This window comes from Fomitopsis serialis (genome assembly GCF_022376445.1).
Source record: "Fomitopsis serialis strain Sig1Antser10 chromosome Unknown B0H18scaffold_146, whole genome shotgun sequence".
NCBI classification, from domain to species: domain Eukaryota; kingdom Fungi; phylum Basidiomycota; class Agaricomycetes; order Polyporales; family Fomitopsidaceae; genus Fomitopsis; species Fomitopsis serialis.
Genome location: NW_025955106.1, coordinates 1 through 106,431, shown reverse-complemented (window position 1 = coordinate 106,431; position 106,431 = coordinate 1). Strand labels below are relative to the sequence as shown.

At 54.4% G+C, this 106,431-nt stretch overlaps 42 protein-coding genes and 1 non-coding gene across 43 annotated transcripts; 21 read left to right on the top strand and 22 right to left on the bottom strand.

Annotated features, from left to right (window-relative positions):
• Nucleotides 1–1,144: 1,144 nt before the first annotated feature.
• Nucleotides 1,145–3,178, bottom strand: B0H18DRAFT_959566 (uncharacterized protein; the record flags this gene model as incomplete). The annotated part of the gene is made up of 8 exons (XM_048042822.1): nt 1,145–1,491; nt 1,530–1,590; nt 1,863–1,934; nt 1,976–2,124; nt 2,188–2,325; nt 2,383–2,474; nt 2,636–2,759; nt 2,998–3,178. The coding sequence occupies 8 exons, from the start codon at nt 3,176–3,178 to the stop codon at nt 1,145–1,147; spliced, it is 1,164 nt and encodes a 387-aa protein (XP_047886908.1).
• Nucleotides 3,179–6,588: 3,410 nt separating this feature from the next.
• B0H18DRAFT_1043606 (CHAT domain-containing protein) lies at nt 6,589–8,025 on the bottom strand (the record flags this gene model as incomplete). Its single annotated transcript, XM_048030677.1, has 3 exons — nt 7,669–8,025; nt 7,377–7,633; nt 6,589–7,322 (listed from the first exon to the last, which is right to left on the bottom strand). Coding segments are annotated over exons 1-3 (1,274 nt in total), but the record flags the coding sequence as incomplete, so codon positions are not given.
• Nucleotides 8,026–11,270: 3,245 nt separating this feature from the next.
• Nucleotides 11,271–14,034, top strand: B0H18DRAFT_1043597 (uncharacterized protein). The gene is made up of 12 exons (XM_048030676.1): nt 11,271–11,363; nt 11,420–11,557; nt 11,580–11,606; nt 11,668–11,691; nt 11,746–11,770; nt 11,791–12,032; nt 12,088–12,148; nt 12,216–12,280; nt 12,307–12,561; nt 12,622–12,738; nt 12,791–13,482; nt 13,533–14,034. Exons 2-12 carry the CDS (start codon nt 11,520–11,522, stop codon nt 13,901–13,903), a joined length of 1,917 nt encoding a protein of 638 aa, XP_047886906.1. The 5' UTR covers nt 11,271–11,363; nt 11,420–11,519; the 3' UTR covers nt 13,904–14,034.
• Nucleotides 14,035–15,066: 1,032 nt separating this feature from the next.
• On the top strand, nt 15,067–16,439 carry B0H18DRAFT_113558 (uncharacterized protein). The gene is made up of 2 exons (XM_048035591.1): nt 15,067–15,470; nt 15,522–16,439. The coding sequence occupies exons 1-2, from the start codon at nt 15,323–15,325 to the stop codon at nt 16,379–16,381; spliced, it is 1,008 nt and encodes a 335-aa protein (XP_047886905.1). The 5' UTR covers nt 15,067–15,322; the 3' UTR covers nt 16,382–16,439.
• Nucleotides 16,440–17,122: 683 nt separating this feature from the next.
• Nucleotides 17,123–18,483, top strand: B0H18DRAFT_1043577 (uncharacterized protein; the record flags this gene model as incomplete). Its single annotated transcript, XM_048030675.1, has 4 exons — nt 17,123–17,201; nt 17,264–17,343; nt 17,393–17,805; nt 17,864–18,483. Exons 3-4 carry the CDS (start codon nt 17,553–17,555, stop codon nt 18,481–18,483), a joined length of 873 nt encoding a protein of 290 aa, XP_047886904.1. The 5' UTR covers nt 17,123–17,201; nt 17,264–17,343; nt 17,393–17,552.
• Nucleotides 18,484–22,230: 3,747 nt separating this feature from the next.
• Nucleotides 22,231–23,709, top strand: B0H18DRAFT_1043565 (uncharacterized protein). The gene is made up of 2 exons (XM_048030674.1): nt 22,231–22,851; nt 22,909–23,709. The coding sequence occupies exons 1-2, from the start codon at nt 22,584–22,586 to the stop codon at nt 23,526–23,528; spliced, it is 888 nt and encodes a 295-aa protein (XP_047886903.1). The 5' UTR covers nt 22,231–22,583; the 3' UTR covers nt 23,529–23,709.
• A 652-nt stretch (nt 23,710–24,361) lies between these two features.
• On the top strand, nt 24,362–25,549 carry B0H18DRAFT_1043563 (uncharacterized protein). The gene is made up of 2 exons (XM_048030673.1): nt 24,362–24,697; nt 24,752–25,549. The coding sequence occupies exons 1-2, from the start codon at nt 24,421–24,423 to the stop codon at nt 25,381–25,383; spliced, it is 909 nt and encodes a 302-aa protein (XP_047886902.1). The 5' UTR covers nt 24,362–24,420; the 3' UTR covers nt 25,384–25,549.
• Nucleotides 25,492–26,180, bottom strand: B0H18DRAFT_113487 (uncharacterized protein). The gene is made up of 2 exons (XM_048035583.1): nt 25,659–26,180; nt 25,492–25,596 (listed from the first exon to the last, which is right to left on the bottom strand). The coding sequence occupies exon 1, from the start codon at nt 26,055–26,057 to the stop codon at nt 25,728–25,730; it is 330 nt and encodes a 109-aa protein (XP_047886901.1). The 5' UTR covers nt 26,058–26,180; the 3' UTR covers nt 25,492–25,596; nt 25,659–25,727.
• A 23-nt stretch (nt 26,181–26,203) lies between these two features.
• B0H18DRAFT_113475 (uncharacterized protein) lies at nt 26,204–27,149 on the top strand. The gene has a single exon (XM_048035580.1). It carries the CDS (start codon nt 26,249–26,251, stop codon nt 27,062–27,064), a length of 816 nt encoding a protein of 271 aa, XP_047886900.1. The 5' UTR covers nt 26,204–26,248; the 3' UTR covers nt 27,065–27,149.
• A 1,341-nt stretch (nt 27,150–28,490) lies between these two features.
• Nucleotides 28,491–32,573, top strand: B0H18DRAFT_1043557 (phospholipase D/nuclease). Its single transcript, XM_048030672.1, is given in 26 exon segments — nt 28,491–28,695; nt 28,758–28,772; nt 28,823–28,934; nt 28,984–29,059; nt 29,113–29,280; nt 29,332–29,398; nt 29,448–29,479; nt 29,530–29,760; nt 29,819–29,902; nt 29,957–29,970; nt 30,031–30,092; nt 30,151–30,359; nt 30,370–30,372; nt 30,415–30,454; nt 30,510–30,522; nt 30,578–30,680; nt 30,744–30,786; nt 30,840–30,945; nt 30,996–31,054; nt 31,105–31,541; nt 31,593–31,628; nt 31,678–31,801; nt 31,855–32,099; nt 32,154–32,261; nt 32,322–32,451; nt 32,502–32,573. 25 exon segments carry the CDS (start codon nt 28,605–28,607, stop codon nt 32,400–32,402), a joined length of 2,559 nt encoding a protein of 852 aa, XP_047886899.1. The 5' UTR covers nt 28,491–28,604; the 3' UTR covers nt 32,403–32,451; nt 32,502–32,573.
• A 343-nt stretch (nt 32,574–32,916) lies between these two features.
• B0H18DRAFT_1108170 (uncharacterized protein) lies at nt 32,917–33,821 on the top strand (the record flags this gene model as incomplete). The annotated part of the gene is made up of 3 exons (XM_048032736.1): nt 32,917–33,422; nt 33,478–33,514; nt 33,551–33,821. The coding sequence occupies exons 1-3, from the start codon at nt 33,206–33,208 to the stop codon at nt 33,819–33,821; spliced, it is 525 nt and encodes a 174-aa protein (XP_047886898.1). The 5' UTR covers nt 32,917–33,205.
• Nucleotides 33,822–34,570: 749 nt separating this feature from the next.
• On the bottom strand, nt 34,571–35,658 carry B0H18DRAFT_1043551 (uncharacterized protein). Its single transcript, XM_048030671.1, has 2 exons — nt 35,256–35,658; nt 34,571–35,202 (listed from the first exon to the last, which is right to left on the bottom strand). Exons 1-2 carry the CDS (start codon nt 35,623–35,625, stop codon nt 34,583–34,585), a joined length of 990 nt encoding a protein of 329 aa, XP_047886897.1. The 5' UTR covers nt 35,626–35,658; the 3' UTR covers nt 34,571–34,582.
• Nucleotides 35,659–41,243: 5,585 nt separating this feature from the next.
• On the bottom strand, nt 41,244–42,074 carry B0H18DRAFT_1043542 (uncharacterized protein). Its single transcript, XM_048030670.1, is given in 2 exon segments — nt 41,244–42,033; nt 42,044–42,074. 1 exon segment carries the CDS (start codon nt 41,935–41,937, stop codon nt 41,263–41,265), a length of 675 nt encoding a protein of 224 aa, XP_047886896.1. The 5' UTR covers nt 41,938–42,033; nt 42,044–42,074; the 3' UTR covers nt 41,244–41,262.
• A 2,181-nt stretch (nt 42,075–44,255) lies between these two features.
• Nucleotides 44,256–46,227, bottom strand: B0H18DRAFT_1043537 (galactose mutarotase-like protein). The gene is made up of 7 exons (XM_048030669.1): nt 46,061–46,227; nt 45,958–46,011; nt 45,413–45,904; nt 45,142–45,346; nt 44,896–45,063; nt 44,731–44,838; nt 44,256–44,585 (listed from the first exon to the last, which is right to left on the bottom strand). Exons 1-7 carry the CDS (start codon nt 46,145–46,147, stop codon nt 44,431–44,433), a joined length of 1,269 nt encoding a protein of 422 aa, XP_047886895.1. The 5' UTR covers nt 46,148–46,227; the 3' UTR covers nt 44,256–44,430.
• Nucleotides 46,228–46,492: 265 nt separating this feature from the next.
• B0H18DRAFT_t146 lies at nt 46,493–46,602 on the bottom strand. The gene has a single exon. It is a non-coding gene; the product is annotated as a tRNA-Leu (tRNA).
• Nucleotides 46,603–47,469: 867 nt separating this feature from the next.
• On the bottom strand, nt 47,470–48,601 carry B0H18DRAFT_1043536 (uncharacterized protein). The gene has a single exon (XM_048030668.1). It carries the CDS (start codon nt 48,448–48,450, stop codon nt 47,695–47,697), a length of 756 nt encoding a protein of 251 aa, XP_047886894.1. The 5' UTR covers nt 48,451–48,601; the 3' UTR covers nt 47,470–47,694.
• A 2,594-nt stretch (nt 48,602–51,195) lies between these two features.
• On the bottom strand, nt 51,196–52,251 carry B0H18DRAFT_1125192 (uncharacterized protein; the record flags this gene model as incomplete). Its single annotated transcript, XM_048034967.1, has 1 exon — nt 51,196–52,251. One exon carries the CDS (start codon nt 52,249–52,251, stop codon nt 51,196–51,198), a length of 1,056 nt encoding a protein of 351 aa, XP_047886893.1.
• A 3,827-nt stretch (nt 52,252–56,078) lies between these two features.
• On the bottom strand, nt 56,079–56,342 carry B0H18DRAFT_1043521 (uncharacterized protein). Its single transcript, XM_048030667.1, has one exon. It carries the CDS (start codon nt 56,334–56,336, stop codon nt 56,154–56,156), a length of 183 nt encoding a protein of 60 aa, XP_047886892.1. The 5' UTR covers nt 56,337–56,342; the 3' UTR covers nt 56,079–56,153.
• B0H18DRAFT_1043519 (uncharacterized protein) lies at nt 56,205–56,938 on the top strand. The gene is made up of 2 exons (XM_048030666.1): nt 56,205–56,819; nt 56,880–56,938. The coding sequence occupies exon 1, from the start codon at nt 56,351–56,353 to the stop codon at nt 56,618–56,620; it is 270 nt and encodes an 89-aa protein (XP_047886891.1). The 5' UTR covers nt 56,205–56,350; the 3' UTR covers nt 56,621–56,819; nt 56,880–56,938.
• B0H18DRAFT_1043517 (uncharacterized protein) lies at nt 56,920–57,878 on the top strand. The gene is made up of 2 exons (XM_048030665.1): nt 56,920–57,398; nt 57,477–57,878. The coding sequence occupies exons 1-2, from the start codon at nt 57,038–57,040 to the stop codon at nt 57,620–57,622; spliced, it is 507 nt and encodes a 168-aa protein (XP_047886890.1). The 5' UTR covers nt 56,920–57,037; the 3' UTR covers nt 57,623–57,878.
• A 151-nt stretch (nt 57,879–58,029) lies between these two features.
• Nucleotides 58,030–59,710, bottom strand: B0H18DRAFT_1043515 (uncharacterized protein; the record flags this gene model as incomplete). Its single annotated transcript, XM_048030664.1, has 1 exon — nt 58,030–59,710. A coding segment is annotated over exon 1 (1,464 nt), but the record flags the coding sequence as incomplete, so codon positions are not given.
• A 21-nt stretch (nt 59,711–59,731) lies between these two features.
• B0H18DRAFT_1043513 (uncharacterized protein) lies at nt 59,732–61,672 on the bottom strand (the record flags this gene model as incomplete). Its single annotated transcript, XM_048030663.1, has 5 exons — nt 59,732–60,415; nt 60,478–60,764; nt 60,830–61,099; nt 61,150–61,170; nt 61,246–61,672. 5 exons carry the CDS (start codon nt 61,667–61,669, stop codon nt 59,837–59,839), a joined length of 1,581 nt encoding a protein of 526 aa, XP_047886888.1. The 3' UTR covers nt 59,732–59,836.
• A 1,666-nt stretch (nt 61,673–63,338) lies between these two features.
• On the top strand, nt 63,339–64,318 carry B0H18DRAFT_113244 (uncharacterized protein). The gene is made up of 2 exons (XM_048035563.1): nt 63,339–63,582; nt 63,633–64,318. Exons 1-2 carry the CDS (start codon nt 63,481–63,483, stop codon nt 63,954–63,956), a joined length of 426 nt encoding a protein of 141 aa, XP_047886887.1. The 5' UTR covers nt 63,339–63,480; the 3' UTR covers nt 63,957–64,318.
• A 990-nt stretch (nt 64,319–65,308) lies between these two features.
• Nucleotides 65,309–66,562, top strand: B0H18DRAFT_886455 (oxidoreductase domain-containing protein; the record flags this gene model as incomplete). Its single annotated transcript, XM_048041122.1, has 2 exons — nt 65,309–65,698; nt 65,753–66,562. The coding sequence occupies 2 exons, from the start codon at nt 65,309–65,311 to the stop codon at nt 66,560–66,562; spliced, it is 1,200 nt and encodes a 399-aa protein (XP_047886886.1).
• Nucleotides 66,563–67,118: 556 nt separating this feature from the next.
• Nucleotides 67,119–68,776, bottom strand: B0H18DRAFT_113237 (NAD-P-binding protein). The gene is made up of 5 exons (XM_048035561.1): nt 68,716–68,776; nt 68,224–68,663; nt 67,981–68,165; nt 67,768–67,920; nt 67,119–67,714 (listed from the first exon to the last, which is right to left on the bottom strand). Exons 2-5 carry the CDS (start codon nt 68,417–68,419, stop codon nt 67,163–67,165), a joined length of 1,086 nt encoding a protein of 361 aa, XP_047886885.1. The 5' UTR covers nt 68,420–68,663; nt 68,716–68,776; the 3' UTR covers nt 67,119–67,162.
• Nucleotides 68,777–69,558: 782 nt separating this feature from the next.
• On the bottom strand, nt 69,559–70,835 carry B0H18DRAFT_1043496 (uncharacterized protein; the record flags this gene model as incomplete). The annotated part of the gene is made up of 8 exons (XM_048030662.1): nt 70,764–70,835; nt 70,654–70,700; nt 70,475–70,622; nt 70,276–70,337; nt 70,114–70,211; nt 69,961–70,055; nt 69,681–69,823; nt 69,559–69,622 (listed from the first exon to the last, which is right to left on the bottom strand). Coding segments are annotated over exons 1-8 (701 nt in total), but the record flags the coding sequence as incomplete, so codon positions are not given.
• A 1,563-nt stretch (nt 70,836–72,398) lies between these two features.
• Nucleotides 72,399–73,408, bottom strand: B0H18DRAFT_1043489 (uncharacterized protein; the record flags this gene model as incomplete). The annotated part of the gene is made up of 3 exons (XM_048030661.1): nt 72,399–72,443; nt 72,522–73,228; nt 73,270–73,408. 2 exons carry the CDS (start codon nt 73,406–73,408, stop codon nt 72,522–72,524), a joined length of 846 nt encoding a protein of 281 aa, XP_047886883.1. The 3' UTR covers nt 72,399–72,443.
• Nucleotides 73,409–74,336: 928 nt separating this feature from the next.
• B0H18DRAFT_1043475 (uncharacterized protein) lies at nt 74,337–76,477 on the bottom strand. Its single transcript, XM_048030660.1, has 12 exons — nt 76,016–76,477; nt 75,923–75,957; nt 75,684–75,858; nt 75,523–75,584; nt 75,368–75,465; nt 75,235–75,317; nt 75,211–75,212; nt 74,977–75,120; nt 74,904–74,919; nt 74,805–74,853; nt 74,714–74,748; nt 74,337–74,658 (listed from the first exon to the last, which is right to left on the bottom strand). Exons 1-12 carry the CDS (start codon nt 76,051–76,053, stop codon nt 74,436–74,438), a joined length of 960 nt encoding a protein of 319 aa, XP_047886882.1. The 5' UTR covers nt 76,054–76,477; the 3' UTR covers nt 74,337–74,435.
• Nucleotides 76,478–78,110: 1,633 nt separating this feature from the next.
• B0H18DRAFT_1043468 (uncharacterized protein) lies at nt 78,111–79,675 on the top strand. Its single transcript, XM_048030659.1, has 8 exons — nt 78,111–78,233; nt 78,285–78,382; nt 78,439–78,533; nt 78,647–78,792; nt 78,848–78,863; nt 78,917–78,965; nt 79,021–79,052; nt 79,111–79,675. The coding sequence occupies exons 1-8, from the start codon at nt 78,143–78,145 to the stop codon at nt 79,403–79,405; spliced, it is 822 nt and encodes a 273-aa protein (XP_047886881.1). The 5' UTR covers nt 78,111–78,142; the 3' UTR covers nt 79,406–79,675.
• Nucleotides 79,676–79,762: 87 nt separating this feature from the next.
• B0H18DRAFT_1043466 (uncharacterized protein) lies at nt 79,763–82,321 on the bottom strand. The gene is made up of 8 exons (XM_048030658.1): nt 82,236–82,321; nt 82,157–82,180; nt 81,645–82,099; nt 80,895–81,592; nt 80,765–80,844; nt 80,539–80,716; nt 80,390–80,477; nt 79,763–80,338 (listed from the first exon to the last, which is right to left on the bottom strand). The coding sequence occupies exons 1-8, from the start codon at nt 82,239–82,241 to the stop codon at nt 79,876–79,878; spliced, it is 1,992 nt and encodes a 663-aa protein (XP_047886880.1). The 5' UTR covers nt 82,242–82,321; the 3' UTR covers nt 79,763–79,875.
• A 2,333-nt stretch (nt 82,322–84,654) lies between these two features.
• B0H18DRAFT_113011 (uncharacterized protein) lies at nt 84,655–85,554 on the bottom strand. The gene is made up of 3 exons (XM_048035455.1): nt 85,438–85,554; nt 85,119–85,371; nt 84,655–84,938 (listed from the first exon to the last, which is right to left on the bottom strand). Exons 2-3 carry the CDS (start codon nt 85,293–85,295, stop codon nt 84,783–84,785), a joined length of 333 nt encoding a protein of 110 aa, XP_047886879.1. The 5' UTR covers nt 85,296–85,371; nt 85,438–85,554; the 3' UTR covers nt 84,655–84,782.
• Nucleotides 85,555–87,314: 1,760 nt separating this feature from the next.
• On the top strand, nt 87,315–87,659 carry B0H18DRAFT_886452 (uncharacterized protein; the record flags this gene model as incomplete). The annotated part of the gene is made up of 2 exons (XM_048041121.1): nt 87,315–87,456; nt 87,511–87,659. 2 exons carry the CDS (start codon nt 87,315–87,317, stop codon nt 87,657–87,659), a joined length of 291 nt encoding a protein of 96 aa, XP_047886878.1.
• Nucleotides 87,660–87,950: 291 nt separating this feature from the next.
• On the top strand, nt 87,951–89,089 carry B0H18DRAFT_940343 (uncharacterized protein; the record flags this gene model as incomplete). The annotated part of the gene is made up of 4 exons (XM_048041872.1): nt 87,951–88,423; nt 88,479–88,683; nt 88,738–88,837; nt 88,896–89,089. 4 exons carry the CDS (start codon nt 87,951–87,953, stop codon nt 89,087–89,089), a joined length of 972 nt encoding a protein of 323 aa, XP_047886877.1.
• Nucleotides 89,090–89,538: 449 nt separating this feature from the next.
• Nucleotides 89,539–90,319, top strand: B0H18DRAFT_1087693 (N-acetyltransferase; the record flags this gene model as incomplete). Its single annotated transcript, XM_048032195.1, has 6 exons — nt 89,539–89,591; nt 89,668–89,672; nt 89,714–89,818; nt 89,884–90,051; nt 90,075–90,176; nt 90,228–90,319. 6 exons carry the CDS (start codon nt 89,539–89,541, stop codon nt 90,317–90,319), a joined length of 525 nt encoding a protein of 174 aa, XP_047886876.1.
• A 2,225-nt stretch (nt 90,320–92,544) lies between these two features.
• On the top strand, nt 92,545–93,130 carry B0H18DRAFT_112976 (uncharacterized protein). Its single transcript, XM_048035424.1, has 3 exons — nt 92,545–92,573; nt 92,642–92,673; nt 92,732–93,130. Exons 2-3 carry the CDS (start codon nt 92,645–92,647, stop codon nt 92,994–92,996), a joined length of 294 nt encoding a protein of 97 aa, XP_047886875.1. The 5' UTR covers nt 92,545–92,573; nt 92,642–92,644; the 3' UTR covers nt 92,997–93,130.
• A 2,171-nt stretch (nt 93,131–95,301) lies between these two features.
• B0H18DRAFT_1043445 (uncharacterized protein) lies at nt 95,302–95,522 on the top strand (the record flags this gene model as incomplete). Its single annotated transcript, XM_048030657.1, has 2 exons — nt 95,302–95,381; nt 95,420–95,522. Coding segments are annotated over 2 exons (183 nt in total), but the record flags the coding sequence as incomplete, so codon positions are not given.
• A 1,647-nt stretch (nt 95,523–97,169) lies between these two features.
• B0H18DRAFT_1043442 (uncharacterized protein) lies at nt 97,170–98,048 on the top strand (the record flags this gene model as incomplete). Its single annotated transcript, XM_048030656.1, has 6 exons — nt 97,170–97,279; nt 97,327–97,367; nt 97,429–97,633; nt 97,713–97,777; nt 97,833–97,935; nt 97,988–98,048. Exons 1-6 carry the CDS (start codon nt 97,227–97,229, stop codon nt 98,046–98,048), a joined length of 528 nt encoding a protein of 175 aa, XP_047886873.1. The 5' UTR covers nt 97,170–97,226.
• A 110-nt stretch (nt 98,049–98,158) lies between these two features.
• B0H18DRAFT_1215747 (uncharacterized protein) lies at nt 98,159–98,782 on the top strand (the record flags this gene model as incomplete). Its single annotated transcript, XM_048036650.1, has 5 exons — nt 98,159–98,201; nt 98,253–98,268; nt 98,318–98,366; nt 98,423–98,457; nt 98,518–98,782. 5 exons carry the CDS (start codon nt 98,159–98,161, stop codon nt 98,780–98,782), a joined length of 408 nt encoding a protein of 135 aa, XP_047886872.1.
• Nucleotides 98,783–98,945: 163 nt separating this feature from the next.
• On the top strand, nt 98,946–99,361 carry B0H18DRAFT_1043439 (uncharacterized protein). The gene is made up of 2 exons (XM_048030655.1): nt 98,946–99,067; nt 99,126–99,361. Exons 1-2 carry the CDS (start codon nt 98,971–98,973, stop codon nt 99,293–99,295), a joined length of 267 nt encoding a protein of 88 aa, XP_047886871.1. The 5' UTR covers nt 98,946–98,970; the 3' UTR covers nt 99,296–99,361.
• Nucleotides 99,362–99,926: 565 nt separating this feature from the next.
• Nucleotides 99,927–101,246, bottom strand: B0H18DRAFT_1043435 (uncharacterized protein). Its single transcript, XM_048030654.1, has 9 exons — nt 101,160–101,246; nt 101,063–101,097; nt 100,865–101,012; nt 100,666–100,727; nt 100,504–100,601; nt 100,351–100,445; nt 100,300–100,301; nt 100,085–100,240; nt 99,927–100,020 (listed from the first exon to the last, which is right to left on the bottom strand). The coding sequence occupies exons 1-9, from the start codon at nt 101,201–101,203 to the stop codon at nt 99,950–99,952; spliced, it is 711 nt and encodes a 236-aa protein (XP_047886870.1). The 5' UTR covers nt 101,204–101,246; the 3' UTR covers nt 99,927–99,949.
• Nucleotides 101,247–101,729: 483 nt separating this feature from the next.
• B0H18DRAFT_1043429 (uncharacterized protein) lies at nt 101,730–102,512 on the bottom strand (the record flags this gene model as incomplete). The annotated part of the gene is made up of 4 exons (XM_048030653.1): nt 101,730–101,843; nt 101,898–102,053; nt 102,120–102,367; nt 102,438–102,512. Coding segments are annotated over 3 exons (437 nt in total), but the record flags the coding sequence as incomplete, so codon positions are not given.
• Nucleotides 102,513–103,576: 1,064 nt separating this feature from the next.
• On the bottom strand, nt 103,577–104,857 carry B0H18DRAFT_1043420 (DHHC palmitoyltransferase-domain-containing protein; the record flags this gene model as incomplete). The annotated part of the gene is made up of 7 exons (XM_048030652.1): nt 104,825–104,857; nt 104,491–104,768; nt 104,382–104,442; nt 104,224–104,275; nt 103,881–104,171; nt 103,773–103,820; nt 103,577–103,717 (listed from the first exon to the last, which is right to left on the bottom strand). Exons 2-7 carry the CDS (start codon nt 104,689–104,691, stop codon nt 103,579–103,581), a joined length of 792 nt encoding a protein of 263 aa, XP_047886868.1. The 5' UTR covers nt 104,692–104,768; nt 104,825–104,857.
• Nucleotides 104,858–105,412: 555 nt separating this feature from the next.
• Nucleotides 105,413–106,431, bottom strand: B0H18DRAFT_112881 (uncharacterized protein). The gene is made up of 3 exons (XM_048035363.1): nt 106,330–106,431; nt 106,003–106,273; nt 105,413–105,952 (listed from the first exon to the last, which is right to left on the bottom strand). Exons 2-3 carry the CDS (start codon nt 106,270–106,272, stop codon nt 105,533–105,535), a joined length of 690 nt encoding a protein of 229 aa, XP_047886867.1. The 5' UTR covers nt 106,273; nt 106,330–106,431; the 3' UTR covers nt 105,413–105,532.

Here is a 106,431-nt window from a genome sequence, read left to right as displayed (position 1 = left end):
TGCATTTCCATGAACCGAGGCGAATGGATCGTCCCATGCTCTCCGAGCTCGCGCTCTGAACCGCGGCCTTTCTTGGCACTGAGGATCTCGAACCAGGAGATCTTGGACGAAGAGAGTCTGCGTCTACTGCGACTAGATCGTCTTGCCGAGATCGTCGCGCAGCATCGTTTGAACCCCAGGGAACTCGTCTTCTGTCACAAGCGGTCCATATTTGGCGTAGACGAGTATCATGCAGAAGTGCGACGGTGCTTACCAGACGCGGCAGCCCGTGGACTTCTGCGCATCGAACCGAGTGAGTTTGTCTGCATTGTACGACCTCATGTACGTGAGTCGACTCACTCCCGCGATAGGTGATGCTCCTTGGTGGGAGACCTGGGCTTTCCTTGACCACGTACTGTCGAGCACTGAGGTGTAACAAGGTCGGGCAGACTCGCCAGCAAGTAGGCCGTACAGTGTTGGCACAGGCGAGTAAGCGCGTGGATGGTTTGTAAAATACAATGATGAAGCGTCGACATCAGTCGACCAATTCTTCGACACATCCCCTGGCGACCTCCACATACAGGCACAATCACACGACCGCTACGCGTTGCACGAGAGAACTCTCCCGTCGACGACGCACCAGTCGAATGGATGTCCTAACCCTCGCTAGGTGGTGCGAGAAGCCAACGGGCTCGCGACCCGCCCATGAGCTGCTACCGCGCGTGTGAGCACCTCACGACCATTACACGTTGAGGGGTTCGTCGAAAGGATCCTGGATGTCTTCGGTGCCAGTCCATCCTTGATGGATACCGGTGATTGAAGCATCCGCAGGGATCCTCTACATCATCCCTAAGTTAGCATGGCCACGGCGAGCTCCAACGGAGCTCAGCGTGTTCTGAAACAGCCCGCGTCGAGTCGCGTCCGCTAGACACCACTGTCGGCTCGCGTACAACTGGTGCAGTGAAACCATGCGACCATGCCCGCGTCTACAGCAACTGCACGTCAGTCTCGCGATAGCCAGACGGCGACGGGGGACTTACGACCAGGCGAGTGCTGCAGTACCTGTGCCCTCTCGCGCAGTGATACGAGGCCATCGGCCTACCTGAGATCGAAATCAGGCTGGACCGACGCTCATCGAAGCGCAGGTGCGGGCGTGAGTCCCGGGCTACCACTTGCGCTCCGATGCACCGTATGCGTTAGTCCTCGTCTTGCGCCATGGCGAGTTTTGGTGTGCAGAAGCAGGGATTGCAGTCCGCATTATCGCAAGAAGACTTTGCGATGTCCTAGATCTGCCGCTCAGGGCTGTATCCTGTCGGCGGACATCAGCAGACCGAGCAATGCGAATGCGAATGCAGTAACTACCTGGTCTCCGCCGACTCGGGGGCATAGCTCCGGGAAAGGCATTCTGCTGGCCGACATCCAATCGCCGGTATGTTCGGCCTTGGCGCAGTGCGTAAACGTGGCCTAGAGCCGGTAGCCGAAGTGGGGAGCGGAATCCAACCCGCTGCAAATCTGAAGCAACGTCCAGTTGAGGTCCGCGGTTAGCTCACTGATGATCTCCGCGATCGTGCGCGAGTGCTCCCACCTTACTGCGCCGGCATGGAAGAGTGGCTACACCCGTGTCTTCGATGTTCGAGGTCTTCTGTATCCTCGTCTGAGTCGAGATGTGGCTTCGAAATGACTCGGACCCCCCAGGGTATCTCGCGCGGATGGCAGGTTCGTCGTTACAGTGTACGAGTGCACGCGACATGGATGTGCCGACGGCCAGGGTATGCGTTCGAAGGGCACACCTGTACTGCGGTCCGCAGAAGAGTTGTCGGTCCATGACGAGCACTCTCCGCTGCGATAAGTGGCGATGGGGTATAAGGTCAGCCACAGCCCACAGCTGTCTTTGGGCGAAGAAGGACGGCGTCTGCCGACTTCATCGCAAGCTCTACAGCGGCCTGCTGCGAGACCTGTCAGAGACAAGCGAGGGAGTGATGTTCGTATGACCCACCTGTCCGGAACGTGTACCGGAGCCCTGGTTTTGGCCATTCGCCGATCCACCACCAGGGGGACGACGAGCATTGGTCGGGAGACTTCGCCACTGACTCTTTTGTTTTCTTAGGCACCCCTTTTCGTCAAGGGAGTAAGGGTGCGCATCGACTATATCGTATTCAGTCGGTTGTTAGTGACGAGGTTACGACCACGACCGACAAAAACAGACACTTTGTTCTGCGAGCGTGTTGATTATCTCTTTGACCGTCGTCATGCCGATCGCTCTCGAATCCATGCTGTAGTCGGCAAGTTGAGGGGTCTGGATGCGACGGGATGACTGGGGGCGGCAGAGAGGGTACACAGGAGCATCTGGATAATCGAGCATTCAATAATGAGACGCAAAGCACCCGATTTCCGAACACTCACCATGACTGATAGACGATGCAAATGAGCCATAGAGGTAGGCCTCGGGCGACGATCGGGCCAGGTAAGAAATCCCGCGTGTCAGTGAACGCGGACTGCCGGTGCTTGTACCATAGGTCATTCAAGGTAAAAGAGCCGTCCTACGGGTTGCCGCGTCCACCTTTGGGCCGCCCGAGTCCTTGAGGCCCTCACTACCAGCTTGCAGTGAGTGCAAGTTAGCATGTGAGTAACGGATGTCTAGTCAGTCAGTACTCACTGAAGACGTCCCTGAATATCCCGCCCACGCCCCGCTGAGATATAATGGTCCCATGCATGTTGTTCCTCAAGATTGAACGAGACCCCGCGAAGCATCAGCGCCGCTCCAGGGTTGGCCCGAGTCCCTAATGCGATCACCAGTGCGTCAGTACATGGTCAAACGGGGATGTAGGGTACTCACGGGTGTACGAAACGTGGCTCCGCGCAAGTCTCAGACAGTCTTTCAGGTCTCCTCAGGCTCCCCGTCGCTCGCCGGTGTCATCAACGCCTCCTAGACGGGATGATTGCGCAAAAAATTGCAGCCTCTTGGGAGATACGGTGCCGGGCTCAGTTTGCTCCGCGAGCGGGCCTTTCTTTCAAGACAGGTTGCCTGAGGAGCTTCCATCACCGCCTCCTTGTGTCGACGGCCGGTGAGCCCGTCGAGGGATTGAGCGTTGGCGTATGTGGCGGTTAGGAGGAATGGTATCGCGCGCAGACAGCGCCACGACGCAGAAGCAAGAGGAGGAGGCTCCGTCAATAGACGACAGAGCAAGTGAGGCGACATGTTGGGTGGCTCAAGAGTGGGGAGGCGGCTTTGATGAGAGGAAATGGAGAGCGGTGGAGGGGGTATTTATACCTGAAGTAGGAACACGCAAGTTAACTAGAGACAAAGGTCTCTAATGGAGGAAGTGGACATCGTCAAAACAATGCATGGCACGTACAAGTCATTGTCTGGCGAGGTCGCATGTCGCGATCGACTTCATGCATTATTGCTGTGAGACTGGATGTCTTTCAGTAGCCATTGGTCGACGAGAATGCTCACCATTGGCCACGTAGCCGCGGCATTACTCGCGTACTTATTGAAGCGCATTGTCTGCCGTGGTCCGGGTGAGCGATAGGGTCAGTCAGGATGTCGTCGCAACAGTGTCCGTGCCAACTTGAATGAGCGGCGCGTCGTTGGTGACTTTTCATCCTGTCAGGAAACGCATACAGAGGTGACATAACGGCGATGAAAAGTTTATAAGAGGTCTCAGCGAAATATGCACCAGTACTTGCACAAGTTGAGTGACTTGGAAGAGAAGGTCGACCTTGCGGGCGTCAGCCAGATTGCTGCCCGATCTTCCCGCCACAGACGCGTCGTCCTCCATCGCCGCTCACAAGTGCTTACGCGTCGACGAGCACGAGCAGCCAGCTCATCACTACCATTCATGGGTCCTCAACCATTCAACACAGCTGGAGCGCACCTCGCGGTTCACATGCCTATCGCGGGAGGACTCTCTTGGAGGGACCATACAAGTCGGAAGACCTCTCGGGCCGTTTGCAAGACCGAACGCCCTAATGAGTCAACGAGGGAAGCCTGGTTGACTTTATAATCTGCCATAGTCCCGCTCAGTGCCATTCTGAAGACTGGAGCTGCAACTCATGCCCCACCAGTGCATACCCAATGATTTCTCCATGCCGGGTGGGCCTTTCAGGTCGTGTGAGTACGTCTAGCCTTTTCGTGATGAGACTGCAGAAGAGACTCACCTGTCTTGATCGCGTCTTGGCTTCCGGATGTTCCTTGTCAATCTTTTGCGAATGTTCATATTTGAGACGAAAGCGGTGAGGAAAGGGCCACTCACTCAGGGTTTGCTGATGCTGACAATGCCCCCTCGCAGTCTGACAACCAAGCCCAATCACCAGCCTCGCCGCGCATGGTTGGCTTTCTCCGCGCTGCATATGAAGATCCGGTGGTGGATGCTGGTAGTGGACTCCATGCAGCTTCGACGGGCCAACACATCGCGTGAGTATGGTGTTGAAAGAAGACGGACGAGACTGTCTACTCATATACACATCGTGCCAGTAACGCCTCCGCTGTCCTTTGGCATCAGAAACCCCTGTGACCAGATCAGATCGTCGTCGGTGCGGTGGCCGCGGATATTGCTCCGCGGAGTGGTCAATAAGAATGGTACCGTGCGTAACAAAAGCCGATGGGCATTCGGGAAGTCGGCAAAGGACGCGCTACCGCATGACTTGGATCGCAATGGGGGTACGATTGACCCGCAACATCGAGCTATCGCATGTAGCGTGTCCGTGTTTGTGCGCGGGAGGTGTTCAGGGTCAAGGCTACATAGCAACGGAGGCCACAGGTGGTCGTATGCAGGTACGTCATATGTCAAAGCGTTCGCCATTCTTGTCTCATGTTTCCTGGGAAGCGCATGACATGGATACTCTGTCAGCTTTCTTTCGAGTTGTAATACAGTATCGTGAATTGCGAAAAGCTTCCACACTGTCGGCGGTCCGTTTTGGGGCGGTTATGGGTGGCTCTTCACTCTTCAATCAGAGCGAGGACGACCGATCAAAGCCCCAGCGCGGGTGCCTTGCCTCCTCTTTGTGCGGACTCATGATGCTTAGGAACGTGTTAGAAGCCCGTCTAGATTGCCGTACCACAAAGCCACATACATATCCGTCGCCCACGCGACGCCGCCTCAGGAACAATAGCCTAAGCGATCAGCACCAGGTATAAATACCCTGCGCGGCCTCGGTTGATTTGTTAAATTCAGCGAGACCCTCCGATGCATCCCTTCAGACTAGGACTACCGCCCCGCTCCATCGCGCCGTTACCATTCCTCCTAAACCAGCCATCTATCGCCCTCTGACAGGAAAATGACTGGTCAGCGGTGCTAGCTGACAGGTGCTCAGGTCGCCAACGCCGCCCCGCACTTGTGAGTCTATCTTGAATCCTGACTTGGCGGCCCCGGGCCTAACGTCTCCTCCCACCTGTAGCTTGGCATACTGACTTGATCGACTGCCCGTAGTCGACGCAGCTGCGATGCAACCGCCCTGCGCCGCGTTGCAGAGTCCGCCATGTCTCTGGCCGCGGAAGATCGGCGAGCTGGAACGAACCCCACCCGGCCACCTTCCGCGCGGCGACGCCTCCTACGCCTCATGAGACCCAGGTCGTCCGGGTCAACGAATACAGGGGAAGGTGCATTGATACAAACCAGGCTACACACGCCAACGAGGACGTCTTCGATGGATGTGGCCGTCGCGCCTTAGTCCGGGGACAGACCCCCGGCTCTCCCTCACCGACGCGACGCCATGCTCTCGCCAACAACCGGCGGCGCGACAGGCCGTTGGACCGACTATATACGAAGATGCAGGCCCGGTGCCCGTCTCTCCGCCTCCTGTGTATAATCCTGAGTGGAACCGCAGCTCTGCGAGGGACTTGTGAATAACGCGCCAGCATGGCGACCAGACGTATGCCTGAGAGCCACTAACACACGCTGCAAGACTACATCCATCGGTGAGTTCCGTTACTCCCATTGAACCGAAGGCTCGCTGACGGAGCAACGTCCGGAAAGGTCTCGAACGAGTCGCCAAACCGGCTCCACAGTCGCGGTGGTACGAGATGCCGTAGTGCGAAATGCGCGATCTCTGCGACGACAACGAGGGTCATCCTTCGCTGGAACACTGCTGAAGCAAGACAGTCGTCTTGCTCACGGGTGCGCTGCCAGCCGAGAGTGGTCCACGCGTGGAAACCGTGACCATGAGGAAAGTTACGCAACTATGGCACAGCCAGTACGTTGCACACTGGAGTACTGTCTCGCACAAAACGCACCAGTTGATTCACCGCCCAATTCCGCACTACGTCGCACGTCGCATCGTAGGTAAGTAGCCTGGGACTCGAGAACTCTCCAGTGCTCGTCCGGTGCGTCTCGGGCGTCTGCGGGATCGAGCACAGATCTGACAGCCACAGACGCGTCACGAACTTGAACTGTCCTTCCTCTAGCAATCGCAACTCTGACTGGTTCTGGTCGCTGATCAACATCGCTGTCTTCACGCGGCTTCTCCTCCGTAGGGCGAGACGAGTGCGATGCTTTGAAATTCTGGCTAAATCCTAATGTGGCATAAACACAACTCGGACAGAACAGGCCCGTCGATTTTGGCAAATCATACTCCAACATGTATGAACGCCGCCATTGTAGAGGAGACATCCTCGACTGTTGGCACACCTTGACTGCTGCGTGAAGTGCGCGAGCTGCACCGCCGAAATTGATGCTACCGTCTTGTAGCAAGTGCCGGTAGAACAACTCGGCAATGCGGGGTGCGTCACGATCACTGATAGACCACATAGTCGCGACTGCAGTTTGGAACCCGGCAGATAGCATAGCTGACGCGATGTTGATAGACTCGTCCGGCTCAGACGCACTCAGTCGTGCTGTCTGACACGCACTCAGAAACACAAGCTTGGCGTCGGGCAACGGAGTGCGCATGAGCCTAAGGACTGGGAGAATTCCATCGTGGAGCACTATCGCGCTATCCAGAGGAGTCGGGGATGCGATTCCGTGGCAAGCGAGGTGAGTGATGTGAGATTTTGCCATCTCGGCGAGTACTGTGAGGCTTGTCGCGTCTGAGCTTTGAACACAGTGCATCTTGGCGACTGAGCGAATAACTGCATCGACACTCTTGAGTTCAACATCGACATTAGGGATAGAAGGGTGGCCAGGTGAGTCGGCTTGACCAACCAAGAGGATTTTGATCGGTGATCCAATGGCAGATGATGTCGACGTCGTTAGGAGGTCGGACAGTGTCGGTGTGTAGGACGAAACAGCGTAATCAGCTGCACACGGTCCGAGCTTCCCGTCATATATTCCCGCTGCGTGAATGGGTAACAGCGCGAGAGCACCCGTAGGACACCATGTAATGCGCGGAGGATCCTCACGGACCTGATAGAAAGGTGAGTCGCGAGTGTCTGACGATTCCGCATCTCACTGACGTACTTCTGTGAATTTGAGGTAGTCCAGGACCGGTTGGACAACATCGCGCCAGATCGCACCCAGTAAACGTATGAGAGTCGCCTCTTCGCCTTGTGCTTTCCGCTGGCGAGCAGGGCCACTGTATCGGTCCTGAGTGTCAAATGCCTGGCGGGCCCCTCTGTTGGCTTGTTTCAAAGTGACGCGAAGTCGATCGACCCAGCCCGAGACTCGACTGTATGGGATGGCCGAAAGAGGCAGATACCTCGGTGATGCATCTCGCCCTCGATGATGATCGCGTAGCCTGACTGTTCAGTACTGGCGAGCAAGACGATTGTGGAAGACAATGCAGCCTGTGCGAGTCGATGGTAAGAGGGCTGCAGCAGCAAGTCCTCGCACCCCTCGACATGCCGCGCGTCTGTGAGCAACCGCTCCCATTCTTCAGCGAGTGCACGACGCTTGGCCCCTTCGCGGATAATGAAAGCGTCTCGCGCACTCACATCCCCGTCCATCCTGGTGCGGAATGCGCTAATATTGAGGTCCCGGGCCAGCTCCGCCAGCCTACGGGCGAGCTCGGGCTCACTCTCTTCGAGCCGGGTCATAGGTGTTTTGAGCTGCAAAGCTTGGCGCCAGAATACGGACCGCCCGCGTTCAAGGAACTCGACGGCCTTGCGGATGTCATTGTAGCGGATTGCGCACGCGGCAGCATCTGAGGCCACCCCGGACGCGCTGCGGACAAGTGATCGATGGCGGTCGCGGATGTCAAGTCCCAGCGAAGCAAACTGGGGGAGAATCTCCATAACGGTGTCATAGGCCAGTAGTGCGTCCGCTTCATGGTGCGTATCGGCCATACGAGCCCAGGAGAGCGCACCGTTGTATCGAACGCGAAGGACGCCGCCGGCGCCTGTGCAGCATCGCGGAAAGCTGTCATCGCCTGCGTAGCAAGTGAGGCATCTGGTTTTGCTTTTGAGAGTATCTCGAATGAACTCCCGAGCGCGACGCGGTAGTTAGCCCAATACGGATTGGTGAAGGAGATGCCAGCAAGGCAGGTCTGAAGCGTTTCTATGCTGGATTCGATGTCTTCCGCCTCTCCGGTGAGTCCGTAGTGGCTGCGATACGCCTCACCAAGTATCGCGTTCAGTCCCGGTCTTCTGACATCGGTTGCGGGTATGGATTGTAGGGCAGATACCGCTGCGGTGATAGCTTCATCCAATGCGGCATACTCGGCGACGCGGGGGCCATGACTAGACTTGCTTGCAATGGAGAGGCTTGCCCGTAAAGAATATGGACAACGGTGTTCCACGCTGACGAGCGTTTTCCGTGCAGACTGCACTACGTCGGCAGACCCGTTCAGCGCGTACAGCGCAAGCAATGCATGGCAATGAACAACTGCTCGCCGGACAAAAGCAAACAGGACATCGCCGGAGGCGTTATGCAAGACCTCCTTGTCTGGATCTTCATTATCATGTTTGACACTAAGCGCGTCGATGCGGGAGGCAATATTGAGATCTTCTATACGGCCGTAACGTTCGTAGCGAAGCAGGTACGCTTCGACCACTTCAGTAGAGGGAGCGTCAGGCAAAGCGATGACTTCGTCTATATCGCTGGGATCGCCTCCATGACCGTATCGTGTATTCAGGCATAGTGTGAGTGGCATCTGATAGAAACTCCATTGGTCGCTGCCCGTAGGGAACCTGCTACGAGCCAGCCGTCCAATCGCAATGCCTTGTCCAGATCGGCCAGGGAGCCGTTCCGTGTGTAGCGCTCCCAGAGCACTTGCATCCGATCCGCGATTGTTCCTGTGGACAGATGTCTCACTGCAGCAGCCAGATACTGCTCATCGCCTGTTCTCCTGTACCAGGCTGAGTAGATCATGGCTCGCGTGGGGATAACCATATGCCCAGCGAACGATGAGGATCGTCAGCTGCATCAATCTTGTCGAGAAGATCGAGAACCTCCGTAAGAACTGCAAAATCGTAGGAAATTTGCAGTAAACTCTCAAAGAGGTGGGATGCCAGGTCCTTGTACATGCCCGCGCTAGGTACGTGTGCTTTGGAAATTGTGTCGCGGTGATACTGTATCATGAACTCCCGATGCTCGGCTCGCGATTCTAGCTGGCGAGGGGGGGAGGAGGAAGATTCCCCATGGGTGCCGGTAGTAATTGAGGACCCATGGTAACCAGGCTATCCTCCATAGGCCATATTCCCAGCTTAAGCGAACGCTTGAAATCCTCATGTCGTGACTCGTGTGATACCGCTCACGATATGCGTCCTCGAGGTTTTGAGTTAACAAAGGAAAGTGATCATCATGGGAGTCGGTGATGTGCCACGCTGCCTGTTGGTACTCGATAGCTGCATCCAAGTCATGCTTCTCCTTGCAGTTGGCATATCGGTGGCGAAATAGCGCACCGATAGTCTGGTATCGCTCACGCCTAGCGGTCTGTCCAGGAGGGATCATGCTGCAGGAGATAGTTGATATAGCTGTAGAGTTCACGTCTTGTCATCAAGCGTGTGTTGGATCCGCAGAGTACCGAACCCGGAGCGAACCCCTGTGGTATCGGGCGCTACCCAATGGATCCGGATCGGGCAATATGAGCATGCGCTCAAGGCGGCAGTTGACCAGAGGGTTGACCGTTTCTTCGGAACTGAGGTATGGTCAGACACAACGTTCAGTGAGACCATAATTGCATGCAACCACTAGAGTCTCGGCATCACTATCCATGCGTCGGCCATCGTCCTGAGCCATAGCCCGTTGCCACTGTTTTCTCCGGCTTGCAGACCTCATCTGCTGCGTCGCGCAGCGACGGTATCACTCGAGATGATTGACGGTGAGCACATAGAAAACTAAGACTTCGCATTTGCACCAGAGTCTGAATGCGAAGTGCTGAGTTGCGCGGTAGCATCGGCCATTCCCTATGCACGTCGACTGCTTCCAGCATCTCCGTATGGCAGATGTCTTGTCACTTGCGCCGATGAGGGTATAACGCATGGGCGGATTTTTGAGGACTGGGGTCCTCTGAGTGTCGCCCGCCGGCCATGACACACATGCAGATCGAAGCAAGAGGATGGAGTGCTGTAGCTCCGATGCAGTGTTACGCCTATGCACTAGAAGCCCCAGCTGGCCAGTCAGTGGCGTATACAGATCATGGGTTGGGTCGCATATATCGAGCGCGGCCTTTGTGTGGCACATCTCGTCGAGGTCGTCTTCCGCGTAGCTCTGCGTCTCGCTACAGGTTTCGGTGACGATATGGTCCCGAGCAAGTGCTCTGGAAATGAACGATATTGCAAGGTGATAGCGAGTTGATACAGGGCTTCAAGCTGTCTCGAGCTGCCTTTTGGACAGACGCCAGCACACTCGCGCCTCAAGTCAATGGCTTCGTCGCGATAGACATGCTGGTGAGGCGAAGACACGAAAGATGTGTCGTAGAGGCAAATCATTGCCTCCATGGCGTCCAGAAATGGCTCGCTTCCCTCGGGGTTCTGCAGAAGAACCTCTTTCAGCTCGTTGACTTGGGTATCGAGCGCGGCATTCTGATACGGTGAAGTATGGACAACATATTCAATAATAAAGGATAGTAAACGCACTCTTTCCGACGACTGCTCCGTTGGCACGGTCGCCGAATCCTCCATCTCCTGAGTAGCAGGCATTATGAGAGCGACGGCGGGCAGCGGTGCGTTTTCTAGGTTTACGTCTCTTTGCCCTTGCGCAACCAGGTCCAGTGTGATGAATCCCAGGCTGGGCGTAGCGATGAGTGATTCGTATGGGAATCCAGCTAGTACATGAGTTGTAGGACTGAGAGTCTCACTGAGAGAGCGGCACCATGCCGTAATCGATCGCACGGTCGGTGGTGGGAACCGATCAGTTCTGTCACCGGCGCAGCGCACAGCACGGGGCTTTACTTACTCAGAGTCTCGAGCATAGCTTGAGTCCGCGCACCCAACAACTTGAACACGGAATCCGACTTGCTTCACTAAGTTACCAGTGTCTACATAGTAGCTCGGCGCAGACACACAGTTATCTCCCCTTCGTCCTCATTGTTTACCGATCATCACGCGTCCTCTGCGATACAGACATTCAAGCCGGGTGTCCCGACTCCCTTCTCGTTTTCTCTGGTACGAACAGCCTTCAAAGGTGGTCTAACCATGACGATCCGTGTCGGTCAACCGTGACATGCACTATGTAGTGCCACCCGTCGAACATCTCGGCATGTCGGCGGTCATACAACTTCAGACCAGTCGGCCGCTCCATAGATCGAGGGTGAGTCGTGTTCCTTTTACCTAGTATGGTGACTATAACTCAAGCTGTCTTACCGGGATAGACCCGTGTATGCAGTATCTCCCGAGTACGTACTCCAACACCATATTAGTACAGTATTAGCTTCTCATGCGATGAACAGGTTGAAACGGATATTCGCCCTCGTTGTCGGGATCAATAACTACAGCAATTCGACAGTACCTCGTTGCGAGGAGCTGTTCCTGATGCGAAAGCAGTCGTAGAATATCTACATGCTCAGCTGCAGGTTCCTACGGATCATATTCGATGTCTTCTCGATCATTCTGCGACGCGTACTGCTATCATTGATCAATTATTACAGATGCGGGATGATCCACGCATCGAACCCGGAGATCCTATTCTTGTGTACTATGCTGGGCATGGCGGCGAAGCAGAACCTCCGTCGACATGGTCGACGGCCAGCATCCAAACCCTTATTCCTACGACTATGGATCGCGGCTAACAGCCAGACAGTCCATAGTATTCCCGATAGGACCCTAGGAGCATTGCTGGCACGCCTAGCTGAGGTGAAGGGGATAACATTGTGCGTTGGCATTCCACCTTGCGATTTGCAGCTTTGAATTATAGTTACAGACAGTCATATTGGACTGCTGTCACTCTGGGTCTGGGACGCGGACGACTGTTTCAGATCCTACTAGGTTGGCTCGAGGTCTCAATGTGACAGAACCCTACCCGATGGCTTGGATTCATCCATCTTAAGCCTCCACGGAGGCACGCGTCACGCAGAGATCGCCCCGGGATTTCTTCGCCGAGGTCTGCGCTCGCATGTCCTTCTCGCCGCATGTGGCTCGAAAGAGCTGGCGATGGAACAACAAGAACGCGGTATCTTCACTGTCGCCTTACTACGTACACTTTCGACTGTCGGTGCACACCGAGTGACCTACCGGGATCTACTGCGACAGATGTACGCACTACCAGGGTGAGGTATCAAGTGAACTTCGAGTTCGGCGATGCGTACTGATATACCTCCTTTCGCCAGACAGAATCCGCAGTGTGAAGGCTACTTTCAAGACCGAATTCTCTTCAATTCCAAGCTCTCGGCGTCGCGACCCCTCCACATAGTCAGCCGAGACACAAGGGGTAATCCTCGCAGCAGGTGCTATTAACGGAGTGGCCCTTGGCTCTCCGTATGCCGTTTACCGGGCCAGAGACGATCCGATCGTTGGGGCACCTCCTCTCACAATCCTTCGCGTTTCGGAGGTGCGCTCAGTCGAGAGCACGCTCGTGGCCACATCCGCCCACCCAACCTTAGAATTGGCTCCTGGACAGTCAGCGTATGCCCTGCAGACGGAGGCCGGTACTGACGAATATCTACAACTCCACATTGCAACGGAGACCTGCCGCTCGTTCGTGTTGAATGCCATAGCAAACCATACGCGAGATGGTTTATCGAGGCCTACGAAGGTTCAGCTGGTGGATAAGGCTTCCGCAGACCTCGAGGCGGTCATGGAGGCGTCGATCATGCATCTGACCATCCTGCATCCGCTGATCGCGGCGTGCGGTGTGCAGCACTTACCATTTCACCTCGACGTCTCAACCGATGATGTCTGCGAGACGCTGCACGCAGCGTCGCACTTCTTCTGGCACCTAAAGCGGACAACCACGGAGCAGTCATTAGCAGGGAGCGTGAGGATAGAGTTCAGAAGACTGCGAGAGGTCCCTGCGGAGGATGAGTTCGACGATCCGACTTACGAGCCATATGGGCCAGATCTAAATATCGCGGGCATGGTCGACCTTCTCGTCGACGAGGATGCCATATATGGAATCAATCTCGTCAACGAGAGCCACTTCCCGCTCTATCTTTCGCTGTTCTACTTCAGTAGCAGCGATTTGAGCATCAGTGAGTGCTCTGCAGTCATAGAATAGCTATTACTTACCGTATGACGCTAGCATCGTATTATGAGCCACCATCAGCAGGCTCTGTGCGAGTGGACCCACCTCTTGAGCCCTACGGATCCGTAACCATCGGATACGGCACAGCTGGCTCAGCTCCGTACAACTACTACCTGTGGGAAAATCAGGAACTCGACGTTGGGCTTTTGAAGCTCTTCCTGTCGACAGAGTACGTCGATCTGTCGCACCTTTCCCAAGAATCGCCGTTTCATGGGGACCATCGGGAAGCAAGGATGGTGCGAAATGTTACTCACGAGTCACTGTGGGACACCTCTCTCGTCACAGTCGTACACCGTATGCGACCGCTTTCCGGGGAAAAGCAGATGGCTTCCTCTAACCTTCGAGAACGAATCGATGGTAGGATGTGACACACCTTTGTATCTGAGCGCGATGAATTCCTAGACCGTCGAGCCTGACCCTATGTCGATCGTATGTCGAAACAAGCCATCTCGTCATCTCCCTCTAGATGAGCATTTTGGTTTCTTCAGCAATGACCGTCACCAGATGGATCACGCCGAGCAGGCTAACCTACGCTATGTAAGTTCAACTGTGACTGCGTGCCAGCCGGCGTCACCGATATGTAGCGCAAGATCGGTGCCCGATCTAGCCACAGACGCGTTTACGGCCTATAACGGCCTCCACTGCTGGACCACCGCTTCATGACTCTATGCTTCCACGGACCTCCCACCACTCTACCCTCTATGGTCGCTACCCCGGGACTTATTGAACAATCATTCACTTGATCACCACTAAGTATAGACCGTCTCTCGCCACAACGCCGCGCCCGATGGGTAAGGCTCAATACCCCATAATTCCAGATCATGCAACCTGTCGGCGAGGACCGTGCATGCACACAAGCACTGTACATTAAGAACGTAACCGGAGTGAACGCTCGGTCCGACTCAGTATGATTGCTATGGCCATGAAGGTACGCGACATCCTGCCGTAAATTCAAGAAAACTTCAGCGACTAATGACTGGGCAGGTTCAGAATCAATGCAGGCCAGAAACGGTGCTCTCCTCACTTCTCACCGCTCAGCGCGCAGCACCAACTATCACATAGCAAGATAAGGGACTGAACAAATACTGAGTGTTCGGAAGCAACTTATCTCCAGGCTGAAGCGAGCACAGCTGTAGGCTGTACCAGAACGCTGTTACGCGGTGCATGAGAAGTCGTCTCCCGGGAGAGTGCTCCTGCGAGAGACCATATAGGCTGCAACGTACTTCTCGTGCTCATTCTCGTACACGCAGGAAGTCTTTGGGAGGTCCGGGAAGGTACGCAGTCATCATTTGTGGCGCTGACGAGGCTGATTTGTGGCCGAAGCCGGCCAAGGCGATGCCATGGAAGAGGTCAGACAACAAACTCGAACTTAACCTGTTCTCCGCTGAGGCATTGCACTATCAATAGACGAGGGCCTTTGCGCTATATGGAGATATGTAAGTCCGGAGACAGCAAGGCATCGAAGCATGTTTACATCAAGGCGTTTCGTCGCCAGGATGCTGTACTCTCAACAACAAAGGGTACGCAAGTACAAGGACGATGGTGTCCGGCTCAGGCTGACAGCGGCAGTGTATTTGTGCCGAACGAATTCGAAACAGGCGGCTACGTACAGCTACGTACACGGTACCTGCTGGAAGGAGTACAGCAACGAGCTTCCGTGTGCCTTGTATTCTCAGTTACGTAGCCTGTCCTGCTGACAAGTGGTCAACCATTAAACAACGCGCACTGCACTGCTCCATGGGAGACGCGTATCGAGAAACCGCCCGCGCGTCACATCCAACATAAGTATGGAGGTTCGCATTCAGCTGCCGAGACATCACAACGCAACTTTCTTCGCCATCCACGACGCCGACCCTAGACCGGCCGCTGCATCGCAAGTCATGGCCGAAGTCAACCAGCACCCCGATGTCGTCGCACCGCCAGACTACACCATAGGTACGAGGACTATATAACACGCACTATTGTCTCTGACAACTTCAATCCCAGTCGAAGTTAACATACCAGATGGGTCATACGCAACCCCGTCGTTCGATAGCATCGAGTCGGATTCGTTGAACGAGGCCCGCTCATGCCCGATCCACGAGGCCCACCCAGCAGACCCATTCAACGAGGCCTGCTCATGCCCGCGTCGCGGAACATACCACGTCCAGGACCCATTGCGGGAGTCCGACTCGGACAGTGGAGAAGAAACACCCGCGACGGAGTCCTGTCAGCGCGAGCCCGTCGCAGCTAGACTCTTCGGACGGCATGCTCGCATTGCCCACGGCGCCTTCTCCGGATTTCTATACCTCGTACTGTGCGTTGCGTATACGTCGATGACTACCTTCATCGGCTGGAGGACCATGACCGTCATGGTCGAGCCACACGAGTCCTCCGCGTGCGTCTTCGAGATCTTCTCCGCGGCCACAGCCGGCACCATCATCCTCGCGGTCATGTCACTCTACGTCTGGATGATCGCAAGGCTACTCGTGAAGGAGAGCCAGAGGCTGCAGGATCACGGAATCGATCCCTTCGGAAGAAAGGTGCCGAGGTGGTGGAGGGAGCCGCGGACCGGGACACTCCTTCCTGCGTCGCCTCGGCAGATCCAGCGTCATGATTGGGCGCAATACCCCGCGCATCCAGTCTATATGGCGTTGGCATTCTTGCTGAGCGGCTTGTATGGTCCTGCATTGGGCCTGTCGCTGCTGTACGGAGGACGGAACGCGCCAGAGGGGATGCCGACTACGACGGACGCGCTGGCGTGGGGCGCATTCGGAATGGCATTCAGTCTCGCGCTGTTCGTTATGATGGCCATGATGACGACGGCTTTGAGCATCCTTAGGCAGAAGATTCGGTACCGGGTGTAGGGAGATGTAGGAGGCAGTGGGAGTCTGCAGGTAGTTTGGTTGAATGTGCGCCTGGAGTGGCAGAAAGCAGGGGCGGACTTACGTTTTGGAATACATGTTGTCAACATTTGCGTACTCAAAGGATCAGCCTTGTTGGTGAAGCCCTCTGCGCGACTGGCCTCCAGGTCGTCGAACACGCCAGAGTTCCCATCTCTACTGTAGTAAGCTTGAGACGCGCGTAAGCCAGCAGAAACCTCCCAGTACCAGTACCAGTACCGGGAACAAGGAGACAAGAATGCAATTTGGTAGAGTGGTCGATATGTTGTACGCTTGAACTGGCGGCGACGAACTTCATGTTCGTGGCGTGACGGATGGTTCAATCGGGTTTGAGATCTCGCCGCCACGAGCGCGTCCAGAACGGCAGACCCGCTGCATGCAGATTCTGTCATGCAGCACACCGTACGCACACATCACGCGTGGCACGGACCCCCTCACTCTGATCAATCGCTGCACTAGGTACCGTCTCACACAAACCATAGTCCTCGTGCAATGGGCACGATGTCTCCCGGGCTGAGTCGGCTAGTAGTACGGAGGTGTCTACTACCAAGTGAGTACCTACCACTAATTGAATACCATAACTCCACAACAAAGCCTTGTAATCACGGTGTAGGTGATCAGATTTCCAAGTGACGGCGCACGAGACAATAAGTGGTCGCGAGGGACACAGATGAGTACAAGCACTGACGCTGAGGCTCAGTCAAGGATGACAGCTTCGACTCGGGCGGTCACTGAGCGCTACGAGCTCATCAAAGTTATGTAACTGCGAACCCGACCAATTTCGGTGCGTCTTCTCTTGCCGTTGACGCGTTTGTCCACTGAGAAGGGCGACTTGGACTCTTCAAAGAGACCCCCAGGTACAATGCGATATACAACGGAGTCGGGTCCGGGACTCGTGGCTGTCCGAACCATCTCCGAGTCCCCTGGTGACTGTCGGTTGAACAACACAAAAAGCACTTACGTACGAAGAACAAGTGCGACGCAGACAAGAGTGCGGATGCATGGTACACAGCATTGATGCCGTGCATCCGTATATCAGAATCCAGCATGAGGCTGGAGATTCAGTACCTCGCCCTTTATCACTCAGTGAACACTACAGCTCTCCATACCTCCACTCGAAATCGCACCGCAAGCCATGCCCGGACCCATCAGTCTGTCGGAAGACCCGTTGCGTGGAGAACAGCCATCGCGCTCGGAGGGAGCATCGCAGCCGGAGGGAACGTCGCACCAAGACGGGACATCGCTCCCGGAAACCTCAGCGCGGCACCCACGTACAGAGCGAACGTCGCGTTCCGGGCGAGAGCGAGCACCACGCTCACACGGAGCATCGCGTCCCAAACGAGCGCCGCGCCCACAGCGGACCAGCTCAACCGCTCTGCTCGAAAGAGGTGCGTCCAGTGCCATCGTCATTCTTTTCCCCGTTGTCTCTAACCGAGAGTGCGATAGAGCTTGACGCCCTTGAAGGGCGTACTGCCGACGAGCCAACGTCGCGCCTCGAGAAGATCGGCCTCCTCTTCTCCAGCTACTTCTTCACCTGCCTTTTCTTCGCCGGTGTCTGCGCCGTATACGCCGGCATTTCCACCTACGCGGCGTGGTACTTCCTCCAGACCAACGAACCCTACACCAGCAACTTCAACATCGTCTACGCCGCTCCGCTCGGCGCGACGGTCCTCTCCTGGGTGTTCTCCACGACGATGTGGGTGTACCACAAGCTAGAGGCGTTGTACGAGAAGAAACACGGGATATACGAGCCTCCGAAGGAGATCCCGGAGTGGTGGACGTGGCAGCGCGAGACGTACGTCCCCCCGCCGCCGAAGCTCGCCCGCCGCTATGCGGGCTATGTGACTGCGGCAGGCACGATCTCGGGACTCCTCCTGGGCGGTCTGCTTGGACCTTTGCTGGGAGCGATGATGCGGCGGGCGACGTTGACTAGCGCGATGAGTGCGTCGGCAGAGTCGTGGTGCGGTGCTGTCGGTACGGGCATTGTCATTGGTGGTATACTCTTCGCCCTGTCCGGTACGTATGGGATCTGGATGTGGTACGGGGGCAAGGAGGGTGAATGTTGAAAGGGGTTTCCGATTGTGAGTCTCTATCTGCCTGTTCCCGAGAGATGGCAAGAGATCTGAAGGTCTCCGGGCAGTTCTGTTCACGATAGACATCATGCACTGTGTTTTTATTCATATGCTTGAACGTGTACATACCTTGCTTACGAAACGGACAGACTGAACGGCTCGCAAATGTACATATGGATTCACATCGTTCTCGCTTGAAGGCATTGATGATCCCTTCTTTGCCGCAACTGTATCGCACCTACCCTAGCTAAGCCATGGCAAGCAGCAGCAATTGAGCAACTGCAAGGCAAACCTGATGATTAGTCTCAACCTTCCTAGTCACCCACAAGATGACTTCGGAGGGTGCGTCGGATCGAGCCCGAACTGAAGACCAAGTTTACGAGTTCGAATCTACTCTTGGCACGCCAGCTTGAGTATCCGTTCGCATAAGAATACACAAAATTGACATGTCTTGCTTGTACCAGCTCCCAATAATGGTATGTTACTTGATTTTCCGAAACCCAAGTCTACTCGGCTGAGACCGCTCGCCGTACAGGGCGACTGCCCCGACGTGATAGACATTCCCAGCGGAGGATAGGCATCCGCGCTGATGAGCCTTCGTGTAATTTCGATGATCGCGCATTTCAGGGAGGTAGCCCAGAGAGGTGGCCCTCCAGAGACGTTGCGAGCCCGGCTGGCTAGCTGTCCGACCACTTGCCGCGGGCATCGTCCACGTCCTCTGCTGCTCGCCGGATAGATCAACTACGAGGATAGTAATCGTTCTGAGATAGCGATCAGAACACCCGTAAAAAGACGGACAGATGGCTACGTACGGTATGGGCTGAACAGCACGGAATCGCCTTACACAGCTCGCGGTACGATGCGAACATCACTGAGGTTGGGACCCAGGAGGCATGTGGCGCGAGCAAGAGTCACTTCGCCGAAACCCACGAGGGTCTTTGTCTGCATCGTGGAGGGCGTCGGATGTGAGTGTGTCAGCGATAGGCCGACACTATCTTGCGGACATCAGTACAACATGTTAGTGTATGAAGGAGTGCTAGAAGGAACGTACCGCAGAGAGCCTTACGGGGGGATGCTTCGATTCCCTGCGCTTCTTGGCTGAGAGCGTCAGTGACTCCCCTGCGGATCTGTACCGAAGCGATGTATGGGATGGCACTTGTGGTTAGGAGGAATGGTAGCGAGATGCGAGCGATAAGGCGTTCAGAGTGATTCATGGCAAGAACTCAGTGGCCTGGACGGAGAGATACTGAGGACCCGGAAAATCGACCTGGGTATTTATACTTCTGACGCGCGAAGTATGCGGCTTGGTCCGCTTTGAGTTTCGCTTGGACCCGTTCAAGCCAAGTCAGCGGTAGTGAAGACCCCTGTATGACAACAATGACCGCATTGCCACACGTTGCCACATCGCCTCGAAAATGCCCCTGCCCACACAGCTAAGTGACATTGTTAGCTTCGCACTCGGGTTTCTTTTTGAATCGGTGGACTTACCCACGCGTTCTCAGTGGCACCAGCAGATCAGGTCTCTGGCCATGCGGATACGTCCTCGTCTTGGAATCTGTGGCCTATGAGAAAAGTGAACCACAGTTAGCAGGATATGGTCGCTCACCTTCTACTCGCGAGTCATTCTGACTCGCAAAGGAGCCTCGTGATCGATGGAGACGATGGAGACGTGCGCAGTCTTCAAGGACGACACAATCGAGAACGTTGACAGAGCTCTGCGCAGATAGTCCGTATAGTACAGCCATGACTGACACGTCAGGTCGTCATGCGAGTTTTCAGGGAATATCTCCTTCACGCGTTCGCGGTCGTTTCTGATCTCTGTGTCCATATCAGCGGCCACTTTACATCTTGGAAAGAGAATGCGTGTCCTACGACGTTATCACCACTGACTCGTCAAAATACGTCGGTCCCGCCGTGTCTCTTCCGAAAACTTCTGGCTGTACACACGAGAGAACACATCTTGACCCAGGCCGAGTGTTTCTCCCGCTGTTACGTGATCTGCTCAAAGCGACGCGTGAGCTGTTCCTAGTGGCGGAGCATGCGTGTACGACAATCCAGACGTACTTGGGTCAGATCAGCTTTGTCCTCTGCTTGAACGAAGCGAGTGGCGACGTCCAGGAGCCAGTGCGAACTCGCTACTACGATGGTGTATCCTCGCCTATGTTCAGTCGCACTCTGATCGAGGAGGGCGGGGATATCCAAGGTTGGCCCTGGCGTACATGGCGAAGCCACGCAAGAACATTTTGCTCCTTGAGAATGTCCTAGTGGCCACGCCTGAGGCGGGATAATTTATGTCGTCCGAGACCCGGCTGACTCCTTGACTATTGCTACATACTATGATATCTGCCACAGCTACATCTGACACGTTTTGCAGTATGCCGGCCTCTCGCTACAGTCGTAAAAGCGGCGATCAAGTGAAAGGCGTCCTCGGTATCGCCGTCTTCAATGTATTCGACGTCAGCTTTCTTTACGCCATGACGGTGGGCGACGTGGTGCGCACCGGGGAGGAAAGATCAAAGAGTTTGACTCATTCTGCGGCGGCCGCTTGGGGACAACTTCGCCTACTCCGTGCTTACGCACTTGATTCTGGTTGCTGCATAAACGGGAGGCGGCGGCAAACGCACAGGATTTGATGAGCGCAGCCAGGCCATAGTCCATCGCACCGCCGTACGCGCTTGTGGCATTCTCGCACCAGTTCCCGGCTTTTTGTGAGTTCTACGGTGTCCCGGAGGCGCATATAGTCGTGCGCGGGAACCTCCGTTATCAGGTTTTCCCGGAGCTCACTGAAGTACTCGTCGTTCTCTAGTTGCTCAACGCGGGAGAGGAAGGATGCCTGAAGGAGGGCACGCCATGGGCCGAGGTCTTCCAGAAGAGTGTCAGCGCAACTGATATCAGCGAAAGATTTGCCCATTCAACGCTCCGGAGCAGGAGATATCGATGCAGTGCGGCGCTCTCGCTGCGAAAGTGAAGGACATATGCGCATTCTCAGATGGGAGAGCAACTGCGTCATCTTGGGATTAGACTCAGCCCTTCTCGCAAGAGAGAAGTGCACGATCGGACGAGAACATGCTTGCCCCCAGTTGCGCGCACACGGAGATGTTCATGAAGTACGAAGAGGATGGAAAGACTTCATTATGCTGCAGCACAGGCTGAGAAGCCAGACAGAGAAGGTACGTACCAGCAGTACAGCCATTCGCGGCGCGGCCAACAAAGAGGACCATCACAGCTACGTCGGAGCCTCTTGGTGATACAACTGGATATCAACAATAGCGCGCTACGTGGGCGTGTAGTGTGGAATTGCTGGGCAACGTATGATGAACAATGGAAAGGTTCGCGTACTGTACAAAAAGGGCGTACACGATGTTTCATGGGCCGTTGGTCAAGGATCCGGAGGGACTTGGCTCCAGCGTGACCAAAGACATCAACACAGGGCGAAAGGTGGTTCTTGGAGGGCAGCCTATGTAGTTTCGTCTCGTCCTGCACACGGCTGCCACCGTGACTGGCATGAAGGACAGCGGCAGGTCGTCGAGCTTTCCGCCGTCAGCGCTGCGCGCTCAATCCCGGCGCTTAGATCTCCGCCCGATGACCAATACGCGTGTGTCGGGAATCTCCTCCTCCTCCTCCTCGTCGCGTTGCTGAGTGTGTCGCGTCGCGTCTCATCAAGTTGGACCCTCCTCCTCAGAAATTACTTCTGCTGAACTCCGCGTTGTGCCCGGAAGGCGACATCCTTACTGGCACTTCACAACATGTGAAGCCGCATATCGCACAGGACGATTTAGTCATAGTAATAGGGCAAAACATTTGTGTCACTACAAAGCGCCGTAGTGACATCTCCCAGAGGTCACAGCCTGATTCTGTGGTAGCTTCAGCCTCACAATTATTGACCTGGCAACCGCGAGCTATGCTTATGGTATTCTACTGGCATCGAAACAATAGGCAGGATACATGCTTGACTCTACATCAACAGACTGAACATGGACTTCCCGTACGTTTACCATAAAACGGGGATAGGGAAGAATACTGGTCACTCACCTCCGGACACCGCAGCTCCACTGGCATCCAGTCCGGTCAGATCGGCGACCCTCGACCCCTCCATGCAAGCCATGGCCCTCCATCTCCCATTCCTGACGTCGCACACTGGATATGCTCGCTTGCCCCAGTCCGATCTCGAAACGGCAGAGGACGCCACTCCACTGTTGGAGCCGGACAACGCTAGCTCAGAGCAGACGATCGACGTGGAACCGACATCGCACACGAAGAGAACGTCCCGGTCGGAGCGCGCCTCACGTTCGCACAGAGCATCGCACTCGAACCGGATACGGCGTACACAACGGACCGGCTTGACCGCTCAGCTCGAAAGAGGTGTGTAGATGGTCTTTATCGTCCCTTTTCCCGTTGCCTCTGACGAGGGAGGGGCAGAGCTGGACGCCCTTGAAGGGCGCATTCCCGAAGAGCCGTCGACGCGCCTCGAGAAGATCGGCAAACTGGTCTCCAGTTACATCTTCTCCTGCATTCTCTTCGCCGCAGCCTGCACCGTATACGCCAGCGCCTCCACCTACGCGAGCTGGTACTTCCTCCAGACGAACGAACCCTATACCAGCAACTTCAACATCGTCTACGCCGGCATGCTTGGCGCGACCATCCTGTCCTTGATGTTTACCACTGTCATGTGGTGTTACGCCGAGCTCGAGGAGATATACGAGAAGGCCCATGGGATATACGAGCCCCCGAGCGAGCTCCCGGAGTGGTGGACGTGGCAGCGCGAGACGTACGTGCCTCCGCCACCAAAGCTCGCCCGCCGTTACGCGGGCTCCGTCACCGCTTTTTGTACGATCTCCGGGTTGCTTATGGGCGGGCTCGTGGGACCTGTGTTCGGAACGGTCATACGGCGAGGTATCGTGACTAGCGCGATGACTGCGTCTGCGGCGCTGGGATGTGGCGCGGCCGGTACAGGGCTTGTCATTGGCGGTATACTCGTCTGCCTGTCCTGTACCTATGGGATGAAGCTCTGTAATGGGGGAAGGGACGCCGAGTGTTGATACGTGTTGAGGTTTGGTCTACTGCTGGGTCTATGCGCGCCCGCGAGATGGGGAGAGGATACCCAAGTGGTTATGGACTTGTATAGCCAAGAACAGTGGGCCGTACCTATGATAGCTACCTAGTACAGACCTACATAGTGCGCCTCCGTCAATTTATCTATGGTCATGAGTTTCACATGTGGCGAGAGACCTCCTTGGTTGCATTCATGCTTCGTCGCTCAGCGAGGCACGGATAAATATCGTGACGAAACCGGCGACTCCGTTCTTAGGGACACTGAGAGTACGCCTCGCTCAGCGATAGTACATCTGCTCATATTCAGCGTCTATGGCCATCGTACTGAAGCGTGAAGGCGACAATAATCGTTCAAACGACCTCCTACACACGACGCCAAGTGGACTGTAGGCGTGTGCGACGCGGGCAGCTCACGATAGGATGGCTCTGTCGGAGTCGCTCACTGGCATAGGCGGAGGCTGTGTGCGAAGTCACTGACAATACTAGGTATACGGATACTCGTACAGGGCCTTCGCTTGTTGCCAGTGTGGCACTTTGACCCAACCTGTTGTTACAATTGCACTTGACTACGGCCCACGAGTCCTCGGCCGATACGGTTCAAGTACAACAAGGCAGAGCAGATCGCGCGGCGGAATACGATTTGGCCATAGCCTGCAGTAGTACACGGTGTTTGCGCCACAATTGCCCGTCAGATAGGAGATGCAATGCAGCTTCGTTGGTATTGTGTGGAAGCTTCAGCCTCAATACCTCAGGCCTCAGCCGTGGCAACCGCAAGCTATGCCTCAAGCTTCCAAACTTCACTGACACCGAGACAATTGCAGGCAGGATACATGCTTACGATAGCAGATTGAACATAGCCTTCTCGTCCTTTGGTTATAAATGAGAGCAGGGCATCGAATACGATTCACCCACCTCCGCACACTACAGTTCCATCCAGTACATTCCCATATCTCAGTGGCCTCCTACCGCTCCGTGCAAGCCATGGCCTTCTTCCGTCTTCCTTTCCTGACGTTGCACTCTGGGTACACTCGCTTGCCCCAGTTTGATCTCGAAGGGGCCGCGAAAGACGCCACTCCTTTCTTCAAGTTGGAGTCGGACGCCGCTACCTCAAAGGAGGAATCGCACACGGAACCGATATCGGGCACAGAGAACGACGGTGAGTCTTGCATCGCCACCAGTCCTTCACACATCGTCCTAAAGGTCAATCTAGTAGGAACTGTCATCCCCGTGGGGCACACGGAAAGGCCCACGACGTGGTTGAAGAAGATTGTGATATTCACCTTCAACTATTACTGCGCCGCCGTCTTCTTCGCGACCGTCTCCGCCGTTTTCGCTGGCACCTGCACTTGGCTGGGAGGATGGCTTCTCTCGGATCAGGAACCCTACGCCAGCAACTTCACCGACAACGTCGTTTACGCTGGCGCGCTCGGCGGGGCCATCGTCTCCGTGGCGTTCTCCACGACGCTTATGGCGTACAGAGAGCTGGAGGCGTGGTACGAGAAGGCCCACGGGATATACAAGCAACCGGACCTTCAGGATCCGCGGACGTGGCAATGCGAGACGGACATGCCTCCGCAGCCAGAACTCGCGGGCCGTCATGCGTGGTCTGTAGCGAAGGCATGCTTTGTTTTGGGTCTGCTTGTCGCCGGGCTGCTCGGACCTTGGGTGGGAGCAACGATAATCATCCAGCACGGCTTGATGGATAGCACGATGACGGCACTGCATGCTCTGAGATGCGGCGCCGCTGGTACTGGGGTCGTGGCTGCTGTCGCACTTTTCGGCATATCCTGTGCAAGACAGAGGTTGTTGTTGGAATCGGGGCACCGGTATATAGTCTTGTAGTCCCGGGATGCGGAGGGGATTCGTGTAGGACAATGATGGACTTCTATTGTGATATGTACATACCTTCAAAGAGACAATACGGTGGTCGCAGACAAGCATAGATCCTCAGTGACCGAGTCCCGCGACGGCGCGATATCGATGCCTACAGACAGATCCTCGTTCATCGTTTGCGACATGATTGGGATCGGTGTATAGAGCATGCACGAGTGGCAGCTGTCCTCGCGAAGAAATTAGCCGCCGTCGTCAGCATAATATTTGTATCGGGGTTCACTCACGTTGAGGCGCTTTGGACGGCTTGAAATTCAAAACAAAGCAACTCGGTGCTCAGGTTCCAGTATAGTCAGCTAGCGGTGGCTCGGCAACGGCTCCCGATAAAGCAATTTCAGGTAACAAAGTAGCGACACGAAGTTCCCATACGCGTGGCGCATGGCGCATCGCCCTCGAGACCCGATGCAGCGGCAACAGTCATAGAAGGCATGCGGTAGACACGTGGGACGGACAGCCAGGTTTCGCGTGGCGGTGCGACAGTACTCGAGGACGAGGCTGAAGCAGTGCGCGCGGGCCAGCCTCGCTTTGCCATGAAAGAACAGCGCAGGCCAAAGCGCGATATATGGTCGCAGAACAGCCGCAGCTGAAAGCAATGGCTGTCCTGGAAACCGCAGGCTACGCCACATAGAAGCTCTGGCAGAACAAGAGCTCGAGCCTGAGTACGCGTTCCAATTGCAGTGACAGACTGGACACAGCCTTCTCGCCGCTCAACGATAAAAAGAATGCTAGGCGAGCGTTACTAGCCCATCACCTCTTCTGCATCCACTCCACAGAGCCAAGAGCACTTGCCCTCGATCCCGAGTCCACCTTGCAGGCCATGATAGGCATCCTTCTGCCGCATCCGAGTCTAGCGTCTGGTAGCGTCGACACCTATTATCAACAATCCCACCAGGACAATGAAGACGCCACATACCTGCTCGAGTCGTGCGAGACAGGATCGACGGACACGCTCGTCGAGGGAGCGATCGGCGGCCATTCAATGCAGCAGCCCTCAAAGTGGACAAGCCTATCGAATGTGTTCCTCCAGAAATGGCCCAGCCTCCACTTCACAGCGCCACAAATACCAAGCGTGCACAGCAAGAAGGCCATGACACTCCTCGTCGACTACACGCTGCAGTGTATCTTCTATGCTGCAGTGTTCGCTGCGTACGCTGGCGCATCGACATTCTTGGGTCTGGTCCCGTTGGCATTCATCCCTGAAGAGCCGTACGCGGGCGACGCCAACGTGATCTTCCTGGGTGCCCTCGGCGGATCCATCCTCTCGGTCGGGTTCACCACTGTCCACTGGGGATTCTATCGGCTAGAGGAGTTATACGAAGCTGCTTACGGCATATACCAGGAGCCAAGCCGACGATACCGATGGCAGCACGAGACGGAGACGAATGACCCCCCACCACCGGAGCTCGCCTGCCGCTACGGATCCACAGTCTTCTTCCACAGCGTCGTGGCAGGCCTGCTCACGTCCGGGCTGCTCGGACCTGTAGTGGGAACAGCGATATTGATCCAGCACGGTGTCATGGATGGCACGCTGACTTTGGTGCAAGCGATGATATGCGGTGGCGTCGGGACCGGGGTGGTCTTTGCTATTCTGCTGATCGGCGTGGCGGTGATGCACGTTACATGGGACTGGTGAATGTCGCTTGGCGAGTTTGTGGTCGTGCTATGTTCTGAATGCGGAGGGAGCCAGGGACGATCTCCAATGGACTCGTACGAAGTGCAACAATGGACCGTGAGTATGATTATATGTAGTATGCGAAACCATGGAACATGCGTACCTTGATTTCATCTCAAAGGACCGGCGCAGTCACAAAGTGCGTGAAGTTGATAGCCTTGAGTTAACCGTGGCGTAAGGGAAGATCACGGCATTGAGCGATTCGACGATGTAGAGACTAGTTGACAATGATTCCGAAGTCCACTGGAACAGTGGGAAGAACTGACGATCACGTCGAAAGGATCTCATGAGCGCGAACCAGCTGGAAGTTGTGTACATATCGACTTACACAGATCCGCTCGTTTGAGAATATTCTACTTGCTGTAGTACTTAGTTGTTCAGCAAGTTGCGTCGTAATGGTTGAACGTTGCACGTTGAGCTTGTCCTCCTCCTCGCCAAACGCGTTAAGCGCTGAAGCGCTGCCAAGAATAGATGTGCACGTGACGTCCGTATGCACTCCTCCTCCTCCTCGCGACCACGTTCAAGTCAGACTGAACGTTGCTGCAGGACGTTCACAGTACTAGTCATTCCGCGACGTTGTACCCTGCCACCGCGGTTCCCTCCTTTGGTGTTCAATATTACTATTGTGCCGGGCTTGTCAATGCGAAACGCGGTAGCCGTCACGGTGTCATCCACTGGTGCCACGGCACTACTTATACTCTCAAATGAGAATCCCTTCAATCTGTAAGTTCATACGCAGCCTTGGAACAGTACTCACTGTGACTCACTTGCGCACCATGCATTGGTCATACTCCACGACCACAGTGTTTCTGGCTATGCAAAATCGTACAGGTGAGTGACTGGCGGAGTTTAATGACGTCGACGAACGAGAAGGTAACCTCCGTTTCCAATACTTCACAGTACATAGCGCAAGCCATCGCAGCGAGCGCGAAGTGTGAGAGATTCCACCCCAGACAAATCCCAGACGCCCTCCTCCTCCTCCACGAGCCCGAGTTGAGCCCGAGCGTCCATGTCAGAACAGACGCTTATAGCTATGTTTGGACATTGCGTTTGCCTCGCGTTTGCCGCACAGCAAGGTCCTCGTGCGACCGAGGGGCAACAGATCCTGACCTAGTCCCAGGATCAAACGCTGTCGTTTGGGTCGCCCTGCTAAGCTTTGCATCGGCTTGGGGGTGCCCCCCGAGGTCCGCCGATAGTTGGTCGGCGCAGTATTAGGTGCGGCTCATTTAAGCTTGTAACTGCAAGTACTTACGCCGTTGTGGAGCTTCCATCCATCAAGCGAAGGATAGAACACCGGTGGCGAGCTCCATGGCAGCGTCTGCAGTGTACATCTCGTTGGCAGTGCCTGTCGCGGGCGGCGCAGTATGTCCGGTTACTCCCACCGTATCCGTAGTTACGTTTCCTCAAAGTTTGTGTTGGGAGCGCTGATGGGCGCGTGCTATTTGCATATAAATAACGGCTGCGGGTTCATCGGAGGCTAGATATACCCTTTGCTACAGCCATGTTTGCGGAACTCGAGCACGCCGTTGAAGAGATTGAGAAGGATATCCCCAAGGGCATCGAAGGCGCTTGGGACACCATCGATGGTGCGTACCCTACTGCTTCATTGGTCCTGTGACAAGCTTATAGCGATGTGTGTCATCATGCGTAGGGGTTTTGAATCCGAACCGTGTGTCTTTCCTTGTGTCGAGTGATGTCTTCTCGTAATACTCCTTACAGGTCGGCATGATACCCCAGAAGAGAAGCGTATTGATGCGCTACGGACCGAAATCAATGACGGCCACCGTTTCCAGTCCTTCGCAGAGCAGCGTCCATCCAATGCTGTAAAATGGTGGGCCCCGTCGTCGCTTACACGCTTGTGACCTTGACATTCTTGACAGGCACATCGACGGACATGATTACTTCTATGCCGTTTCAGAAGTCTTGGATAGTGCCCGCGAGTGCATCTTCATCTTGGTGTGTGATATTCTCTGCCTCGTCTTGTTCAACGGTTCACGATCGTACCTCAGGATTGGTGGTTGACTCCCGAAGTGTACTTGCGCCGCCCGCCCGCTTTCAATCAGGAATGGCGCTTGGACCGCCTGCTGAAACGCAAGGCGGAAGAGGGCGTCCGGATCTATGTCGTCGTATACAAGGAAGTCACTCAAGAAATGTCCATGGATTCGTCTCATACTAAGGTAAGCAGTTCGGTGTCGCTTCCCGTCGCCGAAATTGAATCGCTTTGGTAGCACGCTCTTGAAGCGCTGCACCCTAACATTGCGTGCATGCGTCACCCCGATCACATCGGGAGTAAAGGTGTGAAACACATACAGTCATTTCTATCGCCTGTACTGATGTTTCCCAGACGACGTCGAGTTCTGGTCGCACCACGAAAAGGTCTGTCTCCTTCCATACTCTACGAAGTCCTTTCCTTACCATCCACACAGCTCGTGATAGTAGACAACCACCGCGCAGGCGTTGGCGGGCTCGATCTCAGCTTCGGGCGCTGGGACACGCACATGCACCCGCTCGGGGATGTGCACCCTACAGACCTGACGCGCACGCTTTTCCCGGGGCAGGACTACAACAACGCGCGTATCATGGACTTCAAGGACGTTCAGAACTATGTGAGCAATGGCCTGAGCGTGCTCGAGTCTGCGCGGATGCCGTGGCACGATGTATGTGGCTATGTAGCTCTCTCCAAGTGGTACCTGATACTCAACACATCGCATAAAGGTCCATTTGACGATCTGCGGGCCGTCGGTACTTGATTTGGTACAGCACTTCATGGAGCGCTGGAATGAAATCAAGCGAAGGAAGGTGTGTATCCTCCTTGCAAGGCAGGTTGTGATCAAGGGCTAATGAGTCTCACAGTACAGTCATGATACGTGGGTGGAAGACATTCTGCATCACTACAATCATCAGAAGCTCACGCATCGTGATGTTAGACATTACGATTGGCTCGCACTCCCGCATGATGTCGAAGCAGCTCCCGACGAAGCTGTCGTGCGTAAGTTTCCGACGTGTCCTGTCCCTTATCCCATCACCTAATCTTGAACATCCCATAGTCCATCCTTACCGCGAAAAGTGGCACCAGATAGGCCGGCATTTCCGTCAACGATTCCATGGTGAACACCTCACTGCGCGGCAGTTCGACGACCTCGACGATCCGGAGTTGTATCCGCGACCGCCGAACGGGACGTGCCGCGTACAGGCAGTGCGCAGCGTCAGCGACTGGAGTAACGGTGTGCTGACAGAGCACAGTGTCCAGAACGCTTGTAAGAGTGTATTAACCATCGAGAATGCGCCATATTGACTAAGTCCTTTTAGACTGTCAATTGATCATGGAGGCGAACCATTTCATATATATTGGTAAGTGGCTTGGATGCGTGATATTTCGACTCACCTCAATCTCCTCACAACGTAGAGAACCAGTTCTTGTGAGTGCCTATACCCATATCATGACCTCTTGTTCGTCTGTCTGAACTCTTGCAGCATTTCGAGTACACAGCAGAAAGACGATCCCGTGAAGAACCAAATCGCAGCCGCACTCGTTGAACGAATCCTCCTAGCAGCTCGAAGCAACCAGAAGTTCAAGGTCAGCGCTCATCGCGCTATCTACCATGACGATCTAGATTTCTCACAACTGTCCTGGCGATAGGTGGTCATAGTGATTCCCGAAGTTCCTGGCTTTGCAGGACCAGGTAACACCCGTCGTGCACCCCATGCCTCAACCCAGTCTGATGTGCTTGTCCAGTCAAGGACGAGACGTCCATCAGGACTATTATGGCCGCTCAATATCGTACCATGAATCGTGGAGGTCATAGCATCTATGAGGAGATCAGCAAGGCAGGATATGAGCCGTGAGTTGTTGATGTTCCACCAGTCTGAACCTTCTCACACGGTGTGCTAGAATGGATTATATTCGATTCTACCACCTGCGAACCTACGATCGCATCAACGCTCCGTACGGTAGGAGTCTATCTATCTGGATTATATCGCCTTACTCAACTGGCTCGTAGAATCCTTCATGAAAGTCATCGAAGAACGTAGCGGCATCAAGTTCCACCAGGCCATGACGGCTCTCGCCCGTCTCTGGGTTGGAAGGGACGAGGAAGCCAACGCACCTAAAGAAACTACTGTCGTCCTCCCAACGGGTAAGATCGTCGACCAGCCGAGTGCGTCCGGGCAGCAACCCGAGCTCAAGACCGAGACGTACGCGCTACCACAGACGTACGAGGAGGCACAAGAGATCGTCGACCAATGGCACCGCGCTGCGGTCAGCCTCCGAGAAGGTGGAGATATCTCCGACAACGTCGTCCAGCATGTCATGGAGGACCGGACGAACCTGAACGAGGAGGGATGGTTGGGCACGCCTGAGGAAGAGAAGGCTGCGTATGTGTCTGACCTCGTGTACATTCATTCGAAGGTCATGATCGTGGATGACCGGAGAGTCGTCGTATGTGCTGTCGACAACTCTGATAAGTGACTAGCTGATGGTTACGACTAGATGGGTTCTGCGAATATTAATGATCGGAGTATGAAGGTAAGGCCATATCGATTGGAGCGGAATGCGCACTGACGGTCTTGTGCAGGGCAATGGTGATTCCGAAATCGCCTTAGTGATTGAAGACGAGGACATGATTGAAACCACCATGGACGGGAAACCGTACATGGCGGCACGCTTCGCCGCCACCTTCCGTAGGAAGCTCTACAGAGGTATGTCTAAGCCTAAAAATGCTCCTTCGCTTCTTTCATACATCACCGGACAGAGCACCTCGGCCTCATGCCGCCACAGTACTGCGCAGGCAAAGAGCAAGTCACTTCGTTCATGCGCCCTGCGCCCCACCCGAACGACGACGAGACCGACGAGGGCGAAGACAAGATTGTCGCCGATCCTCTCGCGGATCTCACCATGAGCCTGTGGAACGAGACTGCAAGGCGAAACCGCGCGATCTTTGCCGAGATCTTCCGTACTGTGCCAACGAACTGGGTTAAGAACTGGGATGAATATGCTGTACGTTCATCCCCTGATTCGTGTATGGCCTAGAAGTGCTGACTACGACCGAAGCAATATGTGCCGAAGGTCATGCCCGGACATGTCGTCCCAGAGGTGTCACTCGAACATCTGAAGGACCGTCTCTCTCGAGTGAGGGGTGCCCTGGTGGAATGTCCCATTGTGAGTCCAAAATTCGGAATCCGGAGCATTGCGTGTTTCAAGGCACTGAGATCATTTTAGGACTTCTTGATTGACCAGAAGGACTTCGTGGAGGGCATAGATTGGATGGGCTTGAACCCGACACTGCCAATCTATATCTGAGGGCGGCATCATATGGGCGGCATCCCTGTGTCGAAAAGTTTCCGATGTAGTAGGCGATGAATATGGTATGTATGTATCGTTGTTGACGTTGTAATGCAGATGTGCTGCCAGATGACTGCCTTCTCCAAGCGGCACTAGTTGACATTACTGCGTACTGGTGGCGGCACATGCACAGCTATTGTTGTTCTGCGAGACGGCGATCTGTGCTTACGTTGCTATGGTACATTACATCGACTGACTGTTTGAAGCAGTCGAAGACATCAACAGGTAGGCTCCGTTTTTACTTCCTGTTTCAGTGACCACTTTTCCCATTCGGAATCCCGTCAGTAGCGGGAGACGGTTGCCTAAGCTGATGCCTACAACGCGTTGAAATTCGACTTCTCACACTTCATAATAGCCATACCAGGTGGCCACAACGCTTTATCCCTCGCTCGATGGGGACGACCATTGGAGCCGACCCATTGTCAACGGAACAAGGTAAGCAGACAAAAAGAGTACTAAGCGACACAGTGCTAGAAGCATCCCATCACCTGAACAAAGTGCTTGGCCAAAGCGAATGAGACCCGGAGCCACGCGCGGCGCCAGGCCACAGAACAGGGGCAATGTGGCATGGTCAAAGCGTCGAAGCAAGGTCACCGCCACAGGCTGCGAGGGTCCATGATATATAAAGGGTGCCAATGCACACCGACGATCTCAACAAACCCTCTTCCTCATGATGAGACGATTCGACACTTGCTCACCTCAACGCTGTTGCCGCCCTCCGGACTCTCATCCGGCGTCGTTACCATTCCTCCTAACCAGCCATGTCCGAGCCTCCGGACTCCGATGCTCGCCGAACCCGTCGAGCCGTCGAAGCGGGCCAGCACGACGGCCGCTTTAAAGCGGCACACGGTCCACGAACGGCCGTGCAACGCGCTGACGACCTGTGCACGACAGATGGTGCGCAGCCCTGCGAACTGGACACGTCGGAGATCGTTGCAGACGTGCAGGGTTCCAGAATTGGCCTAGGAACGGATCTAGGTGAGCGTCTGATTCTTTAACGGACCGATTATTGTATACTCATTGCGGTCTACAGCTGCACCAAGAGGCTGCATGAGAACTTTCAGGCCGGTGTGCGCCCAGGGAGGGGATACATGATTCCCTCGAAGCGGTGGACGAGAAGTTCGAAGGTTGTCAACCCTCGTGCGATGGTTCAACGCAACAACGCCTATCCTGCCTTGTCCACCAAACATCGCCGTCGCCGGCGGCATCGCGCGGCGAGTCCCCGATTTCACCAGCGTGTGGTGTCAAAGACAACCAACTAAGCAGTGGGACCAAAGGCCCCTCTCGCTGGGGATAATCTGGGACCAGACAGTCGTCTGGCAACAGATATCTTCAGCCAGAGCATGCCCGTTCGTCATATCCTTGGCAAATTTTTGAAGTCACAATGTCCGAGAGGATCAGTCGCAATGACACTCGCTGTACTCGACATATACGAGCCTCACTGTGCTTGACACTCCGCGAGGTCATCTGCGTCTGCTCGTTATAAGAACCTGAGTGAGGGCGTGCACTTGGATTGTGACCGGCAATAACCACTCACACTTCGAACACAATGACGCCTAGCTTAAGTCGGCACTTTCAAGTCGGACGTCTCGAGATGCCTCATTGAAGCCGTCTCGAGACCTCGTGCTAAGGTTCAGCTCTGGGCTACCCAGCGGTCACAAGTTCCCCTCGTCTCAATCATCCAATAGATCTAAGACATTGCGGCGGCCGTATCGCTGACTTGTCGATATAAATTTCACGGCTGATCATAGTATCAGAAGGCTCTGGCGGTCCGCGCCTTGCCCGCTCGACTGAGCGGCGCAACACCGTGGAGCGAGGGACCCTCGTCGGAGCTCTTTCGGGCGTATCACGGAATGAGAAGAACGCCGAAGCGTGCGAGAATGACTCACTGGAGTCAGAGGTTGTTCGACGTTGCAAGGATGAATGTGACCGCATAGGTCTTGACGTGCATGTTTAACGGAACAGTTTCGAGAACTTGTCATAGAGGCGCGCCAGTCCGATACATGCGCCGTGGTCAATCTACTCTTCCCAACACAAAAGTGTCCATGATGTCCATCGTGAATAGAACTATCTGGAGACATTCAGATCTCTTGCCATTTCTCGTGAGCAGGCAGATCGACACTCACAATCGGAAACCCTCAACATTCACCCTCCTTGCCCCCATACCACATCCAGATCCCATACGTACCGGATAGGGCGAAGAGTATACCACCAATGACAATGCCTGTACCGACAGCACCGCACCACAACTCTGCTGACGCATTCATCGCGCTAGTCAGCGTCCCGCGCCGCATCATCGCCCCCAGCAAAGGTCCAAGCAGACCGCCCACGAGGAGCCCCGAAATCGTGCCCGCCGCAGTGACATAGCCTGCATAGCGGCGAGCGAGCTTCGGCGGCGGGGGCACGTATGTCTCGCGCTGCCACGTCCACCACTCCGGGATCTCCCTCGGGGGCTCGTATATCCCGTGCTTCTTCTCGTAAAACGCCTCCACCTTGTGGTACACCCACATCGTCGTGGAGAACGCCCAGGAGAGGACCGCCGCGCCGAGCGGGCCGGCGTAGACGATGTTGAAGTTGTTGGTGTAGGGTTCGTTGGTCTGAAGGAAGTACCACGCTGCGTAGGTGGAAATGCCGGCGTATACGGCGCAGACACCGGCGAAGAAGACGCAAGTGAAGAAGTAGCTGGAGAAGAGGAGGCCGATCTTCTCGAGGCGCGACGTTGGCTCGTCGGTAGTGCGCCCTTCAAGGGCGTCAAGCTCTATCGCTCTCTCGGTCAGAGACAACAGGGAAGGCATGTTGCAATGGACGCACCTCTTTCGAGCAGAGCGGTTGAGCTGGTCCGCTGTGGGCGCGGCGCTCGCTTGGGGCGCGATGCTCCGTGTGAGCGTGGTGCTCGCTCTCGCTCGGAACGCGAGGTCCGCTCTGTACGTGGGTGCCGCGCTGAGCGTTCCGGGAGCGATGTCCCCTCTTGGTGTGACGTCCCCTCCGGCTGCGATGCTCCCTCCGAGCGCGATGGCTGGTCTGTACGCAACGGGTCTTCCGACAGACTGATGGGTCCGGGCATGGCTTGCGATGCGATTTCGAGTGAGGTATGGAGAGCTGTAGTGTTCACTGAGTGATAAAGGGCGAGGTACTGAATCTCCAGCCTCATGCTGGATTCTGATATACGGATGCACGGCATCAATGCTGTGTACCATGCATCCGCACTCTTGTCTGCGTCGCACTTGTTCTTCGTACGTAAGTGCTTTTTGTGTTGTTCAACCGACAGTCACCAGGGGACTCGGAGATGGTTCGGACAGCCACGAGTCCCGGACCCGACTCCGTTGTATATCGCATTGTACCTGGGGGTCTCTTTGAAGAGTCCAAGTCGCCCTTCTCAGTGGACAAACGCGTCAACGGCAAGAGAAGACGCACCGAAATTGGTCGGGTTCGCAGTTACATAACTTTGATGAGCTCGTAGCGCTCAGTGACCGCCCGAGTCGAAGCTGTCATCCTTGACTGAGCCTCAGCGTCAGTGCTTGTACTCATCTGTGTCCCTCGCGACCACTTATTGTCTCGTGCGCCGTCACTTGGAAATCTGATCACCTACACCGTGATTACAAGGCTTTGCTGTGGAGTTATGGTATTCAATTAGTGGTAGGTACTCACTTGGTGACACCTCCGTACTACCGACTCGGCCCGGGAGACATCGTGCCCACTGCACGAGGACTCTGGTTTGTGTGAGACAGTACCTAATGCAGCGATTGATCAGAGTGAGTGGGTCCGTGCCACGCGTGATATGTGCGTACGGTGTGCTGCATGAATCTGCATGCAGCGGGTCTGCCGTTCTGGACGCGCTTGTGGCGGCCAGATCCCAACCCCGATTGATCCATCCCTCCGGGCCCCCTTCTTACATTCCGTCACGCCACGAGCATGCAGTTCGCCGCCGCCAGTTCAAGCGTACAACATATCGACCACTCTACCAAATCTCACTCTTGTCTCCTTGTGCCCAGTACTGGTACTGGTACTGGGAGGCTACTGCTGGCTTACGCGCGTCTCAAGCTTACAGTAGATATGGCGAACACTGGCGTGTTCGACGACCTGGAGGCCAGTCGCGCAGAGGGCAACACTGATCCTTTGAGTACGCAAATGTTGACAACATGTATTCCAAAACGTAAGTCCGCCCCTGCTTTCTGCCACTCCAGGCGCACATTCAACCAAACTACCTGCAGACTCCCCCTGCCTCCTACATCTCCCTACACCCGGTACCGAATCTTCTGCCTAAGGATGCTCAAAGCCGTCGTCATCATGGCCATCATAACGAACAGCGCGAGACTGAATGCCATTCCGAATGCGCCCCACGCCAGCGCGTCCGTCGTAGTCGGCATCCCCTCTGGCGCGTTCCGTCCTCCGTACAGCAGCGACAGGCCCAATGCAGGACCATACAAGCCGCTCAGCAAGAATGCCAACGCCATATAGACTGGATGCGCGGGGTATTGCGCCCAATCATGACGCTGGATTTGCTGAGGCGGCGCAGGAAGGAGTGTCCCGGTCCGCGGCTCCCTCCACCACCTCGGCACCTTTCTTCCAAAAGAATCGATTCCGTGATCCTGCAGCCTCTGGCTCTCCTCCATGAGTCGCCTTGCGATCGTCCAGACGCAGGATGACATGGCCACGAGGATCATGGTGCCGACTGTCGCCGCGGAGGAGATATTCTCGAAGGCGTACGCGGAGGACCTATCCAGCCCGACCGTCATGGTACTCCAACCGATGAAGGTGGTCATCGTCGTATACGCAACGCACGATATCAGGTATAGAAGTGCGGAGAAGGCGACGCGGAAAACGCGAGCATGGCGTCCGAAGAGCCTAGCTGCGACGTCCTCGCGCTGCGAGAACTCGATCGTGGGCGTTTCCTCTACACTGTCCGAGTCGGAATCCCGGAATGGGTCCTGGACGTAGTAAGTTCCGCGACGCGGGCATGCGCAGGTCTCGTTGGATGGGTCTGCTGAGCGGGTTTCGTGGATCGAGCATGAGCGGGCCCCGTTCATTGGATCCGTCTCGATGCCGTCGAACGATAGGGTTGCGAGTGGTTCACTTGGTATCTCGATTTCGCCTGAGATCGAAGTTGTCAGAGCCGATGTTGCGCAGCATATGTCATTCGTACCTATGGTGTAGCCTGGCGGTGCGACGACGTCGAGGCCCTCGTTGACTTCGGCCATGATTTGCTGGTCGTAAGTACGCTGTCGTGTATATAGGCTTCAAGTTGAACAGAGTTGCGCGGTGCTATCTCGACAGTCGATTCTGAGCCTCTATATTTATGTACGTGGGACGCGATGCGCGGACGATTTCTCAAGTGTCCTTGTTTTCAAGCTCCAATGCAATGCGCGTTGTTTGATGGTTGACACAATTGACAGTTGCTAGGAGAGTGTATATTTGACGTTATCGTCACAGCCAGTACTTCATCATAAGTGCTATTACAACACAACTTGAAGACACCACAGAAGCTCGTTGTTCTCTGCTATGCTTCCCTCGGAGATGCCGTTGTGTAGTATCATCGTCCTTGTACTGGTGTACCTTTTGTTGTTCAGTGTACGGCAAATGTGCCCAGGAATACCCCGATGTGAACATGCTCCGACGCTCGGTGTCTGCCAGTGTAGTAGTCAAGTTGTCTTAGAACCTTACTCAAAGTCACTCGTCTCGTCATTGTGCACCTCTGCAGGAAATGAGACAAGGTGATAGGTTTGAATTTGAGGTCTGGCATGGCCCTGCGTTTGCCAGCTTCAATCACAACACGGCCGCGTTGATGCCCAGCGAACGGTGACTGCGTCCTTGCCCGGCTTCGCACATGTATGACGATGATCACAAGATATCCATTGCAACCTACACGGTCTCTCGCAGGAGTACTCTCCCGAAACGACAACATGTAGGATGGAAGGACATCCCATGCTCGCGCAGAGCATCCTACCGCAACCCCATGGTCGGGCAGTGACCTCGATGTGACAGTGCCGCCTCGATGTCATCATGGATTCTGTGCCGCCGCAGTCGATCGCCGCGAACGTCGAGGCTCAGAGTGCGGTTGTTCTACATGCTCATCGGCTAACAGAAGGAAGTACCCACAAATAAGAATGTGCTGTCAACGAGTGGAGGAATGAGACGTACCACAATGATTGTCCCATCCGTTTAGCAGTTGTCGCGTGACCTCGTACACAGCCTCGTACAGATGGCGTACGGCATCTTCAATGGCTCTGCGGCTTCAACAGACTCCATACGGCATCTTCAATGGCTCTCTGTAGTAGTACACCAAGTCAGAAACGGAGTCACAACAGATCGGGGCCAAAAAGCACTCACGTGCGAGGCTAGCGCCGTCTCTGTTTGGCGACGTCGACGGGGCGTCATTCGACGCCCGTCGGTGTAAGCGTGCGGAGGAACCTTGGCAGGCTCCTGACCCTCTGTGCAGGGCGGAAGTGCTGGTTAGGAGGAATGATAACGGAAAGACTGCTCCATTCGGAGAGGCCGGTGGTGACACGGTTTGTCGTACTGTAGATTTGCGCTTCGTCGAAGACATTCTCGGTGTGTTGATGGGAGGACAGAGGGAATGAAGCAGGGGTATTTATACCTCTGTAGGCCGAGGTGCACAGGATCCGAGCGACGAATGCACGTTGCGACGCGCCATATGCGGTGAAATTGAGGGGTAACCAGTGACGTTGGTCAAAGCGAACCGTTTGCGCGCTTTGCCAAGTCGACCGACTGTGTTGGTCCAAGAGGATCCAAGCAATCTGCATGCGGGCAACAATAGGTCACCCTAAGACGTGAGTCAAAGCACGTACGTATTGTCACAATGGGCGGTAGACGGTGTGGTTGCGGTGTGGCCACAGAAAATGTGTACAGCAGATTTGTCATCGAGTGCGTGCACGGCCACAGACACGTCGATCCTTTTGCTGAACGTATCGCGGGCCAGAGGTCGCGTCGCTGTCTCGAGTACCTTTCCCAGGATGTTCTACAAGCTTCAGATAAGCCTTTCAAACCGTATGTTAGGTCCTACTGCAGGAGTCGCCACAGAAGATTTGGAGTATCTTGGAGTATCGCTTTATCCACTGGTCGTGAAGGAAACTCCATGTATAGGGGCTATGGCGGAGCCGCCACGAGACAATAGTCAGTCAGTGAGCCCTGTTCAATGAGAATCGCGAACGCCACATACCTAGGTATAGTCCTGTTCACTAACCACACCACGGATTGTAACATCGACGCCGAACCAATGCTGTCACATCGGCGACTAACCACGGGAGCCCATCGAGGCCTTCGTCCCTAGGCCAGTCAACATAACCATGCTCCTCGCGACATTCCACCTTGGCTTGATGCTTTCACGACGCCCTCTGTGGTTTATATGACAGCACCCATAAGACCTACCCCTAGTCATCCAGTTACGCCAATGCTCATGCCACGTACCACCACTAGGACGCAAGGAGAATGGTTGCAACATGATTGGCACCAGATCGCCATGATGCGGGTCCGGGAAAAGGCGGGCCTTCTGCGATCTTGCCAGGAACAGTATGTCTTGCATATTCTGCTCCGTATTGAAATTCATGAGGCTGAGAAAAGATGGAGACAGGCCCGCGATCCAGATGTCATACGAGACGAACGTTCTCTGCTGGTCACCGACATTCTCCTTCCGTGCGATAAGGAAGCAGCTAGCCCTCTAAGGCACGTCGAGGGCAAACACGATGCGGACGAGCGGGTTTTTCGGCGTGTAGTCGGGAGCCCAGATATCGAGGACGTAGGGATTCACAGCACGGGACACATCTTCTGCTGGCTGTCCGTCGCTCGAAGTGACCGCTTTCAACAAGATCAAGTTGATCTTGCCTTTTTCCGCGCATCCACCTTCGACCATCGGCAGGACAGCTTCGATCGGGCAATCGAGCTGCTCGCTGGAAGAAGCACAGACACATGTGATCCTGGTTCTGGCAGTCAGATACAACTGTGATATGTAACCAGTACCATCAGTTTGGCAACGAACAATGGGGTTGGGACCTACCAGGGTCTCGTCGCATATGCGGTGCTGCCAAGTAGGAAGTGTACATGTCACCGACTGACTCATTGAGCGATACCAGAAGACGGTACCTCTGTTGATGAATTCACCCATTTGCCACGCTTGCAAGCAGAGGCCATAAGAGCAAAACCCTTCTTCGAGCTCCTCGCCCGTGAACCGCTCAGCCGGGTTCTCCACGTCAGGCGCGTCGTCATGGTGCTGAATCCATGCCGGTGCCATCGTGTCTCGGACAGAAGGAGCATAAAGTGGCAGAAAGTGCATGTCAATTTCCGTACATGTTTGGACATGTTCAGGCGTGTCAGATACTTGTCGCGAAGCTTAGCTCCGTCAGCTGAGATATTGATTTAGTTGCGACTCGAACTCATCGTATTGGGCTTCCAATGGCGTAGGAATGTCCATAGGATCTAGAAACGTATCGGTTGACGTCGTCATCAATCCCGGAAGACAGAGTACTTACTGTGCTGTGAAGAAAAAGCACTCAGCACTTTGAGTTGGAGGAGGCTCAGAAGAGGAGACGAGTTTGAGGATTGGGGGAAGGCGCTCGGCAAACGCCGACGCGCGCGTAGTATCGCCTGTACGGTACATTGTTACTTATACTGTACGGCCTACTACCGGCGACTGGTACAGACCTACAGTACATCCAAGATTCCAAAGTGCTTCTTCGAAGAACTCACAGTATACTAAGTGAGTTAGTACAGTGCTACGTAAGTAGTCATGCTGTTACTGCAGCTGCGTCTGCAGGTGACTTCACCCTGACTCTCGAACCCATGCACGAATTCGCAACAATTGTATTCAAGTAAGCAGGGCCGCTATAGCCGCTAGCTCAGAGCTCAAAACTACTGACACTGCCAGAAGGAACCATCCGAATGCCCCTGCCCTCGCCGCACCCGTTCGATTCAACATATCTCCACGCTCCATCACACCTTTGTTGTGTTCCAGTATCGCCACGCCCAGAGCACCGCTGGCGGCTCCGATAGCGGTGTAGAACACGAGTGTCACCCGTCTTGCTCCCGGAGCGTTCAAGCTCTTGACGTCGACGTCTCCGACAATCAGCACGAAGACGAAAACGATGCCGATTGCTGCACCGAGCACGGCACTTCCGACCGCGCCGACCTGCATCGTGGAGCGAATGCTCGCCGCGTAGCGCAAGTCTCCAGGGTAGATCGCACTCAGGACCCCGTGGCCGAGAGTAAGGCCGGCGAAGCCAATGAATGCGAACATACCCGCGATGACTGCTGCATCATACAGCAATACACCAAAAGCTCCCAACAGCAGTCCCCCACACTGCAGGTATCCGAGCATAGACTTGAAAGTCCAACTGCATCCGGAGCTTGTGCAGGAATCTGCATCTTCGTCACGTTGGGCCTCTACGTCCTGCTGCTTCTCTGTCGTCGCCGTCATAATTGCAGGTCTGGCTGCGCCTCTGGCAGGCAGAGATTTCTCGGCTGGCTCGCTGGCAGTGGGCATACTAGGTGCTGGGGAAATGGTTCATATCATACGACGGCAATTTGGCGGAGTGTCGCAACTTACTAGTTGACGGGGCGTCTCAGCTGGTACGGGTTCGATCAACCTGCAGAGATCCCGCAGCTCATACGATTCTTTATAGGCTGTGTACAACGCAGATACGCCCGCCCCTAGCCGCTGACTGAACCACCGCTATTGTTCTAGCTTCTCGTGTCTCAACAATAAGACGGACCCCAATATCTTCTGTGTTCTCCGCCGGTACGAGTCAAGAACCACAAGATGAATCGTGTCCGGAGCGCGCTAGGCCACGAACAATAGATCGTGACTATTCGTATGCGTCCGCTGTCTGCATCATCACCCATATCCTTGTCATCCTCAGCTTCGGCCGGCTTGGGCGATACGAGGCTACACGGACCCACCGCGCAGATATTCGGCGCGCAGTTATACAGATGTATCCTCCCCTGCGGCGTTCTACTTCTCGATTATGCCCCGTATGCAATTCCGCCACATTGATGCTGCGCCCCTAGTCGTACTAGGCTTCCTCCAGGCATAGTCCTCAGGCTTGGTAGAAGGGCCAAATCTTCATTGTACCTTGTTCAGCTGCACTCTGAAACCCCTGGACACCGAGACAGGACCAATGCTTGCTTCTGCCTTCAGACTGACGCGACGTTCACTACACCAATATCTTAGATCCTCGTCATGATTCGAAACTTTGCATACACATGCGATGAGGGTATGGGACATTTCTTGGTGTATTACCAGTGCGAGACACGTCCGAGTCCATTCTGTTCGTTGTATCAGCATAGACCACAATAAATGTGCCAGGCATACAACTGGCAGAGTCCACAGACAATGGCAAGGATCACGACGACGCCTCCAGTCCCTACTGCACCACACTTCAGCGCATGCACCGCATTTATCCCGCCCTCCACGAGCTCGCCCTTCCCGAACGACATCCACGTACCCAACGCTGACCCAAAAATGCCTCCCCCAAAGACTGCAATCAAGATCGCACATACAGCGACGGACGCGCCATACCGATGCAGCGGCCAAACGAGCTCCTCGAGCTCAAGCCCCGGTATCTCCACCCCCTGGACCACGTCCTGGAGTACCAAGCCCCGCGCGATCTCGTATCGCGCCTCGAGCTTGAGGAACACCCAGCTCGCCGTAAAGCACGCCGCTGCGATGACTGTCGTGCCGAGCACACCCGCGTCGACGATCCCGTCCGAATGGGTCGCGTAGGGCTCCTGCGAGGAGAGGATGACACCGCCGACGAGGACGCAGAGGCTCTCCCACAGGCAGCAGATGGTGATATAGGTTATGCATGTGGTGGTGTACTCCGCGGCGAGGCTGACGACGGTGCCCCAATCTGCCTTCCGTGAAGCGTGATGTGGCTTCGCCGACGCCAGTACGTCCGTTGGGGAGGGGGATGCTGGTGAAGGCGGGCTGCTTGCATTAGGATAGCCCCATTCCGGCGAAGGCGCAGGGGTATTACCCCACACGTACCACTCCACAGGAGTTGGTGGTTGAGGCCTAGGCATTCCATGGACCGCGAGCAATGGCAATTGCTCGCCCATCGGAAGTACAGAGTATTGTGGAGGAGATGGCGTCGTCTCTGCTGCCTCTAGGTCGATGGGAAGGCGAGTATAGCCCGCTGTCGAGTGTACGTAGTGTTTGACACCACGCATCGTAGACGGGGATGTTGTTCGTAGGAGGTAAGTCCAATGAGGAGACTGTCTGGGTCAATCGTTGCAGAGGCGTTCGACTTGGAAGTATTACTAAAGTCTCCAGCACGCCCCTACATATACGGAGCTGAACGGCTGTGCGCCAGACCCAGACACAGTCAAGTGCTGGTATGTGGAACCCTACGTCCCTGTCAACACGAGCATGAGCAGCGTTTGCGATACACCGATAGCCAAGTACCTTACCGCTATGGAACCATCCTGTAGCTGCGGTATGTGGTACCGCCCCACCTTGGTTGCTGACGACAGACGTGCAGTGCAATGTCGCATGAGCGCAATGTCGAATACGACGTGTCAGGCTATCTGTAGCAGTGTTGGTGTTGGTGCTGTATACGGTTCGAGTCAGCGATCAGGCGCTCACCGCGCCGCTCCTCAGATGACAATAGGACCACTGTGCAAGAAGCGATCTGCGACCAATGATAGAATCAGATGAATGAAGGCTTACCACTTGCGGAACCAAGATGAGAACCCGTCGAGCTAACCTCCCTCGCCTCCGAAGCAGCCGACCGCGAGGCCACCGCACGACGCCCGAAGAGCCCCTCCGACCAAACAAACCGCACAACGCGCTACTGAGAAGAAGCAAGCTTCGAACGGATACATTGCGATTTGGGATTAGTACAGATGGGTGGATAAGATGCGATTAGTGCACAGCCTTCGACTTTCCTTCCTTCTCTCCTCAGCATACCGACAACCCTCCCAGCCATTCTTCTTCAGCTCCACCTTCTCTCGGTTAGATCGTGTCATACCTCGCGGCTCACAGCGCCTCCTCGCTGCGGTAGAGCACGTCCATGCGCACGTAGTTGTTGTACACTTCCCCGGAGGCGAGCAGCGTGTCGCTCCCCGAGGCGCCGACTGTCCCGGGGTGGAGCCACGCCGCGAGCGGCTCGTGGAACTCGAGAAACGCGGCGGCTGTCGTGCGCATACATAGCGTGTCATGTCGAGATGAGATGAATGGGAGATATGGGGTGGCGTCGAGGGACATCGCGGGCCGGAGAAGAAGAGACGATCAGCGTTAGTACGATTTGATTCGAGGGAGTGAACGGGAGGGACGTACAGCCGGGCTCGTAGCCATCGCCCTGAGCACCACTGCCGCCGTGGATCTTCTTCCGCGCCGTCGCAGCCGGGCTCGAAAAGTTGTTGGAATAGAACTGCACGCCGGACTCTGCGCCACATGCCCGCTCAGTCATATTCTCTACGCGCGAGGAGTATAACCACTCACGGTTCGTGTAGAACGCGAGCTTCAGCCCGCTCTTGCCACTCTCGAGCTCGACGACGGCGTCCGCGTCCTCCTCGATGGGCGCGATGAGGTCGGTCTTCGGGGTAAGCTCGGCAGCCGGGAGACGCGCAGGCACGATGACCTTGCGCGGTGCGAGCAGGTAGAACTCATCTGCGCCCTTGCATTAGTATCGTCCGAACGCGCATACGGGTCGCTGCGGACTGTGGTGCAGGGTGGACAGGGACACACCGTATCCATTCTCCGGGAAACGCTCCCCGATCTTGCGCGTCGACTTCTCGGCGTGGGCGTGGTGCGTGCCCCCGACGGGTGCGAGCGTGCCCGTCGAGTTGGCGTCCGGGCCGAGCGCGACGGTGTTGTCCGACTTGATGGTCAGCTTGTGGTCTTTGATCGTCTGGCCCTGTTGGAGGGACGCATCGAGGTTGAAGCCCCAGTGCTACCAGTACACAAGACGTGAGATCCAATGTGCATTGCGTTACACGAGAAGACTGCGGGAACGCACCTGTGTAAGGTTGATCGGCGTGACCTTGCCCTCGTCCAGCAGCTTCGCGCGGTATACAAGCACAACGCTCCCAAGCTTCCAGAGCTTCCCGTCGTCGCTCGGCTTCCCTTTAGGCTGCGTCAAGCCCACGAGCACCTCGCAGAGTAGCTTGCCCGGGTACCCCTCCTCGCCGTCCTCGCTCACACGACTGAAGATCACGCTCGTCGGCGCGTCGCTCTGGAGGCGCGCGACCTCCGCAGGGGTAAACAGCTGCGCTGCGTACGGGTCGGGGAGGGGCTCCCATGGCTGGAGGTCCCAGCCTGTGATTCCGCCGTGGAGGGAGACGGTCGGGGACTCGTTGGAGGCGGCGGTGAGGGAGCTCGAGAGGCCGTTACGCGTGACAGTGTGGGTGCCGGCGGGGACGCGGTTTGCGTAGCGACCGATGATAGTGTTGGTGTATTTCTGGACGAGGTGGTCGGAGGGCGTCTCGGGACCGATGAGAATGTCGTGTGTCTAAGAGTAGATCATGTTGGCGTGATGGCGTGGGCGTGATCGAGGGCTCTCACCTTGCCGTCTGCCTGGACAAAGAGCCTGTGCAGTGTCAAGCCATATGGCAGGACCTCGAATGCCGTGAGATGGTGGTTCCGGGTCAGGATGCGCAAGCCATACCTCGAGCGCCAACGAAGGCGTCAGAGAGGGCAGGGCGAGGAGCATGGGCTCAAAGCCCGGGTGAGTTGCTGGCGCGGCAGTGGTCATCCTCGCGCAGGGTGGACGAGGGTTGCGCTGGATGGTGCAAAGGGGGAGACGTTGGCGGTAGGGAAGAGGGAGGGAGTGGCGGACGGGCACTCGGAGCATCGCGCCTTGGCCTCGGCGTGACTGGGGCGGGCGCCTCCATCTTATCTCCTAGCCACGCGTCGATCTTCCGAGATCGCTCCGCAGATCCCGCAGATCCATCGATCCCCGGCGCCCCGCGTCCCCGCCTCCGGGACCGCAAGCAGCGTGAACCTGGCGTGAACCGCTGTGAATGCCATCAATCCCCTCCTCAAAAACCTTGAGCGTGGTCAAGGCGGAAGGTCTCCGACGGCCAGAAGACCAAAAAGATGACAAGAACGGGATTCGAACCCGTGCCTGGATACCCAGATGAGAAGACCCGCAGGAGCAGGCAAGCTTTCGCTTGAGTCACACGCCTTGGACCGCTCGGCCATCTTGCCGTTCGGAAGCTCAGCTTGTAAGACACACATTAACTTAAGAAGCTGGCTCAGTCACGAAGACCCAAGGCACGTCTACTACTACTACCTCACCCCAACTTCACCCCATCCTCAGATTGGTTGTCACCTACATGTTGTGCGGCCCACATACTTAGAGCAGGATCACTTCCAAACAAACTCTCCACACAGCTAAACTGTCACACTGAGCCCACTGTCGTTGACTGACGACTCACTATGTGCGCAGGCCCTCTCCGAAGCTCGAGCTCTACTTCTCGAGTTACGCAAGAACACGCCCAGAGGTACAGTATGCAACCAAGCGACATCGCCTCAAGCGCCCCGCGGACCCCAAGACAAGGCCGAGCAAAGGCCGAGGGTTGAAAGCCATCCTCCCGCTGCCGGAGGGCGACGAGCAGGTGCCATCGGGCAGTCAGATAGCTGGCTCGATGCGCTCCTCATTATACAACCATTCCAATATTCCTGACGGCAAGGTGAACAGCGTATATTGCTCCCCATAGGTTCTACAGCCACTATGCAAAGCTCGACAAATACCAACTCACCTTCTCCGGTCCGACACCGATCCAGCATCTCAAACGCCTTTCCGACGCGCTCGGCGGGAAGGTGTAGCTCTAAGCCAAGCGCGAGCGCTGCAATCCCAGGCTCAGGCTGGCCTTCACGGGAACAAGACACGCCAGCTCGAGTACACCGTGCCCGACGCGCTTACAGGTACATACGCCACGCTCGTCTTCATCGGGGGTCCAGCCGGACGCGCCAGGTCGCGGTCGCGGCGGACCTCGGCATGAAGTGCATGCTCGTGTATCCCTTTTAGGGGATGGTTGAGTTTTGGGACTGCGTGAAATTGATGTTATTCTGGCCAGACGGACATGTCGGATTGTCAGTGCGTGAACGATGCTGATAGAAGCTTTTGACCTGGCTACGAAACATCGCCCGCCTCACATCGACGTTCCAAATCTCAGTATATGCATAATGACATAGCTGCGATGGTACGACTGTCTCAAGAAAACCTGCGGCGCGAACACGCTCACGCCCCCTCTCCATCATTTCCACGGCAAATCCCAGAAGTATCGAACGAACCCTCTACAGCATGTCCTCCGTCCAACCCTGCCAATGCTGATACCGTGCACCCCCACCGGCACGCAAGGAGAATGACTGCAACATGACTGGCACCCGATCGCGGCTATGCGGGTCCGGGAAAAGGCGGGTCCTCTGCGCTCTACACAGGAGCAATATCTCTCGCATCTCCTGTGCCGTATCGGGGTTCACGGAGCCGAGAAGAGCTGGAGACAGGCCCGCGATCCAGATGTCATACGAGACGAACATCCTCTGCTGGTCATCGACATTCTCCTTCTTCGCGATACGGAAACAACTGTCTTCCCGAGGCACGTCAAAGGCAAACACGATGCGGATAAGCGGCTTGTTTGGCGCGTAGTCGGGAGCCCAGATATCGAGGGCATAGGGATCCATAGCACGGAACACCTCTTCTGCTGGCCGTCCGTCGCTCGAAGTGACCGCTTTCAACAAGATCAAGTTGGCCTTGCCCTTTTCCGCGCGTCCACCTTCGACCATCGGCAGGACAGCGTCGATCGGGCAATCGAGCTGCTCGCAACGAACCGCGGCACCACGGGCTAACAGCGCATGCAGATATTTCAGCTGTAGAACGCCACGAGGGACAACAACGAAGTGGTTGAAGTACATGTGGTAGTCAATCAGTTCTCGCTCGAAGTCTGTGAGCAGGACCTTTTGATCTTCAGGTGGCTCGTAGTAAATGGCGCGGTCTGAGCGGGAAGCATCCATGAACGGGAACATGACGTGGAAGAATTTGACTGCGTCCATAATTCGCCCACTGCGTCCGTCAGGTCCAGGTGCAGGATGGCCGTGAGCGTCAGGCTCGCCGACAGTGGCGTCGCGCGCCAGCACCAGCAGCAGACAAACCAGCAGCCGGTCACCGTCCGCTGCGGCGATCGGAGTATCCACGAGAATAGTCTTCAAAGCAGCGGGCAGATTAGTTGCGCACTGTCGTTCAGCGTAGTACGCTGCCTCGGCGAACAGTGGTTCAGACCCGGACTGCGATATCGCCTGCGTGCCCGCTCCGTCTCGATCCACCCTCTGGAAGAAGCACAGACGCATGTGATTCTGGACTTGGTTCATTGCAGCGAGCTGCTCGGCCCCGACACGGGTGTCGATCTCGAGCGCGAGCCGCTGAGAGACGCATGCTAGCAATTGCGCAGAGGTAATGTTGCTATGGCCGAGGTCGTGTGCATGCAAGAGTTGCTGCGCCGCGAGCGGAATGATATTCTCCCTCCATTGCTGGTTGCCTGAGTCCCAGAGACTCCCGAAGCTACAAGGTGTTCAGTTCTACCAGACACGAAGTGTAGTTCAAAGCGCACCCGATTCGACCTAAATGGCACATGTATTCGTTGGAGGCTACTTCTGTCAAGGAGAATCCGTCGGCTATGCTGATCTTGGTCGCTGCCAGATCAAACTGGAGTTCCATCCACGGAGGCAGAGGCCCGACCTGTATGCCCGTCTCTTCATCCACATATACCGAAGACATTGTCCGCACTGTCTCAGACAACAACGACGGCGAGCTTGACAAGAAGAGCCCGAACACGGGGCAGCGCGAAGCCAACTGGGTGAAGACTCGTTTCAACTCGACTGCAATGTTGCACTTCGGTGTTTCAGCGAGATCGATACGGTTCAGCGCCGTCGAGCCATCTGTTAGGTGCTCCGCATTATCAAAGGCAATTATCAACGTAGGATGATACTCGTCTAGGACGTGAGACGGCGACGCGGCCCGAGCTTTGTCAGAGTGTGAAGCATCGGTGACCTGGTTTAAGTAACGCATCAAGCGGTCGCAAGCAATCTTCACAGGAGATATGTGATGCACTGTCTTCGCGCGCCTTTGATGACAGTGACCCTAAAGATTGCGTCAATACGCCGCACTTATCACAAATCAGAGCACTCAAATTTGATCACTCACAAGAAACAGCTTGCGCGCTAAGCTCAAGACATCGCCGAAGAATGCCTCCCGATATGGCCCATGAGCACCCCACCTCATCCCTTCCTGCATTTTGCTGCGAAAAGCAAAACAAAGATGGACAACGCCGCTGTCCGCTTCCTTATTGAAGTCACGCTGAAGGACAGTCAGGGTATGTTCGAACAGTGCTTGAACGAAGGCGTTGCATCCATCGACGACAGCATCTGCGGCATGGAATCCAATCAACCAGTTCAGGATATGGAGATCAGGAGGCGGGTATGGAGCTGAGTTGAAGGTAAGCTTATGAACACTATAGAAGGAGGAACAAATAGTACGTGTCCCGTAATCTCGAGCACCGACACCTGAGCCCAAACTGATAGGAATGACCAAGTATTGTTTTGCTAACTCGTCCAACATTCGAGACTTCCCGGTCCTAGATGATTGGACGATTGATAAGTCATGGACCGTCGGGCGATCTGGCCACCAATTGTACTGTAGGTGCCGCCTGACGTCCATATGGATTTGGCCCCTGTATGGCTGCTCCCAAGCCTCTTGCACGGCTGTTGGATAGTGAGTTTGACGCATACATTATTCACGAGAATAGCGACATACCCAGCTTCTCGTACTCGTGTACCGCTACCATGTATCAGAAATGACAGTAGGGTTTACACTTCTGAGACGTACTTCGGTGGCGTCGCAATAATGGTGCTACGAGCAGCGTCACCAACGTGTTGAGCACAACGGTAGAGAACACACCTCGATCTATAAATATGTCCCATTTGCCACTCTCGCAAGCCCGGAAAATAAGACGGAACCATTCCCCGAGTTGTTCATCCGAAAATCGTGCAGCAGGATTGGCAACGTTACGAGGCGACCCGGGGTCGCATTCAGTCCATTCCGGTACAACTGTATCTCTGATAGAAGGCACATAACGAAGCAGGAGCCGTGTAACCCACTTCGCACCTGGTAGAACCTGCTCATGAGTGTGAGGGAGATCGTGACGCATATAGGTGACCCGAAGTTCCGTTCCACTGAAAAGCCGATTGAGCTGCAGCTCAAAGACATCATATTCAGCTGGTAATGGCGCGGGAAAGAATGAAGATTCGAGGGCATCCGCTCGAGAGGTAGGCATCGATTTTGACTGAAGTTTGGGAGTCGAACGGTTATGGCAACTTGAAGTAGGACCACAGGGTGGCCCAGCTAATAGGCGGATCCCGCCGCCCGCGTCGAACGATGGTCACATGGTCGTTACCCGCTCCCCTTTCCGAGTCCTGGGGGGGCCATGCACTGGCATTTGCGGCCTTACGACACCTCCGCTGTGCTGATTTTGATGTGTAGAGTGCAATAATGAACTGGGCGAGCCCTTCCTCAACTTGACTTGACACAACTCGACACCCAATCAACGATCAATGTTCATATTCAACGTTCAGCAAGGGTTTGTATACGTTTATACATATTCAGCTACTACCGTGACCGACACTGGCAAACCGACAGAGCGAACAGCTGCAGAACTTCAAAGCAGAAGCAGTAAAGGACAGGGTTAGCATGTTGGCACGTGCTCGAAAGACTCAGGCTCGACGTACGCAAGTTTCTGTCTATCATCACCTGGTACCAGTGTTCCGTGACCGCGACGCCTGTTCTGTACTAGCCGAGCTCCTTGCTGGAGGTGGAACGGAGGGATTCGGGTTCTTGAGTCCGAATACATCCTCCGAGTCGGTTTGGCCCTTTCCTTTTGTTTTAGTGGCGATGTCATGACTTGCTGACCGGGGTAACACCCAGGAATCCCAGTGGTCAGGGTGAGTTCCACCGCCGGCGTTCATCGACCTTCGCAAGGCCTTTGGACGGGCATTAAGACCCTTGTACGGCTCGTTCCAGCCATACGATGCCTGCAGCAGTGCATCCCATAAATCCTCTGCTTGGGGTGGTATTGGAGTGAGGACTCCGGATGCTAGACCTGCAACCCAGAAGTCGTAAGCCTCAAATTTCGCCTCAACGCCATTGATAACTGATGTTTTTGTCTTCTTGACCACTGTCAGCCGGGCATCTTCCCGTTGAACGGCGAGTGCAAAAACAATGCGAATGACTGGCTTGGTCGTCTTCGCGGTGACATGATCCCATATTTTCAATGCGTAAGGATCCATTGCATCGAAAAGGGCATCGTCAGGCTGTGCAGTATATGTCGCATCGTTTTTCGTTTGCACCAAAATGGGAATCAGATTGGATGTGTGCGCTCTTGTGCCATGCATGCCCATCAAGACGATGTCCACTCCCGGCTGATTGTTTGCACATAGCACAGCTGCTCCGCGGGCCATATAGCCTAACAAGTAGTCTTGACGTAACAGGGCCCATTCATGGACCTTGATGAAGTGGTTGAAGTGCATGAAGCATCCCTTGAACTCGTCTATGAACTGTCTCACGATTTTGGTGGGTTTCGCAGTGCATTTCAGTAGGTTTCCGAAGAAGTCAGGGATCGCAAGTATGCGGCTGCGAGCATCACTGGGAGTTATGAGGTGTGTGGCTGCCTCTACTACTGTTGCATCCCTTGCCAGTGTCAGAAGAAGAAGTGTTAATAGTTCTCCCCGATCGCCTTTGTGGACAGAGAATCCATCGAGTATGAGCTTCAAAGCTTCTGGAGCATTGAATGATGGGTTGGCCATGACACTGTATGCTGCTTCAGCCAGTATTGGCTCTGACCCAGTGATTGAGTGCATTGATTCAAAACTTTCATCCATCTGTAGGCAGATCCGCATATGTCCCTGTACTTGCTCTCGCTCATACTGCTGGGCAGCATATGTTGTACATTGAAATTCCAATGCCAGGCGCTGAGAAAGGCAAGCAAATAGCTGGCTCGGATGCCAGTGTTGAATTGTATCTGCTGAATTGATGAGCTGAGAGCGCATGAGCTTGGTCCTTGCGAAGTCTATGATTCCCGCCTGTATGCCAGGATCACGAGTGTCCCACATGCTGCCGAACCTAATGAAGTACAATCACACTTCGTTAGTTGACTGTGCAGCTTCCTAGTTGTGGCGTCCCTTAATCCTCGGGCCCGGTATGCGCTGTACCCAGTCTCTATTCAGAGGGACTGTCTACACGTAGCATACATGGGGCGATGAGGATGGTAAAGGACTGAGGTCTCGTAGGTGCGCTGGCGCGCCATACGAGCCCTCGAACAAACATGAACAAGCGTACAAGATAAGATATACCGTAACGGGAATATCCGTTACACCCTCCCCCACTGGACACGACCACGGGTCCCAGAGATAACCAGACAAATGAAAAGAAAGAAGGAATTGTACACACGACAACACAACGGTGGTAGTGATTGGCAATACAAGGGTGGTGCCATACTGTAGACAACGACAAACTACTTCGTGTCAGTGAGCAGCATGGCCGTCCACTCTCGTCATACATAACTCGATGGAGTTATGCAGCCTGCAATAGTGATGGCGACAGCTGTCGGCAACGAGAAAATGGTGACCTGTCACTGTGTCGAAGAACTGTGAAGTTCTCCAGACACATCGCGGACGATGGTGATAGGGATGTACCTCAAGCATGAAGCTCGATCTCTAATATGCCCCATGAGCCCGATGCGCGACCATGCTGGACACGACCGACGTGATTCTCAAATCACCGTCGACCTCCTCATCATGGACGTCGACGGAGAGGCCCAACGTCTGTGCGTGGGCTACAGACCGACCGGATACATCGGTCGAGCAGGCAAACTCGCCGATTGTACCGCGATGCATCGTCGTGCCGGGTGCGACTCGCAGGTCATCCCCCGGGCCGACTGTACCACTGTTGTATACAGTGACTGCCACGACAACCAATGTGGTTGTCGTGGTCATCACGGGTGGTGATTGCGGGGTGGGGAATGGTGGCACGAATAACGAGGGTACGTCCAATAAGGACGTACCTTTGCTTTTCGAGCTCGCAGGCTCGTCTTCTTCGCCTACACCGCACCCTTCCTCCTCTCCTTCTGCCTGACCTTCCTCGTCTGATTCTCCTGGTTCCGCATCCTCGTCCACATTTCCTCCATCCTTCCATTCCTCGCGCGATCTCCGGGGTGCATGCGAGGTCGCCGACTCGTGGCGCCTGTCGTAGTCGCCATGGGTGTCGAGGGCCGCGGGGAGGTCGATAGGGGTTAAAGTGTGGGTCCTTGGGAGCGAATCCTCGGCGAGAACTGTAAATTTCTCGCCGAGTTTAGGGTCGGAAAACCATTCTGGTCGGTCGGGGTCCGTAGGCGCCGGCTGCTGCACTACACTTAGTGCAGCAACTCGGTCACGGTCTTGAGCTCGCGCGTCCGTTAGGGCTACGCAATCGTCGAGCTGCGCCGTCGCCGGGGCGCTTGGTTCACAACGAGAGTGGTGGTCGCTCAACCGGTCGAGGTCGAGGTCGTATCGCAGGCTTCCCAGCTGAACCGTGAATGGTTCAGCTGTCTTGACGGGACCGGGGGCTTGCACTTCCTGTTGGGAGTGCAAGTCTTCTGGACGGGCAGCCGCGCGTGAGTGGGTACCATCAGGGACGGAAGCGATGCCGTTCCACGACCCTGTCAGTTGAACTACTGCGGGTTCAACTGCACCGGATGTTCGCACTTCCGTGATGTAGTGCGGACCGTCTTGATGCGGGGCCGGGCGTAACCTGTCGCTGCCAGACGGAAGGTCGAGGAATTCACGGAAGAGGTCGTCGGGGTCATCCCGCAGCTCGGCCAGTTGTACCACTGGTGGTTCAACTGCGCTGAAGCAGCCAGGGACCCGTACTTCCGCGGGGACGTACAGGCTGTCCTGCGCCGTGCGACTAGCCAACGGGAGGTCAGTAATGATCGGAGGATGGTGATCACTGACGCCGTGTACGTCAAGCGGCGGGCTAGACGTACACGCCACATCGCGTGCAGTCAAGGTTGAATTGGGCACGTTGGGCATGCATCGCTGCATGTCCATCGTGCCGCCTTGCGAATTGGAGGTTATGACCGCGAGGTCGTCCCCTAGCGTAGGTATGCTCTCTTGCAGAGCGGGCCTGATCCCGGGCAAGGAGGATGTCGAGATGGGTACGTCCATCAGGGGCGTACCTTCATTTCTCGATCCTTCGTGCTGGTCGGTAGCGTGTACGTCAAGCCTTGAGCTCGGCATACTCGCTATCCGATGGTCGGTGATGGATGGGTGGGGCACGTCGGACGTGCGAGACTGCATGTCCGCCGTGTCGTCTTGCCAGATGGGGAGCCCGTGGACGACCTGGAGGTCGTTCCCTAGCACAGTCGTACCTTTTTGCGGAGCGGACGGTACGACTTTGCAGTCGTACCTGGGGACAGCAACGCCATCTTCGTGGCCTCCCATGCGCACGACAAACGTTCCGTTTGTCGCTGCAGCTCTGGGCACGTCCGTTGTTACGCAGGGCACGTCGGACGTGCAGTTCTGCGTGTCCACCGTGTCGCCGTGCGTACTGCCCGGTACAACCTGTAGGTTGTACCAGGGCCTGTGCGTGCGATGTGCGTGGCCAACAGAGCGTACGACGACCTTCACGTTCGTCAATACGCCTGTTGGCGCGGTCATAGGTGGCGGCGAGTGTGGCACGTCGGACGTGCCGTGCTGCGCGTCCGTCGTGCTGTTGTGCACTGACAAGGGTACGACCCGCGGGTCGTTCCCTAGGGCTGCTGTCGCTGGCGGGGGTACTGGCACAGGCGGAGGCGAGTCGGGTACGTCCAGTGAGGGCGTACCTGCGATTTGTGAGCCTTCTTGCTCGCTTTCTCTACTCGCCCCGCACCCTTCCTCCCTCTCTCCCTTCGTGCCTTCCTCGCACCCTTCTCGTTCCTTCGGGATCTCCTCGCAGCCTCCACGATTCGCGTTCCTCGTGGTCCTCTCGGTCTTACGGCTCGGCGCTGGGCTTGAACGCGCGGTGTTCAAGTCCTGAGTCGCGCGGCTGGGTTGCGTGTCACCAGAGTCGCGGTAGTGGTCGCCAAAATCAAGGCGCGAGACGAGGGGAAAGAGACGAGGAGCCGGGGAAGAATAGGGTGGTGATCTGGTACCGCGAGGTACCAGTTCGTTGGTCGCCTCTGACTGAACTGGCAGCAGTTCAGCCAGGCAGTCGCGAACGCGAGTTCGCACTCGCGTTGGGACGGCACGCGCGTCTGGTTCGCCAGACGGGCGCTCGATGTGGCTGCCCAGAGAGTGGAAGGGGTCGAGAACGAGGGTTCGGTGGTGGCGGTCGAGCGTAGTGCGGTAGGCGCTAGCGCTCGGGTCGCTCTCCACGGGCTCGTGACACCCAACGCCTGTAGCGTTGAGCACGTCGCGCGTCGCGTCGAGCAGGCTGCTCGTCATGGCGCGCACGTCGATCGACACAAATAATATATTTCTTGTGTCGCGGCTCATTTCTGAGCTCGCGACGAGTGTATCTACGCACGCGGGCTCGTTCCCGCTGTACACAGTACTGTTGTAGTACTGTGTGCCTATACCCTCCCGAGCGCGGAGATGCGTCGACTCGACGCACCACTCGTTCGGCTCGGATGCGAGCTCGATGACGGACGTGTCTTCGAGCTCGGCGCGTGCATCATCCTTCGGGGTGATGCCTAGCTTCGTCGCTTGGGCCGGGGCACCTCGGGATGGCAGTGCCTCCAGGTGGCATTGAGCAGACCCGACGGCGGTCTCGGGCTGCTCAGAGCGCTGTGCGTACCCGGCTTCGCCTTGGCGAATGACGGGTCCCGGTACGACCTGAAGATCGTCCCGAGATGTGATCGTGCTGTCCTCTCCATGATCACTTGTGATCATGAAGGCGGAGATGAGGAGACGGTGGCCCGACGAGCCGTGGGTGTTGCGCGCGACAGGTTCTTCGTTCACCGTGACGCTCGCTAGCGTGGGCACGGACACGAGTACGGTTGCAGCAGGCGTCGAGGTAAGTACGTCCGCCGAGGGCGTACTTGTACTTCTCGACCCTCTGTACCAGTGCTCAGGCTTGCCGGTAGCGTGTATATTGAGCCATGAGTTCGACGTACCCTCTACGTCGCGACCGTCGTTCGTGACCGAGCAGGGTACGTAGATTGTGGGATGGCGCACGGTCGTCGTCTCGCTTTGCCATTTGAAGAGTACGACCGCGAGGTCGTACCGTAATGGGAGTGGAGACGGTAGCGAGGAACTCGAACGCTCGGGTACGACCTGAAGGTCGTTCTGGAGCATGATTGTATTGTGTTCGTGGCCAGCGGTGCGCACGACAATCTCCGTGTTCGTTGATACGCACGCTGGCTCAGGCGATGGCAATATAACTGGTGGGGCATTGGGTACGTCCAGTATGGGCGTACCTTCAAGTTTCGAACCCGCTACTCGACAGCTAATGAAAGCTGTCTGGGAAACGTCGGACGTGCAGCGCTGCGCGTCCGCCGTGTCGCCTTGCAGGTTGGATGGTACGACCGCGAGGTCGTCCCGTATCGCAGGTGTACTGCCTCGAGAAGTGGCGGGTATGACCCTTAGGTCATACATGCCATTGTCGTGGCCTACAGTGCGCACGACGAGGTTGTTGTTCGTTGCTACGCCCGTTCGCGAGGGTACTGACGATAGCATATGCGGAGAGTTGGATACGTCCAGCATGGACGTATCTTCGAGGTCTGAGTCTGCTACCCGATGGCGGGTGGAGGCTGTACGGGGCACGTCGGACATGTATTGCGGCGTGTCCGCCGTGTCACCTTGTAGCATAGACGGTACGGCCGTGAGGTCGTCCCGTAGTGCCAGTGTGCTGCCTTGTGAAACGAAGGGTACGACCATCAGGTCGTCCCGCAACACGAAAGTGCCGTCTTCATGGCCTGCGGCACGCACAACGACCTCTGTGGTTGTCGATACGTGAGCCGGCGTGGGCGCCATGGCATGACGTATTGATCTAGGTACTTCCGTCGAGGGCGTACCTTCACTGATCGATCCTTCGTGTGGGTCGGTCATGACAGGTCGGGACAAGGCGGGCACGCAGCACCGTGCATCCGCCGTGTCGTCTTGCGAAGTGGACGGAACGACCGCGAGGTTGTCCCGCAACGTGTACCTGCCGTTTCCGTGACCAGTAGTGCGCACGACGGCCTTCTCGTTCGTCGACATGCACACTGGCTCGGGTACTAGCGAGAGAACCGGGGAAGGACTGGGTGCGTCCAGTATGGACATACCATCGAGCTTCGAGTTCGCTACGCGACGGCTGGTGAATGCTCGATGGGGCACTTCGGACGTGCAATGCTGCGCGTCCGCCGTGCCGCCTAGCGGAATAGACGGTACGACCGCGAGGTCATCCCGTGTTACAGGCATACCGCCTCGAGAAGCGGAGGGTACAACCCTCAGGTCGTCCCGCAACGCATACGTGCCGTCTTCATGGCCTGCGACACGCACGACGACCTCTGTAGTCGTCGATACGTGTGCCGGTGTGGGCATTGGAGAAGGAGGCGGTGGCGAGTGGGATACGTTCACCAAGGGCGTACCTGCGTTTATTGAGCCTCTCTGCTCGTCTTTCATGCTCGCCCCGCACCCTTCCCCCTCCTTCCTTTTCCTGATTTCCTCGCATTCTCCTCGCTCCGTGTCTCCCGCGTTTCGCGCAGCCTGGTTGCCTGGTGCTGGGCTTGCACGCAGGTCGTGCGAATCCTGGATCGTGCGACTGGGTTGTGTGTCGCCAGAGCCGCGATGGGTGTCGCCAGAGTCATGAGACTCGAGAGGAGAGTCTCCCGAGTCGAGATGCGAGACGCGAGGGCGGAGGGAAAGGATCGGAGAGGAAGGCCCTGGCGGTCTTGTACCGTGAGGTGCCAGGTCGTCGGAGGGGTTGCCGACCGCGAGGTGGCGGTCGGTACTGACCGGTCGATCCTTCAGCTGAACCGCGAAGGGTTCAGCTGTCCAAGGACAGTCCGCGGCTCGCACTTCCGTTGGGAAGTGCGAACCGGGTTGGAACGCGGTTGCACGCGGGCGGTGGCGGCCAGAGTGAAGGTCGAAGTGGCGGTTAGCATGGTGAGGAGTACTTCCAGCGCTAACGCTGAGAGTGCTCGCTCTCGGCGCGGGCGCGTGACGCTCGACGCGTTGAGTGTCGAGCTCGATGCTTGCCGCGTCGGGCACGTCGTCCGGCGCGATCATATATTTTGAGTCGCGGCTCATTTCTGAGCACGCGACATGTGGATCTACGAGCAGAAGCTCGCCTACATCCCGGGATGCGACGTAAGGTCGCGTCCCTATGCCTTCCCGGGCGTAGGGCCGAGTCGCCTTGTCGGACAACTGGGGCTTGGGCTCGGTCTCGGCGACGGCGGCGTCGTCGAACCGGGTGCGTGCACCACTCTTGATGGTGGTACCGAGTTTGGTCAGCTCACTGGGAGCAATCGGAGACGGAGTCTCCGGACATCTCTGAGCAGTCTCGATGTCGGGCTCGATCTGCTCAGGACGCGGCCCCTTGGGCTCAGACGCGGGCTCAACAGCGGCAGCGCTGTCGATCTCTTTGCGCGCACCACTCGTCGGAGAGCTTTCCAGCTCCTGTGGCTCGATTGGAACAGGCGGAGTCGGGTTCTCCTGGCAGCTCTGAATGGGTTCGACCTTGGGCTCGAACAGTTCTGCGTGTGCTGTGCGTTCGACCTCGCGGTCGGACGGTGCCTGCTCCGCGAGTGCTCCGGACGAGTTCTCGGGGTCGGAGAGCTCAGTCTGGCAGGTCGTGCGACGGTGACGTCTGGACTCGTTGTCCTGCTCCACGGAGCATCTGAGCGATGTAATAGCATCCTCTAGATGCTTCATCGAGTCATCGAGTGTCCGGAACCGCCTATCGGGGGTGGCTCGTGTCTCGACCGGGATACTCTTCAAGAACTTCGCAAAACTGCCAAGAATTCCATCCACCTTCGCATCGACCTTCGCGCGGTGGGCCTTCCGAGTACTACGCGAGTGCTTGGGAGAGTGGGTTGTCGATCCAGCCATCTTCTTGAGTGGTTGCGAAGTCGACTAGATTTTGATGTAAAGCATAGAAATTCGAAGTTTCCAGGTTGTTGCCTAGAGTAGATAGTCCCCAGAACAGAAGCTGTTCTGGAGCGCAAAAAAGTGTGGCGTCCCTTAATCCTCGGGCCCGGTATGCGCTGTACCCAGTCTCTATTCAGAGGGACTGTCTACACGTAGCATACATGGGGCGATGAGGATGGTAAAGGACTGAGGTCTCGTAGGTGCGCTGGCGCGCCATACGAGCCCTCGAACAAACATGAACAAGCGTACAAGATAAGATATACCGTAACGGGAATATCCGTTACACTAGTACACAGACATTTGCTCACAATGGGCGGCCGAGATGAGACATATACTCGTTGCTGGTGACCTCGGAGAGATCGAAGCCATCTTCAAGAGAGATCTTCCGTGCAAGCTGATCAAGTCCAAGGTCACTGAACGAAGGGATTTGAGACAGCGCTCCCTGGAGGATGCGACTTGATGGGTCTTGCATCCGAGAGGTTGCGAGCTTTCCAACATCACCAGTGGTTGCCATGAACACAGCAAAGACGGGCTGTCTCTTAAGACTGCGCAAGACTGAACGTATCTCGCTGAACACGGACCATTTTCTGGTCTCAACTGGTTTGACTCGGATATCTTGATTGCTCACTTCTATGTTAGTGAGGGTATGTGCCTCGTCAAATGCCAAGGTCAGTAAAGGATAATGTGCATCAACTGCATGGCGAGTTCGGGAGCCGGCACCACGAGATGTGGCAATACTGCTCAATCGTTCCATGAGTTTGTGGCACGGAATTTCCGGCGGGAACAGCCAGTCTTCAGAGCTCTCGCCATGAGATTGACTTGTTGTCCGATGAGCAATCACCAGAGCATTACTACTGGGACTAGAATATTCATAGTGGTTGGTCTAGTCACCGTAACGGTTATCAACAGGCACAGGTGGATATCGTACAGAACTCAGATGCTCACTTTGAGATTGTCCGTAGCACGCGAGATAACATCTTGGAAGAATCTCACATGGTATCCTCCATAATTGCCGTATTGCATTCCTTCTTGCATCTTATCACGGAATGCAGAAGAAAGATTGGGAATGCCTTGAGCACTCTGAGCAGCGAGGTCATTGTCAATGATGTAGAGTATGTGTTCGAACAAGGCCTGTATGAAAGCACAGCATCTCTGATGTGTGTTCTCTCTTGATTCGGACTGTGCAGTCAGCCACGTGAGGACTGCTCCGTCTGGCGGAGGATGCGCAAGACCTGTATCATAAAATGCGACCATAGTCAGTAGCGAGACATGGCATGAAGCAGTCATCAACATCTACCGTGCCGTCCATGTTCTGCGCTCATGGTACTCCTAGTGTTTATCGGGATTACGAAGTGCTTCTTTGCGAGCTCATCTATCATCCTAGATTTGCCCGTCCCATTTGACTGCACTATCACTATATGATGAGCGTAGCGAGTGAACGCATTCGGCTCGCAGTGAGTATGCATATGATCCCAGAGAGCCTCGTGGGCTTGTCCGTGATAAGGCTGATGCCATGCACTCATTACGGCAAGTGTCTCTGATTCCGGCAAATTATCGTCCATATGCACTGAAAGAGTGATAAGTCAGATTACCAATGGCCTCTTTTGGGTGACGCACCTAGAGTCTTTCGTAGAAGTGCTAAGATGGAAAGCCATGCAAATACAGGCTTGAGTACCATTGTCCAGTATCGCCACGACAAATTAAAGCACGCACAATGTGACATCAGTTCCTCCCAGTTCCCAGTTGAGGCGCAGCCCACACAACTCGTACGGCACATATCATACCAATGACCTTGCTTGCCGAGAAAATCAAATTCGTCCTTATAGCCCCGAGTAGCAATTGGCTTGCACCATATATCTTGCACAGTGTCGGCATGCCCTATGGATATGAGCACTGCGGCAGCGCTGCGTAAGACACGGGCAACGTCCTCCATGTCTGGTTCCCATCCGAGATTATCTCCATTAACCTTCTCAATGAAGTATTTCAATTCTTGTGCCATGTCGCTGTTGATGTCGTCCAGAATCTTCCGCGTCAAGACAGGCAGACCATCGTTCATATGTGACAGCGTGCGAGGAGCTTTGGGAGATTCAGACTTCTGAGCTTTGAGCGTTTGAGAGAGACTAGCAGACGTCGCCATGATTCAGAAGTCAGTAGTGTAGACATCGAGACACTCACTCGTTTATATATCTATGCCTCTTGAGTGTTGTGGCGTAAGGATAATCGCGGAAAAGTCAGAGGGTTAAGGTAGTTGTTGGTAATGTCAGTCGTTACACTGCCTCGTATTGATGCTATAGCCGCTTACAAGTGACTCGCTAATTGTGTCGAGCGGTCTTGATGTAGCATCCTTAACGCGATCTCACAACCATCAGTGTGCAGCACCTGTAGGTAGCGTGTATCACGATACAATTGCCCAACAGGGTGTTTTGTGCTGTGACATAGTATGCATCGGTATAACACATACCAGTCGCTCGGCACCACCGGCGAGGACCAGCCAAGGCGCGCTATCATCTTGAGCCCGTCCTAAGGGCGTGACTTTATTGTTCACGTTGGACAGAAAGATGCTACGAAAGACTCACGTCGGCTGCGGTAAGTATCGTAGCATACACACTAACCCAAGGACAATAGTAGTTTCCCGCGCTTGTACGGCGTCGCGCAACTACATGTTATATGCGTGGACGTTCACCACGGGCATTGATGCCGTGAATGGTACTTACAGGATATACGCGAAATGCACTTTCAATCACACGTCATATTGCTCGTCAACTGTTGTTTGATGTAGAATGCATACGTGGTAGCCCTTGGGTGTGGTGCTCTGGTCTCGCAGCGTTGAAGGGAAAGAGCCTGAACCACAATGCCTGAACGCTCCAAACCTTAGCCTGAACCAAAGAAACCAAAGCCTGGGCAACAGCTCACCGGTAGGATGTGCCAGTGGGCGCTGTTCTCGCGGAACACAATACTGCATTCTTTTTGTCGTGTCCGCGGGACGTGGCTGATACCTCCATTCGCTATATCATTGTAACCTATTGTTCCTAGGAAAATTGTTTTGACGTCACAAGCTCAGGCTCCCCTGGACATCGATAGCACACAAGGGCATACCTGATTCTGTTTCGAATCGTGTTTCGTCCTTGGCAGTGATTAAGCTGAAAGTACCACATACATGATCGGGGTTGCCGGTGATGGGTGCGGCGAAGACTGCGAAGCTAATAGAATACAGATCATCTTGTTCTTGGTCGCAATAACGAAATCGCGCCTCCAGAGCTTCAGCAGAGACATCCCATATCACGTTAGTACATGATTGACGAATGCCAGCCGGGGTGAACTCGCGAGTCATGCTTACAGTTCAGAGACGGTGTTCAATTGTTGCCCTGGATCGACAGATCTGCGTACTCGTACTCAAACGAACTCGCTCGAGTCCCGTTGCACAAACTCAACAGACTCCGCCTCTCTGGTCAGCCGATTGAAACTTCATTCCAACTGAGCGACCGAGCACGGCGCATATCTGACTGAATTCCCTGCTTAGTGCAACGACCGAAACAAATGTGTCAGGAACACCACGTACATCGAAGTCACAAGCATGTGTATCCGGCAGCTTGAGAGTGCTTCATATGTGTCAAATGAACAAGCGTACGCATACTGTGAGCACAGCTGGTTGAGGTGATAAAAGGCGCCACTCGCTCTAATGTATTCTTTTACGCAGAGAACTAGTACGATAACAGTGCGTACCAGGACTTGCCACGCCGAAAACACCAAGACTAGAGGACAATCACACGGTCAGCCTCATGATCTCAGGTATACGCTCAAACATACCTAAGTCGAGTATCGGCACCGTGCGCAATTGAGACGCGAGATCCGCGGGACTGCCCGATCGCCATAAAGGCCTGCATACGAAAGAGACCCCCACTCCAAGCACCTGTATTGACATGGCTTATAGCATCGGCATGACCGCATATGCCAGAATATCACGAAATAAATCGCACGCGATGCACTGGGAGCAATGAGCAGCGTCATGGCGAGACAGCCTCTGAAGCGGACGGGGATCATCTCAGACCGGTGAGTTACACTTGAAAAAGTGTCCAGGACAGATAACAACGAACGGCCAGCAAGGCAACACCCGATGTTCGGAGCACCTGGAGGGCGGGCCCGGGATCGGTTCTATGGGATTCGCCGAGGCTGGTCAGCAGAAGGGGCCCTGGTTCAGAGTTGGAAACACCGTCGTCTGGGCGGTCACAGACAGCACGGAGGTGGGCATGGCCGTCAGAATCGCGCACAGAAAGGGCGATCGCACCGGAATCAACACGGACACGCGCGCAGATCCTCTGTATCGCGAGACGGCAGAACTCGTAGAGCTTGGCCGCGAGATCGCGGACGCGGACGTCGTGCAGGACACGTGTTTCGGTAGCCCGGAGTATGAGCTGCCCAACTGAGGGCATCATGGGGGCTTTTTGGTTGTGTGCGCGGACTGCTGTACGAGGGTAAGCCAATGGACGGCATGATCGATATGGTGAAGAATGGGGAGTTTCCCGAGGGTTTGAGGGTGTTGTATCATGTAGGCGCATCTCGGGCGGCGACACTTGATTAAGCTTGATTGTTCGATGTCTCACCTGTGACCTACATACAAGGTAGATGAATAGTTTAGCAGAACGTTTTTACATATCAACTCCTCCTCCTCCTCCTCCTGTGCGCGACATGGCCTTATGTAAGCACAGTTTGCCAGCGAGGCCGTCACGGTCTAGCTTCATCTTACACCATCACGAGTGGTTCCGATTCGCACCCCAGCTTTTCGCGGAAATCTTCTCGGCGACTCGTCATTTGGCAGGAGAATTTCGTGGGTAGAATCATCATTCGGGGTAGCATACGGGAGCTCCAAGGTGCGCTGCTCGTAAGGTCAACTTTTGTGGGACAAATGCAGGCGAAGAAGCCGCAGAAGGTGGTTGGAACGACGCAGAGCCTCCCATAGTCGCACAACCGAGCCCATTCCTGTCATGTCGCGTGTCGTGCGTGTGCGATACCATCTTTTCATTCATAATGCTCATGCAATAAAGGGTGAGGAGAAGGGGAGACGCACTTCGGGAGACATGCATGGTCAAGACTGCGGTGCCTTCTGTCCAATCGACTGGCGAGTCTCCCGCCGGGAAACTCTGTGATCGTGAGGACTGCAAGGAACTTACGCGTTGTAGGTTGGATACTAGCAATATGGCTTTTGGAACGATGGAACTGTCCGAGCCATGGAAAGCAATGTCCTGGCAACCGCTTCAAAGTTCGGAAAACGTGGTATAATACTAAAATTCCACGCACCATCCCACCATGCCTGGGTGTACAATCTCAAAGCTCCACGTCGTAATACCGGACAATCCTGAGGGTACCTCGGAGGCTGAGTTCGAAAAGTGGTGGTCGTGGCTCACGTTCAGCAGCTAGAGTTGGGAGCACTTGACTCTAAGTAGGGCGCTCCTGCGCCGCAGAGTCGCGACCTCGCTGCGGACCGGGTGCTCCGAGCGTGCCAGCGTTGTCGCTGTTGGTCAGTCGACGTCGACTACCACCAAACTACCACCATCCTGGCTGTTTGTATCCATCGCATCCAGCGCAGGACCATGGTGCCAGCCGCAGTTATAGGTAGCGACGCAAGACTAGGAAACAAATGGAATTTTGACGATGCGCTTCACTCCGCCGGCTCGCCGTGCGGCGTCATCGAATCTTGCTGACGATGCAGCCGTGGACGCTGGGTATTTATACTCCTACCATCTCCTTCGAATTAACAGTGCTGTAGCTCATCGCCAACATGTCCACGCCCAAGGTGATCCGCTGGGGCATCCTCGCCACCGGTGGCATTGCGCAGACTTTCAGCAAGGACCTCCTCCTCGATCCCAACACCCGCGGCGTAACCTCGATCAAGCACACCATCGTCGCTGCTGCAAGTTCCTCGGGAAAGGAGCGTGCTGTGCAGTTTCTTAAGGAGGTCGGGGCACCTTCTACCGCACGGGCGTATGGCTCCTATGAGGAGCTCATGAAGGACCCCGAGATTGACGTTGTCTACGTCTCGACGCCTCATTCGCACCACTACCAGAACACGATGCTGTGTCTCGAAGCCGGCAAGAACGCGCTCGTCGAGAAGGCCTTCACCGTGAACGCCGCGCAGGCGAAGAAGCTGGCTGAGAAGGCTAAGGAGAAGGTTCGTCCTACATTGTCTCCGTATGTCAGGCACCGCGATACTTATGTCACACAGAACCTGTTCCTCATGGAGGCCGTATGGACGCGTTACTTCCCCCTCTCATACTATGTCCGCGACATCATCACCTCCGGCAAGCTGGGGAACATCCAGCTCGTCTCCTCAGACAACAGTATCAGCCTCGACCCCGAGGAGACGATGGCCGATGGCAAGCACCGCATGGTTAACCCCGATCTCGCCGGCGGCGCCCTGCTCGACTGCGGTATCTACGCCCTTACCTGGCTCTTCCAGACTGTCTACACGACGCTCCCGCCCGCCGAGCGCAAGGCGCCCTCCGTCACGTCCGCGCTCAAGATCTACGAGCCAACGGGCGCCGCGGACGAGCTCTCGAGCATGCTGCTCGTCTTCCCTCGCCCGGGGAACAAGGACGTGCACGCCATCGCGACGACGAGCATCCGATACTCGTCTGACCCGCTCGGCGACCTCTCCGGAGGCCCGGCGTGCCGCGTCCACGGCGACAAGGGCGAGATCCAGATCTTCCCGCCGCTGTACCGCCCGACGAAGACGCGCCTGATCCTCCGCGATGGCATCGTTGAGGACAAGGAGTGGCCGCAGCCCGGCCCTGGGAAGGGCTCTGGTTGGTTTAACGGGTTCGGCGACGGTATCCAGCCTGAGGGCGAGGGCCAGGGTATGTTCTGGGAGGCGGACGAGGTTGCGTATGCCCTCATCGATGGTCGAAAGGAGAGTCCGCTGCTGAGCTGGGAGGAGAGCGTGGTCATCATGGAGGTCATGGACGAGGTCAGGAAGCAGGGCGGTCTCAGGTTCCCGGAGAAGATCGAGACAACGGACTTCCCTGTCGCTCTCTGAACAGGGCGGGGAGAGAAAGAGTTGTACAGCAGTTGTGTACCGAATTCAAATCTGTATTGTCACGCGTTCGTCAAACGATCTCTAACCATGTCCGAGTCGCAATGTAGCAATGCATTCAAAATTCATCCACGGTGACTTAAGCTTATCCTCGGTGTTATTCAGGAAACGCACCTTCGCTCACATGTCCTTCCAGTAGGCCGCACTACTCCTCTTTCCACATTCGATTCTCAAGTATTGATCTTCCGCAGCCGCTAATAGGCTCGTGGAATACATCATGCGCGATGCTGCTGCTCCCGTCTCTGTGTCAGTTACATGCTGATTTCAGACAAGAGTCGGCGACGATCATGATCGCCGTACACAATACTGTACGTATGCTGGGTAGACATGATTTTGTCGGGCAAGAGAGAGAAGTGGACGTACTATAGCCCATCAAATGCCCGTTGAGGAACTCTTCTACTGAACACGGGTCCGGCCAACGGGACAGATACTCAACGTAAGCGCTGATGCCGTACTTAGACCCAAGCCCCTCTGAAAAGTGGTTCAATCCGGATAGTCAGTCGACTCACGGTCTCTTGGTCAACCTATATAAGCACGCTCAAGTCACAATGTAGCAACGTATTCAAAGTTCATCCACGGAGCCTTCTTATCCTCGGCGTTCTTCAGGAAAGATACCTTCGCCCACAGATCCTTCCCATACCCCTCTTTCCGCATCCAACTCTCAAGGGTGTGTCCCTTCGGATTGACCTTCCGCAGCAACTCGTAGTCCCTGCTGATAGTGACGTCCCGCCAGTTCGCCCACCACGCACGGAAGTTCTCCTTCCACGTGATCGACCCGTCCCTCGTCCGCCCGCGCTCGTTCGCGAGCGGGACGTCGACGCCGTCGAGGATCCTCACCCAGTCGTCGTAGGACTGGTATAGCACCTCCGCGCGCTTGCCCGTCACCTTCTCGAACGTCGTGCGGAGGTACTCCCAGTCGACCTTGTCGCTGGAGATCTGCAGGTCGTGCCCGGACGTCGCCTCGCGGTGGTCGAACGTGTACCGGGCGAAGAAGCCGAAGTCGTCCAGGGCGATCATGTTGACGTGCCCCTTTCCGATGGGCGTGACGAATACGACGGTCCCGTCCTCGCGCTGCTTGACTGGGCCGAACATCGCCTGGGCAAGTCCGTCAGCACTGAAGCTTGTGTAACAAGAAGTGTCAAACTTACGTGCTGCAGCATCTCCATGTACGGCCCGGACGTGATGAGTGTCCAGGACATGTCTGTGTCGCTCACGACAGACGGCTGGGCCTGCATGAAGTCGCCAACGATCCCCTTCCCATCGGAGTGCTCACACCTATACTTCGGATCGAAGTTCGTGATCTGTTAGACGCTCTCAAGTAAGCTTCGTGTCGAGGCGTGGGTAGCACAATGAGACCGTACCCTCGAGAAATAGTCTAAGTTGCTCCAGACGTAGTGTTTGATCTTCGCGTATCGCGCCAGTTCGTATATATGAATGCCGCACCAGACTTCCTTCGCCTGCCCGACGGTGAATCCGTCCGTGTTGACGAAGGCACCGTAGCACCCCTTCAGAGCCTCAGCGACAGAATCGAAATCGTCGAAGGCTCCTGTGCGGCTGATCAGCGACTCACTATCAAGAAGCATAGATGAATCACTGGATCCGACCTTTGAAGAGCTCGACTCCCTTTGAGGCGAGCTCCTGGGCTCGCTTGCTTTGTGGGTCGCGGGTAAGTACCCGTACGCAGTACGGCGATGGAGATCCATCTTCAGCGGGCGCGAGCAACTTGTCGACGATGGCGAGCCCCTGCGCCCCGGTGCCACCAATGACGAGAATGACTTTCGTGCTCGAGTATGCAGCCATAGCGTGTCGTCGGATGATCGCAATTGATTCGAACCTGTTATAGCGTGATTTTATATCTCCTCGATGGCTGGCGCACCACTAACACCCCTAGTAGACACGCTGGGTCAGCGCGAAACATGTGGGGAGTCCCGACTTCATCGGAGATGACGAAGCAAAGAGCGATATTACTGTGGAAAGGACCCCGGGGGCTACGCGAGATGCAAACAGTCAGTCATTGTGCGCGCTCTGGGACCGAATAAACAATCTGGGAGCACAACGGTTCAGTCTATCGTCACGTTGAACAACCATTCACCTACCGCTAGTCCACCGCGTCGAACAAGAAACGATTTCTTCACCCTATGCTAGCAGGTCAAGGACGACTTCGAAGTGTTGAACGTTGAACACTGACGCATAGACGGACCTAAGTAGGCTGAGTGGACTATGCCCGGGAGGTTCGGCCATCTGTCCGAGCCCATGACGTTTATTGTCAGTTCGTAAGTGACCCGTGGGGCATCGCGCCGAGCCACAGGGCTTAAAGCAGAAGTAATAAATACTTTCGGCATTGATCTTGAAGCGGCAACAGACAGACCCCACACCTTGCCCACACCCGTACCGTATAAAATTCAGAATGTGCATATAGAGCGAAGAGGATGCAGGAGCTACCCATTCTACCGTTGCTCTTCCTGAATATCCATATCGCCATAGACATTCGCCTGATCTGTATCGTCGGCGTCATTGCCTAGATCGTACCTCGCGTCCATTTCGTATTCTTCGGTGTCACCGCGGGTAGCGTGTGCAGCCGCCGCCGCACCAGGTCGGGGTTCGAAGGCGATGCTCGATACGTGGGTGAGGTCACCTAGTATATGGGAAATAGTGAAGCCTGATTCGTCCGGATTGACATCTCTGATAGAGGCTTGCCGGAGGTTGAGCAGGAGCCGTGACAGTAAGACTATCTGCATCCTTTGAGATCCGCAATGAGTGTAAGGGACTCCGTTAGGAAGGAAGGGAATGCGCACGATTGGGACAATGTGCTGAAGAAAAGCATATCCTGATGTAAGGATGATGAGGATGTAAATCCATGACGGATAGCCACATGATCGCACCGTAAGATACAAGAGTACACAGTTGACGAGGCGCAGAAGCAGAATTGCTCTGGCAACGAAGTAGATAAGGATATAGCATGTGTAGATGGGCAGAGTAGGACGTGCATGAAATAGACAGTGCCTAGGAGCAACTCAATATCAGCCGTTCGGTGAAGAAGTAGAATATGAATTTCCCGCACCGTCTCGAAGAAGAAACCATGAGATACTGAACGACCTTGGGTTGACTCGAGCCTGTCCCTTTCCAGGCCGTCGTACAAGAAATAGCATCCTTGACCAAGTGAGACCGACGACAATAGCTTGCGAGAGTATATTGAAAATCAAACTAACAAGCCCCACAAGCCCCACTACGACGGAAGGTCAGCAAGCCTGCTTGAGATGGAGTCGATTTGTTACAAGAGGTCACCTCTTCCACGCATACAATCAATGAAGGTATGTGATCGTCTAGTGGCAAATACTCACTTTTCAGCCGTGCTGCCTGCGAAGTGGATAATGATATAGCAGCTCCAGGTACCATCGATGTCGACTGACTGATATCGATTTTTCGCTGTGGCGTACTGCAGGTGTATGTCAGTTCGTCACCCTCCAACTCGAAGTCCGTCAAATTCTGCCTACCGCATCGAAGATAACTACGAATATGCTAGTCGCGAACACTATTGCAGCGCACACCAAACTACGGTTGCTGACTGCGTATGCACGAATTGCCGAAATCACTGATGACGCCAGTACAATTTCAGCGTACAAGGCGAACACGGAGCCTTGAGACAATAGACTGACCTGCGTCCAGTATATTCGGGAGCAGACTGAATACTGCGGAGCTGACGTAAGTACCGCGGCAACTGTACATCATATAAGTTATGGAGACGACGGTCCAATAGATGGCTATGAGTGACTGACTTTTCCAAAGTCTATGGAACATAGTCAAAGAGTAGTACAAAGATGCAGAAAAGTGTAGTGACATACCGGTAAGTCGCACAGAATGTACACCGACTGGGTAATTGACATGCCAATCGTGGTGAATCGTATCAAGGCCATGAGCGTGGTCATCCCAGACGGTGCACGCTGCGGCCACAAGAGAGTCATGTCGCTGCCCAAAGTAAGCAGATAATCATAGATGGGGAATACTGCGATCGCATTGAGCGATCTATAGCAAACCTACTTCATTTGCTGTGCACGCAATACCGACATAACCCTGTACTAAGCTGTACATGATAAAGTGAGCTCAGTAACGGTCTCAGGACAGAACAGTGAGATATAGTACCGACCCAACCTGTACATTGGCGATCGCTTCGGCCGTGGATGTAGACATGGAAGAATTGGTGTCCCTCTAGAGAATGAAGTAGTCACAAACCGAATGGCGACTGACCGGAGATATTCTCAGTTACGACCTTTTTGTGCCCTTCATTGAGTCCTAAAAGCGGCGCGGAGCATACAATGTGTCTTAAGTTCACACAAAATTTGTTAGAGAACCGCAGCCTGGAGTATTCAGACACGTACTCAAACGCAGCCTGAAATGATACCCGAGTCAATTGAGTGCGTATCAATTACGGCTCCTACCAGTTCGATCACTGGCGGTCCACCATCAATCAGGTTACCAGCAGTCGAACCGTACCCGCACCTTCATAATACATGAATACAAGATACGCCGTGAGAATACGATGGCCAGGGAAGCTGTTGTGTGGATGGGCGCATATTCAGAGGTAGCGCTACGGGCACTGCAGCTCAAATACACTTACGCATTCAGGCAGCATAGATGTTCATGTTGGCGACGGGAAGAACCACCGCGTGCATTGCCTCGCACGAGGCTGGCAGGCGCCTGCCACAATTACCGTACAGCGACCCATGTTTCCAGTCAGATCTCTACCACAGTACTTAGGATATAAGCGAGCGATTGCATGGATGATGTAATGGCACATACCTCCTCCGACTTCCGTCCACACGCTTCAGGATGTATGAACAGCGCCTTCAACCACCATTGACGCCAACAACGGCCAATTTGCATACTGGCCTTGTGCGAGAATGACACAGGTACCGACAAATTAAAGCCACGCCGTATAGGTACCGCCTGGAGGCAAACCTCAGGAGTGAGTTTCTTGGGCACATGGTGCTTTACTTCCGTAGCTACCTGGCCAAACCAACTGCAGGTAGAAGTTGTCAGTCTGCGTCACAAAATCGATGTCATGTTCGTTGTATGCATGTATGTATCGCCTAGCAAAGTATGCACGGGTTTTCATTAGGAGATGAAAATGAGGTGCTTACAGTCCGACGGATTCGCGTGTACCGCGGTCCAGACTCCAGAGCCGTCGATATTCAACAAGACATGGTATCGGATATCCCCTCAGTTGACCCCATCGCGCAATTCGCGTCCCGAACATAGCTCCTAAGAATACCTCCGGCTCTGACACTGGTATCTTCCTGTTATTGAGATGAGAGGCAAGTCCGTTCAAAGTCCGTTAAACGTTTTGTCGTCCGCTCAGTGCTGATTACTTCGCCATAACTAAGCTCACTGAGACCGCCCGTGGTCTCACAGCTACTGAGGTTTCTCCCAAGCTTAAAAATCATTAGACAGCTGGATTTGTGAACTCAGGAAAGGGCGTACCACCGTCAGTTGAACGTTGAACGTACGTTAATACGTTGCACTCGGGAAGTCGGATTTCCGAGTCGATTGAAGTTGCCCGGACGACTTTCAGCTGCACCCCAAGAAGCGAGAGCTCCACCCGTCACCACTGCCACTCGCTGGAAGCCAAATGCACTGGTATTTGGATGAGACGAGGTACGCGTTCTCAAATGCAGCTGTGCGCAGGCTGCTCGAGGGGCTCCGGCAAAGGCCGACCAACTAACGCCGATGGCGCCCGTGCGTGTCCTCGCCCGGGCCGTCGGTCGGTGGCTAAATGTCCTCCCCTCCACCTCCTCAGTCGGTCGGTCGAGTCGACTTACATACAGTACTGTAAGTAACCTCTTTGTTGCCACTACAATATGCCGCATACACCTTACACATCTTGTACACCAGATCGTCAACATCCCTACTCCCTGCTCTTCAACATGTTCGACTGGTGATTAAGCAACCACGACACTGCGAAGAGAAACCACCCGAACGCCCCTGCCTTAGCTGCATGGCTCACGTCCAACATGTCCGCTCGCTCGCTCGCACTCCTATGGTGCTTCAGTATAGCGACTCCCAGAGGGCCACTGGCTGCCCCAACCGCGGTGTAGAAAGCGAGGGATCCGAGGTCTTTGCGTATGGATGTCGACATGTTCATCATGTTTGCGAAGGTTTTGACCTTCCTGCCCAGGGTCGCGAGGAGCAGCGCCATGAGGATGACGGTCCAGATTGCGACACCAAGTACGCCGCTGCCGACCGCGCCAATCTGCATCGTAGACCGAATGTTGGTGGCATAACTCGGGTCTCCCGGATGGATCGCGCGCAAGATGGCTTGTCCGAGCGTGAGGGCGAGAAACCCGCTGAGCGCGTACGTGCCCACTCCGGGGATTGTCATGGATAGCCATAGTCCAACCACGGCGGAGACCCTCTCTGCGCTACTCAGGTCTTTGTGGTCCAGGCGGGTCAGGACTCGGCAGAGTTGATTGTGCTTGTGGTGAGCTTCTACGTCTTCTTGTGTCTCCACGGTTTCTGCAGATCCTGGTATGTTTGCTTCTGTGGCGGACGGAGGTTGCGCATGCAGATTCGTGTTCATGTTACCGGGCAAGAAAGAAAGTGCTGCGCTGGCAACTGTCAGAAAGCAGCAGCGACAAGCGCTTCACCATCATGACTTACCTTGTTATTTGCTTTTGGAGGAACAGCCGCCTTCTCTAGGAACGGTTTTGACTGTTTGGTAAACTGATCAAGTGTGCTTTCGACGCAGCGCCATCTCACCGACCATCGTGTCAGCCACCTTCGTGCAAGCCTCATCGAGAAGATGTAACTCATACGTCAAACGCCGATCACCATCGAGTGTCAGCCGCTGCACACGTGAGGTGCGCATTCCGAAAGATTCGTATATTGCTCTCGTTTTTGTCTTCGCCTCCCGATCAGGGGAACGCTTCACTCTGCCACGTCGAGTTTGCTGGTACTACTAATCACGTTCATAATGTACTCAGTTTCCCAGTCGTGTGCGATACAAGATACAAAATAGAATTTGCATCGTCCGTCTTTGACTCCCTACTATGATGTGCGAACCATCTGAAGCCCTCGACTTGCCCTCGAAGTCGATAATGCCAATGCGTTGGACGTCTAATTCATCTTCCTGGTCCGCTGTCTTTCCTCCTCCAACGTTTCAACCCCCGAGTTAAAGTTGATACTCGTTAATTCGGACGGAAACTCGGATGGAAAATACGGCGAGCTCGCCGATGTGAGGCTGACGTGAGGCGTGCGGCTTCGCGCCAGTTGATGAGGACTCGCGACATGAGGATCAGTGTAAACCTCAGGCTGCCGTGGTTGATAGGGTCAGTTGCTTCAAGCGGCGTAGCACTACATGTCGGCAGCTTGCGGAATAATGATGCTGGCGATGACCTCGTTGAGCCCCTAGGCCTATGAATCTTGCGACGAACATCGAAGTAGAACAACAACTTGAAGATGGCGACGGTATTCAAGTCCGTAGTCTATATGTGTATGCGACGCAATTGGAGTGAACGGTGACATGTTGAATCAACACTTACCCACGTCGCGGCTACAGTCGCCTTCGAAGCAATGATGCTGCCCTTTGGAATGATACTAGACAAGGAAGTTTCACTAGGTCCATCTGTATTCCACAACCTGACTTCGGCATTTACTCTGTCGATCAATATTACTCGGAGACGACCTGGAAACGCCACCGTCGAACGATGATCCCAGTCCAGCGCGAGGATAAGTTCCTGGCCGCTGTAAACAGCACACTTGCATACTCCCCGTGACGCAACATATAGCTACAATTGAAAATCGTTCGTTGGTCGCTGGCAATTCATACTTCCCTGAGCCTATGTATCATCTCGATTTCGTCTGCGCCTTCGTCACGAAGGCATTCCTCCGGTACTTCCACAGCTGGATCGAAGACGACGGTGGATATCTCGAATGGTGTCTCTATCTCGAAGGAGGACGTTGACAAAGTCGTACGATCCATGTCTCTGCGGTACGCGACTTCGCGGAGATTGATCAGGAGTCGGGATATGAGGATCAGCGAGAACCTGCGGGTCAATAGTCAATATGCGCCTACTTGGCGGGGGCATACGAGGAGCTCACGGGAGAATGATGCTGTGAATAAAGTCGACTTCGTCCTGTGCGTCTCCCATGAGCATTTGAAAGAGCGCAGAGAGAAAGGAGAAGGACGAACGTCGAAGTACACGAGGCAGATGTCGACAATGTTGAGTACCAACATGAGGCTGTCGGAGATGAGCAACGCGGATATCCTCCGTGTGGGTCCTGTACTTACATGAAATATATAGTTCCTGATTAACACCTATGTCAGAAGGCGAGTATACATGTAAGTGGTGAGATTTTCGTACCATCTCTTAGGAGATACCATATCAACGATTGCCTGTACGAGCGCGGTCGTACGTGGGTCTTCATTAGTCCGTATGTCTCGACCCAGATGGTAGTGACGACGATGATATCACAAGTGATGGTACATAGACGAGACAGGAGAGCAACTAAAATTCAGATATATCAGTATGCTGCTGGTTTGACAGAGAAGAGATAACAACAGCTGTCGGACAGGGTTCATGAGCAGGAGAGTCGCAAGCCGCCACATATGCCATACATACATGAACCCCTCTCTGCTGGTTGTCATTGTATGGTATGAGCATATTCCGTCCGTGAGGTAGATCGAGGCTTGACTTGCAGCATACTGTAGGCACAATAAGTACAGGAGGTTCGACTCTCGAATTAGACACAAACCACGTTGACACCGACAGGTGCCGCGCCGACAATGAGTGTGAAAGCTGCGACCAGCCATCGATGGCCGTTAACAGCATAAACCCGCATGGCTGAGACCACTGGAGGCGGAACTCCATCATGAGTTGTCGGCAATGGTGATTCATCATGCTGCTCACCCGCGATCATCGCCAAACTGGTGAACTGAATAAACATGGAGAATATTATCGATGCCATGCAGCTGCATGATGCTCGTTCAAGGTCGGATGGGAAAGCGACTATCAGCCTACCTGCTGAGCTACAAAGGATCTGAGTCGTGTACTTCGTGGCGCGTAGTGACTGATTGAGACGTACGTTCGTGATCTCTGCAGACGCCATCGTGGCTAGGCCAAAAAGTGCTGTCGCCAGCATCAAGAAGCGTACGAGGAAAAACACAATTGAGGCAGGCCATTTTCTGACCCAGAACAGTGAGATTTCGCTGTCTGACGTGGTAATGTATTCATATAGCAGGAGCGCTGCAGGGATTGTCCACGAGTCTATCACTTGCACATCGTACGTCTGCTCAGCTGTAGCACGAACCGTTGGATGCAACGTCGACACAAGACGACGTGAATCTAACCAATGACAATGTTTGTCAGAATCGAAACGGTGCGCATGCTGCAAGATACGTACGCCTCTTGTGCATAAATGGCAGCCTCTGCCATTGACATCGCAGCGGATAGTCAGGATCGACAGACGACTCGCTCAACGCGGCTTCATGTACCCAAGTAGGAAGGACCGTCGCTGCGAGTCTCCCGCATGTCTCACCAGGTCTCACCAGGTTGACCTGATCAGTGATGCACCCAGTGATACACTCTAGGAATGCTCCTCCTCTTTAGCTCCTCTTGCCGATCGTTTTGGCAGGCTAGGCTGAACGGGGTTCCATCGCCGGATAGATCTACTATAAGCCGTAGTGCGCCCTGGAGGCTGGAGATTGTGTCTACTTACTCGGGAGACCTGCGCGGGACTCTCAGTGAATAGTTACATGCCTCCTAGCCTTCTCCTCATGAACGTGCGGTGCATTGAGTCTCGATCATTTGACAAGTCACAGAATCATGGTCCGACGAGGGGCTTTCGCTCGAGTCTGAGACTAGGCAAGAATTGATATTGAACGTTTGAACGTTGAACCATATGCATCACTGATCTTGATTATATCATGGATCACTGTTAAATTTAGGTTTGATGGTATCCCGCGCGTCATCTTGAGCAGATCCATTCACTGGCAGAATACATTCACTGACACGGGCCGTAATGCACACAACTGTTCTCTACTAGTTATTGATTATTGGACCGACTGTGCTGCAGGGCTTGTCAATTAAAGAACAATGAATACGACGGGACGTTGATTTCACTCGCGTAGCTCGCAATCATCACACGAACAGGGACACATCGTCCAAGTTCCCCCAATTGAAGGAACTTTGTCTCGACGGCGTCGACCCAGAGTAGGAGGATCCAGTCGCCACACGTCACTGCACGGCTACGACATCGAAATTCGGGACTGCCAGTGCTGGATTATCATTATACAAGTATAGAGATAAGTATGTTGTATTGGTAAGCATGCCCACGTTTTGATACGACGACGCAGGGGCATTAACACAGAAAAGTGGACATCGTCATGCCAGTTCCCTCTTGGCCGAGAGTCGAAGACGCAAACCCAGGAAGGCTGCTCACTCCGGCCGCTTGCCTTCCTCCTTTCAAATTCAGTTGATACTCATAGCTAACTGCACAACATGCCGCACGTCTCAGTCCCTTACATTTTGTGCGGATTGCAATGGTACGCGTGAATTGACTTACAACGGTGGGGCTGTCGAAAGAGGAAAGGTGTGTATGTATTCGATCAGCTCGCACGGTGTCAAACATACCTCAACGTATCCTCCGCCCGGTAATTCCTGCGAAGGCAAGGCTGGATACAAGCTGGATAGGCTGGAACATCAAGGCCCATAGCATCATGTCTGCGCGTATTGCCCGCTGTGTAGTTTCACTTGTGCTGCATTCCCGCGGTTCGTTTCCATCACCGGTCCGATGTTTCGTAGGATGCGACTGCGCTGCACGTGCTGTGGTAAGCGGGCTGAAGGCAGGACTTGACCTTTTACGGCATCCCTGATGCGGCTGGTGGGGGCCGTGGCGTTTTCCCCATCATGGGGAATGCCGTACATAACACATCCGTTGTTCGCCCTGACAGTCCTTCTCTCAGATCAGTTGGATTATAAGTCGACGCCATCCATAGCGCTGCGAGGATCTCCGGCCTCGAACGTTGGGTGCACCCAGCTTCGCCCATCCGACAGCCGACGGATGAACGCGACCGCGCCCGGCGAACCCGCAGCAGAGCTTGCGCTGCTCGCGGCTGAGCTCCATACTGCGTATGTTCAAGTCCTCCAGACCGTCGATTGTATTCTAATTGGAATCATGACTAGGTTCGTTGCTAAGTGTCTCGCATCGGCAGCACTCGGCAAGCTATGAGCTCGTTTTGCCCGTCATAGGTTACTCATGCAGAGCTATGCATCCACAGCTCTCACTCTTTATGAGTACCTCCTCACTCTTTCAAACGAAGTCGCTCTCTTTTGGAACACCAAGCTATCCTCTGCTTCCGCCCTCATTCTCTTTCAAATCCGCCTTATCCTACTAGCCATCGCAGCGACGAGCATCGCAGGGAATTATGTGCCGGAAGCAACCGTGACCGTACGTAGCATCGCTATCACCAAAGGGTCTTCTGCTCAAGGTCTGACAGTTGACAGGGTGAGGCGAACAGTTCAAGTGCGCATGTCTCGTAATAATACGCCATTCACCAGCTGCAAGTCATACAGTATCTGGAATGCAACGCTCACTTTGCTCGGTTACACCATGATCGCAGGTAAAGGTGGCTTGTATGGGGGTTCTCGCTTGTAATGACGTTAGTTTCAAGTTATATCCGCTATTCGTGTCTTTGCCGTGACGGAGCGTAACTGGCTCCTCTCACTGTTGACCCTCACATTGGGTCTACTGCCAGTACTCATTAACATTGTGAGTATGTGTAATCCATCACGTTCATTCGCAATAGCTTACCACGGCCCTTGTAGTACTTATTAACAACCGCATATTACCTAGTCAAATCGGTGCCGACAACAACTGTTTGTGCTGTTCTGTCCACTATATCTCCCCACTCGGCGAATAAGTGAGTATCTCGTCACATACCGCGTTGCTGATGTTGAATGACGGTTAATTTCAGAGGTACCGTGGTCCTTCAACGAATTCATGTTTTATACTGACAAGTCAACTTGAAACCACAGTTGCTCTGGCCAGCCGTCTTGGTGTCATTCTTTCCGATATACTCGTCGTGTCCGCTACGTGGTTCAATCTGTTCCAATCGGCAAGATTCAGTGCAAAGAGCGGGTTTCTGACCAGCTCTGTCTCCTGGTATCTGCTGCGAGACGGTAAGTGGTCGAAACTCGTGCATGTAGTCCACGATCTCATTGTGGCACTTTACAGGCACACTGTACTTCTCGTGCGTTCAGTCACATGGCCGATTCTGCCGGTATATCTGATATGCCTCTGCAGTGTGATTCTCGTCCTCAACCTCATCGACATCCTCCTTTGGTGGTTCGATGTACGTGACTTTACCGTCACTCATCATTCTTGCGGGCTGACCGTATTCTTACCAGCGAATACAATTCTTCACAAGCTTGATCTTCCCGTCCGTGGCTTCATTGCATCGCGCCCTGTTGACATTGCGACTGACGTGGATCCCTCAGTCTATCCCTCATCTTGCTGTCGCGGCTACTCATCAATCTTCGTCAGGTGGCATACTCCGACGCCGCCATCCGGTCACTGAGTAATTCCGGTCACAGCACGGGAGCGGACCTCCCTACTCAGATGTCAGACGTCTTCTTCGTGCCTCGGACCACATCCGGCATGGACACGGACGAATCTCCGACTCTGGAGACCTTCGAAGATGAAGAGGACGTCGAGATGGCAGAAGTTGCAATTGGCGACGACGACGAACGCCCGATTGGTGTCGGGAATCTGGAGGCGGATGCACTCAAATAGCAAGCGGGGTCGCACACGCGCACGAATCTCTACATGCGTACGGACTGCTCAAGGTGTAGTCGGGTATCAACTGCGGTTACGTAGCCCCAACGGATTCAAACGTCGGAGCCACGTTGTCTACCTTGAAGTCTCGAGTTCGAGAGGGGCTTTCCTACGGGAGTCATTCTGTACAGTAGCCACCCACTGGCAAGCATTCGGTCGTATGTACATGGTACAGTTGGCGTGCGGCGCAGACATCCCCTTTCGAAGTCATGCAGCGATTTCCTTAAATCTCGTCTGAGTGTGAACTCGCAGCAAAGATGTCGATGCCGAAGCACTTGACGAAAGCATAAGGTGAACGTAGGATCACACGCATCCGAGGTCGTCCATCGCTGTCACAACAGTAATCAAATTACACATACTAAATAGAGTAGAGCAGAAGGCTCGTATGATGTTAGTCATGCACGAAGACATACTGTACATACTACGATCTAGACAGGACCGAAGACCAAGCTGTCCATCAGCGCATTGCCAAAGCGAGAGCGAGTCTCTCCCACCGAGCAACCTCGAGTGGTGACTATTCGCTGGAAGGTATCCCTAAATTCCACGAATGCCTCACTGTATGCATCTTCCTTCAAGTACTGCACGACAGGCTTGCCGCGGACCTGCAATCCATCCCACTGTTTCGCCCAATGCGGCCGAGGGAGAAGCCGGCGGTCATCTGCGCCCTTCGAGTCATAACCTGTCCACTTGTCCGCGACGAGCTGCATGAAGTCGGCCCACATGTCTTTGGGCGTTGCTAGAGTGGTCAGCACCTCGATCGACACCGTACCAAGCGCGTTCCCTCGCTGAGGCGCAAGGATAACGTCGGAGGCACCTGTTAGTCGCATCTCCAGCGCAATGCGAGCCGGCGCATCGTGTGCTTGACTGTACATTGCGGAGATCCCATCCCACCTGCGCCAATGTCGGCATCGGATGGACAGAAGACACGGAGCATACACTTACCATGCGCGCTGGATAGCATCGTAGTCTCTCTTCCCTTGTATCGAAGGGACGGGGACCTCCCACTCCGTATCCCAGCACCGGAAGTTCTCTTTGTGAACGGTATACAACATTAGAGCGAGCGTCACTACGGATGAATGTGATGTGCTTACGGATTCCTCTCCTGAAATGTACAGCCTCGCTAACGTAGGTCTTGATAGCTTTCTTCGGATCAGTGATGTTGGGCATCGCGGCCATCGATGCGACTCCGAATAGCCATGCTTGCATGTAGCCTGGGACGTCTTTCCACAGGAAGAAGCTGGTGACAACCTCTGCGGCAGTCGATTGTAGCTGAATGCGCATCAGCGAGATGTCCAGCGGAGAAGATCATGTGCGCACCTCCTGAGACTTCACGCCATCGAGCCAACTATCACCAGGGTAAGGATCCAGATTTCCGTCCTTGGGGGTCATGGGGTACTCTGTGATAGATTGAGCTCACTGCGCCGCATAACTCGAACGCGACACGTACTCTTCCATGTGTTAATCCAGACATGTTCCTGGTACGGGAACCAGAACCATTCCAGGTAGTAGTCCTCCTCGCACCTCCGGATGAACTCCGCCCTCGCGTCCTCGAGTTGCGCCTCCGTGATCTTGGACTTCTCGATCATGCTTTGTACCTGCTTTGGAATGGCATAACCCTTCGGCGGAGGGATCGCGAGAGGCAACGGAGTATGGACGGGCACTAGCTCAGCCACTCCCATGGCGTCGAGCTGCAAGGTGATAGAGACGACGACGCCAAGCAAGCCAAAGCACCCACTTGCAGCACGGAGCTCGTCGGGGTCGTTCACAGTCTGTAGCTCGCCGTGCGCGTCGACGTACGTGATCTCCACAACGAGGTCAGAGAGCGTCGTGCTCGAGAAGCCCGAGCCATGACATATCGGTGCGTTGCTCCCACCGAACGTGATCTCGACCATGATGACATTGAACGGGATAGACCACGTCTTGTTGTTGAAGCTCCATTCGCGCAGCTGGTCATTCGTGGTCCCCGCCATGATCTTGCAGAAGGCATGACCTGACGGAGCGGCGCGGCCCGCGACGGATTTGACGACCTCGATGCCAGACAGTTCCGTCTTCCAGTCAGATGGAGGTTGCTTGTACGGGAGTTTCGTCAGGCTCTCGATGGGCAGGAACATGATCATGACGTCGCCTTCGGCACCGAATAGTTCACTTCGTGTTACCCAGTTAGACACAGGAAGACAAAGTGGAACGAAAGACCCACCCCCAAGTGTGGCGGAATCCAGCCACGCGAACCTTCTTCCCCTTCTTCGCCGCCCATTTCACCACTTCACATACGCCGCGGATCGTGCGAATCACCAGTGTATATCCGGGGTCATACGACACAGTCTTTCCCCAGTTGCTGAAGCTAGGTTGCTTGTCATGGCGCTTCAAGCCGTGCACAACATGCAAGACCTCGCCTTCGATCTCGTGCCCTAGCTGTACCATTTCAGCAAATGGATGCAGCTCGAAGACGTGGAGCCCAGTCTCGGCGTCGGCCTTCTTGCTCGGACCGTGCCCCTCAGCTTCGTTTGAGTTCTGGAGCTCAGTGAAGGCTCGCAAGACGTCTTCTCGGTGATCAGCATCCGGTTCTTCGACTGCCTGCAACAGAGTAAAAAACGGCTTCAGGCGGTCATCCTCGTCAACCAGTGCCTGCAGTGTCTGTTTGAAGTGCTCCTGCTGCAGAAGTGACGAATGGTGTTAATGGACACAACGAGAGGAACGGCGCCGACGCACAGTATACGCTGTAGAGTCTGATGACTGTTAAGTACGCAAGTCAGCAGAGCGACAGGATAATCGTTGAGGGACTGCTTACTGCCATGGTCTAGTAGTTATCAATACGTGGGTGAGTGATGGTCATCTGCTGAGGCCGACCGTAGCGCATTTATATGGGAAGCGATGATACCTGGAGCATGCTGAAACGCGCGGCTGTTGCGGGCGCACATTAGCGCGACAGCGAGCGGCAGTTGTCCATATATGCAATCTGCTCCGAGGTGGAGATCGGCCTGACTTAACGCTGACAATCGTTACGAAGTCAGGCAGAGATGTCTGCACTTCCCGGTACGGACGGTTTGACGTTCGGGACGTGTCTGCTTGCGTCCGAGCGGCAACATAGGTATTCACATTTGAAGGTGGCTCTGAGGCACCGGAGCTTGCTGTGATACAGGTGTGTGTCAGAAATGATGCTTAAAGTGACAGGTTCGCGCAAGGATACATACCAGGAATGTTCCAGCCGCGGAAAGAGCACCACATTACGGTTATCTTGAGCGCATCATGAGGATAACACGACATCGCTGAATGCGCATGCACGCGCTCCGAGACCGCTCGCTGAGATGCGCCGACTCATAAAGGCCGTACATCGGACGCATCTGCGACCTTGAGCAAACCTCCATTGAGCACTTCACGGAAGGGTAGGCAATATAGCATATGTCGACGGACGGATCTGGCGACTGATTCGAGGTCATGGCAGTGCATCTGAGTTCTTTCATCAGCACGAAACGATAGATGAGAAGAGACCGAAAGCGAACCTTATGACATACCGTCTAAGGCATCTCCAATGTGGTTCGAATACGAGCTTGAGACGGTCCACGTCGTAGATCCGAAGCCATCCCGCCCAGGGACGCAAGGTGATGCACTCACATTCCGCCGAGCTCTGTTGGTCGAGGACTGAGGTACATACGCATATGAGGAAGTAATCTCAATGCGAGTCATATGCAGGGTCATGTAGCTACTAGCCGCGACGGCCGATAGAATCGCATAGCGCGACGTGCTCAGAATCCAGCTTGGCCCGATCGCTGCCTCTTAGTTGACGTTTACTTCATATTGTCAGGAACTCAGTATATATGAGACAGCTCAGGTACGCATTGAGTAATACTCGAGATGGACCTGAGATGCGGTGCTAAGACAGCTTTTCTACGTGCAGGGACAGGTTCAGCGATCAAACTTAGGATGAGCGTGTAGACCTACCTAAGGAGTTTCTGCCGCAGGAAACCCGCAAGAGTCAATCGTTCTAAATGCGTCAGTGCGGGAAACCCACTGTGAGACGTGTGCTGGCTGCGTCGTCCACAGACTGCTGAAGTGCATCGCAAATGGCTGCTAAGGACTAGGACGCCTCAGAAGCGAATGCCTTGACATGTCTTTGGAAGCATGTTCGTGCGATCACCTGCTAGAAGGCCTGTCTAGGTATTTTCAGGAATAATCATACAATGTCATTCACGTGAGCGGGACTACTCACTGCGAATGACCAAAGCACACCCAGCACACATAGCTAAGTCGGCCATGCTCTAAGTGTCGGGAACAGCTGATCGTGAAGATATAACATCTTTCTGAGTGACGTATACAGCTCCAGTGGATAGGAACACGGACGTAGGTCCAAGCTCGCCACAGTACTATCGAGAGCTCTACAACAGAGTAACAAGACGAACAGGAATGACGACACTCACACACATAAACCTCCGTGTCATGAAGGACGAGTGGCCAGACGTTCGGGAGGATACTCGACACAGCAACGTCGAGTGATTTCATGTTCGCTTGCTCCAGTAGAACATCGAGCAAGTCGCAAGAGTGATATCCTCGCTGAGCCTCTGCCTCCCAGAGGTATGAACAGCCCGATGACCGGTTCTTAGATGCAGAGTGCAGACCGCTATAATCACCCAGAAAGCGGTGATACCAGAACTCGAGACTGGCAGTCAGAACCGGGAATGACAGGTAATTTAGGTCGAACTAGGACACCTGGAGTCATGGTAGAGAGGCGTACGCTGGGTAGTACTAAGGAAGCGATTGAATGTTGAAGTGGACTCGGTCCGAGTCAGTGTAGGACCCCGGGCAAGGCGCTTATATGTCCGATCCGAAAACCCCGGATTTTGGGCCCTTATGCCCGCACGATTTCGACCCTTGTTATGTCCGCATCAGGATAGGACCTACCTTTAGGGGTGCTTTATGGCCGCATGACGGATCGGACCTCTAAAAAATGCAGTAAAATCGGCAAAAATGCCCAAAAATTCGCTGCATACCCTACACACTGCGTCGGAGTAGACTACCAAGAAAAATGTCCACATTTGTCTCTCGTTATTGTCAAAACGGTTGCATGAGGAGGAGGAACATATAAGCGCCGAGTACTATATCTCGAGCGCCCAACGTTCGTAAGTATGAATGTACTCTAGGTACCGGGCCACAAGTAGTCGCTAATTGACATGGATGGTGAGAGACAATCAAGCAGGAAAGTCAATCGGTTGCGGGATGATAGCAAACATGGGGCGTCAGGAGGACTGATGGTCCTTCATGACTTGGTTGGTACTCAAGTTCGACGAAGAACCTGGCGCATCTTCAGAATGAGGTCGACCGTGAGATTTTTTGTAGCTGGTCACTGCCAGTAGTCGTAAGGCTCGTATCCGATGGCTTCAACTTGACCGTGGCCATGGCAGTCGCATATTTGAAGTTCGCGAACAATGGTATGTAGCCGACCGGGACAAATGCGAATGCGAAGAAGTGCCCTCGTTAGAGTACGAGAAGTGCGCCCCTGCGAGTCAAACACTTGGTCAGTATGCCTGTATAGCCAGTCACAACATCCTATGGGCCAATTGCTCTGGCTGAACCTGGGACGCATATTGCCCTCTCTGTCTCCCAAGCGGTACCACGACCATATCGCATCTCAATGAGGCATGCAGCGATGACCTTTCCAAGCTACTGAAGCACTCACCAGTGGTTCTATCACGATCGCCTTGCTCACGTTCTCACGTCCGCGCACGTCCGCGCACATCGCGCTGTGTTTGTAGAGCGCTGTCTCCGCTGGCTTGTCCGTGCCGCCGTAGCCAAGCATGTCAGGCGCAGTAATTGAGTGGCCCCCGCCTTGAAGAACGTTGGTTGCGCCAGTCATATGACATTGCCGCAGTGACAGGAAGCCATGTACAAACAGAAGGGTCGGGTTCGACGCGTCTCCGGACGAGTGGTAGCTGTGATCGAAGAACGAGATGCTTTAGTCTCTTGTATCTGGGTGAGCCAAACCAGGTCGAGCGCACCCTACTAGCAATCTCCATGTGTCCGTGTCAAGCCATCGCCGCGTGATCTGCGAGAGAGGCTAGTAGGGCCTACGAGACGAGTCGGACCCGGAGTGCGAGTCATTAGTGATGTCACTAGAGTGTGATAAGTAATGTAGTTACTGAGTGCGCAGACTCACGGAGAAAGGAGAGGTGGTTGGGACGGCCCGAGCTATGGTGCAACCTCTCGAGTGTTTGCGTCAAATTCGGAGGTGGGCGCCAATGACGCGCTGGGCGCGTAAATCCTACACTGCGGTGCATGAATTCAGATTCAGCTATGTATAGTATTCTGTACAGAGGAGGCGAGACTCACATTGTTGTGAAATCCAAGCTTGGCTAGTCTACCAAGTCCCACATGACGGACGCATTCAAAGAATCTGCAATTTCGGGGTCCCATAACAAGCAGTTGCATGCGATCATCATAGCGATACAGTATCTTCCAGGCCTGAGCAGATGCCATCACCCACGATGCCATCCACAGAGGTTAGTAACATTGCTCAACTGAGAGATCCACGACGCGAAGTATGCTACGTACCAATCTCGCGATACTGGCTTCGCGTCAAAGGCGAATACGAGGTCATTTCATGGCCGCATACGGATCGGACATGCGAACGTGACAGCGTTTATGGCCGCATATGGATCGGACATGGCGCGAGCTCTGGCAGGTCTATGGCCGCACCAGGATCGGACATGAGCGCCCTATTTGGGCTGGTTATGGCCGCACCAGGATCGGACCTATAAGCGCCTTGCCCGGGGTCCTGTCAGTGTAACGGTGCGCCTGCTGACGTGACAGTGACTCTGTTCTGCGCGTGCTGTCACCGACCGTGACATGAGTACTGTCCAGTAACTGAATGTCCATTGAACGTCCATGAGTCCAACGGCGATGACCAAGTACTCTTTCATCCTGCTTGTGCGCCAGGTTAATATGTTCCCTTTGCCTATCACCTGTGTGCGGCTGCTGCGGCACAGGCTGTGGGGCCGCCTCGAGTGTAATGGCGGTCAACACTGAAACGAGCCTGCAGCCTCACTCGCCATCCATCTCCGGACTGGTATCGCTACACCTTTACTGTGTCCCCTGACTGTTCGTTCTCCATCTTTTGCGCCATGTCTGTTCTTAATAAGACCCGCGTCCGACTAACTTCGCTCGCAACACCTGCTAATTTCTTAGGTCTTTCTCAAAGTCGCAGCGCAGGCACGCTCGCAAACTCTTCCCCCAAGTCCTCCGCCTGCGACACATCTGGCAGCACCTCCTTATCCCATAATGCAGGACACAGATTTGCGGAGAAGAAAGGGGAGCTGGCGTCACTAGGACATAGGTCGAGCGTGCGGCGCAGGTCGTCCAACCCTTGTGAGTTTCGGTCCACCAATTATTTTCCTTGCTTCTGATCACATTCAAAGTCTCACCTCTCGGCTACACGTCTGGAAATGACAGTAGACGTACACCAAGCGGTTCCGTGAAGTCGACATCTCGGGCGGCTTCCTTCAGTCTGGCAGCGCTTTCACCAGTGCAGGAGCGAGCAACTCTGTTGCCATTGGCGAAAAACAACCGAGTCTCTGGAGACGAACCCGACGTAGACGTTCTGTCTTCCTCAGTCGCAAAAATGAAGATCACAATTCCGGAGGCGAGCATCGGGAGCGGGATCTCCCTGGGACCGACACTGTCGTCAGCGTCGTCTTTGCATTCTCTTGCTTCTTTGTTATCTACGTCGTCTTTGCAACTGGAGCCTGCCTCTGAGGCGGACCGCGCTTCGTCCAAATCCAAACTCTCCTCGTCTCTGGTTCCGCAAGAAGAGCAAGCGGCTGCGCCGTCACCGGAATCGCCCATCGCACACGCGAGACGGTGCGCGCGGCGCGCGTCGATGCTCATGCAGCGGTCCTCTGATCAGTACACCTTTTGTGCGCGGGTGCCGAAGGGTATCTCGACAGAGATGGTTACCGTATACGTCAAGCGCGGCTGCAGGCTGGCCATCGTGGCGGATGCGTGGCATTTGGAACACGATGGTATGTGTCCAGTCCTGCGCCATCTCAAGTTGCGTGCTGATGACCTCTCCGCAGCGCATTTCAGCTGGGAAATCGCTTTCACGCCTAAAGACGTGAACCTGGGTGGTGTGCATGTTGTACTGGACGCGAGCGGCAACCTCACTCTAACGGTTCCTCGTCGTGGATATGCTTCTGAGAGCTGTGCTCTTCCGATGTTCCTGTGATATGCTATGCGATGGCTTTCTACGTTTTGGATTGTGACGTCTCCCTGTCCGGGAAGCTAAAAGTGAGACGACTGCACTGCCACCACCGTCCACCTCAAGCCAAGTGTGTGCAACCGTGCACTGCTGGGATATTCGGTGCCACTCTACTGGTCTGAACCGAAACTGGGTACGTCTACAACGATCGGGGTCATGGCTGAGCGGGCTACCAGGCGAAGATAGAACAAGTGACAGGTCGGCTTCTGTTTGTTTCTCGCTAGTCGTGCTCAGGACTCCGTTACTGCAGAAGGACCGATGCTGGTATCTCGTTGTCTCGGGATCTTCACCCTCAGCATCCCTTTGCTGACTCTTGCCGGAGATGTCGAAGAAGGCGGCGCGTGTTCTACCTCCAATAGCCGGCTCGACCCCTCTTCGCACACCTTCCTCAGCGACTGCTCCGACACGGCGTTCTGCTCCGTATCATCGAACTCGACCTCTGCTACAGTCAACTCGACTTCATCCACCACCGCCACGAATGGTACTTGTCAGCCCCGCCGCTGCCGCCGAGACGAGTTCCCGTTCGGTTACGGCGAGGACCAGCCACTTCCGCCGCTGTGCTCTGGAGGTAGTTTCTGCCCTGATGACGGAAGTGGGTGCGAGACCCTCGTCGGGCTTGGCCAGGCATGCCAGATGAACCGGGACGACCAGTGCGCGCCGCCGCCGAAATGGCAGAGCCTCGCGAGTAATTGGAATGTCAACGGGTCGATCTGTCTGAAGTCGACATGCATGTGAGTGAAAGGACCTTGACGGAAGCGAATGTATGAGAGGCTGACCGTCGTGCAGGTACGCGAATGTCTCGCTCGGGCATACGTGCCTCCTCGACGACGTGACGTACATCGTAGACGGCCCAGACGGACAGCAGTACAGCAATACGATCACTCGAGACAACTGCCAGTCGCCAAGGTTGTATTGCGACCGGAACAGCACACAATGCGTCCTGACTAAAAGTTTGGGCGAGGAGTGCGATACGGATCGCGAGTGCCAGAGCGTACGTTCACATCACATGTATACCTGACGACCGGGTCTGATCACAACCTGATAGCACAATTGTGGTACCTCTGGAACTTGCATCGATCCACCGGAAATGCCCCTGCACGTAGCTACTTGGCAATACGGCGTTGTCGCACTCAGCGTTCTCTTAGGTAACACACTCTTGAAGACGCCGATATTGAGTTAACTGACGCGTTGCACGATGTATAGCTATGTCCGCTACGATCATCATGCTCGTTCTACTCCATAAGCGTCTGCGCCTGAAGCGGTACCGCGAAATCAGAGAGTACTACGATGAGCAAATGAGGTGCGTATACCTCCGTGCTCAACCTGCGAGTATTGATCCTGGTTCTTGTCACCAGCCTCCGACGCTCCATTGCAGCGTTGCATGCTGCTGCAGCTGAGAGATATGAGGACGAGAAGGACGGAGCGTATTAGCCATTATCTCGGTCGGCATGTCGACAGTCGTGCTGATTATTATGAAGATTGTTGTGGACGATGCTAATAGACGGATTGATGCCTTCAGCGATTATACTTGTGAAGATAGTCAGACTACGAAGGAAGGGACCTCCTCACAGGTGTCGGTGTCAAGCTGACTCGGAGGTGAGTACTGAACGTTGAACGTTGAGTACTGAGTACTTGAGTTCGAGTTGAGGCCTGTTGAGGCGGTCTTCGGACACTCCAGCGCTTCAGCAGACTCGATCCGATGTCTTCGATCCCGAACGGCTAGGCCCACACATTGTCCCGATCGCCACGACCGCGTCCACTCCTGGCCTAATTTGTGTTATTGAGTACCCAGTTCCTGCTCTCAATTAACCGTCTTTCTCTTCGGCTCAGTGTCTCGTTTACCAGAATGAGCGTCACAAGACCATCCAAAGCCACGGATATGTTCAGGTTCAACCATATGTGAGAGCCGACTCGGAAACTGGTATTCGCGCGACTAGTATATAGACCATCCTCAGTAATCTGGTTTTATGGACAGAGACCGTGAGTCGACTGGCTATCTGGATTGAACTACTCTTCTGAAGGGCTTGTGTCTAAGTACGGCATCAACTTTTACCTCGGGTATCTGTCCCGTTGGCCGGACCTGTGTTCAGTAGAAGAGTCCTCCAACGGGCGTATGATGGGCTATAGTACGTCCACTTTTCTCTCATGCCCGACAAGTCGTTGTACTGACACCCTGTCCATCCTACGTTAGTTATTGGGAAGGCTGAGGGACAAAGCACGGAATGGCACGGACACATCACTGCTCTCACTGTCGCTCCCGAGTACCGCCATCTCTCGCTCGCCCGCAAAATGACTGATTACCTGGAGCGCGTCTCGGATCACAGCTACCATGGTTTCTTTGTAGACCTTGGCACGTTCGGTGCACGAACAGCGTCGCCATAGGCATGTACGAAGGGCTGGAATACAGCGTGTACCGGAGGGTGCAGGAGTACTACGGCAGTCTGGGGCTGGGGAGGAACGCGAAGGACGAGGAGGATGTATTCGGTGAGTGTCTATCTCTGCTTCTATGCGTAGGTGGCTCAGTTGCACTGGCAGATATGCGCAAACCGTTGTCTCGGGATCCAACGCGGCGCTCCGTGCGCCCAAATGGACGAGAGATATCTGTCAGCTCTCATGATGTATCATAAGTAGCCTCACTTTCGCAAACACCCTTCCGTCACCTCGTGTGCTGCATAATCTGATACTGAACGCCAGCTTGCAGTGCAACTGATTATCTGTCAGGACATCACATTACATCTAGGGCTTTAAATGCTTCGCCCACTGGGAATCCACGGCGAAGCTTGAATCGGTCCAAACTCCACGCGCCTTGGTATTTCTGTGAGTCGTGTACCTCTTCACTCGCCGATTGATGAGAGTTTGCCGGGGCCATATGACCCTTCGGAGGGCCAGTGGCACGCTCGGAGCACTCGGTCCGCCGCGACCGTCAATTTCAAGTTGAAGGTCACCGTCACGTCGCTTCACTCGTATGTATCCGACCAGAGCTATCTTATTCGTATCTGTCAATTGCTGCGATGCTGATGGTGCCTTTTGTCAGTTATTACCGAAAGCTTTGAAGATGTTCTCGCAATGCTACTGTCACTTGATGATCATGTTCTACCGCGTGCTGGCGTAAGACTCGGCCGCCGCGGAAGGTAGTTTGCTTTGGGCACGAACTCGAAGTAAGTCAAGGTGACATTCTCATCATGCAGTACATCTATTATCTTACGTAGAATCATGAACCTCGATTGATACGGGTCGACATCTGGTGTCCTGGACAGGCACTGGTCACGTCCCATGTTCGGGTGCACGCAGTGCCAGTGTGTGGGCCGTCTCTGTCTTCGAGTCCCATTCATGGGAAAACCGTCGTAGACGGAGCGGTCTCATAATCGCCAAACTATACATACGCACGTCGAAATCGCGAGGCAATGAAATGAATCCAGTGGAGCGAGTTATTCCTGACCTGTTATGAGTCCTAATGCGACTCGCCCTGGCATATGGTCTCGCATGTTCGCCGGCGGCCGGTAGCAATTCGAGCCCGTTCTGATCACTTGCATAGGGCCTACCTTTCGATAGGTTGACATGTACGTGAGTGCTCCGTTTCTGTCAGCAGCATACAGGACAGTTTTCTAAAGCCCGTGATGTGCTTGTGATGTGTCCAGGCTACAAAACAACTTCGTACTGGCTAGCAGTTCATATCGCATCCGAGTCGTTGGAGCCTGGGCATTTCTTCCACATGTCGTCGTCGTATGAGCGACGCTCGGGAGAAAACCTTGGCCAAAGCATGAAAACTGAGTGAGTGTTCTATTGTGTTTACCGCCGTCGACGAACGAGCTCAGTGAGACTTCTAGTACTCTTCGAAACTATTTAACTCTCGTGCCTGTTGGTGAGTTACCAATTTGTACATTCTGCGTCTACGTGTTCACTCATAGATGTTGCGTCTAGCACTCATTCTCTATGATCTTTTCCTCACGTTGAGCCGGGAGGTACAATTTCTGTGGAGATGGAAGCTACCTCGCGCGGCGGCCTTGCTTTTCATCCTATTTCGCCTCAATCACCTCGGGCTCGTAGCTTCGTTTTTATCGCAACTCGCTACGTGTCCGAGTATGTGGGCACCTTACCCAGTGAGAAGTATTCCGCTCGCTTCATAAATGCCTCCGCTCATTATACTTACCGCCAGCTGAACGGGCCGGTTCGTCATGAATTCGTGTCCAGACACACATGCATAACTTCTCATGTTTCATTCTCACAGTACAACAGCTGCTTCGTCTCGGGAGTCATACATGGATATGTCATGATCGGGCTGAGCATGTTTCTGACGGCAGGTAAGTAACGACGCACTCCTCAATCGAAGTAATATTCCTGATTTGCCCCAGTTGTTTCTGCCATGCGTGTATATGCCGTCACAAGGAGGAACGTCTACCTGACGTGTGCGACGCTGCTTCTCGGCCTGTTCCCTGCTGGTTCTCTCTGGGCAGAGTAAGCATCCACACTACTCCCTTGTCACTGACTCGGGCTCATTCATGTTTTGCCAGAGGTACCGTGTTCAAACTGTTCAGTGTATGCTGACAAACGGCTCAAAGAAAAGCTCGTAGGGTCTGCCATAGACATGGCTTCTCGAGGCTGCGCGATAGCATGCGACGTTATCGTCATTGCCTTCACTTGGCGGTACACTTTCCATGCACTGAAAGTTACACTGCGCGGCAAATCGATGGGGCATACTGTTTCGTGGTATCTGATGCGAGACGGTATGTCCGTTAGGTTCTCGTACATAGCCGGGAAGTTGCTAACTATGTTGCTAGGGACGTTTTACTTCGTGTAAGTGTGAGCGTGCGATGTTAATAATGCAAGCCACTAACTCGGTCACAGCATCATGGTGATTTTGAACGTCGTTGACATCCTCACGTACGCCTTCTTGGTAGGAGATTATATATGTTGCTTTGACAGCAGTCTCACCGCCATGCCCTTTGTAGCGGATGTCGGTCCTCACGCCCATGATCTATTCGTTCGTGCTTATCCAATCCGTCGGGGAGCATTGTGTACTAATGGGACATTGATTGTAGCCTATCAGTCCTCTTCTTTTGGCGTATATTGCTCAACCTCAGAGAAGCGGCACACACCTCCGGAGCTTCGGATACGTCCTCAGGGTTCTTGGACGCGCCTTCACCCAACACGACCTTGCCTTTGGTTAGCGCGAACAACGCGGCAGACGACACTATGCAAATGATGAGACTCGACATTCGACTAGCCCACAACCTTACTGATGACGACAGAGAGGAGCTGGGATTGTCTAGTCGCGGTTGCGAGACCAACCGGGGTGTTGTTTGAAGTCGACATCGGTGCGGGTGTCAGGGTGTATCTTCTCGTATCACTAACACTCCTACTACTTATGCTGCTACGTGACACTTCGAGCCAATACTCTGTACATACTATTGCTTACACTGTTGTCGGTTCTGTTGCACATCATTATTCGCGATGTAGGATTGAGAACAACTGCGCCTCGGAAGTGTCTCGATGTGTTCTCGCACGCAGCAATGCATACAGATCCAAAGGTTTGGTCAGCCGTAGCGCTCTCCTCCGTGAATGCGAGATTTTCGCTATGCGCAAGCCTGTTAGAATAACCAGAAGGCGAGACGTCATGTATCATGCTATATATCATGGCGCGCTACTCTACAGCATTGACAGGAAGTAAGTAAAAGTGTGTCGTACAGCAGTTCCTGAAACCCTTGTCCGCGTCGCGCCGCGCACGTGAAAAAATAAAACAAATCGAAAAAATCAGGAATAATCAGGAAAATCGAGAAAAGGGCTGCACACCTCGTAGACACTGTAGAACATCTCCTGTGAGCCGAAAGGTGTGTGCCGCGCACCTGAACGGACTATCGAGGGTCGTGCGATGGTCGACGTGGCGGGCGACGACGGGCGCTAACGCCGAGGAGCTCGGAGAGCATCCGTCGCAGAACACGGCTGTGGGTGCTCGATTTCACCTGGAGTGTGCCCGGGATTACTTATAAATAAGGCTACTACACAGATATGATCTGAAAGGAAGAAAGTTGGGCATTTGGTGGGTGGTCAGACCTCAGGAAGATGGAGACTTAGGTATCTCGGACTGTCTCGTGTTGCCCTTGCATGAAATGCCAGCCTACTCAGGTTAGATGTTGTTTGGAATCATGACAAGCCTTCAGAAAGCTGCTGGATGGGTTGTGTTATTCCAGGAAAGGCTGTGACTTTGCAGTTTTGGGTGGCCACGGAGTCTTACAAGACAGAGGTTCGTCATTGGAAGACTGGGCCGATTTAGGTCTTGTATCCATCACATATGGCTCTGACATTGATACTGTCCAATACTGTGCCCGTATCGATGCTGGACGCTGAGCAATGAGCCGCAGTTGCGAAGCGGCAAGTCCTCCGACTACTGCCACCCCGACTCGGACAATCATGGACCAATCATGGGCCACAAGCCACTACCTCTGTCATGTTGAAATATAAGTACATCCGCTGTCGACCCAACTGTCCTTCACGCTCATTTCAGGCCATGTCGAGCACTCACAGCCGCGTTCTGCGACGGATGCTCTCCGAGCTCCTCGGCGTTAGCGCCCGTCGTCGCCCGCCACGTCGACCATCGCACGACCCTCGATAGTCCGTTCAGGTGCGCGGCACACACCTTTCGGCTCACAGGAGATGTTCTACAGTGTCTACGAGGTGTGCAGCCCTTTTCTCGATTTTCCTGATTATTCCTGATTTTTTCGATTTGTTTTATTTTTTTCACGTGCGCGGCGCGACGCGGACAAGGGTTTCAGGAACTGCTGTAACCTGGTCGTAACTTGTAAATTAAGCGATGCGGCAGAGATCTAGAGGACGAGGTGCCGAAGCGGTCAAGCCGGCCCGCCCTCCGAAGCTGGGCTGGACGTCGCCAGGCGACGCCAGCAGACTTGCCAACGAGGAGCTTGCTCTCCTCAGTCCCCTCACAACTTATCATGGAACCGGTCTGTCTATTGGGGTTATAAGACCAGTTGGAAAGCGGTGTCGTGCTCGACCCATCAAGACAAGTCGATTCCAACAACACCTGGGACTGGACGTTCACAGATCCCGCCGGACTACGCCAATGAAACTCGGACAGCTACTGTCGCTGCTTCTCCAGAAGTCTCTACGCTCGGTTTGCGAGAAGCAATGCGTCGCCATGGACGCAGGACCGGGATAAAATGGTATATTGGCAGGAATGCGCGACCACAATGCCACGTCGGTCTACGGCTGGGGAGGCATATGACAACCAAGGAGGGTTGGGACGTGTTTGGTACGTCGCGGTACGTTTAACATAGGAAACTCACCTACGCTCACGCGCTCATAGATGCGTCCAGCTCCATTCAGCTAGACGAGCGTCGTCAACCCGTGGCTTCGCCACGGGCTGACGGGGCGGTTCTTTCATTCACTGCTTCATGTCGCCCATAAGATTACAATGCTTGGGCCTGCCAGACCTGGGCTTCGCCACAGGTCTGGCGGCAGTTCTTTCATTCTGTGCTCCATGTTACCCCTAAGTTTACATGCTTGAGCCCAGACCTGGGCTTCGCCACAGGTCTGGCGGCGGGTTTTCATTCACTGCTTCATGTTACTTTTAAGATTACATGCTTGGGCTGGCAGCATCTGGATCATTCAATGCTGTGTGTTGCCCTTGTGTTTACATTTTGGTTCAATATTTCCCGGCCTGCAGTACACTCTCCTGTATATACATTGTCTTGTGATTTTATAATCTGCTGTAGGGCATTTCTTCCATATTACTGCTGTTTTTCTCATTATTTCCCGGTATTGATCCCAGTACTGATATTAATCTGCTTCATTCAATGCTGTGTGTTGCCCTTGTGATTACATTTTTATTCAATATTTTCCGGCCTGTGGTACATTTTCATTGATATCTCTGCCTTCTTCAAGTTGGTCTTTATTTCTTTGGTATTACTGCAGTGTTTCCCATTATTCCCTGGTACTTATTGATGTGTCCTGTTTTCCTGGTACCAATCTTCCTTATTTTCCCGGTATTGATATCTCATTTCCCAGGGCTGATTTCTACTATTTACCCTGTGTTGATTTCCCAGTGCTGAGTTGTCCTATTTCCCAGCAGTGAGTTGTATTTTTCTTCCCATTAATTGTGCTTCCTATATATAACTTCTATGTACCCTGTTCATTTTTTTTCTACTCAATCTTCCCATCACATCACCCCCATGCTCGCACGGAAATTCCACCTCGGGGACACCTCGGGCTGGCTCGCGCAGGCGCCCGCGGGCGGAAGACGCCGGGAGCTTATGGGAGGAGGGTGCGCCACATGAGGCCACGCGGCGAACGTGGACGCCATGTGCGCTCCATGTGCGTTTCTCGTGGGCGTACGCGAAAAGCCACGCGAGTTACGCGCGCCACAGCACCACCCTCGTCCCACTCCTTTTAGATGGTCAAGAAATCACCGTTGGCACTCACGGATCATAGTATAACGACGACGGCTGTAGCGGCGTCGGACCCTCCTGCGTTAAGTAGTTTATGTTGAATGATGCTACTCACACCAGTTTGCTCCGACCGAAACGTTTGCCACCGAAGAGATGTTCCGTGGCATCGCGCTGCAATGATGATGGTGAGCCGTCTGGCACTTACTGCGTATACTATGATGATAATCTGCCGGGGCCATATGACCCTTCGGAGGGCCAGTCAGCTCGCTTTAGCGTGCAGATAGACCCTTGGGAAGCGGCTTGATATACGTCCGGCTATGCGCTCGTGCTACATATGCTTTCACGGAGCTACTTCTGATTCGCTCATTGTCGTCCTTCCTGCAATGTTTCGCCACGATGCTGACCATCTCGAGTTCACAGGAAAGGATGAATGCGCTCCGCAAAGGGGGAGCCACCGTACTTTCAGTCTCGTATGTTCCTCCGAAGACAGCGCCGACGATATACGTCGGCAACAAGAATGAGTTCTCTGTATGTCTAGCCCACACTGCCACACCGTTGGTACGTCACTCTCAGGCTACTGTCAAAAATGTTCGTACAGTACTGCGCATATGTGGAACGTGTCTTGGGGACGACAGATGCGCTGAGCATACTATGGCGAAGGCGTGCGCGCGTGGCATCGCGTGCTGCGGGAGCGCGGGGATCTTTCGCTGAGTCTCCACTTACACATATATGACCAGGCGTGCAGTGCTTGCGCGTCGTTGGTGTGTATGAGCATAGCCGTGAAACGCGCGGTCTGCTAGCGCTGACCCGCGCCTTTCAGACGTTAAGACTGGCGCAGTTCTTGTTCTCCTTGACTTCGGGTGGTAAGTAACAGCATGCCACTCGATCAGAAGCGCTGCCTGGGACTCCTCGAAAGCGGTTAACACTTATCCTTTGTCGCTCGCGAGACTGCCCACTGACATCGGACATCTGATTCTGTGTCACACCTGCTGAGATATGACAAGATGAACAGGACGACAGTCGATGCCGTCTCCACGGGCATGAGCCATGTGCTACGCGCTGAGACGAACATTGTTATATATGCTGTCAGTCAACGTTGTCCTATCGGCGCTCATCTACCGAGGCATTCCTCAGTATGCTGTCTTCGCCGAGACTAGGTGTTGTTGACCTGGAAATAGTCTATATCGCGTGAGTACTCTCTGCACCCGAGACATCCATTTCAATGAAACCCCCAGTTCCCCGAATCTTGGTCCTTATTTGGGTCTTGCACCAATTGGTAGGTTGACAATATGGATGTAACTTCGTCAAGCGTGTTCATTTCTCAATATTCCTGATAGCATTGATCATTTATGATTACCTCCTTACCCTCGACGTGGAGATACAGCTGCTCTGGAGTCAGAAGCTACCTCGTGCGGCTGTTTTGCTTTCCGTGCTTATTCGCCTTGTCCTCTTATGGATTGTCGTCATCTCTTTGTTGCAATTCACGCCATGTTTTTTGAATGATGCTGTAAGCCGCCTCTCTTTCACCATTGCTCGAGAAATGTCCTTTATGTTTTACACTACCAGATAGGGTATGGACATTGTGGATGTTGCTCGGACCTTATCCTGACATGGAAAACAGCTCGCTCGTTCTCACTGTAATGTCTGCTTATTTCGTCCCCGCAATCAGCATGATCCTAACAGCAAGTAAGTGACGAGTCGTTCTGCACTTATTTTCGATTTTGATGTGTCCCATTGGCAGTTGTTTCTACGATGCGTGTATATGCTGTAACCATGCGGAACAAATACGTGACGCTGTTGGCATTGTGTCTCGGCATTAGCCCCGTGTTCATGGTTTATTTTCAGTAAGAATTCTGGCTCGCGTAGTGACCATCATCTTATACATTGTACTCAGAGGTACAGTGTCCATATCAAGCGATACATGATGACAGCTCAAGGGGATCCTCAGGCACTATAGGCATCGATCTGATTTCCCGCGGTTGTGCGATACTAGGCGACATCGTAGTCATTGCCACAACCTGGTGGACTACTTTCCGCACAGTGAGATTTAGGCTACGCGACAATGCGATGGCTCAAATTCAGGCTCTGTCCTGGTACCTGATGCGGGACGGTACGCCGTGCTTCCCGTATGTCAGCGAGAAGTTGCTCACTTTGGCACCAGGAACATTCTACTTCGTGTGAGTGGATGCGTAGGCCGTTTCCGCGAGACACTGAACGAAAGCACAGTATCATGCTCACTCTGAACATCGTCGACATCGTCGTGGTGGTCTCCACGGTACGTGAGTGATTCTTCACGATGACCGCAGGTTCTCATCGTTATACCTCTCCCAGCAAACTGATATGCTCACGTCAACCATGATATCTCCGTAAGTCGTGCAAGAGCGATGTGTCAATGAAGGGTTTGCGCACTAACCAACTGTACACAGCTTATCTGTTTTCTTCCTCGCCCGTCTACTGCTCAATCTCAGAGCAGCGGCTCACAGCTCTGGAGCTTCAAGTGGGAATTCAGGGTTCTTGGACGTGTCTTCACCTCGCGGGACCTCAACTTTGAACTTCGCGGGCGAGCCGGTTGAGGACGATACGGATACGGAGCTTACTACAATTATCTCACCATCAAGAGACTTGACCGATGGCGCCGGTGAGGGAATCGAATTGTCTACGATACGCGACAATAGTCCTTGTACTGCTTAGCATTGCGGTCAATGGCATCTCCATCTCCATCTCGGAGACATGAGTTGCATCACTATTGCAATACATTTGCATGTATCGTGCGGACGTGGTACCTCACGTAAGGATTGTCCATATTGATGCCTTCGTGCGGCATCGCTCAATGCCTCTATTGGACAGGGTCTTCTTTCCTCAAATTGAGCAACCCCGGTATGCATGACATCTCTGATCTGACCACCGTAGTTGACGAGTGCGGTCACAGTGTATTCAAAGGGAACGTGGCGACGGCCTGTATGATGGTGGCCCTGAGTAGGTCTGATTCCAGTCACTCGCATTGGGCACTGCCGGCTAAGTCATCTGCTATCAGTTTGCACAGCACTCACCATGCTTGCCTTGTCGCGTCGCGATGCGCGGAGGAAAGCTCACGAGGTTCAGCTTGAAGAACCCACGAGCGATCGTGCGTCCTCCGATGATCTCAAAATCGGCAAGGATGACGTCATTGCGTCGGGTGTAGTAGCTGAGGGACTCAGAGGCTGAGTAGAAATGATCGCTGGTAGCACCGTAACCTCTCGTACTCGTGAGGCATCGCACCGAGCCAAAGGGCTCCAAGCAGAAGGAATGAATACTTCGGTATCGATTTTGATTCAGTGACAGACCCCACATCCGTACCGTACAGGAATGCGCACATAGAGCGAAGCAGATGAATGAGCTACCCATTTCACCGTTGCTCTTCCTGAATATCCGTATCGCCGTAAACATTCACCTGATCCGTATCGTCAGCGTCATTGCCTGGATCGTTCATCGCGTCCATTTCATGTTCTTCGGTGGTAGCGTGTGCAGCAGCCGCGGCACCAGGTTGGGGTTCGAAGGCGATGCTCGATACGTGGGTGAGACCACCCAGTATATGGGAAATCGTGAAGCCTGATGCGTCCGGATTGACGTCTCTCATAGAGGCTTCCCGGAGATTGAGTAGGAGCCGCGACAACAACACTATTTGTATCCTTTGAGACCTCGAATGAGCACCAAGCCTTTCTGTAAGTGAGGCTGGGAATACGCACGGTTGAGAGAATGTATTGAAAGACACATCCTGATGTAAGGCTGATGAGGATGCAAACCCATGACGAATAATCACACGATCGCACCGTAAGATACAGGAGTAGACAGTTGACGAGCTGCAGAAGCAGCATTGCTCTAGAACAAGGTAGATAAGAATACAGCATGTGTAGATGGGCAGAGTAGGACGTGCATGAGATAGGCAGTACCTGGGAGCAACCCAACATCAGTCGAATCGTCCGGCGAAGAAGTGAAATATGAGTTTTCCCGCACCGTCTCGAAGGAAAAACCACGAGATACTGAATGACCTTGGGTTGACTCGAGCCTGTCCCTCTCCAGGCCGTCGTACAAGAAATAGCATCCTTGACCAGGTGAGACCGGTGACGATAGCTTGCGAGAGTATATTGCAAATCAAAGCAACGAGTTGCACTACGACGAAAGGTCAGTAAGCCTGCTTAAGATAGAATCGGTTTGTTACAAGAGATCACCACTTCATGCAATCAGTGGAGGCATTTGATCGTCCAGTGGCAAATACTCACTTTTCAGACGTGCTACCTACGAAGTGGACCACGATATCGCAGATCCCGACGCCATCCTCGTACCCCACATAAATTCGGTCTGTCGCTATCATGTACTGCAGGTGTATGTCAGTGGCTCATTCTCCAACTTGAAGTCCGTCAGATTTTGCCTACCGCATTGATGATAGCCACGAGTATGCCAGTCGAAAATACTATTGCAGCCCACACCAAACTACGGTTGCTGACTGCGTATGCACGAATTGCCGAAATCACTGGTGACGCCAGTTGAAGTTCAGTATACAAGGCGAACACGAAGTCTTGGGACAATAGACTGACCTGCGTCCAGTATATTCGGGAGCTGACTGAATACTGCGGAGCTGACGTAAATACCGCGGCAACTGTACATCATATAAGTCATCGAGACGACGGTCCGATGAATGGCCTTCAGTGGCTGACCTTTCCGAAGTCTATGGAACACAGTCAAAGAGTAGTGCGAAGATGCAGAAGGATGTGGTGACATACCGGTAAGTCGTACAGAATGGACACCAACTGGATAGTTGGCATGCCAATGATGGTGAATCGTATCAAGACCATGAGCGTGGTCATCCCAAACGGTGCACGCTGCAACCATAAGAGATTGATGTCGCTGCCCACAGTAAGCAGATAATCATAGATGGGAAATACTGCAAACGCATTGAGCGATCCATAGCGGAACTACCACTTTCAGACAGACCTGTACACGCGAAACCCATATAATCCTGTATTAAGCTGTACATGATAAAGTGAGCTCCGTAACGGTCTCAGGACATACTGTGAGATATAGCACCGACATAAACTGTGCACTGGCGATCGCTTCGGCCGTGGATGTAGACATGGAGGAATTGGTGTCCTTCGAGTGAATGTAGTCACAAGCCGGATAGCGACTGACCGGACGTATTCTCAGTTACGACCTTTTATGCCCCTAATTGAGTTTTGCAAGTCGCGTGCAACATATGATGTATCTTTGTTCTGCACACAGATTGTTGGAGAACCACAGCCTGGAGTATTTGAGTACGTACCCGGTCACAGCCTGAAATGACACGTGGATCAATTGAGTACCACTCAGGGCTCCTACCAGCCCGATCACTGGATGCGTTTCCGTAAGGATTTAGACGCGTTTTGATGGCTCCATACCTCAAATCAGCTGGAAGAAGCGTCCGTAAGCCCCGCCGTACACAGGTTGAGGCCACATTGGCGGCCGTGCAGCAATTCATGCTTTTAGGTTCACCTGTACCGCGGAACTCTATCGATGCCTAGTATGTAAGCGACCGATCAAAGGGATGAGAAGCGACACATACCTCTATCCAACGCTTCGGGATGTATGAACAGCGCCTTCAACCACCGTTGACGCCAATAACGGTCGAGTTGCACACGACTGGGCCTCGTGCGAGAATGACACATATACCAATCTTATTACATACGCACATCTCGTACATTCTTCCTTCACCATAGCAATGCTTACTCGAGCTTCAACACTGTGTCTGCATCAACACATGTGTCGACGAGCACTGGGAAGGCCTGGGACTTACCACATGCTCCACTACTCGGCCTCGTTGCAAAGATGACCTGCTTCAAAACCTCGCCCTCGAGACCCTTGTACGCAGGGTACGTCGCCACGAGCTTCTCAATAAACAGGTCCACCTTATCTTCAGCCACAAGCGACACCGTGCATCCCCAACCAGCACCTATCACCGCCGCACGTATCAGCCTCATCCGCACAACAAGACACACGCTTCCCGTCGCCGACTCACCCGTGAGCCTGGATGCATACGCCGGCCTCCTTCGTGATACGGACGAGCTCGTCTACCTCTGGACACGAGTGCTCCAAGAACCTGCGCGAGTTGTAATGAGACGCATCCATAAGGTCGCCCAGCTCCCGGAGCACGCTGTCCGGGAGGTCCGCCGCGTCCGCCGCTCGCAGACAAGCCGCGCAGAACTCGATCACTCGGAGGGACTCCTCGAACACATGCCGTGTAGATCTGGAAGTGCATCGCCTCGACTGCGAAGATCGACCACGGCGCCGCGTCAGTTTCCCAGTGGATGTGGCCGAGCGGCAGAGGAAGACGCACCCTCGACCCAGCTCAGGTACACCTCGTTGAAGAGCGCCGCGTCCAGCCCGCTCTCCTTGATCATCTCCTCCATCGTCAGTCCCAGCTGCTCGTCGCCCCTCCCCGCCGGGCGCAGCTTCTCCACCTCCGGCAGCACCTTCTGCAGGCCCGCCTTCAGCTTGTCCGTGTCGAGCTCGGTCGGCTGGCCCTTCGATTCGGTGTGGCCGGGCCACCGCCCAAGCATGATGCGGAGGGTCGGGCGCTCGGTAGGCTGCAGCTGAACGTTGAGATGACGCGCGAGGATGCGGGCACCGGCGAGCGTCTACCACGCGTAGGTTGTAGCGCGTCTTCGCGCCCGATATGTCTCTTGAGCGTATATTCAAGGAGGGATGGCATAAGACTCGCCGACAGCCTTGTCGCTGACCACCAGCGAGTTGGCAGAGACAAACACGGCGCGCGCTCTGGTGCGTAACACGGAGAGGAGGACCAGCTCCGCGTGCAGGAAGGGGAAGAATGCGATGTACAATGCCGACGAAGGCATGGAGATGACCGAAGCAGCCTGGTCCATTCCGCCGCTGTTGATGCCTGCAATCACTGGAATGAATGAACTGCAGCGGATGAAGTGGGCTGCACACGTAGCGACACGCTGCTCGTTCTCCATTGCCATTTCGACCAGCTGGCCTTTCGTCAGTTTGTCGAGCTTGTTATTCACTGCGAGGAACGAAAACGTGGATGGAACCACCATCGCGGCACTGTTGTGATGCGTCAATCCAAGTGTACTCTGTGTATGAATGCGACGTAGCAGTAAGCACCTGGGTGAAAGCCCTAATCCCGAAGGGACCGAACCGGTGACAACGAGGTCGATGGGGACTGGATGCTCGTTTGACGAGGGAGCGAAGGATCGATTCAGTACACCCTACGGATACAACCTGTGTTAAATTCGCCAGATGACAGTTGAGATGGTCTTGGATACACCGCGAGCGAGCGTGTCGCTGTCTCGCATATGCCGGCGCCGCGGTGTCAGTGCGCTCCCTAGGGGAATACGTCAACGACTCAACTCAGTCTCATTCTGACCGTAAGCTGGTACGATCGTTAAATAGCTCATAACGTGCATTGGGATGATACCACAGTTCACACAAACAAATGAGGCAGAATCACATTATTATTCCTCGTCTTCTGGGTCTGTCAGTTCTTCACCTTCTCGTACGCCCGAATGGCGTTCATATCCGGGTCTCCGCGCCCACGACCTGCCGTCTGTGTATGGCTCTATGCGGAATGGGAACAGCAAGGTGTACAACGGACTGGCGGAACGACAGGGGTGAGCCTGCATGCGGGCAAAGAGAGTGCGGCACTTACTATCCATCCGGGCCGACGTTGAAGAACAGCTCAAGGTTCTTCCGTTTCCTTCATAGCCAGCCGCCGAGTGAGAAGGACGTTGCAATACCACACCGCATGTACACTTACCCGAGATCATACGAGTTCACAAACGTCTCTCCACGCCCCTTCGCTGTCTGGCGGTACTGCTCGTGGTCTGCGCTCTCCACGCTTGTCTCTCCGCACGCGATGCCCCATATGTGCCAGGAGGTCATGATGGTCACCGCGAGACACATCACGACGGAAAGGACGTATGTCGCGATGACAAACACGGGCGGGGAGTAGTACGGCCAGGGGTCGTCGCCGGACAGGCCCAGAGCAGCGAAGACGCACCGCCAACCGGAAGCGGCGTAGCAGAACGTAGCGATGGATACGTAGACACTGTCATGGGAGATGGTGAGAATGAACAAGAGCAGGCGGTAGAGGGACGAACAGGAAGAGCACGAAATGTCGCTCGTTGTAGAGACCGACGCATTGGTTTACCCCTACAGACAGTATGGCTTAGGAATGCAGACGATGCACATGTCCTATGGAATGCATACACTGCGGATATCTCAGAACATGGGGATCACAGGCTGGGATACGGACGTACGGGACAATGGTGATCATACTTCAGAATGCACTTGTTGCATATTCGACAGTGGTGCGCTCTCTCCTCCCTTCAGCAATGCCACATCGTAATTTGGTAGCATATACTCACCTCTGGTCTCAGCACCTTACACCTTTTACACCTCGTCGCACTGGCCGTCGTAATATTCACCTCCTCACTCCATCGTACGCCCGCTGCAGTAGATGGACCCCCTCTGGACTTCGGCTTCGCCCACAGCCACCCAGACCCGCGTTCTCGTGGGAGGTCAATCACAAACCCAGGAGGAACGATGCACACCCAACAGTAGTGCATGAACAGGTTGAAGGCGATGAGTGCGCAGATGGGCGTCGTGAGCCATGGCAGAGGTAGAGTCGGGCGGACAACTTCGACTATATCCATGTCATTTCAGGTCCCCCGACTCTCGATTCTACAGTAGCAAACTCACAGAAGCACCCGGCACCGACAGAGAGCAAGACGACCCCGAGAGTGACGAATACAGGACCTGCTGCGCCTGTGATCTTGTCGCCGACACGCTCGACGGCCCGAAAGCAGCGAAAGACTCGTTGTGCGCAAATCATGCAGATATTTTGGGTCAGAGGTTGGAGAGCCTTATATTGAGAAATGTAACAGAGCAAAGACGGGCAGCCAGTGCATTGAGGGGACCCGGTGGGAGCTGTTGCGCGTGAAGTCACTGTGAACGCGCGCTCCGCCGCAGACGCGTGTCGGAAGGGAGGCGCGACTTGGACGCGTCCGTGTCACAGCCATGCGTTCCTGCTCGCAATGCACTTCAAAACTACACATTACGAAGCTTGTTACATCTCCAAGAAATACGAAGGTACCTAGGATAGCGGTGTGCAGGGCAACAGCCCAGGTTATGGAGGCAGAGAGAAGAATATTCAATAGGAATACATAACCGTCTCTCCTCAGGTCCTAGCGAGCCGAGGCGCACACTCTGCGGGACGGGTGTATAAGGCTTTAGCTTGAGGCTTTAGGGTGTACAGAGAGCAACGACGACAAAATGGGCCGACAGATGGAGCACAGCGGACAACAATGAATGGTTAAGGACAAACCGAGACAGGAAGTGAAGACGACACGTAACCGACGCAGTCCGACCACGAATAAAAGTTGAGATGTTGGGTGACACAGGCGACGCTCATCGACCCTTGCCTGGCGTTGTTGCTCGACGGGGCGTACCTGGCGGTTTGCGTGGTGTGGGAGGTGCTACGCCTGCAGTGAGTCGTCTCTCTGTCATCCCGCCAGGCGCATCGGTGGCACGCTGTACCTCCCTCACAGCCCGTCGCGCTGCGTCGCCCACTTGGTTCTGTGGACGGTCTGCATCGATTCGGGACAATGCGCGTAGCAATTCTTGTGGGTCGGTTGTGGGTGGTGGTCGGGAGAGACTGGGTGGGAGGTAGGACGACACGGCACCAGACGTGGATGGTAATGAGGTAGGTGCGGGCTGAGAGCGAGTGGCTAGTGAGATGTTGAGCATCGCGAAGCGACGATCTAGATCTGTTTCCGCTATGCGCGTGGTTTCCAGTGCGGAGTTTGAGAGGGAATGCACCCGGTCGATCTATTCAAAAGTCAGCATGACACCAGAGCGCGGATGGCATCACTGCGTACCGTGTATTCCAGACTGTCCAGCCGTCTGCTCAACGGGTCTTGCTGTGCGAACTCTCCACTGACGAGCTTCCGTGCGAGCTCTACGCCACCCTTCCCTCCGAAGTGATCTGGTAGGTCTCTAGGATCGATATCCCAGTCATCTGCCGGTACAGCCCGTTGTTTGCCCTTAGCTTTGGTCGATGCAGCCTTGTCCAACTCGGCAGCAACTTCCATACGAAAGGCATTATAGTGGTTGGTGACCTCTATCCACGCATCTTCCTCCGCCTTCATCCTGGCCGCAAGTGCCCATTAGCCACATTATTTTAAAACGGCAGACACAAAACAAACCGTTGGTTGTGGGCATTGAACCGGATCTCACGCGCCCGGTTCTTGACGTTCTGCTCGTTCTCCTTCTTCGGCCTCGTGTCTCCCGCATCCGCTGCCTCATAC

Excerpts from the sequence above, each read along its gene's own strand:
- B0H18DRAFT_1043597 (XM_048030676.1), top strand. The coding sequence starts at position 11,520 with ATGCACTATGTAGTGCCACCCGTCGAACATCTCGGCAT. Across the intron at positions 11,607-11,667 it reads GGCCGCTCCATAGATCGAGG|ACCCGTGTATGCAGTATCTC; the intron begins GTGAGTCGTGTT and ends TTACCGGGATAG. Across the intron at positions 12,033-12,087 it reads GCAGAACCTCCGTCGACATG|CCAGACAGTCCATAGTATTC; the intron begins GTCGACGGCCAG and ends CGCGGCTAACAG.
- B0H18DRAFT_113558 (XM_048035591.1), top strand. The coding sequence starts at position 15,323 with ATGGAGGTTCGCATTCAGCTGCCGAGACATCACAACGCAACTTTCTTC. Across the intron at positions 15,471-15,521 it reads ACCGCCAGACTACACCATAG|TCGAAGTTAACATACCAGAT; the intron begins GTACGAGGACTA and ends CTTCAATCCCAG.
- B0H18DRAFT_1043565 (XM_048030674.1), top strand. The coding sequence starts at position 22,584 with ATGCAAGCCATGGCCCTCCATCTCCCATTCCTGACGTCGCACACTGGA. Across the intron at positions 22,852-22,908 it reads GACCGCTCAGCTCGAAAGAG|AGCTGGACGCCCTTGAAGGG; the intron begins GTGTGTAGATGG and ends AGGGAGGGGCAG.
- B0H18DRAFT_1043563 (XM_048030673.1), top strand. The coding sequence starts at position 24,421 with ATGAGAGCAGGGCATCGAATACGATTCACCCACCTCCGCACACTACAG. Across the intron at positions 24,698-24,751 it reads ATCGGGCACAGAGAACGACG|TAGGAACTGTCATCCCCGTG; the intron begins GTGAGTCTTGCA and ends AGGTCAATCTAG.
- B0H18DRAFT_113487 (XM_048035583.1), bottom strand. The coding sequence starts at position 26,057 with ATGTGGCGTAGCCTGCGGTTTCCAGGACAGCCATTGCTTTCAGCTGCG.
- B0H18DRAFT_113475 (XM_048035580.1), top strand. The coding sequence starts at position 26,249 with ATGATAGGCATCCTTCTGCCGCATCCGAGTCTAGCGTCTGGTAGCGTC.
- B0H18DRAFT_1043557 (XM_048030672.1), top strand. The coding sequence starts at position 28,605 with ATGTTTGCGGAACTCGAGCACGCCGTTGAAGAGATTGAGAAGGATATC. Across the intron at positions 29,060-29,112 it reads GCGAGTGCATCTTCATCTTG|GATTGGTGGTTGACTCCCGA; the intron begins GTGTGTGATATT and ends ATCGTACCTCAG. Across the intron at positions 30,946-30,995 it reads AGCAAGGCAGGATATGAGCC|AATGGATTATATTCGATTCT; the intron begins GTGAGTTGTTGA and ends ACGGTGTGCTAG.
- B0H18DRAFT_1043551 (XM_048030671.1), bottom strand. The coding sequence starts at position 35,625 with ATGCCGTGCATCCGTATATCAGAATCCAGCATGAGGCTGGAGATTCAG. Across the intron at positions 35,203-35,255 it reads AACCGCTCTGCTCGAAAGAG|AGCTTGACGCCCTTGAAGGG; the intron begins GTGCGTCCATTG and ends AGAGAGCGATAG.
- B0H18DRAFT_1043542 (XM_048030670.1), bottom strand. The coding sequence starts at position 41,937 with ATGCCCACTGCCAGCGAGCCAGCCGAGAAATCTCTGCCTGCCAGAGGC.
- B0H18DRAFT_1043537 (XM_048030669.1), bottom strand. The coding sequence starts at position 46,147 with ATGACCACTGCCGCGCCAGCAACTCACCCGGGCTTTGAGCCCATGCTC. Across the intron at positions 46,012-46,060 it reads CGCCTTCGTTGGCGCTCGAG|GTCCTGCCATATGGCTTGAC; the intron begins GTATGGCTTGCG and ends ACGGCATTCGAG. Across the intron at positions 44,839-44,895 it reads GCTCGCGTTCTACACGAACC|AGTCCGGCGTGCAGTTCTAT; the intron begins GTGAGTGGTTAT and ends CATGTGGCGCAG.
- B0H18DRAFT_1043536 (XM_048030668.1), bottom strand. The coding sequence starts at position 48,450 with ATGGACGCAGTCAAATTCTTCCACGTCATGTTCCCGTTCATGGATGCT.
- B0H18DRAFT_1043521 (XM_048030667.1), bottom strand. The coding sequence starts at position 56,336 with ATGGAGAGGACAGCACGATCACATCTCGGGACGATCTTCAGGTCGTAC.
- B0H18DRAFT_1043519 (XM_048030666.1), top strand. The coding sequence starts at position 56,351 with ATGAAGGCGGAGATGAGGAGACGGTGGCCCGACGAGCCGTGGGTGTTG.
- B0H18DRAFT_1043517 (XM_048030665.1), top strand. The coding sequence starts at position 57,038 with ATGACCCTTAGGTCATACATGCCATTGTCGTGGCCTACAGTGCGCACG. Across the intron at positions 57,399-57,476 it reads TGCGGCACGCACAACGACCT|CTTCACTGATCGATCCTTCG; the intron begins CTGTGGTTGTCG and ends TCGAGGGCGTAC.
- B0H18DRAFT_113244 (XM_048035563.1), top strand. The coding sequence starts at position 63,481 with ATGCCAGAATATCACGAAATAAATCGCACGCGATGCACTGGGAGCAAT. Across the intron at positions 63,583-63,632 it reads ACGGGGATCATCTCAGACCG|CAAGGCAACACCCGATGTTC; the intron begins GTGAGTTACACT and ends ACGAACGGCCAG.
- B0H18DRAFT_113237 (XM_048035561.1), bottom strand. The coding sequence starts at position 68,419 with ATGGCTGCATACTCGAGCACGAAAGTCATTCTCGTCATTGGTGGCACC. Across the intron at positions 68,166-68,223 it reads GGGAGTCGAGCTCTTCAAAG|GAGCCTTCGACGATTTCGAT; the intron begins GTCGGATCCAGT and ends TCAGCCGCACAG. Across the intron at positions 67,921-67,980 it reads ACTTAGACTATTTCTCGAGG|ATCACGAACTTCGATCCGAA; the intron begins GTACGGTCTCAT and ends AGCGTCTAACAG.
- B0H18DRAFT_1043475 (XM_048030660.1), bottom strand. The coding sequence starts at position 76,053 with ATGTCAATGGCAGAGGCTGCCATTTATGCACAAGAGGC. Across the intron at positions 75,318-75,367 it reads CACCTGTCGGTGTCAACGTG|TATGCTGCAAGTCAAGCCTC; the intron begins GTTTGTGTCTAA and ends TTGTGCCTACAG. Across the intron at positions 74,659-74,713 it reads ATTCACAGCATCATTCTCCC|GTTCTCGCTGATCCTCATAT; the intron begins GTGAGCTCCTCG and ends ATTGACCCGCAG.
- B0H18DRAFT_1043468 (XM_048030659.1), top strand. The coding sequence starts at position 78,143 with ATGTCTCGTAATAATACGCCATTCACCAGCTGCAAGTCATACAGTATC. Across the intron at positions 78,383-78,438 it reads TGCCAGTACTCATTAACATT|TACTTATTAACAACCGCATA; the intron begins GTGAGTATGTGT and ends CGGCCCTTGTAG. Across the intron at positions 78,966-79,020 it reads TCCTCCTTTGGTGGTTCGAT|CGAATACAATTCTTCACAAG; the intron begins GTACGTGACTTT and ends TATTCTTACCAG.
- B0H18DRAFT_1043466 (XM_048030658.1), bottom strand. Across the intron at positions 82,100-82,156 it reads CAGACTCTACAGCGTATACT|CAGGAGCACTTCAAACAGAC; the intron begins GTGCGTCGGCGC and ends TCACTTCTGCAG. Across the intron at positions 80,478-80,538 it reads ACATTTCAGGAGAGGAATCC|AGAACTTCCGGTGCTGGGAT; the intron begins GTAAGCACATCA and ends CCGTTCACAAAG.
- B0H18DRAFT_113011 (XM_048035455.1), bottom strand. The coding sequence starts at position 85,295 with ATGACTGGCGCAACCAACGTTCTTCAAGGCGGGGGCCACTCAATTACT. Across the intron at positions 84,939-85,118 it reads CGATCGTGATAGAACCACTG|GGGCGCACTTCTCGTACTCT; the intron begins GTGAGTGCTTCA and ends TTTGACTCGCAG.
- B0H18DRAFT_112976 (XM_048035424.1), top strand. The coding sequence starts at position 92,645 with ATGTCGGTCCTCACGCCCATGATCTATTC. Across the intron at positions 92,674-92,731 it reads CTCACGCCCATGATCTATTC|CCTATCAGTCCTCTTCTTTT; the intron begins GTTCGTGCTTAT and ends CATTGATTGTAG.
- B0H18DRAFT_1043439 (XM_048030655.1), top strand. The coding sequence starts at position 98,971 with ATGCATGACATCTCTGATCTGACCACCGTAGTTGACGAGTGCGGTCAC. Across the intron at positions 99,068-99,125 it reads CTGTATGATGGTGGCCCTGA|TTTGCACAGCACTCACCATG; the intron begins GTAGGTCTGATT and ends ATCTGCTATCAG.
- B0H18DRAFT_1043435 (XM_048030654.1), bottom strand. The coding sequence starts at position 101,203 with ATGTCTACATCCACGGCCGAAGCGATCGCCAGTGCACAGTTTAT. Across the intron at positions 100,728-100,864 it reads ATCCAGTTGGTGTCCATTCT|TTGCCGCGGTATTTACGTCA; the intron begins GTACGACTTACC and ends TATGATGTACAG. Across the intron at positions 100,602-100,665 it reads CCCGAATATACTGGACGCAG|TGATTTCGGCAATTCGTGCA; the intron begins GTCAGTCTATTG and ends TGGCGTCACCAG.
- B0H18DRAFT_112881 (XM_048035363.1), bottom strand. The coding sequence starts at position 106,272 with ATGAAGGCGGAGGAAGATGCGTGGATAGAGGTCACCAACCACTATAAT. Across the intron at positions 105,953-106,002 it reads TGGACAGTCTGGAATACACG|ATCGACCGGGTGCATTCCCT; the intron begins GTACGCAGTGAT and ends ACTTTTGAATAG.